The sequence below is a fragment of the Pseudopipra pipra genome, chromosome Z (assembly GCF_036250125.1).
Source record: "Pseudopipra pipra isolate bDixPip1 chromosome Z, bDixPip1.hap1, whole genome shotgun sequence".
Classification (NCBI taxonomy): domain Eukaryota; kingdom Metazoa; phylum Chordata; class Aves; order Passeriformes; family Pipridae; genus Pseudopipra; species Pseudopipra pipra.
This window is the reverse complement of record NC_087581.1, coordinates 36,139,973-36,284,151: the sequence shown is the minus strand read 5'-3', so window position 1 is coordinate 36,284,151 and position 144,179 is coordinate 36,139,973. Positions and strand designations below refer to the sequence as shown.

At 38.2% G+C, this 144,179-nt stretch overlaps 1 protein-coding gene across 6 annotated transcripts; it reads left to right on the top strand.

Moving 5' to 3' along the window:
- The first annotated feature begins 46,487 nt into the window (after positions 1-46,487).
- LOC135407329 (transducin-like enhancer protein 1) lies at positions 46,488-127,435 on the top strand. Of its 6 annotated transcripts, none has more exons than XM_064642270.1 (20): positions 46,489-47,731; positions 48,345-48,445; positions 50,047-50,110; positions 50,204-50,248; positions 68,529-68,591; positions 69,501-69,605; positions 89,046-89,250; positions 89,992-90,008; positions 97,685-97,801; positions 100,684-100,737; positions 102,322-102,474; positions 103,295-103,439; positions 104,153-104,343; positions 105,775-105,851; positions 111,633-111,882; positions 113,539-113,786; positions 115,432-115,579; positions 116,083-116,233; positions 116,672-116,748; positions 116,892-127,435. In XM_064642270.1, the coding sequence occupies exons 1-20, from the start codon at positions 47,708-47,710 to the stop codon at positions 116,997-116,999; spliced, it is 2,343 nt and encodes a 780-aa protein (XP_064498340.1). In that variant the 5' UTR covers positions 46,489-47,707; the 3' UTR covers positions 117,000-127,435. The 6 variants fall into 6 exon arrangements, with proteins under 6 accessions (XP_064498342.1, XP_064498340.1, XP_064498343.1 ...); XM_064642271.1 differs by having other exon boundaries at positions 46,493-47,731; positions 69,501-69,575; XM_064642272.1 differs by lacking the exon at positions 50,204-50,248 and having other exon boundaries at positions 46,488-47,731.
- The last annotated feature ends 16,744 nt before the right edge of the window (positions 127,436-144,179 follow it).

Below are 144,179 nucleotides of genomic sequence, written 5' to 3'. Positions count from 1 at the left end.
TAATTTGCAGGTTATGGATAAGGATTCCCAAATTCAGACAACCATCTAAAAGACGTCTCACTAAACTTCTTCAATAATTCTCTCACAAAACACTTTCAATACACAGAACATACTCTAAAAAAATGCTATGAGCCCCTTGAGCCTATAGTACAGTATAAACAGAGACTAGAGGTTTTGTCTAAGCAGAGTAGGCTAAGTTCAAAGAAAGAAGGTAAAAAGCATCCTAAACAAGCCTCGATTTTCCTGCCTTCCTGAGTCTGAATCTCTGATGAGCAACTCCTTGTGCTTTCCAGTTCTGGTGTTATAAAGTGAAACTATCTGGATTTTGTGCTTTTCCTTTAATGGTAATAATCTCACTACGATAGATTTCTTGTAGGTGCATAAGCTGTCTCATCAAAACTAATCTAATTGAGTGTCCCAAAGCCAGGACCATGTCTACATAACTTTGCACAGGAATGCTCATGCCTGTCAACACACCAGTAGATATCTGAAGTGTCTCCTGAAACTTCTAAGCCCTACTCTCCTGCAGTAAACAGATTCTGTCATTGTCCAGCTTGCATCACCTGACTGAAAGAGAAAACATAAGCAAGTGGTCCTTACTTTACAAGAACTTATTTGGAGAAAGGGCAGAGTCATATAATTTCTACTAACTTGAGCACTGATTATTTCTAAGCACTTACTTATTTTTGGTCACATAACCCTAGTGTCTGCACAAGGAGAAGAAGCAACAGTTGAATGTTACTGACAGCTGAGTTATTAGTGGTTCCTCTGCTAGATGTCAGCAGTGGTTGCTATCTGATTGGTGCAAGCAATGTTTTTCAAACAGTAGGCAAAATCTTGCCTCTGCAGATTTCAATGGCAAAACTCAACTGACTTCAGTGGGCTCAGGACTTAACTTACTGAGTCTGTATTTTAAAACTCAGAATTTGCCAGAAGCCTGCAGTCCTTCCAAGAAAAATAATTCTTAAAATAAAAAGAACAAGAGAAAAAATTAATTTCTTTCCTAGAAGCCAAAAATCTTTCATTGCAATGAGTACAAGAGCAAATAATCTTTCTCACTGTATCTTAAGGGGGTTGTTAGTGTATAAGAAGTGTAATCTCTCAGTGGATCACAACAACCTGTTTGTTGCATTCAGCCAAGAGCCACTGTTCCTACTCATGGAAGTGGATGATCTGTTATAAGTGCTGTCTTGGAGTCTAATGCTGCTGATAGCTCCACTTCTCACCAGCAAAGCTTCCCCTAATTGAGGAGAAGGGTTTGTTTTGCTTTTAGTGAAAGTACATTTGCCTTTGTTAATACCTCCAATTTAACTACAAAAATATTAAAATTACTAATAATGATGTAAGACTAAGTGAACAAATTAAAAAATACATCTCTCCCACTCTCAGTAATCACAAGACCCCAGGCACTGATAGTCTCTAGCAAGTGGTTATAGGTGTTGATAGTCTGGAGAAAGGTGTATGAACCTACATCCCAGCAAAATTTTTACTTTCAAACGATGTATAAAGGATTGGCTAGTTGGGGCTCTAGTGTCATTCTTTGCTATACATTTTTGGTATGCAAATACAGTTCATGCAAAAGATGACTAAATACTTCCTGCTACATTCATCTTCAACTATCACTATAACATCTGAAAAAAAACATGGGAAAGGGACTTCATTCTTGTAAAGAGTCAAAACTCTTTGGCAAGGATCAAAAGTACTGGGATCAGATACATTATATCACTCATAAAGCCAAAACCCACTGTTGACATGTATATATGGATATACACATATATATTTATATATATGTGTATATATATATAAATACATATACACATTCATTTCCATCTAATCAAAAAGTTGTTCTTACAGAACCATCATAAAAATGTAACTTTTATGTATGTACATAAAAAGTGTCTAACTGTATACCTAGAGTGAGAGAGAATTTGAACAGACAGGGGGTTTTACAAATTAGCAGCATTGCTTAAATGTACACATTTGTATGGAGAAATGCTGTGTGCTGTATGAAGGGCAAAGTAGTCACATCCCTCTCCTACTCTTTAATCTACGTTAAAACAACTTGATCTTGCAATTTTTTTTTTATATTAATGACAGAATGTCATCTATTACTTAGCTTTCAAATGTTTCATATACTTTATAAAAAGTTAGATGAACCAAGATCAGGTTACTAGAACTTTAATCTACCAGGTTCTGCCTCTAAGGCAGAAAAAAAGCATTAAAGTTTTTTCATTACTGTATATTAGCTGTATTTTATGTCATAGGTTTTGAGTCCGCTGCAAGGTGAATACAATGAACTTATCATTAAACTGTACCTTTTCTACAATACCATATCTTTTAATAACCCAGTATTTTGTTTGGCAAATAGTTTCATGCAAGAGAATGGGAAAGGTGGAAGAATATGCATTTTGTTGCCCCCTTTGAATATAGTGGCACAGATTTTTCTGACTTTTTAAAATAATTTTTATTTTCATGCAATAAATATGAATTTGTTGCTTGAATTGGTGTTAAGTTTTAATTCTTCCTAATTACTCATCACTGCCATCAAAAAAATTGATCCATTAATAAAAAATATAAATAACAGTACACATAAAAAAACTCACCTCTTTTCACAAGAATATTTCTGTTTCATTTTATACTAACATCTTCATGGTTTGGATGTATACTCATAGGTACATAACACAATAAGTTTCCCAGCTAACTTTTTACCATATGTTGAGATGCGAGTCTTTTTTGCTGGAAGCACCAGCACTTAACATGGCTTGTTTAATTATTTTTCTTTCAAGAATTTTTATTTCTTCTAATTTGTGAGTTTATTTTTGCAAAAAAACCCCTAGAAACAAACAAATGCATTCAATTTTTTATTTTATTTTGTTTTACTTGGCATATTCTGATTCCACAAGTCAAAACAAAATAAAAAAAAAAAGGTAAAATCTTCATCATTAAAAGACAAGAGAAATAGCAGAATCATGTACATGGCTTTGGGTGAACACAGCAGATATTTGTTCCTCCAACCGTAATCCACAACATTAAGTAGTCCTTAAAATCTCTGTGGTGAAGTGGTTTCCCAAATACCTAGACTGTCATGATACTGCATTTCCATTCTAACTATCACTCATTTCAGTTAGGCTCAGTTTCAGGATATCTGAGAAGCTTTGAAACATATGTGCCTAATTGCTATTCCCTACAGCAAAGTTCCATCAAAATTGCTTATCACTGACAGATACCCACTCAGAGATGCAAAACTGTCTAACTCAGTCCTCCTTTTCCTATCGAATTTTGAAATATGTGAATGAAAATGGAGGTGGGAGGATGACAACCTTTCCCTCTAAGGTACAAATCTCTTAAGTGTTCTAATTATTTTGATTCCCATGTAGGCTGCTGGAAGTTTACCTATTTCATGTGTGCTGGCATTCACTTGCCTAACGAAAATAAGGCCAGCTTGAATAACCTCATTGTTTGAACTGCTTTCCAAAATTAATACTCTCAGGACATTCTTTCTAAAACCAGGAAGGAGATGGGAAATAACACTCTCAACCTGTATGAATAGTTCTTGGTTCGCTCATGTTCACACAAACACACACATGTACACCCCCCACCTCGTGCAATGCCAGCACTTTCTCTAGTGATGAATTCAGTTCTTTGCCTCCTCTAGCTTTTTCTGTAAGATAGGAAAGTTCTACTTTAAACACCACTAAAGCACATTATTAAAAATTTGGCCATCACACCACAGACATGGTGTTTCAAGTGCAACAGTAAAGTCAAAATACCTGTTGCCATTAACAGATGGCAAGGCATGTGGGACACGTGCTGGTGAAAGCCTGCATGTGATTTCTATCTCTGAGAAGTCAAGAGGGTGGAGAGTACCTTGGTGCTCTCTGCTCCTTTATGACTGCAGCTTGTGCTAGATGTCTGCATTGGGTGTACAGAATATTCACCAAGATAGCAGCAAACATGACTAGATAAACAGCTATTCATGCTAAATCACCCAATAATTGGAAGAGGTTTCAGGGACCATCTTCCCAGCATTCACTGATGTAAGACATTGAACACAGTGCCCTAAAACATCCTTCTCTCTAAATGAAAGAAAGATGGAACTGATGGATTGACTGTTTGCTGGATGAGGGATTGGTTCGATTATCACATCCAGAGGGTAAAGGTCAAGGCCTAACATGTCAGTGGTCTCCAGATGGAGATCAGCAACAAGTGATGTCCCTCAGGGGTCTGTATTCAGACATAACGGCTTAATATCTTCATCAGTAACATAAACAGTGGGACTGAGTGCATTCCCAGCAAGCTTGAAGATGACATCAAGCTGAGTTGTGTCAGGTCAGTCACTCAGGACAGGATACCATCCAGAGGGACTCAAGAAGCTTGAGAAGTGGGCCCTTCAATAAGACCCAGTACAAGGTGCTGCATCTGGGTTGGGGCAACCCCCTGGTATCAATGCAGACTGGGGGAGGAAAGTACTGAGAGCAGCCCTGCCAAGATGGTGGATGAAAAGCTGGACACAACCCAGCAGTGTGCACTTGCAGCCCAGATAGACAACTGTATCATGGGTTGCATCAAAAGAGGAGTGGCCAGAAGGCCAAGGGGGGTGATTCTGCCCCTCTAATCCACTCTGGTGAGGCCCCACCAGGAATACTGCATCCAGCTCTGGGTTCCTCAGAACAGAAAAGGCATGGATCTCAGAGCAAGTCTAGAGAAGGACCATGAAGAGGATTAGAGGTCTCGAGCATCTCTCCTATGAAGACAGGATGATAGAGATGGAATTGTTCAACCTGGAGAAGAGAAGGCTCCAGACAGACCCTATTGCAGCCTTTCAGTACTTAAAGGAACTTCTAAGAAAGATGGGGAGAGAATTTTTAGCAGGGTCTGTAGCAATATGACAGTGGATTTAAATTAAGAGAGGGTAAATTCAGACTAGATACCAGGAATAAGTTTTTTACAGTGAGGATGGTGAAACACTGGCACAGATTGCCAAGAGAGGTGGCTGCCTCATTACTGGAAACATTCAAGCTTGGGTTGGAAGGGGCTCTGAGCAATCTGACCTAGTTGGAGGTGTCCCTGCTTATTGCAGGGGGGTTTGACTAGATGATATTTAAAGTTCTATTCCAACCCAAACTGTTCTGTGATTCTATGATTCTGTGTGTTCATGGTAGGGCATTGCACATCCCTTCTTTGAGACACAACCATTTTACCTGTTTTTGCTTTACTCAAGTTTGATCCATTTTGTTCCCAGATATGGAAAGCAACCACGTCTATCTTACTTTATATCCAGAAAACAGAATGAAGAGTTGTCTCCAGAGAAAACGAAGTGCCAGTGTTTATTTTACTCTACTACAGAGACTGAGTTGTAATAGAAAGAAGGATCTTTTGGCACTGAAGTACTGCCTCCCTCTTTAACAAAGCATTTCTGGGAAAGTAGACAGGACTGCTGAAATATCTGCAAATCCCCACTGCAAAATAGTTCTCTTTCACATTTTTTTCTTTTTTTTTTCCCTCTAGTTTTTCTTTTTCTTCAAATACAAACATGGGATGTAAATCGAAAGAAAAAAAGCTATGTTTATTCCCTATATATGTCTTGTGGAAAGCACAGCATTCTGCACCCTGCATGTTGTTGGTTGCAGCATGCTGTGTACCTGGGTTCAAAGTGAACTTTGTACTTTTGTTCTCTTGCCAGTATTTTTGATCTATTCCAGAAGACTACTACATCCTTCTTTGCCACTGTATATTTCCAGCAGGCTGAATAAATTTAGCTTGGAAAAAAATATAATTTATTACTAGTACAGACGAAAAAGAAAAAGAGGCTTTAAAGAGAATTGTTCTAGGCTTACAGTTCTGAGGACACAAAAACAAGAAATAGGGGAACTCTTGTATTGGTTACAGTAAAGACAGTCTAAAACACACTCCTTCAGACCAACTTTTTGCAAACAAGAAATGTTGAAACTGACTGAAAACAGTGATCTCTTTTCTGCTCCATTTCTCTCTTTCCTTCCCAACCTGTACCCCTACGCCATTAATTCAGCTCAAAAATATTTTGCACAGGTGTTTATGAAACTGATACACTGGGAAAATTCCAACTCAGATTGATTCAGCACAAAGATCTAACCACCCTTCCATCAGCAGAGTGGGGTGGTCTAGATCCACAGTAAATGGCCACTTCAAGAAATTCTGCAGGCTTTCTCTAATCTCTAAAACCAGGCTCCTTAGCACTGGTGTGTAACAATGAATCCATTGCTAGTAATGAATTTCCTGTTATGAAAAATATTGGGTTGCTGAAGCAAGCAGGGTAAAAGTGTGAGTGACTGTCTTGCTTTATCTTTTCGCTGCTCTTTGCTTGGGAAACACAACTCGAATTGTCTTACCGTAAGCTAAGATGGTTTTATCAGTTGCCACTAGACACTTTTAAAATGGTTGAGGAGGTTTTAAGTCCCATCTATTTCAAAATGTTACTTTGCAAGGCTGCAAAAAAAATAAAGTTAAGAAACAAAGTTAGTTTGTATACCAAAGGTATTTATTTAACATTATAAATGCTAAATGTTGAATTATTTTTTGATGTAAAATAGAAAAATATTTGGGGAAATTGCTCTCTTGGCAAAGTTACATATATTCATTTGAAACAAAGGATCATTTAAAAGCAAAATAAAGGAATCTGTGGTGCATATAGTCATTGAGAGTCTTTGGCTGTAAATTCTCCTCCCTTTTCTGTGTGGAAGCACGTCTTTGCCTGCTGTTCATCAGCCTTGATTTTGATGGGATGATTTTTAGTCAGCTGTCTCTATCGTTTTGGCACAGACAAAAATCCCTTAAAAAATGTTACACTTCATCAAAGTGTATCATGAGACTTCACGGTCATTAGCTCAATGGTCTCTCTGATGTGCTACAATTGGCAGGGCCACAGACGGTGGGGGGTGTATTAGAAGAAAGCCAGTGTTTCATGTGGAAAGCTGGCAAGCCTCTCCAAGCTTCTGTCAACAACTCAGCGGTCTGATCCAATGCACTGAGTGCTGATTATGCTCTTGTTTCTCTAGGAAGTAAACAAGAAAATGAATTCCACCGCACAACACAGCCTCTTTGTATGTTTAAAATGGCGTGGCTGGAAGCCAGCCAGCCTTGTTGAAAGTTTGGCCATTTGTGTCATCAGGGCCCTAGTACTGATGGAGGCTTTGATTACAGCTTGGATCCAGCATGGAGACCTTTCATGGACAACCACTCAGCAAATAAAGGCATTGATAGGTTGTTGGGTCAATTTAGCCATAAGGGCACATAGCAAGGTCCTTTTGAAAAGACTAATGGATTAGCTACACAACCAGTCCCACTGTAGGGCCTTATTTCTCAAGTAACTTCATGACTGCTTTCCAGCTTGGCAGGAACTCTCTTCCTCTAAAGCTAGCTCCAGCGTGTTCTTGTTATCAATAGTGCAGCTCAAAGGATTAGACACAAAGAGCTTTACAATTTAATGAAAACAGCTGTTGAAACAACAATTAAGGCAAACAATAGTTTGCATGAAAAACTATTAATTATGCAAAGTTATGCTGAAAGTAGAATACTCTTTTATTCATAACCACCTAATGTGACTGACAGAAAGTTAGACACCTTCTCCACTGTTAATTTAAAGGTTTCAGCAAGTGGTGTTTCTTATAACAATATTCACAATTTTTTGCTTTGTTAACATTTGAGCAGCTAATAGTTTAGAGCCTGTGAATTCTCTGTGGTATGGCTGCAGCAGGAAGAAGTAAAACAGTAATCTAACAGCTAATATTTCATGTCAAGGCAGTGCTGAGCTCTATAATTTACAGCGCTACTTTATTACGAACAATGCCTCACGCAAGCAATACGCCATATCGCTATTTCAATGTATTCTTCCTTCTTCTACCCTGCCCCCTTCCACCATGTGCCTTTTTGGTGATGCCTTAAAGGCAAGCACTTCGTCAAATCACTGCTTCAGCAGTATCCCCCTTTTATTTTCAGTGAACTGCTAGCCCCCTGCCTCCTTGTCTCCCTTCTCACTGACTCTCAGAAATTCATTGCTTCTCTATTTGCAGTCTCCATCCTTGACTAGTAGTGCTGAGAATTGACTTACAGTCTTTTGAATACTGTATGTTCCACATCTTGCTTTCTTCCAGCACCTTGAACCATTGTACCAAGAAGTCCCATTTAAAATGTTATTAGCTTTGCAGATATAAACACTGCCTTATGCCTCCAACTACTGTTTATTTCAGGCTGCCAGTTAATTGGCATGCTCTAACACCCTTATTAAGCCAAGTTGAAAATATTGCTTTAGAATGCCTTGGGAATTTAACTAATTTCATGCTAGAACTTAATAAGTAGGATCTGACACTCTGTCATATCTTCAGTAATCCATTAGGGGACTGTAACTCCTTCCAGTGACTGGATGAAAGCTTTATTAGTCATGGGGTCTCTACTCTAAAGATGTCACCAGAATTTAGTACCATATCAGCACTAAAATGCAACTGACTTTCTGACTAAGTAGACTTTCAGTGATGTCTCAGAATGTAGTTTTGGATATCTACTTCAAAAGCGTTCTGCTAAACGGAATTATAATTCTATTCAAGCTTTTATTTTTGTTTCCTTGAGCAATTCTAATTTAGCAATAAATATATAGCAGTGACATAAAAAAAATAAAATAAAATAAAATAACCCATACTGGATCAGCTTCTCAAATGATGCACATAGAGTTGTGTCACAGTATGTTATTTAAGAATCTCACCCAACATTTCTGTCAATGTCCTGTAAATGTCCTTCTTAAGTCCAGTGTATAAACTTGCTTCCCTCCTCCACTTCATCTCCTAAATATGTTCCTTTTTCCCTTTTACCTCTTCAGTCTCATAAAGTAAGAGTTGCTTTATGGCTGAAGCTTAAAGATTGGATCTTCTGTTACCAGTGTGTTTCCAGCAGCCTGTGGAAGTTCATTAGCACATTTGCTGGCAATAATCCAGTTAATGCATATTTGTTCAAAATCTCAAAAATTATTTTATTTTGAGAAAATGCAAGATTGTTTTCCAGTGTAAAGTTAGACAGAAAACAAATGTCTGTACAGGAAGATGCAATTTATATTTTTCACTAGAGACTTCTAAACAGCATACAAAATTTGAAAGCAATTACACCAGTTATCCAGACATGATTTTTCAATCACTGTGAGTTGTTTGTTTTTTTGTAATTTTAAAACATTTCTTCAGCAGTTCTTATTCAGTGGTACTTCTCATAGCTGTCACACTGGCACAGCGCTCCCATCTCTTCATTAGTCATTCACCTCATGGAGCTTAATTGGACAAGGCTAGAGTGAATTTGACAAACATCACAGCAGCAGAAAAAGCAATCACTCTTTCAAGATGAAAATTTGTTTGATGTCTTACTGTGTAACTCATTTACTCTCCCTGGGCATCATGTGACCTGAATATTAACCAGCCATTGATTGGCTTCTCTCTGTGGACAGTCACGTGGGGAGAATACTAATGGGCTGAGACCCATAGCGGCAGTGGTAGGCAACCTTTGGATTGGCTGCCAGGTTAAAATAGGGAGATAAGTGGGTGCTTGATGAACACTTGACAGAACTTCACAGAAAATTAAGGCCCTAAAATAGCATGAGAAAGTCTTGTCAAATCAAGCATGATCATCATTGAATGCTTAAGGAATTCATCATCTGCATGAAATTGATACACTTCAGCACCAGCAGGCCCTACAGTCAGCAGGGACTCATCAGACTTTTATTTATATGTGTTCACCAAATCACATTAATTCTGAGAGCTAAAACATGCTAAGGATGAAGGTTATTTTCTGTTCAATCTAATTTATCTATGACAATAATCATCACCAATAATATGTCAAATTTGATGGCAGTCATTTTATGCATGCATGTTGATTTGGAAAATAGTGTTAGACCATCCCATAGTAATTAACAATTGCTAAAGGTCTGCAGGGCCTGAAGTCATCAACCTATCTAGATGGAAAATTGCACTTTATGGAAGGGATTTATAGATATGTATCCTTATCTAACTCTGAATATAAGTTATAACCTGCAAAAGATGTATGGTATTATTATGGTATTAGGGCTAATAATCCCTGAAGAAGGTGTGCCCTTCTCTCCAAATTACTTTGGGCCAAATTCTGCTACTCTAGAAATGGAAAGGAGTTGTACCATTGCTCCATAAGAATGAACAATCGATTCTTTGTCCTTTGTATTTTCCTTTTTTCTTCTTTTGTGGGTTAACTTTCTAAACATTTACCATCAGCTTCTAGCTTTTGGTACAGATTTAGCAAGGTTTTGCAAGTACTTACACATGAGTCTATTCATTGTACAAGCATTAACAACAGCAATTGCACTGTAATTACATGTATTATAACAATGCACATTCCATAACATCTGCCAGTGTTATTAATTTAATACATTCTGATCTTGCGGTGTTGGTGGGTGGGGGTTGTTGCTGTTGTTATTGGGCTTTGCTCTCATTTTTTTCTTTTAGATGAAAGAAAGATCAGAAATTGTATAGATTAACCCATGTAGAATCCCGCACTCTTAAGGAATCATTAAAGCAAAAACTGCTTCTGGTGAAATACTGTTAATAGGAGTTCTTTTTTTTTGCTTTGATAATACTTTTACAGTCTCTTGACTTATTAAGTATTACTGTATTGCAAAATACTTCATTTAAAACTGCCTGCTTAGTAATGAAGTTTATATCCTTTTTGGCTGTTTTTTTCTCACAGACGTACAAATACACACACAAAATCATGCTTTGGCTTACAGAATTACATTTTAAAAATAAGAGGAAAATAATCTATTGTTTCTTATTTTTCCTACTGTAATCTCTCATGATCCTGGTACTGCCTCTCTCTCTCTTTGGAGGGCCTCTTTATTGATTAAATGAATCTGCTCAAAAGGCTGGTTCCCAGGCTCTTTGATCTAATCCGATCTGATCTTATCTGATCACTTCAGCAGGACATTGGGGAATTAACAATAAGCAGCTTTACCACTAGTGTTTAATAACTCAACACAATCTCCTTATGGCTCCGAGCTGCTCATGTTCTCATCCAGTCAGCGGCTCGTGGTGTAACAGATTGGACATCCCTCTGAACCTGAGGAATTTTCATGCACTGTGAAACTAATCGCTTCAAGTTCCTTCATAAATCACACAAAGCAGATTTCAGCATCTTAACAAATTAAAAAAAAAAAAAAAGAAAAGAAAAAAGGAATGGGGGGAGGAATTCATCCACTGAGCTAAGGACTGGGAAGGGGCATGAGTAGGGGAGGAGGTATAATCTAAATTCTGTCATCTTATTTAAAGTGTTTCTCATCTGCTTAACTTTCACAAACATAAAATAATTCAGGCAGACTAAAGCTTTACAACCCTTCAAGCCCATATTGACCTTATTTTTTTCCCCTGTATGATAGAAAACATGTGATTGCTACAGCAGTTGTGTTATTTTGTCCCTGTAACAATCCTTGAATTTTCTGGTGGCATGAACTTAGGCAGGTAAGAATATAATTCAGGTGTTTAACAAGGCAATGTATTTAACATCCTATTGCAGGTACCTACTAACAGTGATTGGATGAGCAGATGGGATGCCTTGATACTGACAGGCTACTCTTTTTGAATTCAAGAACAGTAGCATATCCAGAATTGAAAAAGTGTGAGATTTGTTTAATCCTTAGATCTTTCCACGTCACAGTCATCCAGAGAAACTGAGTTTTATTTCTACTTTCCAAACCTCAGAAGGAGAATCACAGCCTTAATTGACATTTAGGCTCTGACTATCGTCTACAAACAATCAGATACCTGAGACCGTTCAGGAGGTAAGGAAAGAAATGGGGTGCTTCAACAGAGAACATCACCCTTGAGAAAAAGTTCACAGTGTTAGAGACAGGAACCAAGTATTTTAGGCCCATGAGGAAGGCCTTAAAAATCTTGCTTATAGCCAGTTCATGTGGCCAATGCCTTTGAGATTCCACTGAACAAGTATAACATTTATTCAACATCTTAAAATCAAGTTAGTTAAGTCTTTTTACATAGTTGTGAAGACTCCTAGGCAGTAAACAAAAAGTATTAACAATGCAAACACATATATCAAATTAAGTTCACCTGAAATATTTGTGAACCGGATTTTAACAAAGTTTTGTTAGAGTTTTAAGGAGACATGAAAGATATTTGATTACTGATTTTGCTGCCAACATATTTATCTAGTTAAGAAGCCTGACTTTACAATATCAATTGTAAATCTAGGTATTAAGTCAATGATTTCTTTGGAAAGCAGTTTACTAACAGAAAGTTCCTTGCTGGATTTTTTAACACTTGAGGTAACCCTGTGGTAAGGCTTGTAACTGAGAAAGGATGTCTAAGCAAGGTATCTCCTTTTGCTCAAATCTTAGATCAATGAGAAATTCTAAAATTATTGAAGCTGCAGTTCATTTTCATATAATATATTTGAAATCTGATTTTTAAATTCAAATACAGTTATGAACTTCAAATACAGTCCAATGATTGTCATACCACTCCCTCATAAAGACTATTGAAAGTATCTCCATAAAGGATTTAAGGTCAATAGCAAATTCTTCTATCTAGAGTTCAATTCAGAAGCATTAAGAAAGTCTTGAAGGCTATGTATATATTGTTGAATTCCTCTGAATTTTTAAAATTATGGCAATATGGCCAAATTTCCTATAAATGTAGTCTTCTTCCATACATATGGAATTGCTTTCTGATTACGAACAACGCTTTTTATCTGGTTCATGTCAAGGAGCTACCACGTAAGGCGCGTTTAACTGCTCTTTCTTGCTCAGTAGCAATCACCAGCCACCAGAGACATCTTTACTCTGTATTTACTTCACTTTTATATTAAGCAGTGATGATGGCAAAGTCATGGACAACTTTGCTGAGAGTTATGATGTGTTGATCATTTGAAAACCAATCACAGTAATTAAAAAATATTGTGAGCTCATCATGGATAATTTCTGGAAACCAGCCCAAGGAAGAAACAAAACACAGCATACCTTCTTAAATTAATTTAGACAGAGATATTTTCCTAGCAATGAAGCAATATTTATAGAATTGATATACTATGCAGATACTCCAAAAAGGGCATGAATTCTGCTGCTGTTGTGCTTGGAGTTCACTGGGGTTTAATGTTGATTTATACCATTTACACCGAAAAAATTTCCAGAAATGTTGTTTCATTTGGCAACTGCATTTTTCAAAAGCCAGCAAATTAACGGGGCTGACTTGCATATGTGGACATATAAAAACTCCTTTCACTGCCTCTCACATCCAAATAACCACAAAAAAGCCATCAAACTTGAAAAGTAATTCTGGAAAATATTGTTTATGACTGACAGTTTGAGGCTGTCATGACACCAGCTTAGCATTTTCCAACAAAACAGTTTTTTCAGAAGATTTATTTGATTAAAGTTTTATTGTGTCACAGGAGGCACAAAAGTTCATTTTTATGAACTTTTGTGTTCACCATTTTTATGAACTTTTGATGTAATAGACAGCATCCTCTGGAAAGCTATTTCTTCTCCTGCCATCACACCTGTGGAGGTTCTTTAAAACTTAATGCTAAATGAGTTTGCACAGCATACCTGTTGCACCATTTGCCCCTAAGGCACTGGACTATAGTTCTATAGACAGCTTGATTTGTGAATCTCTCAGTATCGTGAAACCAGAGTCTGGAAGCCTTAGAAAACCTAGCAGCTCAGAAGGAACCTTGGAGAACTCAATAATAATGGCTTGAACTGTTGCTCACATGACTTCCATCCTTCCTTGTAGAACTGAATACTAAATTTCTACTGCTTTCATGTTTCCTACACCAAATATTTTGATTAATTCAGCAGCATAATTTTTATGGGTTATTTACTCACCGATGTTTTGTTTCTTTTTTTTTTTTTAACATCTATTTTACGTTCTAGAAATTGAACTCCATGTGGTTGTTTTGGGATTTAGCTTTTATTTTTCAAAAAATTCTAGAGACAGAAATGCTGATTTTTAACACCATGTTCGTAGTTGTTTGATTCAGTGTGACTGCGTTGTTAAATCATTTTGATGTCTTTCAGAAACATAGAAATCAGATCTTCTTTGGTATTCCCATGAAGGCCAGTAATGGGAATGGATGCTTGCCTGTAGCTGATTTCCCTCTTGGTTTACTACAAATGGGATGAAGGAAGATCAGAATTTTACCTTAGTGTGAGAGCCAAATGTTATTTGAAACATTACACTTTGAAATTATACTAGGGTTAAAGACATCAGTCTGTGGGGAAATCTGCCCTATAAAGCATACTTAGCTGCACAAGCTGACATAAAGATAAAAAACACACTCCACCCGTAAAGCTGGTTTATCAGAGAATATGGAGACAGGAGAAATGTTTAGACCTTTATATTTATGTTCATCACACAGTCTCACTGTATCTAAGAGAAATATGCCAGGAGAAAGACCATGACTGTCAGCCAGTACGTCTGAAACAAAGCAAGTTTAAAGCCTATTAGTCATTATGAAATTACTTATAAAATGACTTATGAAATGGTCATTGTATGAAGTAGTACAAGAATAAGAAAAAAATCTAAAGGCCTTCACAATTTTTACCATTTTTTATTCCTACGACCACCAAGTGTTTTGATTGCATTAACAAAACAAACATTTATATGGGTACAGTAAAAATAAATAGAACCCTACCAAAACAAAAGACTGTATTTTGTATATAAGACAAAGGATAAGAGAAAACCACAAATGGCAGATATCAGCTGAAGACAACTAAGATAACTAAGGATTAAAAAGGTATAAAAAATAAGTGCAGAAGTGTTAGGTCCTTTATCCAGCTATACTGACTTCATCCAGAAGCTTTCTGTCCTTCATCTATGGCTGCACATCAGAGTATTACAATGGGTAGGACAAATCATGAACTGCAAAGTATGAAGCAGTGACGTGCAGTGAGCGATATTATAGCTGGAATTGTATTGATGCAGTGTCGTCACTTCCTTGCAGCACAGTCTGTGGCTATGCAAGTTATCTTGCAATATATCACATTGTGCTATGTTGGCACCACGCATCTTCGATGGTACAAGTTCTCCTTACATGCCTTGTTATTTAAGGATTGCAAGATTCCAGAGACTTTTTGCCCGAAAAGTTCAAAAATAGTACTTATTTTTTCTGTTTTTTTCTCTATACCTTACTTATTCACACTTCAATCACTGAAATTTAGAGACTTCTTATGAACTCACCACTATGTCTGAACTGCATCCTTATCACAACTTCAACATAAAAATTACAAGGCAGGGCATCTGATTCCTCCTCTTTCCTATAAGCCTCCATATGAAAGTAGTATGGTATAAAATCCAACAATATTTCATGTTTGGAAATACATACACACATATATATGTATATATATACACATTATAAAAATACATTTTTATGTTAGGCTATATTTTCATTTTTATTAACCATACTTCTGCTATATTTTGCTAACTATAAGTGCTGCTGAAGTCAATGAGCTCCAATGTTCTCAATGGGCGGGAATCATGGTGCTTGGGTGCTAGTCTGTTCAATTACCTAAGTAAATTCCTTGGGAACCACAGGCCAGATATTTCTGAAGGTGTCTAGATGCCTAAAAATATGGTAAAAATAATCATATCCTACAAGGATCCTTGTGAGAGTGGTCTGTCCAACATGTCTACAGATAGGCTCGTTTCCTATGTTTTCCTTATAGTGAGCACAGAGAGGTAACGGTAGGTTGTCATTCTTCCTTATGGCATTTTTTTGCAATAATTTATATGAATCATGTTTCAGAAGTGCCAGATTCACTCCATTGACCCTCAGAGATTCCTAGCTAAGACACAGACGCTCCTGCTGTAAGCCATCTAGGTGAAATGTGTTTCACTCTTAGTGCTTGCTTGCATCTCTTGATACAAAAAAAAAAATCTACAAATCATCCCACTGTGCTTACACACTTTCAAATTTTGAGTCTTCATGCACCTGGTAAAAATTGTTGCTACCCTCCAGTGTCCCCAAGTAGATTACTATCTGAATCAGTGATATTCAAGGTTTAAAAAGTATTACAGCAACATGTAAACACATTCTTGACATCAAATACTGCAAAAAGCCTTCTTTCCTAGCAGGCTGTAATGTAATAAAAAGGCATATGTAAAAGGGCATACTGTGTTATTAAAAAATATATTTCCTAAATGAAAACCACAAATTGGAAAAGAAGGCTTTAAAATAAAACTTCATCACATTTTGTCTGGTTTTGAAACATGGTCAGACTAAACCATTAAGTGTGGATCTTGTTACACAAAGTCTGCAGAATTTAACCACTAAGCCAGTACACCAAGACTGGCATGCCAAACAAAACATATCAGGACTAGTTATGGTCAATAAAATCTCTAAATGAAATGAATGTTCTTCATGTTTAGAACACTTCCTGAGGTCAGGGAAAATACTTTTTTTTTCCTTAGATATGAGGAAGTTTTCTGGTGTCAATCTATTAACTGAAAAAAACAGAGTCACAATTCAAGATAGAAAAAAAAAGGTAATCCTTTATCCATATTAGTATATTTTTAATGAGTAAATTTGCATCAGTCAAATTTGTGTTTAAGGCTTATCATTGTGGGCCCAGAATCTCCTTCATTTCTGATGAAACTTGGAGGCAGGTACGAGCAGTATGACTAAACAGTTCATATGAATATACGTATACATGCTTGTGTGTGTAATATTTGGGGAGAAGCCATATAGCCTCACATTTGAGAAAGGAGTCAGGTAATCTTCACGTGTCATGACTTCTCAAAAATCAGGAGAGGTAAAGAAATACTGCTAATTAATTTTTCCTGAAGTATACTTGTACATTTAGTGGCTCATATAGTCCTAGACAACTAGAAATGCAGCAGAAACTCTTGGACCTGTTGTTATCCCACTTTTGTATGTGGAGGACAAACAATTCAAATTACTTTCAGTAGGAACTATTACTTGTACATCTTTCTGCAAATTTCCGTCACATTGTATGAGGTGGTATTGTGATCTAATTTGTCATCTGGTCATAACTTTACTACCTCTTGACACCATATTCTAAACTTTAAATGACTGCAATATTTCTTTTGATTCCTGAGTGAAGGGAATTATGTGTAAATCAGTCCTCTAAGGAATCCATAGATACCGCAGGTTTTTAAAATCCAGTTCTTGTCCCATTATTCCAATGCAATAAGTTCCCTGCTGTTACTTTAAATGTTGTAAATAATTTTGGTTCTTTTATAGTAATTGGAAACTTATGCAATTTTGTGGCTTAATACTGCATATGTAAATATAGGTTAATTGAAATTGCCAACTAATGAATGTAATATAATATTCATAAACCCAGGATATTTCATAGAAATATTTGGTCACATATGAGACATCTGAATTAAGTTTTTCTTTTAATTAAATAAAAAATAAAAGCACCTTCATTTTACTGAATTGAGCTTAAAATGTCATACTAGACATTGGAAAAGTGAATGAATTCACACAGCAAGATTAAGCCAACTATGAATATCAGAAGATGCATAATCATATTGCTCTTCTTCAATCTTATTAACAATTTATACTATAAAAAATTATCTCTGTATAAAAGTACAAGAAACTTCAGTGATTGGTAGTTAGTGGGAAAACAAAATCATATTTTTATGTCAATGTTCCTAAGTATGTCTCTGTTTCAGTGATTATCTGGTGCATTGAAAATTATGTCCTCAGCTTGCTTATGGTATATTGCTGCTCACAGCTTCTAAAAGGCAGCAGGTGTGAATGGGACAAGTAAATATGCTAGTCAAAGTAAGAATTATTTAAAAATCAGAACATAACCTCATGAAAATGTAAGCCCGCTGCACCCTTTTGTACACTGTGTGTTTAGTAAAAAACATTGTTTCATGGCAACTATCAGGCAGCTTTGTCAATAACCCAAAAAAAGCCGCTAACGCTCTAAACAGTAAATGTGCACTAATGCTTCAGTCGGCCTTTCCACCTCTGCCTGCAAGCTGTGTCGTGGGTAACTCCTGGTGTCCTTCTTCGCACTGACAGCCCCAAGTGACAGAGCTCCGTTAGAATTTCCGCAAAAGTACCAGCTGAAATACCTGATTAATAAGACGTTAACGAGCCTGCTGAAATCGTGAAGAGCCTGCTGAAATTGTGAATGGTCAGGGAATAAAAATAAACAAACAAACAAAAGTATAAAGTGGAGCCATACTGAGTGCTAGTTCTAAAGCTGAATGACAGCTGTGACATAGCTTCATGCATTGTTCCCCTACTGTTTCTCACGCAAAAGTAGCCTCCTAATATATTGAAGGGTGATAGAGACCCTACAGTATTAATGTAATTATGAAAAAAAATAAAAATACTTGGCACTGATCTTGAAAGCACAGACATCTGTGAATCAAGAGCCCACGGTTTTATACAGTATTTGATGGGTAGGTACTTTTAGTGAATCATCTTTGATGTCTGCGCTGGGAGGTGAAACATGGCTGGCTGTGAGTTTGCAATGGCACAACGCTTCTGGTCATACACCCACTGGTGTTTCTTCCCCATAGCCATCAACAAAGTGGTGAAGAACTTGTATATGATTTCTCTTTTCTCTGAGACCCTTTCTATAACTGAATTCTCTGAATTGGAAGTGTTTCTGGCTGTCATAAAATCACATAAAAAAAATTAGACTCACACGTGTACTGACATGAGGGTTGTGTCTGTGTACACAGACTGTTTTCATGTCCTTCTTCCCAAATAGCCTGACTTTTTTTCTTAATGCACATGTCTTTGAGATGTTAGCAATCTGCCAAGAGCTGAAGACTTCAGCTGAAGAGCTGAAAGAAACTTTGCTTAGCAAATTAGTCAGTATGTGTTTCCACTACGTATGCTATTGGCTTATTTAGGTTTAATTAACAACTGTTTATGTCTGTTGTAGGGGACAATGGCTATCTAGAGAAGTCTTTTTTATTGGCAACATATGGTATTCTGGTGAATGATTGTCAGAGTAGCTATAAAGAAGCATTTTAAAGAACTTTTCAGTTCAGACTTTTGGAATACTAAAAATGTTTTTCCGATGTCTGCACAGTTCTTGTTTCTTTGAAGATAGACTTTGTGCTTCTTCCAGCACATTGTTATAAGGAGATGGGAGGTGGGAAGATACTGTCATAGTATTAAACGATTTAAGCAACAACTTGCATATAAAACAGAGGTGTCTGAAAGCATTAGTAATAGTATTATTTTAACAAATTACTAGAATTCCTTCTTTGTATCCTAACAAAATTATGTATAGCCTAGACTTGACAGTGATAACCAAAGAAAGAATGGATCTCCATTTCAAATGGCACAGGAATTTAGCATAAACTTTGAGTAACTTGTAAAGTAGGACACAATTGGAAACGTATACTGCTCATAGACTCTATACAACCACAGATACTAACACTAGTTAAAAAGATTTGCCTCTAAAATTTATCTAATTTTAAAAAATAGGCATATCCCACGTCATAAAAGACAGTGGTCCAAGCAAACACAGATTTTGTAATATAATGCTTTTTAATTGGATTGGCCACTAAAAACAGCAAATTCAGGACAATAGTTTGCCATTAAAGTTGATCTGATCTAAGATAGATGCTGACTGCATTTTTGTCTGGATTTTAACTAAGAGTTCACTGGCATTTTAACTGCCTCTGAATAAAAATCTTTATTCTTTCATGGAATTATCTTGAATTTTGCTAGAAACAATGGTGGTGGGCAGTCTTCATTGAATTCTTGCTGTCAAGCCTACACTTGCAAACCAGCAATGGAAAAAAGAGTCACACCAGTTCTGGCACCCCTGTGGCATTAAGTGGCATGCAAACTGAATTTACAGGCTTCTGAAGATGTTGTCTTATAAATGGAAATAACTAGAAGCAAATTTTAATTCTGACTGAGTCTTCTCACCATCAACCCTAACTCTAATGTTACTGAGGGGACTCAACACCGTGCCCTTCCTCACCCCTCACAGAAAGAATGATAACTCTCTTGTCCATAGGCAGCTTTTGCATCTCCTCTCCCTAGGCTGGCAAAGTATATGGTCTCTCTCAGTGGCTCTCAAGCACAGGTAGATTTTTGCATGTAGTCCATAACAACACAGCTAAATTTACTTGCCTCACTTTTGACAAACTTCTGCAACTTTCAGACTAGCCATACCTAAGGGGCCAGCAAATTTCCCTCTTAAGCATTAAAACTTCTATATATCCTGTTTCCCTAAGGACATATTGACAGTTCTCTACCACAGCAGAAGGTATCACGCTTTTGAGTTTACTCTTAAGAGATTTATAGAGAATCTGAAGTTCACACTTCTTACAATGAAAAACTCTTCTAGCTTGTTTCATGCTATTTCAGCTTGAAACTCTATCACCAAGGCTATTCTCACCTCTAATTTGAATGTGATTTAATGTGATGATGTCACATTGAAATTGTATCTTCAGATTATATTTTACTATTGGTTCAGTCTCTTAAAAGGGGACTTTTTTATTTGTCCCCTTGAATAGTTTTTTCAGAGTTGCTCTTTGACTTTGCTTCACAAATACATGATGTTGCAGTTTATCTTTCCTAGAAATAAAGAAAAACTCTTCCAGAGGTTTTAAAATAGAAAAATCTTTTCTCTTCATTGACGCACTGCCATTTTAGACATAAAATTATCCAAGTGGCATAAACACTTATTTGAATTTAAGAAAGTACATACCTGCAAAGATAGTTTTTGGATGCGAGAGGAATGAGAATGATTACTGCCGTTTTTTCAGGTTAGCAGTCAGATTCACTTCCCAGCTGTACCCATACGGTTGCCTATAAATTTTTAATCTCCAATCAGTATTGGTGTTCCCACATGTTTTCTACTTAGCTGCATCAGGTAGCTTCCACACATAAAGAGCAGCTTGTAGCTGTGGAGTTTAATAAAGCTTCTGGAGTACAAAATAATAACAAACATAATTAATACTTAAGATAACCAGCAAGTATCCCCAGTAGGCAATTAATAAATACAAATTCTGTGGGTGAAAACAGAGCTATATTCTTAAGCTGTAAACTCTTTCATTTTGCAGAACATAGCACATAAAATTCTAGAGTAGACGAAACTAGTACTAGGGTCTACTTTAAAGAGAACAGTTTTTTTCTGCCCCCTCTTTATATTCTTTCCCTTATTTACAAATAATCCCACTAAAATTAGAGCAGCTATTTATAATTAATATTTTCATTCAACACAAGGCAGAGTAACAAAACTGACTCAGCATACAGTCTACCATACTGTTATGCCACTTATGCCAAGAGCTAAACATGATCAAATACTGAAATGTACTTGTAAGTGACTGTCCTTGTTCTGGCCAAGACAGGGTTAATTTTTACAGTAGCCAGGAGTTGGCCAGGATGGAGGTTATTCTATACCTCATGTCATTGCCAGGGGCAAGAGGAAAGGGGGTCCCTTCCAGTAAGCCAGTAAGCCTGGTGGATGGCGAGCAGGAGTAGCCCCAGTTCCAAGCAGTTACATGTGAATTGTTTGCCTATCTTGTACACTTTGTTATTGACAGTGTAGCTGATACTGAGTTTTTTTCTTAGCTCATTCCTCTTTCCAGTAAATTGTTCCTACCTCAACCTATGATCTTCAACTTTTGTGCCTCCCATTCTTCTATCCAGCCACTCACAAGAGGAAGAGGAGAAAGGAGGGAGGGATGGGGGGGAACGAACGATCCATGAGTGGTTTCAGTGGGAATGCTAAAGTGGAGAATACCATTCCTAAACAACAACAGCCACAAATAAAATATATCAGTTTTAAGGTACTACATGGTTCACGCCTGTGGCAATAGACAAATATACCACCAGTTTAAAGATTGCTGATTCAAATGTAGAATGTCATGGGATCAAAAGTCCTATATGATTACTTCTGTGAAAGTATTTTATCAGTATATCATTTATAAAGAAATGTCACAAATCCTCTAAATCATTGATATTTAGCCAAGATTGGATGAAAACAGATGGCATTTCAGCTTCCTGTTCTGAGAACATAATATAAAATTCTTGGAGCGGGTAAAAGTTCACAAAACTAATTTTTATAATGCTGGCAATAATATGGTTTCAAGAGGAAAAGGAGGAACTATTTTCAACTAACTAAAATGATATTACTTCAATGCAGTATGTAGGACAGAGTTATTTAAAAACTGTCATAGTCTGTCAGTAGTTCGCTTGAAGTTTACATATTCAGGGCAAATGCAGCCCTAATACAACCCCAAAGAAGTCAGTGATGTTACACCTCTTATCCCAGATTTGACTTCAGTACGTACTTCCTTGTTTTAACAAGCAGACTTGTTGCTTGATTCATACTATAGTAAAGAAAAATATAAACTAGCAGATCAAGAAAGTTGAATGACATTTTTTGAAGGAGAGTATTTCCATTGTTATCTTTGTAATTGGGTCTCCACAGTTATTGTTAGTGAAATACTGGAAGATGTGAGGCACTAATTTGTACCTAGAAAGTGTGGACCTTAGACAGAATTCCTCATCAAAGTTCTATGAAGAGGTTTATAACAAAACACATTTTCAAAATAAAAGTTTACTAATAATGTGGTATACAGGAACAGCTCACCAGCTCTGATACAGGAGTTCATTTGTTGGTCAGATCTTATGCTAACTAGAAAAGTCCTGTGAAATACATTCTTATTTGTGGAAGGGTAAGATACATCTTTTGAGAAATACTGCTGTGGCTATGAAATAGTATTTCATCAAAAGATGTAGAAATACTAATAGAGGTTGAAATGTAGCTAAGATTTTTTTTAATCCAAGGAAAGCAAGGTAGAATGAAATATGAATAAAAATTATACTTGAAAGCAGCAATATAGTAACATTAAAGTGGAAATCCTGTTGGTCCAAAAAAGTAACGAAGCTCCAAGTCAGGATTTTCACTGTAAGCATGATGGTGTCCCTCATCACTTCTGAAGTTTGTGACTGTTTTAATTAGTTATAATTGCCTAATATACACACTGAGTGAAGTCTTATAACTTAATGGTTGGCCTTTTAGGTATGCCAGAGCAAAGAAGGAAAAAATAAAGTATCCTCACATGAGAATAGGTTTGAATTCTTCAGGATGAACCATTTCCCTAGAGAGTACTCTGATTACTGGTTGTAGTGGTTTGAACCAGGTTTTCCCCCAGAAGCTAAGAAAATGGTAAAACCCCAGAGGGTGGTAACCCCTGGAAGTTTTGAAGTTTTGTCCAATCTGCGCTCCTGCAAAATGTAAACATACCACAAGCAAACGGAAGAGAAGGTTAGCTGTAGTTGGGTGGTAGAAGTGGTAGCCATGTTCTGACACCACGGGGAAAGGGGCTCTGAGCCCCTTGGGGCTTTGGCCCCCGGCCCCCGGCTGGGGGGACTGCAGAGACTTGGAACAGTGATAGACTGAGCTAAGTGTCTGTAGTTAAGCTGGGAGATGTTTTCTCCACCGTGAACAGCGGAGAAAAAGCATAAGCAGAGACGCAGCGTTCAGAGGCTATGGCTAAAAGCCAACTGATAAGACCTGAACCAGAGAAGCAGCAGAAACAGCATGCAGCACCATGGAGAGGACTCCTGGAAGGAGAGCCAAGAAAAGAGAGTCAGCAGCAGAGCTACAGAGTTTTTTGGGGTAAGAACTGAACCAGACCCCCCAAACTCCTTGGAGACCCCTCACGTCCTAGAAGGGAGGAGTGAACTGCGACATGCACTGCAGAGAGGAGCTGAGAAGCTCAGAGCATCCTGGGAAGCAGGACTGGGACGGAGAGGAATGCAGAGGGGGGTGACCTTGGCCTTCCCTCCCCCCGCCACTGCTGCCAAGGTGGTAGCCTGAGACAGAGCACAGGAGCTCTGGTAGAACTCTTGAGGGAAAGGCCTTTAATTGAATGCTGCCCAAGATGTTCTGACTCAGGGGTGAATCCCCCTGAGGAAGGGACTTTCACAAAGATGCCCCTGCACTTTGTGATATGCCTGTGGTGAAGCAAGTTTTGTCCCTGCTGGCAGTCCACAGGTGAGGTCTTCGCTTGGAGTCAAAGGAGAGCCAAGAGGAGTGAAAGGAGACCCCCTTGTGTCTTGAAAGACCCTCGTTTGGAGACGATGGGCCGAGGGGCTTGGAGACCCCCTTGTGTGTATTGAAAAGAAATCCAGCTATCAGCTGCTGCATTGTGAAGAGGACAGATGACTGCTGCCTTAGAAACATTGGTGCTCTGAAGAAGGGATCTGTCCTTCTTCCCTCCTGGACTTCTATTTGGAGGGGATAAGAGATCTGATCCATTGTAAATACTTATGTCATGGTAGGGATAGTTGAGATCATGTGTATAATGTATTAGAATATTTATTTGTACAGTCATTGTAATATATTCCCTTTTCCCCATTCTGAGTCTGGTGTTTTGTCTGGAAAAAACCCATCTCACATTGAATTGAGATGTGACAGGGGGCTAGGACTAGGGAATTTAGATTTTGGGGCTATCTCAAACCATGACACTGGTGCACAATTGAAATGGTGATATGCTGGAAAGAAAAGGGAATGAAATTCCACTCTCTCTTTCCCCTCTATTCCTTTAATACACTTAAGACACACTGGCTTTCCCAGATGTCTAAGGAAAAGGTTAATGTCCTGGGTTTAGGTGCTCCTTGTTAGAAATACACCCCACCATCCCATGCCTCAGCAGTGGACTGAGACAGAAATTAAGACATCAACTGTCCTGAAATTTCTCTATATCTTAGTTCACACAGCTCTATTTTGTCTCTAGGGGTCTCCATGGACCTCACCCTTCACATATGTTATACTGAGTCTGAATGCATAACACAAAACTGCACATTCACCATGGAGTATGAGGGACAAGTGTCTACAAACAAGGGTTGTCAAAAGTCCTAAATCCCCACACAAACCACGGTTTGGCTAAGACCCTGACAATATCCCTACCCAATTCAGAAAAAGATCAGACTGCACTATGGGTAAGGCATCAGTTTCACTTGAAATGGAAGAAAGTGTAACTAAAAAATATTGGAACAATTTTTAAACTCAGAAGGCTCTTTAAATCATCCTACTTCCTACATTCTTCAACATCCCTGTAATTGTGGCCTTCATCTTAACATCAAGCACTACATTGCACAGAGCAAAGATTAGCCTTGTCACAGTGAAAAATAACCATCTGGCAGTCCTAGTACAGTGTAACAGAGTATTACTTAGAAAAGAAACAGTGCTTTTTAATTATGGACAATTAGTCTCATATGTAATACCGTTACTGTGTTTAAAAGTAACTGTAATTGTTGTCACTTTCCCTAGGAGAATCAATAACATTTTTCTATAAGAAAGTGGGTGATGACAAAATTGGAGGCATGCATACAATGACATTTAAATTCTGTCTGTCTGTTCAAAAGTCTCCATGCCTGCAGAAAATTGTAAAAAATATCTAGTATCTGCCAAAAATTTATTCCCAGGTGTCAACTTTCTGAATTAGAGCAGTATTTCCACTTACCACTCCTCTTCTGAACATGTCATGCAACGAGAAAAGCACTGTTGCTTGCATGACCCTGATAGGCTGACATACAAACAGAAATGAAAATTATGATGTTCAGTCTCCTGTTTATTCCCAGAATGCCCTTATAATGATACTATTCAGACTGAGTATTTACCATTGAAAGTAGGAGTTTGCTCTGTGTGTCTTCCATGAGACTACCCTCACATTTTCTCTAACCTTGCCTTGGATGGGTGCACCCTTTGCTGAGTGAAAACGTCTAGATGGCGAGGCCCAGATAGTCATGGTGAATGGACTTACATTCAGCTGGCAGTTGGTCACCAGTGGGAGTTCTCAGGGCTCGGTGTTGGGGCAGTCCTGTTTAATATTTTTATTGATGACCTGAACAAGGGGGTCGAGGGCACCCTCAGTCAGTTTGCAGACAACACCAAGCGGAATGAGGATCTACTGGAGGGTCAGAAGGCTCTGCAGACAGATCTGGACAAGCTGGATTGATAGGCCAAAGCCAGCTGTATGAAGTTCAACAAGACAAAGTGCTTGGTCCTTCACTTTGGTCACAACAATCCCATGCAGCACTACAAGCTTGGGGCAGAGTGGCTTAATAGCTGCCCAGCAGAAAAGAAGTCACCATCCTTGGAAGTGTTCAAGAAACAACTGGATGTGGCAGTTAGTGCTGTGGCTTAGTTGACATGGTGTTTGGTCAAAGGCTGACCTGCTGATCTTGGGTGTCTTTTCCAACCTTAATGATTCCATCATTCTGTGACTTGGTCTGACTCAGACCACAATATATGCCAGCGCCTCTGTACTGGTTTAAAGGTAAACCAGCAGGGGAAATGAACTCAACTCAAAAGAGAGACTATAAGTCAGAACAACAATTTAATGAAATAATACAATAAGTACAATTATACAGACAAACAATTGGTTTTAACCCACAAAACCCAAATATATAACCCAGCACCTTGGGGCATGAACAGAGTGGTGTTCTTTGGGCCCCCTGAGTCCAAAGGAAAAAAAGTGAGGGGAAAAACCTGTTGCTGAGAGTGCTGTTGCAGTCTGGTCAAGAGTGGTGATTGCAGTCTGGTCAAAAGCGGTGATTGCATTTCAGCTGAGGGTGGTGGTCTCAGTCTGGTTGAGAGCGGTGAGCTGCAGTCTTCCTCTGGATCCCCCGAGTAGTAAAAAGGTTCCAAAACTCCAAGTTTATATATTCTTCAGTTCAGGTAGGAATGCTCAGTCCTCCCCTCAGAGCGGGGAATTCCATGAAAGGGTATGAGGATGCTCAGTCCTTCCCTCAGAGCGGGGAATTCCATAAAAGGGTATGAGGACAGGAACATCTTCCTATCTTGCAGGCCTCTACTGCTAACAATTTCTGGGAAATGGCATGGAAGGCTATAGAATACACAGTTTTGGGTTACACCCATACCATGATGAACTGGTCTCAGCTGTCCTAACTAGGACAACCTCCTTAAGGAGACTTAGAAGTGTTTGTGCAGAGGGGGCAGGCAGATCCCAAAGGTGAAGTGTGTAGGCAGGCTGCAAAAAGTTGAAATACAAAAGGAAAATTTCAGGTCCATCAGGAAATTAAAAAGTACTGGAGAAATTTCTCATACTTCTGAGGAATATCTATGAGCAGTGTAAAGTCACAGAGCCTGTGCTCTGGCACATGGCTGGCAGAAAAACAGCCTTGGTTTCTTGGGGTAGATCTGTAAGGTTGGAACTACTGATCAAGGTGATTGAGTACTGTCTCATTCAGTTCACAGATGACATCAAGGTGGGCAGGAGTGCTGAGGAAGAAGGAAGGAAGGCTCTAGGACAGAATGGATCAATGGGCTGAGGCCAATGATATGAGGTTCTTGGTTTGTATTAGACATAGTGTGGCCAGCAGGTTTAGGGAAGGGATCGTCCCCATTCATTTGGCACTGGTGAGGTCACACCTTGAGTCCTGTTTCAGTTTGGGCCCCTCATAACAAGAAAGACATGGAGGTGCTGGAACGTGTCCAGAAAAGGGCAATGGAGCTGGTGAAGGGTCTGAAGCACGTGTCTTATGACTACACAAAATAGTTTATTTAGAAGCTTTGTGCCTGAAATTTCTGGCCCATATTCTTGATTAGTGCAAGGAAAATCATTATATCTCAATTAAAAGAGAGATGTCTGCAAGTAGACAAGCAGGGAGATGTTTGCTACTGCAAAACCAGAAGCATGGACTACATTTTGAATCAGTAACTTAGCTGAATCTGTTTTATTAGCTAGATTGTCAACTTTTATCCTTTGTTTGTGGAATTGTGATGTGCTGTTTAAATAGAATATTTTCTTTCAGATTTTCAGATGGTGATAACTAGGGTATAATTTATCTTATTAATCCTTTCAGGTTCCCTTGTTTACATGACTAATGTTCCCGCATCATTCATGCCTAATGTCAGCCCATGACTCCATTATCTCTTTTCCTTCTCCACTAAGCTTAAAATCAACAACCAGCTTCTACATCTTTTCTATCTTGGATTTCATCTTACATGCAGTCAGCTTGTAGTGTGTGTGTGTGAAACTCCCTTGGAAATAAAGTAGTAATTCATGTTTACCACTGAAAGAAACAATTACCTGTCTCTCATTTCTGGTAATCCACTTCTATGAGTAAACACTGTTTTTAAAAAAAACTGCCTTCATAGAAAATGAATTAACTTCCTTGCTGCTCAAAGCTTTTTATTAGTAATAATATCTCCCTGTTTATATTTGTCATAAGAGTCAGAGAATCACAGAATACGCTGATTTGGAAGCAACCCATAAAGATCATTGAGTCCAACCCTTAGACCTGCACAGGACCATCTCCAAGAGTCATGCCATGTGCCTGAGAGTATCATTCACTTCTTGGACTCTGTCAGGCTTGGTGCTGTACTCACCCCAAGGGACAAGCGGGAGAGGGACAAGGAGAGGGACAGGGAGAGGAGACAAGACGAGATGAGAGAAGATGAGACAAGGCGAGATGAGATGAACAGAGATGAGATGAGAGTAGACAAGAGGAGAAGGTTCAGTCATGGGTTTTATATTGCCTAAATTAAATTATACTGGAATTATTCACATTTTAATTCACAGAGGTTGTGAAAATTTGCAGATATTACTATGTTCTTGCACCATTGGTTTCTCTTGTTTTCTAAAAATAAAAATTGTTTAATGCTGTAAAAAAGCCCCACATTCTTACATAGATGATAGACATTTTATGCTGCAAAATCTGTGCTAATGTGATTGTGTTTCTATGTGCCTTTCACACAAATTCATTAACATCTCCCTATTATACTGACTGACCTCAGCTGAGGCTTTGCATCACTTTGTGATACACACAACACAAAGAAAACACAAGGCACTTCCTGCATCAGAATCTGAAATTAAAATTTACATTCATCCCTCCTGGAAGATGTTTTCACTTCTAACAGACAAACAATCTGATCTATCTTCATTGCAGAATGGGTCACTGTGAAAGGTGTAATGCAGGGAAAGAAAATGAGGACTCACCTTAAGTGTCTTTCCCTGAACTGCACAAACAAAATACACACCAAAGTTCTGTATCCTGCTGTCATGGACAATTCAGCAACGCACATAATGAGTAAATGCTGAGTAAGCAATGAGTAAATGCTGAGTAAGCTCTTTACTTGAGTTGACAACACCGTTGACATCCACATATACCATTATTACAAAATCCAGTGGCAAAACATGCAAGTGTGTAATCATCATCTAATTGGTAGATTATCTTTAATAAACTTTATGGATGAGTGCAATAATTTCTTAACGGAAAAGAAGTAGGAGAGGAAAAGAACTGAGTTATTCTTATGTGTAGTGGGTTTCTGTGGCTGAGTTTTGGTAGTGGGTGTGGCTACAGGGGTGGCTTCTGTCAGAAGCTGCCAGAAGCTTCCCCTGTCCCGTGGAGCCAATGCCAGCCAGCTCCAGGACGGACTTTCTGCCTCTGGCCAAGGCCAAGCCAACTAGGAGCAATAGTAACGCCTCTGTGATAACATATTTAAGAACAGAAGACTGTTGCACAGAAGAAAATTCTAGCCAGGGAAGAGTGGATGAGAACGCGGGAATAACAATGCAGACACCAAGGTCAGTGCAGAAGGAGGGGCAGGAGGTGCTCCAGGTGCCAGAGCTGAGGCCCCTGTGGCCCATGGTGCAGACCATGGTGGAGCAGCTGTCCCCCTGCAGCCCATGGAGGACCACTGGGGTGCAGAGACCCACCTGCAGCCCATGGAAGGACCCATGTTGGAGCAGGTGGATGCATGAAGGAGGCTGTGACCCCGTGGGAGGCCCAGGACAGAGCAGAGTTCTGCTGGAGACCTGCGGCCCGTGGAGAGGGAAGCTCACACTGGAGCAGTTTTTTTCTTGGGTAGGACTTGTGGCCCCTCTGGGGAACCCACAGTGGAGCTCATTCATTCAGAAAACCTGCTGCCCGAGGGATGGATTCACACTGGAGAGGTCCATCAAGGACTGTCTCCCGTGGAAGGGACCCCACAGGAGCAGGGGAAGGACTCCTCTCCCTGAGCAGCAGCAGAAACAACTGACCATAACCCCCATTCCGTCCCCCTGCATGGTTTGGGGGGAAGGAGGGAGAACATGGAAGGAAGGAGGGTTGGGGGGAAGGTATTTTTAAGATTGTTTTATTTCTCACTCTTTGGTTCTTATCCTGTTAGTAATAAATATAAGTACTATCCTCACTTCGAGTCTGTTTTGCCCATGAGGGTAATCGGTAAGAGACCTCTCCCAGCTCTTATCTCTACTCATAAATCCTTAGCTGGCTTTTTTTTCTCTCTCCTCTGTCCAGTTGCAGAGGAAGAGTGAAGAGCGGCTTTAGTGGGTATCTGGTATCTGGCTAGGGTCAACCCACTACATTATGTCTATTCTGACTTTGCCTTTTGCTGATTTTATGAAGTTGGTCAGCTCCTGCATGGAGACTAAAGCTCTGCCCGTCTCAAGATCATTGCTTTTTAACACTAGGTTTTAATGCAGCAGATGCTGTGTTGGAAGTTAAAGGCCTATTCAGTCAAAAATCTGATAAACAGAATACTGTCTGATGAATAATATCACAAATTACTCTTTCTATAATTCTTTTTTATCAGCACACATAGGCTTTTGCATTGTTTGGCCCAAAAGAACTAATGTAAGAATGTTAAAGAGATTTTTCTGTTGTATAGTTTTGATTTGTGTCATTGTGTAGAAGGAAAGTAGTTTCCTAATTTTAATCCCCTTTAAAACAACTTTTGAAAGACACTTTACTGGAAACCTTGAACAAAAGCAAAAAATCCTACAGGGAGAGATATAGAAGATATAGAAGTAACCTATGTTTCCAATAAAAATATTTATTTCCAGAAAATTTAGCCCATGAATTGCTGTAGATCTTTCAACAGTTAACATCCTTCTTCAGCTACTGCACAGAAGAAATTGCAACTTTTCTATGCTACTAAGTAATTTCTGGGTATTTCTACACATTGATGTGTATCAATGGTGCTTGCATGCAATGAACAGCAGATGATTGAAGGGAATATAAAAATTTCTGAAAAGTTTACTGGACCATTTTAATAAAAAGTATTTTCCTTTAGGAAAAGAGATATTTCTAAACATAATTTTTCGCTTGTAAGTGCTTTCAATTCCATAATATGCATATCTGCTGATACATGGGAACATGTTATAAAAAAAGCAGTGACATTACAAGATGCAGAAATTCAAAGTCTCTCCAAGCAATTTGGATGAGCCTGCATTTCTATAACAAGCCAATGTGGTTTTTTTGGTTTTGTTTTGTTTTTGTTTTTCCCTGTAGTTTTGGTTTGTGTGTGGGTTTTTTTTAATAAAAAGAGTCAAAAGTATTGATTTCTGAAAGACAAGGAAGTAAATTTAAGGTAACAGTAATAATACACCAAGAAGTACAGTCAAGATTGTTGAATACTGAAAGATGTGACCATTTGTTGATTAATCTACTAATTCCAATTCAGACTACTACAAAAAGTCTCAGTCCTGAGGAGATATCATCTGTGACTGACAGAAGGTCTTTTTTTTCCCCATTAGAAAGAGTCAGACTTCCTTCGGGACAGACTTGGTCTTTGCTTTTACTCACTACACTGCATTTCAGATGTTAGAATCTAAATTAAGAAGGACACCTGGTAGAGGTTCTAAAGAGTATCTTTGTAGATGTTGTAGAAGTGAAAGATAATTGAGTCTGACTTTACCACATCACAGCAACTCACAGACATCAGGTTTCATTCTTATTTAAACAAAGCTTATTATTTCTCACTAAGATACATCACAGGTTTGAGAAACCTGAGTTGAGACTTGTGAAATGGATAATATCGGAAAAAACATAAATTCCAGAAGTTCCTTTTGTTAAATACTGTAGGACTTGAACGACAGCATAAAGAGAATCATAATCACATTAAATGAGCTTTATTATTCCAAACATACATATAAACATATAGGAACACCCGTGACTTGCTCTTTATGAGAAAGCTCAACATATTTCTGATTTAAAATGTAGGTTGATTGATTTTTTTCATACTTTTCATAGTTTTTTATCACTTAAGTATAGGTAAAAGAGAACTTTTTAGTATACATAAACGAAGCCATGCACTGTGTATAGAAATGCCTGCTTACATTCCCCCAACTGCTATGACTTCCAACAAAACATTATTTTAAAATTGTTTTTGTCTAAAGATTAGAAGAAAGTCCACCGGAAAGAAGTCATGGCTTAAGACCACATATTATCAATGTAGCATGGGGTTGCTAGCATGAAATCTGTTTCTTTGCTGATGTGGCTCCTTTCCTTTGGAGATAACTGCAGCTCTATTAGATCTAGATGTTTAAGAGCACAAAGCTGTAATCCACGTTACTTAGAGTTCTTTCTTCTCATATTGGCCTAGTTGCTAAATCGCTGGGTATACCAGATGTCTTTTACTATTTCTTCAGTTGCATTTCTGTTCTACCACAAACTTCTGTCTAAAATCCCAAAGCAAATATTTGACAAAAATAAATAACCAAAATGAAAAGACACCAGGTATCTTCCTGATTACATCTGACTATGTACCCCAAAGTTTTCATGAAGTAGTAGGAAATTGTGGCAGTACAGAAGAACCTGAACAGAACCATTCCACATCAAAAGCACTGTCATGCAGTTATCAGATGAAAAGTATCTGATAATAGCATCCCCTTTGACACATGGAGAAGGGAACCACTGTCAGTGTCCCTTGAAAAGGAAAGTCTACACTACACTTTTGAAAAAGCAACCTTCTCGTCTTGCTGTTGTACCTATTGGCTATCCCTAAATTTTGTGGAGAGATAAGACAAGGTTCACAACGGTTGCCGTTGGTCTTCTCTCATGTTGGCACATTATCCTCTTGTGCTAGTGCCATTTCAGCAGGTTGCCTTGGTCAATAAAGTAGGGTTGCTGTTCCTGTATTTCAGCAGCTGAAAATGCCAAATGAAAAATTCAACCAAATGAAAAATTCAATATTTTGACTGTTGTTTTTTCTAGTGGAGATCTGAGTGTACTCTTTGAAAGTTATTTTAATATAACATTAGCACCCAGTCACATTTCTGCAGTTCTTCAAGGTTGTTTTGCAGTTATAACAGCAATTTCCACATTGCAATGGGTTGAACTACCTCACCCTTACTCAACAAGAGAAGTCATCAGGGTACTGGAAAAGTACATCCAACTACAGAATCTTTTCCCTCGTAGAAATGCTTCAAAGACTTGTTTCCACCAAACTACCAAGGTCCAAAGGTACCAAGGTAGTGTGGACACTAAATGAGGTAGCATGGACACTGGAAGTGACTTAGCTACAACCACTAATTGCAAAACAAAGTTTGTGCCTCTTTACTGTATTTTAGCATGCTTCCTTCATTTTAAATCTTCTTTTCTGCAATGGATATGAGCATAGACCCATATATTTTGAAGCAGAATTTTAAATACGGTTTGTGAAAAACAATTCAGTCACATGAACCATTGTTTCTGCCCCTTAAAAGCACAACTTTGATGACACAAAAGAAAAATATAAACATGTATCATTTATTTTTTAGTGTTCCTAACCCTGTTCTCTGTTTCTGCAAAGATGACACAATAATCAGGTAGGTAAAGCTAAAACCTAGGCACTTTGCAAATACTCCAAAGCAGCTATTAAAAAACCCCCAAAACTTTAAAACAAGTACTTGGGGGTTTTAGCCAACATTTTTTTTGTATTCTAGTTGAAACAGATACAGCCCTAAATTTAAATTCTATGTGGTTCCTTTTTGTAAAAAGAAAAATCAAAAAGGATAAAACCCAATTCTGTCATTGTGATTGCTTCCCTTTAATAACCTTCAACACTTACAGATGTTCTAGCTGGAACCCTGATACTTCATTTTCAAACTGCAGACTTTTGAATTTCCTTTTGAACTAAAAGGAGAGTTCTTTCAGCAGTGAGCTGTAGCTGGACCTGTAAGTTCTTACTGAACTGGAAACAATTACTGGATATATAACCAGACCTATCCTCAGTGACAGAAAAACCTCAGTCCTTCAGATACCCACGGATAAAAGGTTGGGTTTACAAATAGCAGGGAAACAACTGGGCCCAACCTACTTTCAACAAAATAATTAATAACTCCACTTGACTACATCTTTTTTCTTAAATACCTCTCACACATGAATATTCATCAGATTTATGTAAAAGATTAGTTTTAAAACCCTTTGATTTAGACGGATGAAAACCAAATTTTGAATTAGAATATTTTTAATATAATTAAAGAAGTTATTTGACTAATTTTTCCTTTTTTCACAAAACAGTAACATTTTGACTTCCCTTTAAATGCAATAGACATCAAGCTAAACGTTGTTTTTCCAGTCTGGACCTACTGGATGAAATAGGGTTTCATATTTGTTGCTGTTTTTACCCAAAAACCTGTGGATGTTACTTGGTATGTTAAAAGAAACAAACAACCAACCCCCACCAAAACAAACAAAAAACCAAAATAGTGATTATTTTGGTGCACCAAACCAACACCACTGTACACATGAGGTAGCATAGGAATCTCTGAACTGTCTGGCTCCAGTTTTCTCTCATAAAACCAGAGGACTACACCACAGCAGAAGTTTTTTGGACTCCTCTGATGAAGCACTGACTCCATTTTGTTGTACAGCATCTGGAGAGCAAGCCGTGACTTCTATGTCCTGCTGTGATTTTCTGCAGCCTTTCAAGACAAATATTTTGCCTTCTCACCAGTACACAGGCAGGAGTAACGCAAAGGGGAAAGGATGGAATGGAGGGTGGAACAGAAAAATTATCGTGCATTCTAAAAACAGTATTGGAGAGTTTTAAATTAACAGAGAAAATACAGACATATCACCATCCCATATGAACTCTAACATGCCATTCCTCGCTATACAAAAATCTCAGTCTTTCATCACAGTCACTTTGCTCTTGGCTACCAGACCCAGTGCGAGCCATACATAAGACAGCTACAAAGTCTCATAGTTTACCCTTTATACACAGACAAAAGGTACACCTATTCACATCCTCTCCTTTAACCAGACTCAAGGATGAAGGTAAGTTCACAGACTGCTTTCTATCTATAAATGTAAAATGTCATGTCAGCCTCCCATCTAATAAGCTAAAGGACCAAGTGTTTATATAAACTAGAATATCCTTTTCACCAAAACACAATCAAATACTTTTCATAATTTCTTCTATTCTGCATACACTGATCAAAATCCCAGTGGTTTTCCATCTCCACAATTGTGAAGCATCTTTTGAATCATGGTATATTTGCTTGCGTGAATGCATGTGAGAGTGTACACTTGTGTATATGGATGAAGAGAAAAAAATGATCTCATATTTAAGAGTGTGAATTTAAGAGTCTGAATGAACCATATAGCCCAGACTTGAAAGGAAAAAATAACCCACAAAAAAAAGTCTAAAGCACAACTTTAAATCAGTTAATAAGGTGGCACTTTTACAGATGAGTTTGCATTTAATAAAATCAGATTCTTTAATGAAAAGAAAGAAATATATCTTGTCTGATTTTTCTGTAAAACTTTGGAAAAAAAAGAAATAGGATCTCTTACACTGCAAGAAGAATGTTTCACAATTTTCTTATCACATAATAAAAAACTAAGGTTTTTTTGACTCTTAATTACAGAATTATCTTGAGGAGCTTTTTTCCTCTTAATCTATCAACAAGTATTTATGATTTAATTTAAATTATTCTCCGTGTATTTATTTTGTGGTAGAAGCTTCATTAATATGTTTGTTTTCACAGATATACAGATTTGAAAACAGACGATCTAAATGAAGGTGGTATTTCTTCAGGCAGGCTGTTTGCATTCATCAACATTACACCAATACTTTCAGTGTGTTTTAACACTATTTTTCAGGTTGCAGTTGCAGTTTGCCATTTATACTGAGGAACAGAAGATATAAAGTGGCAGAAGCAGAAGACAACATCATTCCTTGGCATCTGATGCTCTTAACAGGGACATTTTTAGGCAGTCTGTTAGTTTTGAATAGTCCTTTGGAACAGGGGAAGGAAAAATAAAGTGATGTTATTTTGGTTTGACTTCAACGAATCATGCCATAAACTGAAAATTTTACACTCTGGATAAGGTTGTCTTCCTAACCTTTAAGTTCACTGAATCCCCTGCCTGGGAATTGAACAAATCAGTTCCTACCTCATGGTGTTGTATATGTATATGTCTATGTGTACGTGGATGTCACTACATATATATATATATATATATATATACACACATATATATATACACATGTACATATGCATGCATAAATAACTTTCTGATTTACTGAAGAACAATAAATTGTTTTCTAAAGCCGTCAAGAAAGAAAATTATACCCTGTATCATAAAATATTTTGCATCATATCCATAATTTTGTATATTTAGCGTCTGTGAATCTCCCTTTCTTCTCAGCTAATATTAGAGAAAGCTGGGAATAGCATTCATATATTTTGCTATTATTTCATATGTACAGGATCGTTATAAAACTTTACTTTTCCAGAAAATTTGGGAAAGCATTAACATTTCCTTTTTCATTCAAGCAACACTTTAAAAGTGATTGTGCTGATTTAAAGGCAAACTGGCAGGGGAAATGAACTCAACTCAAAAGAGAGATTATAAGTCAGAATAACAATTTAATAAAATAATACAATAAGTACGATTACACAGACAAACAATTGGTTTTAACCCACAAAACCCAAATATATAGCCCAGCACCCTGGGGCATGAACAAAGTGGTGTTCGTTGGGCCCTCTGAGTCCAAAGTAAAAAAGAGAGGGGCAAAACCTGTTGGTGAGAGTGCTGTCGCAGTCTGGTCAAGAGCGGTGATTGCAGTCCAGTCGAGAGTGATGGTTGCAGTCTGGTTGAAAAGTGGTGATTGCAGTCTGGTTGAGAGTGGTGGTTGCAGTCTGGTTGAGAGCAGTGGTCTGCAGTCTTCCTCTGGATCCCATGAGTGGTTAAAAAAGTCCCAAGACCCCACAATTATATATCTTCCAGTTCAGCCAGGAATGCCCAGTACCTCCCTCAGGGCGGGGGGTTTCACAATGGATGTGAGGACAAGAGCATCCTCTTATCTCGCAGGCCTCTTAACACCCAGTTTATAGCCTGAGGAATCAGGCTGCTCTGGGCAGAGGGTGTAAATAGTCTATTGATAACAGTTTCTGAGAAATGGCATGGAAGGCTATAGAATACACAGTTTTGGGTTACACCCATCCAGTGATGAACTGGCCCCAGCTGTTCTAACCAGGACAGTGATACATCTTATTCACAAGTGGGTAACTAATAGTCACATACTAGATAGAAAATGAAGTTCAATCAGAGGCTTAAAGCAGTACAGTCTGGCTTCTACAAAAGAAAAATCTTCCTGGCTTGGGCCAGATACTACCAGCCCATTTTTTGGTAATAATCTCCCACTCATTAAAAAACATCTAATTAGGCCCAAGGCATCATGTAATAGTTTCTCAAATGTTTTCAATGGAAAAATAATAATCCAACAAAACAAATATCTGAAGCAGCACTTAAAAATAAACTCTATTTTCCACTCTCTCATGCTTTTAAATATTTACCATGCTGATAAACATGTTCTTCACTTTTACTGAAGATTTACTGTGGGTGTCTTGCGATGATATAACAAAGTTCCAGGGGACTACCAATATAATCAGCCAATTGACCTGAAGATTTCTATCTTTAAACTTCCACTTCATTAAAAATTCTGTGGAATAAAAAAAATCCATCAAACAAACAAACAAACAAACAAAACCAACAAAAAAACAAAACCAAAAACTCTCAAAAAAACTAAACAAAAAAACCCCCAATCAACAACCCAAAAAAACCCCAAACAAACAAGAAAGCAAAACAACAAAAAAACCTAAAACCCAAAAGTAAGTGATAGAAGACTATCCTGAGAAAGAATTATTTTTTTCTGAAGTCAATACTACTGATTAAATATTTTCGAGTACTGTAATCCAGCACTTATATTGTAACACTTCTCTGTGCAAGTAAGTAAACAAGTCCCAGATGTTCTTCACAAGCGAAAGAAGAATGCATTCTTGTAGAGCAGCAAAATTACGAAAGACCTTAAAATAAGAAAGACTGGACAAAAGGAACAAATATTCCCTACAGTAAAATTCTAAACCCAACAACATTTCTGCAGTTGCCTAGGTTTCTTGAGAAGAAAGCTGTGCTTGACAATTAAGTTAACGTAGGTGATTCTGGATGGTGCTTTTGCCTCCAAGAGAAAGGAAAACTCAGTATATCTTAGGGTTCTCAGTGTATTCTACTAAAGATGTCAGGTACCTAGGATGAAATCCTCCCTCATCTGAAGTGAATGGGACCTCTTGAATGCACAGAACAATGTACACAGTTGATATCGCTACAGTTAGCCCTGTACATCATGCATTGAGAGTCTCTCATGCTTTATCACCCAGTACAGTATGACATGCTGTGAAACAAGGTAGGATGATGTGTGAGGCAGAGAAGAGGAGACTAGGTTTACCGCTCTGCTGAAACTGGCAGTCACATTCAAGGGAAACCATTAGAAGACAACGATCCCTATGCAATACTCCATAAGTGACCTGTTCCCCTCCTAGGGCCTTCTGTGAGGTGTCTCACAGCTTGCGATAGAAGTAAGTCAGGAAACATGCTTTTCTCTCTCCTATTGTTTTCAAACACAGGGGCAAAATATGTTGAGCAATTCGCTTGTGGGGAATTTTGCTCAGCTGAGGATTCAGAAGTTGTCTTGTGGTTTGGCTAGCTGGTTTGGAGAAAAACAACCAATATTCAAAATTGTTTAAAAACATGTGGGACCTTGTCTGCACCATCTGAGCACTTCAGCAGGAGCCGTATATGAACCACTTACAGTAAACTTGTTTAGAACAGACCTTTCTCTCTTTCCATAGAGAGGGAGAGGAGAGGGGAGGGGACATCTCACTTGTAGATGTGAAGAGCACTGGTAAAAGTGCTCTTGTATTGGCCCATCTTCAGAACACTAAGCATCTTTCATTTAAGTGAAACACTACCTCTTTCACTGAAGTGAAACACCTTAATTCGAAAGCAAAATACTGACACTTAACTGTTATCCGTCCATACAGGCAGTATGAGAATATTTAATCCAATGTATAATAATGCTAAATGGTGTATATGCACATCTGTATGCCTTGTGCTGCTTACTCTCTGCTTTCAGGGGTTTGCATGGTTGAGATTTGTAAACTATTTTATTGTAAAATTTATGAATATATAATGATTTCACTTATGTGATCCAGTCTGTTCCCAAAATACAATCTAGTGCTGGTTTTAAGGCATAGACATTCTCCTGAACTATGCTCTAGGATCATGTAACATCAAGATTTTCTTCTGTGTGGGTGCTACTTAACTCAGACAGCTGAGCACCTGAGCATGCGTAAGCACATTAACAGAGAGTAAAGCTACAGCAGAAAATGTGAGAGGCTGGATAGAAAACATCTTATTACCAACTGTTGAATTTATAATGGTAAATTATGGACGTGTGTACATTTTTGATTGTTTTTGAGCTCAGGTGGATAGATGGCAAATCATTCTTGAGCAAAACACACATACAAACTCAACCAAACAAAAAAACCTCCAAAACCACAAGACAGCAAAACACAGCATCCCCCTCCTGCCCTACCACACTCCTACCATCTCCTCTGTGCCAAAACATTTCAATGTTCAAAATCTCACCTATACTGTACACATTAGGCCTCTTGTTTTCACAAAAACATAGTTTTGTCGACTTTGGCTGCTCTCTCCTCAACAGCCACTATTATTAACTCTTCATCATGCTTTCTAATATCTAAATGTTCCCGTATTTGGACTACTAGTCATGATTACTCTATTGTCTGTGTTATCATGGTGTGGTTTTCTGCAGTAGAAGGTTTATTGGTATTTTATAAGCAGTGATATATAAATGGAATTGAACAGGGTGGATCTATTTTTCATCTTCTTCACACCAGTTTTCTACTGGTAATGCCACAGATTACAAACATATCAGAATAGATCAGAATTCTTTTTTGATGGAATGCTTCATGTGGAAATTAACTTGAGGACTGAGTAGATGATCTATATTGATGACAATTCTACATTTGACAAATCGTGGAATTTATTATTCCATATTTTCGATATTGGATATGCTCTGTTAAAAATCACAGTCATCATTACATGTTAGCCTTTCGGGATATAAACTGACAAACCTGCACTGAAAGTAGTGGAAGGGCAATGTAAGTAGAAAAATGGAGAAGTGGACAGTGCTGGATGACTCAGGTAGTTAATTATTTTCTTTTGATACTGTGAGCACCCATAATTGTTTACAATCTTGCCTGAAATTCAATGATGTTTTTCTAAAGAAATTTCCACATTTGTTAAGAATTGCATCACACAACTACTGAGATGTTCCCAACCTGTTTAATTCCTTTCCCTCTCCCCAGTTCTTCTCCCCATCACTATCCATGTCCAGCAACCTCTTTCACATAATCTCTCCACTTCCCATTGGATCCTGAAAGACATATTGGTAAATCTATTTGTCTAAGAATATGGGAGCCCAGAGCTTTTATGGCATGGGGAAAGCTGGAAACAGATCTAGTGCGTTTGTGCCACCAGTGCTGAAATAGCATCTCTGCAGATGTTGCAGCTGTAGCATGCCAGCGCATTACAGCATCTGCATTATGAAGAGACAGCAGGACGGCACAATCTGCTCTCATCTAAGACCCCACCAGACTGAAATCTGAGTTCTGGAGTAGAAGGTTGGTATAAGAACAGCTCATGTGGTGTTTATAACCTCAGTGTAGGCAAGAACATCTTCTGAAGGACTGAGAGGCAGATGTATTAGAGAGAAAAACAGCTGCCAAAGTCCAGCCAAATTTCAGCTGAACCTGCTTCCTACTGGCTGATGGAGAGTCATGGGTCTGCACACAATACTTCTGTATCATTTCTATACTTTAAAGATTCCTGAAGGCTGTTGCTTTCATACACAGAGAATAGATACTAAGGGAAAATGATAGGACTTCATGTACCTTAGTAGCAAGCAAGTTGCTGTTCCTAAGCCTGAAATGTCAGTGCACTTGGATCTAACTTACCTTCTCAATCCCTTTCTTTCTACAATGAAACTTCCTTCGGCCATTTCAACAATTTTTGGAAGCATCTTTTCCGCAAGACCATTTGCCTCAATGCTGTTTCCCCTGTGCTTTTTAAGTCTAAGGATCTTTGGTGATCCGTAGACTCTTTCTAACGTTATTGAGAGTTTAGGGGAAAAAAAAATTTTAAAAATCTACTTATTCTGTCAAAAGACAATATATAGAGAACTAAAAGAGGATGGAAAAGTTTTAGTATTTAGCAAGGCAAGGGAAAATAATGTACCACAACTAGTTCACTGAAGTGAAATGGTTAACTGTACTTCTGTGGCACCCTTCCTTTTTAGGTAGCACCCAAAAAGGCCACTTGCATGGCCTCACTGGCAAAAACACATGTGTTTTGCATATGTATGTCACACACAGCCTACTATTATGTATGCGTGGCCCTGATCTGCTGAAGTCTGACACAAAGATATCCTTTTTCAAGCAAGTATTGTCACGGACTTCAAAGGGACTATTTCTAGGAGTAAAACTTTGTTATGTATGTGATGACAGGCTCAGGGAGCTGGTATGAGCATGCACCCCCATTTACTGTACAAAATATACACACATTGCTCCTTTTGCTGTCCCCTCCTGTGGTGGAGGCCTCATTCTGCTACAGAATGAAGAGTGATACGTGGGCAAGTGATCTTTATTAGAAAGGTCACTGACATTGTCAAGCATCCTTTGAAAGGTGAGGTTGCACCTAGAATGTTATCAGGCCAGAGCCATGAAGTCTACAACAATGTCTCTGACAATATTGTAAACAGGTAATATATCTGACCTCTTTTGGGACTTAACAGAACACAGATGATTAGAGTTCTGCGCCTCTTTCATCCCTCTGTCATCCACGTATACACTTTCCCCAAGCTTTGTCTTGAAGTAGCCTGTACAAGTAGTGAAGTTGAGAAAGAGCTCCTTTAATTACAAGTACCACAGTAATGAATTCAAGTACACTCATTTATCATAAAGGGCTTCCCCATCTGTCTCTAAAGTATGCTCAAAAATGCTCTGTATTTGATAACATGAATGTTGAGAATTTAACACGTTTTAGTTTTAAGCGCTCCATTTTGGCTAGCCTTTTGTAAGACTGTACAACTGCATTTTAACTGAAGGAAAAGATGGGGGGAGTGTGTGTGGGGAGTGTGCGTGTGCGCACGTGCACATGTGTGGTCTCTTCCTAATTTATTTGCCCTTCAACCCACTGGGATCAAGCTGCAATCCCTGCAGGCAAAAGAAGATTAGGGAAAGCAACTGACTGTTTTTTCCCAGACACAGAAGGAAAGCGACTTCTCAAGTACTGCAAGTTTTTCTGGCCACTGTACAAATTGTTCCTTAGTATGGAGAGTTTCCAAAAGACCTAATTAGCAACTCGCTACAAACATTTCTTTGCATTAGCTAATGATCCGTCTACACTTGTAAGCAAACAGTACCAACATATCTAATCAATGCAGAAAAACCAACAGAATACCTATTAAACATCTGGATGTAATTTTCTAGTTAGACTTAGAACAAAATGAAAACATATGCAGGTTTCTTTGATCTATGCCTCAACAAAGAAATTGTCGATAAAAAAACACACTAGCCAGTCAATGTGTCATTTTCATAACGCCATTCTTCAAGTGTTCCTAGTTTAATTTTGTTGGTTTCCTGCAATCTCTAATTTTACCATATTGTGAGAAACTGAAAGGGATTCTTTGGATCTGATTTTATTTTGAGGTTTTACTGCCACACAATCTGCTACTGACTCCGTTTTTTTAATTCAACTCAGGGAATTTTTAAGGGTGAAAGAATGGGGGAAGGGAATACAGTCAGGATGGTAAAATGACCTAGTGCAACTTTTTGAACATTCTAGCCTACAAAGAAAGCTACTAATTAAAAAGAAATCAAATTACAAAGACAGTATGCTGATGCTATTAGCCAAAAGACAGCAAATAATTAGAAATGTAATTGCTTTACCCTGCTCACATCATTTGCACTTCATGAATAAAGAAATATTTTAAAAGTGATATTGTTTTGCATGCCCTCATAATAATAATTATTCTTTCAGCTGTATAGATAGTCCCTGCTATACCACATGTACTGTATGATTCAGGTACCATTTTTTTCTCTATTTCACCTGTGCCATACTGCCATTAAAAAAAACCCCAAAAAATCAAAACCAACACAAAATCAAAACAAAATCAAATAAAACAACCCCCACTCCCCATGCATTTATGCATGTTACTTTTTCAGTTGAAAATCCAATGATCTCTCAATAAAACTTTGAAAGCATAACATCTATTGAATTCTAGAATTCTTTTCTCCATTGACTTGCTCTCACAACACAGGGAGCACAACAGTGGGACAACTCACATATTTGCTAAATCGTTTACCGCCCACCTGCAGCTCCTAGTGATTAACATCATCAACATTTTTGTTATATGTGCCAGTTTGCAAGAAGTTAAAAAATATTGCTTGTAAATAGTACTTGAACAGTGAAAGGAAAAAAATATACTACATTAAACAGAACATCATTTACCTAAAGAACAGACACTACATCTGAAACCCTTTCAGTACATTTAACCTACATTTTGGAACCAATGTGTTTGGTTTTTTTTTTCACTCAAAGCTCCAACTGCTTCCAGTGCGAGTTTTCAGTACATAGCCAATGTAGGATTAGGCCCTTTCCTATATGAGGTGGGAACACCACACTAAAATGTTTACAGTATATACCAACTGGTTTTAAACAACAGAGTTAAATGGATGATTCAACAGAATGATTGGGGGGTTAATACTGAAGGCAATCTTTTTATTGTACTTTTAAAACATCAGACAGAGGTTTAAAAAGAATTATTTTTATCCCAGTTTGAGAATTGTGTAGAGTATGTATAGTACTGTGGCATAACGATCTGGTATAAAATGCTACCTTCAGTTGAACACATCTCTTTACAACATGCTTAGCCATATTTTGCCCTGCCTTTCTGTGGTGTAAATAGTGAGTACTGCCATGGAATGAGGACGTTTAGTTTTCTGGAATTAATCCAGATTTGTACCATCTAACAAAAAGGAATTTCTTAGGCTCTAATCAGCCAATGATGATGCATTATAAATAAGTTAAATATTAGATCATGTTGGTTATTATTTATACTAAAGAATGTCAGTGGCTCTTATTTGAAAAAAAAATCACATTTGATTTTGCTCCTGCTTGTACAGCTCTTCTATCGCAATTACAATGGGTAAGATTCAAAATGCTTTTAAGCGTCTGATTCCAGAATCTAAGTAGGTTAAAAGCACTTGTCAATAAAAATCAGGAAAACAGAGCTTTTTATTTCTTTTAAAACATGCCTTGGACATTTTAATGTTGACACATACAGGTTACAAGACATTTCAATTTTCATGTAGGTGAGCAATTTAAAAAAAAAAAAGAAAAAGCTTGTGTTTCAAAACACACTGTTGTTTTAATGTCATATCTGTCAATATCTCATTAACAACTTGTGCCAGCAGGTTAAGCAAAGTACAGGGAAAGTTAGGTAAGTGTCACATTATTGCAGACTCCATAGCTACTAGGTACACACACAAAGTATATAATCATAGTTTGCATTTTTATGGCATCTTTCACCTGAAGATCTAAGTACTTAATTAAGTAATTAAGTTTTCCATTGCCATGAACAGAGCACTGAGCTGGCTTGTCCAAGACAACAAAGGAAGAGCTGGGAACAGAATGCAAGATTTTTAGCTTTGCTAATGGAGGCAGAACACCAGATAAGTTTACATTCCTGTCCTGGGAACCACAAACTATCAAAGGTCACTATCAAGGGTATTTTGCCTCATCTCTTAAAAACCATTAAAAGCCCACATATTTATTTATTGTTCCCAAAGAGGTATGCACATATTCATCATATATACAAACACAAACACACACAGATATGTACACCCATAGGTACAGACATCATTATATGTAGACATATACAGACACGTGCACTGAGACGTCAGTGCTCACTGTCAAAACTCCACAATCCTGGAATGAAGTTCAAACTTTTCACTGCAGAAGACTGAGGCAGTTTCATTTTTTTTTTCTTTTTTGTTGTTTCTATGTAAAACTGGGAATACTCTAGAATGGAAATTATCACTCTGAATGGGCAAAGCTGTACCTTGATATTGGAAAACATCAAATTTCCTATCAAATTTTAAACACAGACTGCTCTTTCATTAAGATACAATTCTAAGTAAGTAACCTGTATGTAGTAAACATTAGTGGGCAATTGCAAGAAAATGCAGATTATAACATTACCCTTACCGCATTTAAATGATGCGATTCAACATTTTAAGACCTCTTTTTAGGTAGCACACAATACACTAACAGCACAAGTACATCTTAAGGCACTGTTTTAAGTCCAAGGGTACCAGTATTCCACACTTCACTGTGGAAATCTGCTATGAATAAGGTGCTCGTTAACAAAGGATATGCTTTGGAGTTTACTTTCCACTGCAAGCAGTGTCACCGTTTGTCATCTCCTCAACAATCACACACAGTCTGTGGAATTTGTTCGATCTCCATCTATCTCAAGTGGGCCTATATACCATTTACAACAGCCAAGTTCTTGACAGCTTTCCTCTGTCGGGCCTTCTTAGGAAGCAGCCAGAAGGACAACTTCAGTTCGACCAGAGGGTCATTTCCACCTGCCATGCCCCGAGCCACGCAAGCACGCGCAAGGCTTCATCCTTCCTCCCGGCGTTTTCCGTGGCGCACTCGGCAGGTGCCACAGCACCGCCGCTGTCGCCGGGGAACGAGGCGGGGCCGCGTGCCCGCCCCGAGGACCGCGCGGGTGCCGGGGGGGCTCAGCGCCTTCCCTGCCCGCCCAGAGCGCCGCCGGACGGGACGGGCCGACAGCGCGCGGGCCCATCGCCGCGCGGAACCCGCGCGGGGCGCGGGGCGGCTCCGCTCACACGGCAGCGACCCCCGCGCCAGCACAGGCCCGGCGCGCGCAGGCGCCGCGCCCACGGCCCGCCGGCAGCCCCACCCGCGCGGGTCCCCCACGTTACTTTGATGGACAGCTCGGCCTCTCCACTCTCCTTCCCGCCGACCTTCCCCGCCCCCCGCAGCGCCGCGCGCCCCGCGCCCTCCCATTGGCCAGCGCGGAGCGCTCCCGCCGCTCCGCCAGAAAACGGCTTCCAGCCAAAGCCGAGAGGCGGCGGGACTCTGGCTCTCGCCATTGGCCCGCGGCGCCGCGCCGCGTCACGGGCCCACGTTGGCGACGGGGCCGGCGATTGGGCGGATGGCCCTCCGCGCGGCGGCGTGGGCGGGGCCGTGGGCTGGGTAGCCGGCGGAGTGTGAAACCGCGTGCTAATGTAAGCGGTGCGCGCAGAGCCGCGCTGCTCTCCCGCCTCGCCCGCGCATTGCCCTCCGCTGGCGCGGAGGGGACGGAGGGAAAGAAGCCGGTGGTGTTCCCGTCTGCTCGGGTTGGGATTTTTCAGCCGGCAAGAACTTTATTCTGGGTCGGCGAGGAGCTGCAGGGGAGCGCGGAAGAGGGGGAAGATGAGGATGATGCTACTGATGATGTCGCCGCGATGTACCGCGCTCGTCGGGCTCTCATGAGGCGCGCAGCTCCCAGATGCGCTGCCGCCCGAAGAAGGCTGCATTGGTGCCGTTACACGAACGAGCTTCCCGTCTGATTTAGCCCTAATACGGACGCTTCCATCTTTTTTTTCCTTCTTTTATTTTTTTTTCTTCCCCGGACGGGGTTGTTTCCTTGGACGGTCGGGCCAGCGGGCATCTTGAGGGGTTTGTTTTCCTTTTGTCCTAGGGACTTGTCTGCAACCAACGGAAGAGCCTGTGCTGCGTGTGTGGTATCCCTTCCTTTGCCCTCCAGCGTTTCGTGCATGTCCTACTGGAGCTGCTCCGATCGGGAACGGCTGTGCGGAGCCCCCGCCCGCCCCCTTCCTCCACCTCCTGCCTTTCTCCCTTGTTCATCGCTCTCTGTGGTGCCGATGACCTGGCCTCTACGTCGACGCCCGGGAGCAGCGCGTCCCTCCCTGGAGACTTTTTCTGTCCCTCTTGGCTTGCGACGGTCCCGCCGCTGACACTGCGTCCCGCTTCCTCTGGCTGGATTTTCCCCTTTTGACAAGGAGCAGAAGTGGGGAGAGGGGTCGCCTCCGCTCTGGGGTTTCCGGGCTTACAGTCTCATCGGCCACTTGTGAGTCCGTGAGGCGGATTATTCACTCCCGCAGCGGGGCGGCTGCGGCCCCCCTCCAGCCTCGTAAGGTCCCGTCCCGCCGTACCCGGGCGCTGCGGGCGCCGCCCGCCGGTCGAAGCGCCGCCGAAGGAGCGCGGAGCGGTGGTGACTGTCCCGAGCGCGGCCCGTCCGCCTCTCCCGGCAACCCCCAGCCTTCCCGAGAACGACAACAACAAAGGACGCCGCGGCCTGAGGATGTTCCCGCGGCGGGGGTACTGAGCGGCGCCTCGCCCCACTCCTGCCCGCGGCGGCAGAGGGAAGGGGGCCGGCGGGTGTCGCCGCCCCTGTCCCCTCGGCGCACCAGGTGTGAAGCCGGGGCAGGCGGGGAATCTCGCCGCGAGAACTGCGCTGCGAGGGAGCCCCGCCGCGGCCGGAGCCATGTTCCCCCAGAGCCGGCACCCCGTAAGTACGGCCTGGGCCGCCGCTCCGCGGGGCGAGGGCGCGGGGCGAGAGCCGGACGGTCCGGGGCGTAACTTCGGCTCCCTAGTCCGGCTGGAGATAGGGATTTGTGTAGAAGGCGCCCTCACAAGTTCATCCCCTCCTAAGAGGAGCGGCGCATCCTGCCTGCAGGAGCGGCCGGGAACGGGACGTGCCCACTCCCCTTCTTGTTTCGTGGGCAACTTACTTGTCCTGGTAATGGCGGCAGGGAATCGCCGCCGGGCCGGGCAGCATCCGCCGAACGCGGCCCCCGGGATGGGGCTGGCTGTGCCTCCGCAGCAGGGTCGGCGGTGAGGAGCGGGCACGCCCCGCTTTGGTGTAGACGGCGGCGGCAGGAGCGGGTGGGTCGGAGCCGAAGCGGGTCCAGGAGCGCGGTTAAGCTCGACCCCTGCTTCACATATGAGGGATGGGAAGGTGGGTAACCAGTGCGCAGCGCCCCGGGGCGGGGGCAGGCTGGGTGCTCCCTCCATCCCTCCGGCCCGGCCGCGGTGGAAAGTGCCGCCCCCTCCTCCCCGCGGGGCAGCCGCACTCTGACTGAACGTGCATCTCTCTCCCGTGCCGGCCGCCACCGCGCCAGACCTCGCACCAGGCTGCGGGACAGCCTTTCAAATTCACTATCCCGGAGTCGCTGGACCGCATCAAGGAAGAGTTCCAGTTCCTCCAAGCGCAGTACCACAGGTGAGCGCCCGCGGGCCGCCCCGGGACCAGGGGTTACTGCTCCGTGCCAGGCCAGGCGCGGGGGCTGCACAGAACGGGCGCGTCCAGGCGGTGGCGTGTGGCGTCGCGGCTGAGCCCCGCCGAGGGACCCGGGCAGGGCGGGCAGAGGCGGCGCGGGCAGCCCCGGCCGCGGCGGTACCGGGGATGCCGGGGGGACGGGGCGCGCGAGGTGTGCCTCGCGGACTCACGGACTCACAAGTGGCCGATGAGACACCGTGGCTGCCCGGTGGTGTGCTGGGCGGGCAGCTGCCAAAGGGGTGTGGTGTCGGAGCTGGAGAAGTTCAGCATCTGTGGGCATGAAAAATAAAACAGCGTTTGTTAGGAATTCTTATGAGAAGGGGTCATTTCAGTATATCGAGTGAGGGCCTGTGCAGATTTTGTGGCACAGCGCGTTAAGGAGGCTACTTCTCATGTTTGCTTATTTGTGTGTGGTGTTAACGGAAAGATTAATAAAACGCCAACGTCGCGTGCTCAAAGAGCAGGGAGAACTGTTAAAGCACACAAGTACTTTGAGCAGTAACACAAACTTGACGTGAATCCATGGAAGCGGTGGGATTGCGCTCCTCGTTGCTGTGCTGGCCTTCAGAAGTTCTTGGTGGGTGTCTATTTGCTGCTGAGGTCCCTGCAAAGATTTAGGGTATGGATTCTTTCATAGCCTGGGCAACTGGCGTTAAGGAGCACTAATCTACCTTAATTTTGTACCTAACGTGCACCTGCAATATTTGGAGAGAAGTAAAAACTTTGCAGGTTTCCCATTAGAAATCTTCCTTTACCTATAAACTGTAGTCGTATCAAAAGTCATTAACTTGTCTAAACCATTTGTTACTTAAGAAATACAATATAAACTATAAGCATTAATTATCATAGTTGAAAGTCAGAAATGCTGGCTTGCGCGGGAACTGTTCTGTAGGATGCTAACTGGTATCGTAAAAAAAACCAAAACCTAACAGTTTGACAGAAAACAAAGGGAATATTGAGGCCCTCAGTGAAAGTAGAATTATACCGTTGTTTGTGATGAGATATGCAAGTGCTGAATGCGACTTGCTTTTGTTTATGGAAACAAAAATCAAAAAGAAACTTGGTTGGAAATGATAGTCAGAGTTACCGATTTTTCAAGCTGTGGGCAAGGTCACATTTGCTAGAATGTACTTAAGGTAAGAATTATCCTCAAGTTGTAATTGAAAAGTGAATGGTGTTGCTCGGCAGTAATTACTAAACATGTGTACAAAGAAATGCCTCTGTCTTATCCATTTTATTCCTGAGAAGTATTTTGGAGAAATTCAGTTCCTTGGAAGTTGTAGTACTTAATAGCAGCTCTTTGTCAAAGCATGAAGAATGGATATGCTTAGGTTCTGGAGACAGTTTGGGCCTCATACAGCACCCATGAAATGACTTATAAATTCCCTCTTCAGCCTTTGTATTTAAAGTATGAATTAAGGTTTTCTATCTGTCAGTTAGTTATGAGGTTTTTTTAATTAGAAGCTTTTGCCAAAATACAAATAGAGTGGGTACATATCAAAACAAATGGCATAAGTTACATTAAAGTGTGATCTGTTTTGTAGCCTTAAATTGGAATGTGAGAAACTGGCAAGCGAAAAGACAGAAATGCAGAGGCATTATGTGATGGTAAGTGTATTTGTTTTATCTTTATTTCAGTAAATATCTCCTAATACAATGTAAATCAGCATAAGAAAATAATGTATGCTCATTTATTTGCAGTATTATGAAATGTCGTATGGATTAAACATTGAAATGCACAAGCAGGTAAGGCATTTTGTTTTCTAAACCGCAAAATCAGCAGTTTCTCCAGTGCATTTAAATGTAGCTGTGCTGTTCATGTTCAGATGACGGTATCATATGTCTGAATCAATAGCCTAATTTGTAGCTGTGATTAGTAAAACTTTACCTGCCTCCTGTCAAATGTGGTGTAGATTAGGATAAGCAACAAGGCCTTTATGGTAGTGGTCCTGAAAGACACTGGCATAAGTAGGAAGGGTCTTGTGACTGTGGTTTTAAAAATATAATTCAGTACTTTACAAATTTAGGGTTTTTTTTAGGGGGGATTGTTTTTCTTTTGTTAGTGGTAGAGACTCTGATATGTAGAACTGATCTTATGCATGTGCAGTATATATTGTGATAGTTGCTTAAATCCTTGCCATATAAAGGTATGAAGAGATTAGTGACTTGGAAAGCTCTAGTTATGACTATGAGTTTGCAAGTTCCCATAAAATTCACACTTATGGCCACTATAATGGTGAATAAAAAGAGTATTGAACTGGAACAAGACACTAAGGACCTCATAAGAGAAGAAAAGCTAAATGATTGCTCAGCCCAGAGGACCCTCAATTGAGTAGTCATTGTCTGCCAAATAAAGCATTAATGGCAGGGTGTAAGTATTCTGTAGATATGCTGACATTCACTTTTTCATCAAGATGCTAGTACAATAAGTCTTTCAGAAATCGATGGCCTCTTAAAAAAATTATCATTAGATGAAGTTGCACAGTTGGACACATTTCAGTGTGCAACAATACAATTCTTTCTTGATGTGTATGCGCTATTTCATCTAAAACTCTTTGTTTCATTAAATTAAAGAGCATGGCTGACCGGCTAGGGCACAGCGAAGAAATTGATTAGTTCAGGCTTCAGATCTTCAGTATATTCAAAGACATTCATTAAGCAAGTGAATTGCAGAATTGAATTTTGCTTTTGTAACTCTGAACTCTTTGATTTTGTTTTGTTTTGTTTTGTTTTCCTCTAAAAATATTATATTTGGAAAGGTGACATTGTAATTCCATGATAACTTTCTGTCTGCAAAACAGGGTAGGTATTCTTTTGGTTTTTGGAGGTACACTTTTTTCAATGCAAAATGCCATTAAAAGAAGAAGTATTATGACAACCTCATTTTTTTTTAAAGTAGTGAGCCAAATAGGTAGATGAAACAGCTATTGTAGTGTTTGGCTTGTTGTCTGTTGTAGCTTAACTAATTTTTTGTCTTGTGTTTTAGAACAGTGTCAGTTTTTCTGTGTGATGACTTTTCCTGGCTTTGTTATTTGAAGATTTTTTCTTGGATTTATTCTCCTTAACAACTTCTTGGCACACAGTAACCTGTGAGAAAGCCAACATCTGTATAGGAAGCCCATTGGCTGCAAAATGGATGGTTTTTTCAGAAGATATTTGAAGAGAATGTGTTGCTTCAGTCAATGCATTAGGAATTAACTTTAGATAAAATCAATTAAACCCACAAGATCAAAGTGTGTGAGAACTGAGGTTTCCACTTTGACCTGAACATATGTGTATTGTAAGGATTTAATGTTCTCTGAGTATGGCAACTATAATTATGTACCCGTTATGCAATGATACTTCGAAAGCTTATAAGATTTATGACAGAGCATTATACCGGTGTTGGTTCTAGTTGGGGAGAGTAGTGCATGCTTGCTCTGTGTTTGCTGTTAAGAAAAGAATAAGCTTTTGAATGCATAAGTGCATTTCTCTGCATATGAGTCTCAGATACTGTTCTTTTACGTGTTAAGTAATTCTAATTTTTGGTAAAAGTACCACCTTTATATTAAAAGACTCTTGATTTAGATGCCTGCAGTGAGGATGCCAAATGGTGTTGCAGTCCAGTATGTAGGTGGTCTCAGATTACAGGAAATGAAAAAAAGCCTAACAATGACATTCTTTTGAATTTCCACAGCTAACTATGAGTTCTGAGGAGGCTTTTGACAGATAGTAATCATAATTCTTATTAACTGGTGATGTCTACCCCCAAGGGTGTAGCCAGGCTCAAATTGATGCTTTTTGCTGGCTGATCACCAGCGTGGCCTAAGTGCTCATTATGTTGTAGAGAGGGCCTTTGGAGCTCTCATTACATTTGACAGGAATTCTCTCTAGGGGAAAACTGGGCATTAGCTAGACTCCTGACAGGCTGAAATTATTCCTGCTTTATGGCTTATAACCAAATGCTAGCAAGGCATCATCAGGGGACACGAAAAATTGTCATTTCTGACAACATCTTTGTTACTGGAAAATGCAGTGATGGGGAAACTTTCCGCTGAACAAGCTTTAACATCTTTAAGGCTTGCCTCCTATTTGGATGCTGCACTTGTTCTGTGTGAAGCCCTTCAGACTGCTTGGGGTGCTGTTTGAAAAACAAAAAATTACACTGCAGCACTGTTTATTTATGGAGTGTGGTGTTACCTCACTGTTAAAGTCATTTAAATATAATGAAGTAGTTGCAATTAGCCTGCATATATAAATGAAAAGGTTAAGTTCTTGTATTGATACAGTTGCGTCAGCAGTTCCCTCTTCATTTAATGTAGTTATCTATTATCATTTAACTAAAATAGAGTTAGTCAGGACTTGAATGTTGTTATAAAAGACCTAACTGAGGTGAACTTTCCACAAGCAGCTGTAGTGGCAGAGCTTTCCACTTGAATATGTTTCATTTAAGTTCAGAAATGGCCATGGTAAGGCTCCCAACTTTTAGCTTTGGCACTTTGTGGTGTTTAATTGCAAAACTCAATGCTTAAATGAAGGTGCTGCTGCATTTCAACCTGCTGGCTGAACGGTGACCAGGAAATAATCTTTTGACATATGCATGGCCGGTTTGTATTTGGATTTGTTTGTTTGCTTGTCTTGTTTTCATCTTGTTTCTGTGTGGGTTTTTAAACTTATTAAAGAATTTCAAAGATTAGTTCTTAAGAGGATGTTGTGTGTGGACACTTCCACTGTTTTCTTAGAAATTATTTTAAGGTGAGCAGTTACGGAAACAAGCACCTGAGGATTTGTTTAATTAGATGTAAGTTGATTTAGATATTGTTTTCATATGTGTCAAGAAGACAGAATGAATAAGAATGTTTGGTGTGGTCTTAAGTTTCTTTTCAGTGTTATACTGTCCAAGGGAGTTTTTTTCCCCACTGTGACATCTGTGTCTGGCAAAGCAGGTAAATCAACTGCTAGCACCAAGAGGTAGAGTTGCTTGGGTGTCAAAAATCCTGCTGCACTTAGAGTTGCTGCCCTTGGCTCTTAGGGCAGTGCATCTTTATTTTCACCAGCTCTGCCTGTCATCTTATGTCCTAAGTCAGGAGATAAGTTTTCCTGTACATTTAGTGCCTAGATTGTTGAGGTGCAAGATTATCTTTTGTTTACTGCCAGGCAGCCAAAGGAAAAATAATTCATCAGTGCTGAACCAACTGACAGACTTAGAAACTTTTATGGTGTCTGGGTTTCTACTATCCCAACAGTTGCAGAAAGGTTTCCTGCTCTTTGGGTGGGTTATTTTGATCTCTCTGACCTGCCTGGAGGCAGACCTGTCATTCAGTACCTTGTCTGTTGTAGAAAAGTACACAAACTCCAAAGCTGCATTGTTTTAACCAGTTGTACAAGAGTTAAATGTCTGTTTTAGCCTGGACTGTTTTGCGTAATCATTTCTAACACTTTACATCAAAGGATAGAATCTTCTAATGATATCTCATTAGAACATCAGTCTTCAGGAGTGGGTTAAAAGGAGGGAATTAAGGAGCTTAGTTATCTCTATACAGCTTCTGAGTAGGATGGCTGTGCTGTTGAAAGGGATTTAAAGATAAGTTTTTTTTTTCTGCTATGGTTTAATTGGAGTGAAAAATTCCTTAAGGTTTTGGTGGTGTGCAGTGAATGTCTCAAGAGCATTTTACAGTTGGCATGGCCACGTAAGACATGCAAAACCTGATTTTATTTAAAAGAGATAATGGTAGGGTTGATTGTTACACAGTATTTTTCACTCAAAAAATTGTACTTATTCTACAAATATTTGTTTTCTAAATGAGTACAGTTGTGTTGGAAGTGCAACCATTTCAACTACAACTAGAGTTGCCAATTTGAAAGAGGAGAAAATACTAGAGTGGTGACCTCAACTTTCATGACTTTTGAACCATGTTTCAAGCTCAAGGCCAGCATTATTTTGAAGGAATTATCTGACAGATTCAGGGCACCGTGAAATACGTCTCCACGCAGCTTTTAGATAACCATGTTGTCAGACACCATCTATTATGTCAACTCCATATACAACTTAATTCAAAAGTGTGTCACAGTGCAAACACTGTACATATATTAAATACTGCCTGATCATCTCTCATTTTAGACTTGGTCTGCCAGATTTCAGGTTCCTCAGAGAGCCCTAGAGGGAGAGAGGAAATGTATTCCTATCAGCTACATTGTTAAACTTCTATTGCATTGCTGGAACTTGCATTGCTGCATGTCTTGTTGATGTACTTTGTACATCTGTTTAAGTGGAGGGAAGAAAAAAAAAAAGCCCTGGTAATTTTTGGGGTAAGAAGAAGAGTAAGAGGGAAGATGCTGTGTGAATGTGCAGTACCCTTCCGTCACAGCAGAATCTATGGGGAAAGCTTAACAGTTTTCCTTCTTGTGCTAGTTGTTACACCAAATCAAGCTGAGCATTTGAATTGCTTTTCTTCCTCTCTACTTAAGTGTTTATAACAAAGTGGTAAAATTGTAGCGTCTCTCATGCAAAATAGGATATTTTAGATACGATAGGTCACCATTGGCACACAGTAAAAGCCTTTAAAAATAATTTTGGGTTTACTGGCACTTATAAGAAGACCTGTTACTTTAAAAAAGATAATGATTTTGAATAGAACTAATGAAATTATATTTCCTTTTAGGGTAAGATTTAGGGATATCTAATAGCAATTATGTCAAACGCTACTGTTTTAATCTTCTGCATCACACTTGTTAGTTGGACTGCGTAGGTATTTGAACAGTAGTAGTTGCTTGCATAGTTCCTTGCCGAAAGGGGAAAAAGAAAGGTGGACAGGGAGAATTCAAGATTATTTCAGCTTTTGTCTGTAAAAAGAGCTAGTTAAACAGATTAGTCCTTGTGATTGCTTGTAGGCCATGGCTTTTAAAGTTTTTGCAAGTTCGTCCCATGTTCAACCTGAACTTGCAACCTGTGTTCTAGTGAATTTCTACCTTTAAAGTTTTTGTAGAGGTAATGTTGTGTGACATCTCAGGGCAACACTTTCTAGTGTCCTTACCATGAAGAATTTTATCCTTCACCAGCTGGGAGTTTGCCTTTCTGCACTGGTGACCATTGCCTGCCTTTTATTCTTCTACTGTGCACTTCTAAGAAGAAGCTGACTTAGTCTTCTCCATAATCACCTCTTTGTCAGCAATGAGATCTCTCCCCTTAATCCTCCTCTTGAAGCTAATAAAATCTAACTTCTTCCTAGTGTGGTATGTGCTCTGGTTGCCTGAAGATCTTACTGGTGTCACTTAGTGACTTGTTCCAGTTTAGCAACATCTGTTTCTTGCCAAAAAACAGGAACAGAAAGAGAATTATTTCAATTAGCCAGTTGGTTACAGTCATACTACTGCTTCCTAATGTGAGGTGTAGCCTTCAGCAGCACCAGGGTGTGAGGCTGATGTGTATTCAACTTGTTCTCCAGTACTCCTGTGCCCTCTTCTGCAAGACTGCTTTCTTATGTGTTTCCACCCTTGCTGTGCTGGTGTGGGGAAGAATTTGTCCAAAATGTAGTATAAACCCCAACCTTTGTTTGCTTGAAACCTGGTTTTCACTATCTTTATTTGATGGCCCTGGTTCCCAGAACAGAAGCTGTTGATGCCTAGCTGCATTTGCAATGGAGTTGAAGTGTTATACCTGTTGCAACTCTTCTAAGTTGACTCCTTTTCAGATTGGGCAGTCCCAGCCTAAACAGTTCTATGGCTTTCTTTGATCATCTTCCTTGCTTTTTACCTCAACCTTTTTAATTTTTAAGTTGGCCTTTTGAAATGAGGGAACTAGAACTACATGCAGTTCTCTGGGTGCAGGTGAACTAGAGATTTATATTATCACAAACTTCTGTTTTCTGGATGTTTTTGCTTTCTTAATTTTTGTTTTTATGTCTTTTTCAGTTAGGTTTCCAAGTTTTTGCTTTTGGCTGCCATGAAATGCTGAACTGCTGGAGTTGCCTTTCACATTTGAGTTCTTGCTCATGAATGATAATTGTAAGCTCAGGAGCCATCATTTTACATGGCTAGGGATGTCTACTCCCAGCGGGTGTAAATTTAGATACAATTCTTTTCATTTCCCACTTAGATATAAAAGGTCTCTTTGCAGTTCTTCAGTCATTGCTTTTACTTTATGGAACAGAGTGCTGTATTTCTATTTCCTTACAGCCTTCATATTTATTTTCTTTCTAATTCTTTTATGGAGCAAGTTTTCTTACTCACTGCTTGCTGTCTTTTCCAGGCTGTGCTGCTGATCATATTCATAAAAAAGTTTGCAGCAAAGGTTCCCATGAAACTCCACCAGTAAACTGTTTCTGGCATAGTGCTGGAGGTGACTGAAAAGTAGAAGAGCTTGCTGAAATTGAGTTTAATCTTAGCCAAACTCTGGTTTAAATCATGTTAGGCTTAAAAACCAGTTATCTCCTGAGGTTGTCTCTTTAAAAAAGAAGGCCTAGTGCTGCACTGATTTGGGTATTAGAAAAACAACCAAACAAAAAATCCCAACAAAACAAAAACTTAAAATACTACTACCTTATGAAATAATGCTATAAACCTTTTTCCATTCCAATTTCAATTGAAAGTATTGTGATTGTATTTCCAACCTAGAGAATTCAGTATTGTTTCCATAGGCTTGTATGAGTCTTGACACAGCATCAGAGTGGGCTGTTTGGATTTTTTTGATTTTAAGTGTTAAGTATTATTTCAGTTGTTAGAAAGCCTAGTTATAAAATGCACTTTCTAGTATGAGGAAATCAGTTCAGGAAATTAATCCATTTGGTAAGTTTCACTGAACTTTTTATAGTGATAGTATTCTGTGGCTAATGAGAAACTGCAGAATGTTTAAGAAGAGTCTCATCACTAATTGGGAATTGGCTAAGTTGCTCCCACCTTTTCTTTATGTTCTTCAGATGCGTGAACAAATTGGCAGTGATGATTAAATTAAAGATTAAAATTCTTTTAAGTGTTGGATAAGCTTTGTGTCAGGGCTGCTTAGCTGAAAATATTCTATGCTTTTTACATGATCCAAGAGCTAACTATCCTTTTTAACTATGTGATAACAAACTGAAAAACTGAGGTTAGTTTGTGTTTTGGTGTAAGACTTAGTTGGTTTGGGGTTTTAGATTTTTTTTTTTTGTTCCTCTCCCCCAGCAGCATGGATGTTCTTTTTTTTCAGTTCAGTCTTTTTTATCTTGAAATTTCTGTTGAATCTTTTTGATGTTTGTGTAAACAATCGGTCAAAGCAACTTACTTGTAAGGGACCAGTCAGTGTATTGACAAGAACAGACACAATAGAAAACTGCATTAGGAGGTAAGCCATTGGGATTTGCAGTAAATATATTAGAGAACACAAGTGAATTGCCAATACTGCTTGTTTAGCAGTTTGCAAGGGCAATGGTAGTATGGATTTTTGAATTAAAAGGGAAAGACTGTTCTTTCTATGTGCTGGAACATCTAGTTTATGGCTGAGGATAAAATTGATTTACAGAACAAAATGCTGTCGTCTCTATTTGTGCCATTTTAAAGCCTTCTATGGATTAGCAAGCAAAAACAAAAGATAGCTTTCAGTTTTGGAGAAGGGGAGCAAGAATGGGTATGCTTGTTCAACTGCATCTTGTCTATGAGAGAACCTGCTTTTGTTAGCTCAAGAAAAGGAAGGACATCTGAAACTGGGTAGGTTTTATGATCTGTGGAAATCTGCCTATTTATGAATTTGTTTTTCAAGTCTTCTAAACCCCTTAATTGCTGTATGCTCTCTACTTCGTGGTATTATCATCTCAACTTTTTTAAGTATAGAAGTTTGAATTAAGTCCCTGGGGGGAAGGAATGAAAACCTCAAAATTTCTTAGGAAAAATAACTTAGAGAAAGATCATTCTTTTGCACTGTTGTCACAATAGTTTCCATTTACAACAAAATTTAGTTTAATTTTTTTTTTAAAAAAAAAAGCTAAAACATTTATTGCTGTTCAAATGTGAGTTTGTGTGTAAAGTCATGCAGAATTTCTGTTTTTGTTACTGGTTATAAGGTGTCCACCCATTACTTCGCAGACAGCTAGCTGTGGCCTCAAATGATGAACATAAATTTCCAGTTAAGCAAATGCAAAATCTTTAACAAGACCTATGGGAAGCTTTTAGGTTATTTCTTTAAACTGAAATATGTACTGCAGAATCACATCACTAGTGCCTCTGTGTCCTCCTAGCAGAATCAGCTGTACCATTGTCATTGCTGATAGGGTGCTTGTCCTGTCTGTTAACAAAGTCTTAACAGTAGTGGCAACTTGCAAGCTCTTTAGGTAACAGATTGCTTTTATGTCCTTGCTGTTGAAGTGCTTCTTCAGTTACAACTTCAGTCTTTTCTATTGCAGCTTCAGCTCTTTACTATGTGTTTTCTTCACCCTGAATTAAGGATTAGGGTAGATGAAGAGATCTTTATGCCTGTTAGTGGGAAATACTGAAAAATACTGGACCTATCATGCATGCAGAACTTCTTAATTTGAAGAAAAGAATTTCTCCATACACGGTTTAATAGTTAAGCAGTTTTGTCCATGTTCCTATGAAGTTTTAGATAGGCTGTGGTATTAGTGTTGCTCCTAATAGTGCTATGAATGTCAAATTCATATGAAGATGTTGACATCATCTGCCTCTTAGCCATAATTACTTTACCTTTTTTGACTTTGCATAATTCTGATGTTTACTGTTGAAAATTACTTCTGAGCTGTGGTTTATCTCTCTTTTGCTTAAATCTTCATGAATAAGAGGCTTTTTAACGTCTGATTTGATGAATAGTAATTAAACTTGAGTGTCTCTGCTCTTCCATTTGCCATTTTCTGCCTGCTAGGCACAGCTAGGCTCTGCCGTAGATTCCTGCCCTCTTGACTTTTGAGGTTCCACAAGGTGTCCACTAGGTGCTCAGTCTTCACTAATGTGCTTTTTGTATTTCATCAGACCTAGCCCATATGAAGATGTTTTACTTGGAACACTCTCACCTGTTACTTTGCTGTTTAAGCTGCGATGTTGAACTTCCATAACTTGTAATATATTTTAAGCGGTTTGTAATGAATCTTACATAGTTAAGATCCATGCGGAAAAGTACAGACTTCTGGCCTTCTTGGTGTTCCTTGACCATATCTTTCATTTTCTGATTGAGGCTATCAAACGTCTGACTATTCCAACGTGTAGGGCAGGAGCATTACTTAAGCTGTTTCTTTACTACGGGCATATATGTGCTTGTGCTGTATATCTACAAGCCTGTATATGCCTCTCTGGACCTAGTTTCCATTTCATGTATGCTTTCCTGTTTGTCTGAAGTCAGTGAAGAATTTGGGATTTAGTCTCTTGGCACAATTCCATCCCTCTCATTTTTCCTCTGTCCCTTTTCTGTTTTCAGATCTTTTAACTGTCATTCATGTCCTTAATATTGTTTCAAAAAGATGTCCTTTCTCCAGATCCTATAAAGCCGATCTTACCAGTTGGCATTTGCTTTTCTCAAGTTCTACTAGCTTTTTCATTCTTTCTTCCTTTTATGATCATTATGAACTCAGCATTGATTGCAGTCTGCATAATTTTTTTTTCTATTTGGACAGTTTCAATTAGCTCTTATGTATTAGAATGCAATTTAGATGATGTCTTTACTATTTTTTCTATTCTGTAAGCAACAGACTATATATAAAAAATAATGAAATGGGTGAGAAACTTACTGTCATGTTCCCAAAGTTTTGCTGGAAGATTTGTGAATCTTTTTCCTACATGGTGAAAATATCCAATATTTTTGCCTTCCTTCCAAATCCTGTGTGATGGATAGTTCTGCTAGTTGCTATCAAAGGAGTTTTCAATCCTCTTACCTTGTTATTCCTTATTGTTCACCTGATGGTATCAGAAGCATTTATGTGAACACTATTTTAAAGCCTTTAATAGTTTTTTCTGAATTAATAGATTTTTGAAACTGAGCACTGAATATGCTAAGCATTGTAAAATGGTGAAATTACATTTAAGATATAATAGTACATATGAGTGTACTAAGTGTAGTTTGGTAGTTATACATAAAGCACTGGTTACAGCGTATTGATTTTTTCCCCCCACATTCCAGGCTTTTGTCTTAAAGTGTCTCTTTTGTTGGCTGGCATGCTTATTGTTCTAGTAAAGTCCCGATTTTACCACTACTATAGTCTTAGTTGAATGTTGATAAAGACTGGGAGTTTTGTTATTGACTTGAATACTGTAAATATATGTACTTGATTTGAGGAACTTTATGCTCTAATTTTTAGAAAGTCTGTGATTCCAGGTGCTTCTCCAGCTATCTAAAAGCTCTGACTTTCTAGTGCCATCCCAGTAAAATGACTCAGGATGGCAAGTGCTAAAAGGATGTAGGCAGAATTTGGAATGTGGCTTGTGGGAGGGAGAGCAAAATAGGAAGTAGTTTTAAAATAATGTCCTAAACTGAATGAAGAGTCAACAGGACTCTTTTCTGATAGGAGTGTAGCAGTTACAGATATATTGCTTTTTATGTCTCCTTTCACTTTCCGTTCTCTTTGTCTCCTCACTGTTATTGTGTAGTGAGTTGTTGCTCAGTTGTCAGGAGTAAATGAAGTCCTTAATGTCCTCAAGGATAGTAGTGCAAAGCGTGCTGGATAATTTTGGAGACTCTGCTCTAAAGAGATAATTTTGGAGACTATACTCTAGAGAATCATAACAGCACATGGGAATGTAATCCTGTGAGAAGAGGAGAACTCACGTGAGAGCTTATTATTTCTCCCAAAAACCTCTGCTCTCATCTTGGTTCTCCTGTGCTTTGGGCTCCTCTCCTACTGGATAGATGCCTCCTGCAAGTCTCTTTAACTCACTGATATAGTGGTCTATTAAGCTGGCCCTTTCTCACCTTTTTATAGTAATTAGTTTTCTGCCTGACTAGTTGTTAAGTTGTTGGATAAGTCTCCAGATGTCTCCAGTGTGGTTCAGAGAAAGTGTGCCTCTGGAAGCAAGGGTGGGAAAGACCTCTTCTGGATTGGAGTCAGTCTCCGACTTGCTCAGTATCTCATGGAATCTAAATAAAAGTGGGAACTGCGTGTGCTGGAAAACAGCTTGAAGGTAACACAAAGCTGTGTGCTCATTTCAGAGATTTAAATAGTTCTGTGTGTATTGAAAGCTAGATTAGCATGGAAACTAAACAGCGGAACTAAAAATTTGGATAAACACATTTGAAGTTGTGAGTGTCTGAGCAAGATGGGGTAAAGTTGGGTTAAAGGAGAAATGTGGTAACTGACCTGTTTAGCAAAGTTTAAGAAGACACTTGATATAGTCAAGATATGCGAAAGGAGCACTTTGAAATCCTGACAACAGCTTCTTTGTTGCCTGTTGGCTTGGTTTCAACAGGATTTACAGCTGCAAATGGGATGGGCAGTTGTGTACAGTGGTTCATTAAGAGTTACACACAGCCTCTCTCTATTATTGTAGAGCATTGAAATTAGACATCTGAAATATATCCAGTCCCTTTACGGATGAATGAGGTCCAAACCTGTAGTAGTTATTTGGCAAGTGTAGCTGTTGTCTTTCTTGTGCATCATATGTAGCTTATGTTTAAATGATTGTGACCTTTTTGTAATTTAAACTAACATCTAAGAAGATTCTGCAGTTTAGGAACTGAATTAAAACCCACTAATTTCACTTTGGAAACTATCTAGCATCCTGTGGCTTTATTGTTTTGTGGTTTTATTCTGTTAATAGTTCTGCTACTTCTTCCTCTCGCCATTTCCACTTGCAGCATGGTGGTGGTTTTGTTTTTTCTTTTCATTGCTAAAGATTTTTCATGTCAGTCTTTTGGGATTTTAATATCATCATGTTGTGGGTGACAGATCTCACAATTAAAATGAATGGAACAAATGTGGAGCAGAGAGAAAGCTGTATTTGTTAATGATACGTCATGCTAAACTGGCAGTTTATGCCCGAAATAGAGAGATTGTTCCTGTCGCTGAAATGAATGCTACCCATTGCTGCTTGTCAGATTGAATGTTAAGTATCTGTTGAGAATAAACCTTCCCATTCCTTCCTATGGGTGAGAATATTAGTGATAACAGAGTTTATAATTTAAAATATAGTTTGAAGGCCAACTTCCACGGTATGTTGCAGGACGGTTAATATGGTGGTACAGGGGAGATGAATGTGTCTACTTGTGTGAGTAGTCTGTTACTCAGGAGGCCTGTAAATTTCATTGGCTGCTGCACTTCTTCTAGAATCATTGGATTTGAGAGCAGTAGAAAGATAAGATATCCGATTACCCAAATGATTTGCAGGGTTATCCAACGTTGTCATGGAGACGCAAGTTGGAACAAATTAAATTTCAAGCAATAAAATAATCTTAAAGCACGTTTGGGAACAAGAAAATTTGGCAATGGCACTTACCTGAATTGTGTCTTAGGTTGACACAACTGTTGTTTGACATTGATGTACTGTGGGGGCTTAAACTTTTAAATGGCATGTTGCCTTTTTTTTTTCTTTTGCAGCCATTGCCAAAATGGAATGTAGTGTATTAATTTTAAATAAAGGGCATTCATAATATATGCATATCTCAGTGCTCACCCTGGATTCAATAACTCATGAACAGCAAAGTTCACAGAATGCTAGCTTTAATCATTTGAAGCTTTTGAGTGTTTAAATTTTGAGATTTAATTATAACTCCAACATCACTTCATCCCAGTTCTTAGTGATGAATTTTTGGAAGGGCTACAGTTTTTCTGTAGCAAGTTCTAACAAAGGATGCAGAGAGCTAACCACAGTGAAATGTTTCTTTTTCTCCAATTGCTCTGTGGATATGCATGCTTTTTGTTGTGTTCAAAGATATCTATCACAGAAAGAATAAAGGCTTCATCGTTTAAGTGTACTGCTTGTTTCAGTGATTTTGCCAGAAAAATGAAAATACTAGATAGGTAGTAAACTTAAGCACAAGATTAAAAAACACACATGCTGTTTCTTACTGTGTTTCAAAAGTCTTTGGGTATTTGAATGATTTCTGGCTTGGAACAGGGATTAAAAAAAAAATGGTCAAACATGTCCCATAAAGAGGGCTTTATCCACATGTCTATTAGATGAAAATTGGTCTGAGGTCAAGCCATTTGCAGCATTCTCATAGGCTTCGATTTTTCTTCCCATCCCACCACAGATAATCTCAAATGTGATTCAGTAATGACCAAAAGTGCAACATTGACCTTTACTCTCCAGTGGATTACTGTTACATGCTGTAAACGGCAGGAAGTCCATTTTGTCTCTCCAGAAGGAGTTCAGCATTGTACTTGGCTTTCTATGTGTTGAAAGTGTAAGCAGAAGCAGAGTGCTTAGGAATTACTTTCTAAATGTTTTGTGAGTGTGATTTGACAGTATATTAATTTCTGTGTATTAGAGACTGATTCTCTTGATTCTTTTGCATGAAAAGAATGAATTAGGTTGTGCTTTTTTGGTATAATCAGAACTTTGGGTTTTCTTGCTTTATGCTAATAGTGTTGCTCCTAAGCTATGTTTTTCTTCATTGAATTACAAATTTGATTCTAAAAATTGGTCAAAATAATAAAGTAAATACAAATGTAATAAATGAGAATGCAGAAACCCATCCTTAAGAACTGGTGATAGAGTGCTTTCAAATCTGATCTAACTTTGTGTTAATGTAACTTCAGTGCAAGAAAGAATAACAAACTTTTGACATACAATGGACATTTTTAGCTGAGCATTGCTTTGTAAAATAAGGTCTGGACACCTTTGAGGAGTCTCAGCACTAATAATAGAGCAGCTGTTGCAGCGCAACTGATTGCTGAAACTAGTTTGTTGTAAGACTTAATTTTTGCCTTAAATCACTGTGGATGCTATAGCTAAAATTACTACTGGGACGTGTATTGATATGGTATATTACTACTGGGAACATGTATTTGGAGCAAAACCAAAATTATTACTGTCGAAACCTCTGAAACTGAAAGGTGATTAACTAATTTTCCTCAGAGAAAGTCTACATTCTTCACTCAGAAGTGAGAATGCTGGTTCCCATAAGCTAGGGCTTCCAGCATTTATACTTACATACACATAGGTATTTATTATGGTGTGAAATAGTTTGGATACCTGTATTATACTTCCTTCTTTTCATTCCAGTGCAAAAATCTGTGCGTTCCAAGGAATCATGTTGATTTAAGTATATCTTATGTGGTGCTTTGGAAAGTACGGGCTATCAAAATGCACAATTATCTGGAATAGACTATTGTAAAGGAAAACACTTCTATACTTTTTTCTAACAATGCAGAAGGAAAAAATTTGCAGTTATATATAAAAGCTTTCTTAACTGCTTAGTAAAATGCCTTATTTAAATAAGTGCATTTAGTAACTAGTCTGGCTGCTTGGTTCTTTGTCATTATGTTAAGAATTCACTTTAGCAAGAGACAAACTTAAGTACAAACACTTGAGTTTGGCAATGGTTAGGTCAAAACATTTAAGTCCTTAACTAAATGGAACAGAGACAAAAAAAATTACATGAGTGAAGAGAAAAAAATCCATCAGCTCAACTTAATTTTACCAAATGCAGCTGTATTCCTTCATGTTAATTTTTAATGATACTTCAGAAAGGAGGGTAGCGCTTCAGTCAGGGATCTGACAAGCTTGTCATTTGCAAATAAATCAAAAGATAGTCATTACAACAGCAAGAACCATTGAATGATATAGTTTTGTTATTCTTTGATGGGCCCCACACTCAAGTTCTCTATTAAAAATGAATGTATTCAAGAGGTTCTGCATTAAGAACACAAACAATTAAGGGCACTTCAGATGCTTTACTAAGAACTTCCATAGAGCTCTGAGGACTTTCATGAGAGATACAGGCTTCTGTAGTTTGCTTTACCGAGGAGCCAAAGAACATGGGTGATTAGTCATGTTTGTCTATGTTTGAGCAGCTTTCTGCAAAATTTCCTTTGTTTATTCATTCTTCTGACTTCTCTACATGTCTGTAGATCAGTAGTTAGATAATAGTTTTATTATATTGGGAGGCCTCTAGGAATAGGCGATAAGTACCTTTATTTTAAGACTCAGATTCATGAGCCCCAAATCCGGGGACTTACTCTAATGACACGAGTTACTGATGTCTAGTCTTGATTAACGAAACTCCTTGACTCTTTCAGAAAGAGGTTTTGTTTTCAAGAATGAATGTTGACACACACACACGCTTACACCTGTGTACTCAAAGGTATTTAATCTTAAAAGGTGAATGCTTTTTGAACAGTTAGATTTATATTCAAAGTAACAAATATTCCTTTTTCTCAATTCTGAAAACAATCTCTTGCAACTCTTGATTGGCAAGATGAGGTGAATCGTGCATTAAAACCTCACTTTCACAACTTACTAGACAACAAATATTTTTTAAGATGTTAGTGAATAAGAATAGTTCTTACTAAACATTTGACGGCAGGAAACAGGAGATGTATGAAATTCCATAATGGATAAGTAATTTTAAGTACCTTATTTACATGTGTGAAATAATTCTAGTAAGCAGACTTTTGTTACGATGTTTAGAATAGCCTCTTCAGTGTAGATGTCTCTTAGCTGGCACCTGTAACAGTGTCAAGAAATCTCAAAATAAACTTATTTTATGGCATGTTCATACAAATTTACCTAGCACTGTGGGTGAATTAAGGTTGCTGTTAGTATATGATCATCAATGATGCCCAGCTTTGGTAAAGACAAACTAAGAAGGATACTTTTTTTCCTGTTCTGATATGAAGTCAGGCATGATAGTACTGAGACAATAATTTTAAAGTAAGAGTGACATGGAAAGGGTTGATTATGCCCTCTGTTTTAGAAAATAAATAAATAAAATCTAATTGAGCTGTGTTGGGACTGGTAATTATCACGTGATACTGCATTCTTTTGCTTACTCTGTGACGTGCGTGCTATGTTATTGCAGTGTTATTATAGTGAAGCTCAGATATTTGGGGAGAAAAACCCAGTAATGTGGACAACTTCCATGTTTTTATAGGGTTAGAGTTTTTTCCTCTGGCCTCCAATCGGGAGGTCTGGAGACACACTATCTTTAATGCTGCTGATGCTTTTGGGAACGCACGCAGGATCACTCTTGAGGAGAAAAGACAACGCAGAAAGAATCGTGTCTTCCAGAATATACCATCTAAGGAGTCTTTCTGCTGTGCCTTTTGCAACTGGACGTGTCTGTCTCGTATTGGCCTTTTCAGCCACCAGCGTGCTTGTAACAAACTGGGTAGAGACCTTCCTAAATCTTTGTTTTCAAAGCCTAGCCGTGATGATGATGATGATGATTTTTCCTTACAGCGACAATAAGGATACTTATCTCAGAATAGGAAGACTTTTGTGTATGCCATACAGGCCAAAGAACTTTTCAGTACACATCACTCACTAGTTTCTTACTTTATTCTTTTTCTTTCCTGTTTGTCATCTGCTATGATTATCCTGGCTTCTGTCTTGAAAAACAAAGGTAATCCAGTTGGTCTAGGGCAATTAACTCCTTGGATCCTAAACATCTTAGCTAAACATCAGCCAAACAGATTGCTATGTAACAGAATTGTTTTCCATAGCTGATTTACCTTGCTTTCTGGAGAAATATAGTAGGTATGTGGAAAAATACCCTTTAGTACGTGTGCTTTTTTTTTCTTGTTAGTAGAGAAGCACCAACAGATTTAGTAATAGTTAAGTCTGATAACTGATAATAGTTAAGCTGGTAACTTCCTAGTATTGACTTTGCTAGTAGGTATGTAGTACTAGTACTAAAGGTTAAATATGGAATTATGGATGTTGTATGGTCATGGAGCAGAATAGAAACAGACCACTGTGGTACTCTGTGAAATTATAGATGTTTAAGTTGATAATATATGTGTGTTCCCCTTGTTGCAGGGAGGAAAAGATTTACTCTAAAGTAACTGTTGCTTCATTGTCCTTAGTTAAGGAAAACCTGTTTATTCTAGGAAGAAACTATCCCAGAACTGCAAAACTTCAGTAGTTGTGTCAAATACCAGTCTTTGGTCAGGTGGAGTGGTTCGTGTCAGAAAGTAATGGTGTTTTACAAGTCTCACGAGTCTGGATGCTAGATGCTATCCTGTATTTTCCCAGTGTCTGTCAGAGGTCGGGAAAGAGGTGTTAAAGCTTGCTGACTTAGACACTAAATCACCTGTATGCTGAGACATAAAAGGAGAGGGTGGCTTTTGTATCCTAATTATTGTGTGACTGATCTATAAGGATCAACACATCAGTGTCTTCTAAAAAAACTCAGGATGATGGGAAAGTTCAGGAAAAGGCTTGGCAGAAGATTTAGCAACATTTTAGTCTGACTTCTTTAAGCGAGTTTATCTTTGCTCAGGTTTAATACTTGTCATTTCATGGAAGGCCTAATGATTCGCAGCAGTGACCTCTTGTCTAACCCCCGGCAAACCAAGAAATATCTTTATGGATTAATGCTATTATTGACTATCACACTTTCTGATCTAATTTTTTTCTTGTCTGCAATATTTTAATTCTCTTTCAATATGGATTTTTGAGGTCTGTACTTTTTGTCTCAGTTCTTCCTTAGTTCTGTTTTGGTATTTCTTTCATATGCCTGATGGTGTGTTTCTGTCAGTAAAAATAATTTTACCTTCTAATAGGCAGATAAAATTGATCATGAAAGAAGTATTTTTCTTCTGTGCCTGTTGCCTTCATGTTATGCTGCTTGATAATTTGAATAATAATAAATTTACCTTTTAAAAGGCTTTTACTGGGACTTAATGGATTTCAAAAATGCTCTACTTGTTAATGAACTTTATGCAAGGACCAGATTTGTGCCCAAATGTGTATACAGATTAGGTGCTTTAGACATGGCAGATGTCCTAGAGTAGCTAACTAAATCTCTTTTCTCATCTGGTCTTATATATTAAGTATTTACATTTGCAGTAGTATAAAAAATGGGTATTTTTTTGTTACTTTTTTTGCTGTCTGAACTTAATATAGTCCTACATACCAGCTAATGTATGTCAAAACCCCTAAAACAGTTTTTAATCAAAATACTTTTCCTCTGTAGACAGAAATCGCCAAGAGATTGAATACAATTTGTGCACAAGTCATCCCATTTTTGTCTCAGGAAGTAAGTAAAACTGTTCAGCTGTTAAAGTGCAATTATGTTGTTTTTCTGTTTGCAAATTAGCTAGTTTTAAGATGTTAATTTCATCACAATACACAAGTGTAAGGAACATCTGTTAGAGCTGAAGTGTGCAAACCTCCTGCTAATTTGGTCTAACAAATCTGTGTTCAAACTGATGAGAATGGCTCAGCCTCATTCATTGCCTGAGGGAGAGTGGGAGTCTGTAAAATAGTACCAATACGAGAAAATGCTTTCATTTCTAATCATGGTGATTGCTTATTAGATATTCAGTTGTCAAACGTTTGCCTACTGAAATAAACATGCTTATCTTCTCTGTACAATTTGTATCAAACTTTAGTGTTAGGGTGAGTATTTAGCTAAGATGCAAAACACTGTTTAAGGTTATAAACCTACATATGATCTGAATGACTGTGATTTTAGTGTATTGTGGGCAGCTGCTGTTATGTTTTGAAGCTTGTTATTTTCAAACTCTGCAGTTGATAGAGAGTGTTTGTTATTCTTGAGTTCAGCAAAGCGCTTTTCCATGTTTGAAATTTCGGTAAATTCTGTTGTGTGGACACAGAGTATATAAGTGTTAAAACTGACACTAGTGTGAAGTTGACATTATTGTCCTGTCAGCTCAGTTAAAATAATTATTCAATTGCCAGGAAATTAATAATGAAATGGCATGGGGTAAGCGATAAACTATGTGCCTTCAGGGCTCTTGTTTCCTTGTGAACAGGTGATAAATAGGCCCCTATTACCTTTTTTACCTGCATAAGATGTCTTGCAATAGGTAGTCTGGGCTTCTGCATTCAAACCGGTTATTCAAGTGTTTGTGATCCTGGTTTGATTTGGTGTGGTCAATACTTTAACAAAAATTCCTCCCCATACCCTTTCTTCTTTTAATAGCATCAGCAACAAGTGGCCCAAGCTGTAGAACGTGCCAAACAAGTGACCATGGCTGAACTGAATGCCATCATCGGGGTACGTGGCCTTCCAGGTCTACCTCCTACAGTGTGTATAACTTGCTTTCATATCTTACAGCTTTGCTATTTTTAAAATAAACTTAATGTCTTGATATCTAACATCGTTTTGATGTCCAGTGTTGCTGAAGTGTTTATGCTTCACACAGATTTTAGCAGGAGTAAGAAAAAAAATAGTTTACTTTGTCAGAACGTCATTTTGTTCAGCAATGCTGCATATAACAAAACTTGTCCTTCAAGAAATATAATTATTAGGAGAGTTGCTTGTTTATTTATAGGTTTTGAATGTCAGTTGATCTAGTTACTTTTACCTCTTGCTTTTTGTGACACTTGAGTTCTTGGAGCCTGTACAACTATTCATTCTTCTTTTTTTCCCTTTCTTGTGAATCTTTCATGAATTTTAAATTAGCAAGCTACTGAATAGAAACTTCACTTGCTTTTGAAGTAGTATTGTCTGACACAGTGTTCTAATAGCCTTTCACCAAGAATGTGCTTTTAAATATGCTGAAAAAGTTAATACTACTTGCTTGTGACTGGTTGTCAATCACAAGTCACTGGCTTTGTATTAATGAACTTTTTGAACCATACATTCCTTCCACTGTATGAGTTCATTTCCCCTGCCATTAAGTGTAGAATATTTCTCATGTTTTGTGCCCTTCCAGACTAAGTGAAAGAAGTAGCTGAAACAAGAACCTGTCCTTTCTGATTTTATTCATAAAATTCATCTGCCTTGAGTGGATTCAAATTACTCATTTATCAATTTATGTTAATTGCTTGTGAAAAGATGCCCTGCTGGTCTTTATAGTTCCCTCAGACACTTTGTAATGATAATTAGACATGCTGCTGTATGGATTAACAGTGCCATAGTCCAATGACGTCTACAGACAATGGAACCGGTTAATCCATCTGTGCTTAAAATTACATCCCAACTGGAGATGGAAAAAAAAAATAGGAGTGAGGGAGGATTGAAAGAATGAGCCTCAGCTTGAAAACGCTCCTTTCATCAGTTTCTCAATTGCAGATCTGCAGTCGGTTTGCCTGTGGTAAGCTATTGGCAGTCAATTAGGTGAAATAAACTGGGAGGGTGACCTTCATTTCCTTTTAATAGCTTTTCCTCCCTGAAATGGGGAGCTTCAGTGGATTTTCAGCTTAAATTTTATTCAAGCTGCTTTATTACACTTGACAGATTAGCTTTGCTTAAACATATCCCCCCTTTCAAATCTCTGCTGTTTTTCCTTCATATCAAATTTTGACTGTTACTTAGTTGATTTGCTAATCACATCTTAGAAACCCAACACAATTACATCTGTATTTGTCAGACTCTCCTCTGTGCTTTGCTTGTGTAATGAATTACTTTATGAATACCTGATTTGATCTTTGAAATATAAGCACATGTACACTTGTAGTATTTGATTAACAAAGGTTGAACTGTACTTTCCTGTATTTTTTAAAACAAATAACTTATTTAGGATGAAAATGGAATGGAAACCCTTCTTAATGAACTAATTCTAAAGAAGAGTTAATGCAGTAAAAGGAAATATGTATTAAAATGTATTTAAAAACATTCTTACTCCACTTAGGATACTGCTACTTAGACAAACCAAATTTTGCTCTCTCAGGCATGTAATTTACTTCTTTTTATGTCTGCACAATGTAGTCTTTTAAAAACCATAGAATCTACAAGTATCACATGCAATTAATTTTTTTTTTTTTGAGAATGGAGGGACATTCTTTGGAAGCAGGAATAGAAGCCTCCACCTTTTTTGGTTTTTAATTGTCTAATATTTCACCTGAAGAGATACTTTCGTGTGTCTTATGAAAGACTTCCGAATGATGCGATACAAATCCAAAACTGTGAATGAGGAAATTAACACATTGGGCACAAAGTTTGTTTCGCCATGTAGATGCGCGCGTATACATAATGCTGAAATTAGATGTACATCCCAGTGATCTTTTGCAGTCTTATTAATCAATAGTTACCTTGTGCTGCACAATAAGTTTCATACTCTGACATGCGCTTGGTTTTCTTTTAAAGGGACAGTGTGTGTCCTGGAAAATCTGAATAGCATAAAATCAGGTTGACAATTCAGTGGACCTTTTCTCCCCCTCACTGAGTACTAAGGGTGTCAAGCCCTTTCCCCAGAGGGGAGGACACATCAGAAGCTTGTCTGTTCCTATAAGCAGCAGCTGCCGTGAGGCTGAGCACGGCACAGTTTGATAGCAGCTGTCAGTATTGTTCAGGGACCCAACTTAGTGTAAAGAACTGTGGAAGGGCCATGCTGCCAAGGCCTTTCAAGATGAGAAAAGATACAGTAATTTAACAGTTTAGATACCTATTATGAGCATGAAAGATCCTGAAACTTCTTTTTAGAATGCAAATAGGCTGGACCAGTCTGTAACAGTAGAGGATGCAGTCAAGTAGCCTCTGGTGTCACGCTACCGAGGATACTTAGGTATGATAAATTTTGAGGATAGAAGGAAAGTTTTTAATTTTCCTAGCTTGTGTTCACTTATATAGTTTCTCTTGACTAAATAAAATTCTACATTTTTGTCAGGATTTGGCTTTTTTCCCCCCTTTCCTTTCTGTCTGTATAGGCCAGTATTTCCTGACACTAGATAAATCAAGAGTTTTGCAATTGGGTTACTTGAGTTAGAGCAATTTTGTTTCTGCTGTGCTATGTGTGAATTTTGGAAGGGAACAAAGACTTTAATTACTGAGAATAATGTTTTGAAGTACAAAATGGTTTTGAATGATATTTATTTTATACTTCTTTTTTTCCAGTTAAAAAGATGGAGGCCTATTAGAGGACAGATTGTGAGGGTAGACACTTACAGCCTCACAGGACTGAGATTTTCAGAGAATTTGCCTGTGAAGTCCAAAGCCAGACTTTGGAATTGGTGTATATAAGCACGTACAAAACAGAATGAATAAATTGACACCTTTAAAAAAAAGTGACATAGTTGAACTCAGTGAGCTTGCAAGCAGTGCTAATCCTATGTGTTGATTAAAAATTTTTACTTCAGGAAAAAAACATGGATGATATTGGATTATTAAGAGTCATACCACTGACCTTATACTTATCCTGCATGGATAAGTATAAGGCTTTAGCTTTCAGCCATGGGGTAGCAGTGTGGCTAAACAACCTCCTTTTCATTTTTTTAAAATGGCATTTATATTAGAATAAAGTAGCAATTTCACTAGATAAATAATAAAGCAGAAACCTTTGACTAAAAAGATAAGTGCACTAAATCCTTGGCATTGCTGCAGCTGGGCAGTGTCCTCTTCTGGGGTTAAGGAAAAATCCAGATCATGGTATGAAATAATTAGGTAGATTATTATGGTTTAACTTGAAAGGGTTTTTTGGTTCCTTTGTGGGTGTTTTTTTTCTTGTTTGGTTGGTTGGTTTTGGTTTTTTTTGAGGAATGACTTGTTTTCTTGAGATAGGCCCTGTTTAGAAGATCACAAGTACTCCAAGTTCATGTTAGCAACTATAAGAGAAAGTTAAATTGGTATGTCTAGGTGTGAATGCAAAATTTATTACATTTACTTTCTACTCAATAAACTAGTTTAATTAGTAGAATATACTAACATCTGAATGAGAAATGCAAGCATCAAACTGGAAACTTTCTTTAGCATTGCATTTTTGATGCATGATTTCAGCATACCACTTAGAAGCCAGGTATGCCTTATTTTGCCTTTTGAGATGGGTTGCTAATGATTCAGTGAAATATGTATCTTTTGGATTGACAGTGTTCCTGAGATAGATTGAGTTGTTGGCCTCTGAGAGGCCTCTCCACTGTTGCATGAGATGGTTGGCTAAAGGATTAGCAAGATGTGGGACTTTTTTTTCTCTCTTGGCTGTGGTTGCCAGCTATCTGTGGGATTGTAGTGTGTGAAGCTTAAGAGGATGAGGTTAACCTCTTGAGGGTTTATTCTTATGAGTGTGTAGTTAATCCTTAGAAAGCCTATAAATAACTAGGCTGTATGTTTCATTATAAAACAGAAATACAGACTAGAGCAGAAATGAATGCAGAACTTAGTACAAGGGAAGAGCTAAACAGCTGTAGCATTACTTTAGATCCTTCTCAGCCTTGATCTGCATTATGTGCTGAAGGAGGGGAAATTGCCTAGTTCTTTTAAATTAAATAAAATGAGATCTAGTGAGCACAAGATACTTTTCTTGCTTTTAACGTAAACTAACGGCAAGTCTAAATTACTAAACTCTGGGAATAGGAGCTCTATTGCATGGTAACATCCTGGGTTATCCTTCATATTTTAAAACACATAGAAATCTTTATTGTATCCTAGGATTCTGTCATGGTAGCTGCTTTTAGAATACAAAGGCTCCAGACCAAAGCAACTGAGGAATGTATTTGTCAGCATGACAGTTAGTATTCTCAAAATATCAATCCCCGAAAAATGGTCAGATTTTTGTCGTTAGTGCCACTAAGTTTTGAGAAAAAATAAGAAAGCATTATTGATGTGTATTGGTAGCTTGACCTACTCAAAAGAGAAAATCTGAGAGGGGGTGTGTAAAATGTGAATGAACAAATAGTGTAAACCAGACTTGTTTTCCATTTGACACATGCTCCTTCCACACCACCAGCCCCCACCCCCTGTGCACTAGAGACCGGTGGGGAAACAGAGAACCTTGGAGCAGCAATATAGAGGAGGGTAGTGTCTAAATGAGACAATATTCTGCAGAAGAAGGTATTCTCAGTCATTCTGGAGAGAGCAAAATTGCATCCAAAAGTTAAACAGAATTGAATTGCATGCCAGACTTCCCTTGTCTTGCAAGCTTTCCTGTCGGGTGGATAGAAAAGGCTGCATCTTGGATCCTGTCCAAAAAGAAAACCAAGAGATCTTTAGGTGGCTCTCTCATTTAAATCTAGTATCTAAGCTTCAAGTCAAAGGTGAATCCAAGTATATAGTTACAAATTTGTGAAGCTTAACAGCTTTCAGGAAAGGAGTGAGAGGACGATGGTTGGACAGAAATGCCGTTAGCTAGAGCTTAAATCTGAAGATATGCAGCTACAAATGTGAATGCAGAAAGCAGATAGATTCTGAAGAGATAGCAGGTGATGTACCAAGTGTGAGCTGGTACCACTTCCTAAATTACTTTCTACTGAGCAGGTGTTGGGGATGTGGCACTGAATGATGTAGAGCTCTGAGCAGGTCTATTTTGCAGCAGGATAGAGGTGCAGAGGGACTGGTAAAATTAGAAAATTGTGTATGTAGTAATAGTGAACAAAAAAAGAAGGCATGTCAATGGAACATGTGGTTTCGGGAAGAGTTAGGTCCATAGAAGCTGGGGAGATTGATTCATTTTGTGAACTTGGCTCCAAATGATTCTGTTAGACTGATTTGGAAAGAATAGTTTTGGTGGAAGGGTAGGGACTAAAGTTGGGTCAAAATGCTGGAATAGTACAGTTCAAGGCAAGAATTTGCAGCAGATGTGTTCAGTGAGCTTTAATACAGACAATATAGAAGGGCTACTTGAAAGACAAAATGCATGTTAGGGATGGGTTTGCTTTTGAATGTGGTTGGAGCCGAGTGTATGTGTATATTTGTATATATAATTGACAAGAGGGTAATTATTTAATCTTAGAGGAAAGGATTACTTCCTCTAGAGAGTGATTCAATCCACCTCTCTTGATTAAAGTATATGCAGGCAGAATAGCTTTCCATGTTTGAAGATACGAATAAAGTAGATAATATTCACAAAACCTAAGTTATTAAATAAGTAAAAGGAGACACACTGAAAAGATGAACATAATTTCTTCTCTCATACAAATGTCTGCTTTGTGTTCATATTTCAAGTAAGATAAGGGGGGAAATTGTAGCAGGTGAAGAGTCAGTAGGCTAAGATAAAAGTATGATGTGACCTGCCATTCTCATCTTGAAAGTAGTGTGAAATACAGTAGGTTTGGAGGAGGAAGGAGCTGGACAGGAAGAGTGAATTGGTTGGCCGACACAGAAGAGAAATTCAGCTTGGACGGCATATGAGCAGAAATCAAATGCAAAGAAGTTAGTTGAATAAGGATGAAGTGTGGTTATATTCATGGAGTTGTCTCATCCCAGTGTGAGTAGGAGCCGAGAAAGTTGTTGGGAGTTTATATGTTGAATGATGTAGGGCTCTAAGTTGGCCTACTTAGCAGTAGGAGAGGTGCAAAGGATGAACCATACAGATTTTGAGAAGCAAACGCTGATACACTGAAGTGAACTAATTGTGACTGTGCAGATGAGAGTGATGTGGACTTCACAGGCAAAATAACTTCTAACTGGGTGACAGTGACAAAGATGGAGTCAATGGGAGTAGGAAGGTGCAGAGAGACTGGAGGAACATACAGGGGAACACAAGTATTAAAAGTAGTAAACATTGGAAATGAGCAAGAAAACAGCAACATACAAGCAGAAAATGGCTATGTTTTTCACGGGGGAAGAGCAAGACAAAACATAGGGACTATGTGGGAGGATTAGACAAGAAGCTTACTTTCCTTATTCTTCCACAGAGTGAGGCTATCGTAGGCATTTAGGATAACTTTAGAAAACATTAAAGACAGGGCAAAGAGACAGTTTTTACAGAATTAGTGGTAATTCTTCAATATGCTTAAAAGTTTGTGTCAGTTATAGAATTCCTGTTATCTAGTAACTGAGTTATTTTTTAATTTTTCAGAGTACTTGCTGAACTACCAAGGTTGCTGTTTTATATAATACTTAATTGCTTGAGAATATTCAGTGGTGTTTATAAAGGTACTGGCTAACTAGCTTTTCAAATCAAATACTGACAAGCGGTAGTATTGAGGAAATAAAAGCAAGAATTAGCAGAAGTGGATTGCTCAAATGCATGTTCAGAAGTGATCATCATTTGGCATGTTGAAGTTGTTATGGAATTTAGAGGAAACTTACAAGGATCTAGCCTGTGGCTTGGGACAGTAAATAAAAATTGGTGTAATGCTTGTCTTATAACTGTCATATTTTTCAGTTTTTGACTCTGAAATGTTTTTGTAGCTAGTAGTGGCTTGGACAAAAGGGTGATAAGTTCAATTTCAAGTTATGTATTTAACTTCTGGATTTTAATTTACCAAAAAGCCTTGCTACTCAAGGCATTAGTGTTTTCAAGTTCAGCAAGAGTAGAATTTCTGGAGACTAAAAGAGCCTGGAAGGAAAATAGATGCTTTTTAAGATAATCATATGTCAGTAATAAAACCCCCTAGAGTAATATCTGTAAGCCATTTCCAAATTGTTGCATGCTTGAACTAGTTGTTTCTGGCTGCTGTGCTGCCGGAGCATGCTTTTGAAATGTTGTTGGATGATGGCAGTATGCTAACAGTAGCTAAAAAGGCAAATACATAGATTTGAGATTAGAAGGTAAGCAGTAGGAGGAATTTATAGTTGCCGCAGAAAAGAAATATGCTGGCAGTTTCTGCAGACCTGAAGCAATGTGTGCTGACAGCTTCCTTCCAGAGACTTGAGGCTTGCATCTGAGTCTTCGGAGAAAGCAATATGTACTGTTTTAAAATTAAAGAAAAGATTTGTTCTTGAACTGACTTACACTGACAGTGATCAGAGGAATGTGAGTGGTTTCAGATAACCAGCCTTTGTCTTGTCAGGACCAAGAGAACTTAGGTCATCTTCTGTGACTTGTAGACAGTGGTTTTGAATTTGTTACTTTCGTTTAGAGTCTGGGAAGGCCTTTGGTGAAGCCATGTTTTCCTGAACAAGGATAATTTTTTCTCCAGTGACTCACTACCCCTTCTGCCCTGTGGCATCTGTCCTGTACAGAGGCTTCTCTGGCTCCTCCATTGTTGCGGTTTTTTTCCTCTGGTTGCCTTCAGCTTTGCTGTTCATCCCATATTTCTTCAGAATTTAGCATAAGGAAAGAAAACCCTCCAACATAATTTAATTTAAGGAAAGCAAGAAAAAAGCTGAATTACATGATTAATACAAGAACCCTTAAAAACTTGGTCTTCTGACTCATTTCTATTTTTTTTTCTTTTGCTATAAGATGTTTGAGACAGAAACTGTTTCGCTGAAATACGTATTTTTAGAAGAATAACCATATGTACAAACGCACAAAAGATCTTTTATATTTTTACATAAAAGTATAAACAGTATATATGTAACATATGCTATGTATTATACATACTATTCTGTATATTCATATGTAATATAAAATATTGTGTATATATCATATATAGTATGTGGGGTGTATGTGTAGATATATAAGCTTATGCTAGCATAAGGACTTCTTTAGTTTGTGGGCTGCTTGTTGTGTTGCCAGTATAGCTGCTGATACAAGCTTTACTTATGATTCAGTAGGTCTGCATGTGGTACAATCTACAGAGTTTTAGGTTGATTTGCAGTGCCTTAAAGCACAGAGAAGGAAAGAAAGCCCTTTTCTGTTGGCAAAAGCCCTTATGTGGATGCAGCTACACCAGTGGAGTGCTAATGCACCTTGGGGAGAAGATGTCACTGAACTGGAAGAATTCCATCTGCTGGCAATGCCCTGCATCCTCGCTGCAGGGCTCTGCCTGCATGGGATGGAATGATTTGCAGAGGCTTCAGAGAGAAGCTAGGCTGCTGGTGCAGATCTGCTCTGGTGAAAGCACCAGTAGTGCTGGCAGCACTATATAATTAGTCCCTCTATGTCAATGGGATGTTAGAAATCCTGACATTAAAGAATTATAGCTAAAAATTTGTTAAATAGTTAATTGCTGATCACTGTGGTAGAAAAACAGCTGATGTGCTTATTCACTGGGTGCGGTGACAAATCGTTTGGGTGGGGTCAACCCACATCTGTCATTTACTGTTTACAAAAGTGATCTGAAATGTATTATCTTTTATCTTTCTAATTGTGGTGCCTGGGCTTGAAAATGCCCGAAGGAAGGGCAGTGAAACTTAACTGTTTGCAGCAAGACAGAAAGGCACAGCAAAGACAGAGTTGCTGCTCAGATTTGTGCTAAGGGAAAGAGTGAGTCCTTTCTCCTCTGCAGCCTCTATGTCTGTGATGTATAGTAGTAATGTGGAAACTAATCAATGGTTAATAAGCTACCCTTGAAAATTAATTTTAATTTGCTCTTTGAGTTATACTGGGAAACATTGAAGACCTGTTTCTTAGTTCTGTAAGTGTAAAGTAATAAAATTTACAGTACATAAAATTTGAAAATGGGATCTTGTAATTCAACAAAAGTACTATGTGTGTACTGGTACTGGCCATGTAATGATAGCAGCTGAAGCCTTTCTCACGTTGGAAGAATTTTCTGGTTTTCCCTTTGTTTAAAAAACCTGAAATTTCTCATGAAAACAGAAAGTATTTTAGAATACAAGCTAAAGAATATATTTACACATTCAGAATCACAGAATGGGTAAGGTTGGAAAAGACCACAGTGGGACATCTGGTCAACCTCCCTGCTCAAGCAGAGTCATTCTTGAGCACATGGCACAGGATTGCATTCAGGTGCATTTTGAGTATCTCCAGTGAGAGAGACTCCATGACCTCTCTGGACAATCTGTTCCAGTGCATAATCACCTGCACAGTAAACAAGTTCTTCCTCATGTTCATGTGGAACTTTCTGTGCACTTGTTTCTGCCTGTCGTCCTGTTGCTTGGCACCAATGAGAAGAGCCTGGCTGCATCCTCTTGGCACCCTCCCTTCAGGTACTTGTAGACATTGATGAGGTCTCCTCTCAGTCATGTCTTTTCAAGGCTGAATAGGCCCAACTCTCTCAGCCTTTCCTCATAAATGAGGTTTTCCTGCCCCCTAATCACCTTTGTAACTGTCTGCTGGACTCATTCCAGGAGCTCCATGTCTCTCTTGTCTTGAGAAGCCCAGACTGGACACAGCACTCCATATGTGGCCTCACAGGGCTGAGTAAAGGGGCAGGATCACCTCCCTTGACCTGCTGGCAAAGCTCTTTTTAATGCACCTGAGGATACTATTGTTCTTCTTGGCCACCAGGGCACACTGCTGCCTCATGGAAAGCTTGGGCTTAGTATTGAACCTTGGGGAATACCACCAGTGCCAGGCCTCCAGCTAGACCTTGTGCCACTGATTATGGCCCTCTGGGATCTGCCGTTCAGCCGTTTCCTAATCCACCTCACTGCCCACTCACCCAGACCACGCTTTCTGTGTTTGCTTATGAGGATGTTACAAGAGATTTAGTATCTATGTGTCTTATAAAAGGCACTTTCAAAAAATTTTCCTGTTGTAGTAATTGAAAATTGAATTTAGAGTTTTACTAGGTAGATGCAATGAGGGTTAACTGCTTTGACCCTTGTTGACTGTCTTGGTTGCGTACTTTGGGTCTTCTGTAGGTGACCAGTTGTTTGCTGGCCTCGTATTGGGTTCTGTATTCTCTTCCTATGTTAATTGTGGAATAGCATTTCTCTTGAACTACACCAATCAATAAATATATAGCTTTTTTTCAGGTAAGTTAGTGTGGCAGCTTCATGACTCCCACTAACTTTTAGTTTCTTTCTTTAGATAAATAACTATTAACCTTTTAGAACAAGGGTATAGATAATTAGAATTATGCTTGTAAGTGTGCTAACCTTCCTTACTTTAAGTTACATTCTTTAAATATTACTAATCTTGCTAAAGTAGGGAGAAAAACGCTAGAGCTGGACAGGTATAGTATTCTATGGCAAAACTGTAATGCACATGTGTAAAAGAAATGCATTTTACAGGGAGAGAGGAATGCATGAGTGTAAAAGTGTAGTGAGAGCACCAGAGCATGAAGGGATCTTTTTAATCTTCATCAGCATTGCTTTTCCTTCTTTTTTTTTCTGAATAACAGTGAGAAAAGACTTGATTCCTAAGGGAGGATCCCATAGCAGAGGACTAAAAGTGAATTCTGAGAAAGGAATTTAGGGACCGAGTAGAAAAGGATTTAAGAAAGGAAAGAACATAAAAGACTAGTTGGGAACCATAAACTTCATGTTATTCTGAAATAAATTCATGGATTACTTAGGATATGTGCTGCTGGATGTCCTATATCGGATTTTTTTTTCATAGTTAAAGTAACAGAAGGCCTTAGTTAGTGTCCTAATAATCACTGTATCAGCGGAGCAGTGAAATACAACTTCTCAGCCTTATTTCAGTTACCTGAGAGTTGAAGGTAATTTGTGAAAAAAGGACTTGTGAGTGTGTGTGTGTGTGTGAAGCTACCTTTATCCCAGTATAGCATCAGTTTTCTGTTTTATGAGAGACAATTTATGCAGCCTTTTACTGCTTAAAACAAGTTGTTGTGCAATGGATACTTCTTAATGTTGTGTTGTCTGAACAAGTGAAAACAGGAAATGTGAAAAACTTTGAAGAGCCTTCTGTCCAGAAATCTAGCAAAATAAAAGTAACTGACATATTTTTGACTTGGATATTTGCTTTCTGACATAAATTCTCTTCCCTGAAAAGTTGTGGGGTTTTGTTTGTTTGGTTATTGGTTTTGTTTTTGTTTCTTTTTTGGTAGGAGTAGAAAAATCAGTGTTAAGATCCAAAGATACTACCCTTTGTATCTTCTCTAACAAAGCATGAAAAAGAAACATGATTTTTCCCATGAGACACTTAGGCCTTTAAATTATCATGCTAACGTCACACAAATTCTGTATGTATGACATATAAAGCTTTGAATAGGTTTGGCCAGTATTTTCCTTTTATGGACTTAAATTTCTGTAGTACAGTGACATTTCTTGTGGTTTATGTAGATGGAAGAGACATGCTGAAGACACTGTTCTTTGTTTCTGAAGGGACATTCTCTTCCCACATTAGGCACTGTGGCTTGTTCACATAAGGATAGTTTCCAAACAGCTTATACAAAACCACATTTTTGGCTCATTATCTAGAGATGCAGTGGTGGGCACTTTAAAGTTTGTTTACTGTGGTCTAAAGCTACAGTGTAGCTTTCTATCTATTAGAATAGAGGATTTAGAAGAAGAGGAAGCAAGGAAATCAAATCAATGAAAATAAACAGATATTTGAAAGGAATATAGGTAGAAAATGAAGAAATTATAGTAGTATCTGATTCTCATTTTTCTAGAACACGTTTAAACAGGAAGAAAGCAGTAAGGAACGAGACTTGGTACAAGGTCTAGTGGAAGGCCTGTCACTAGGGGTGACACCAGTGGAGAGCTACAAAGATGGTTAAGGAATTGGACTATTTCTCCTATGAGGAAAGGCTGACAGCCTTGGGCCTGTTTGGCCTTGAAAAGACATGACTGAGAGGATCTCACCTATGTCTGTAAGTATCTGAAGGGAAGATGTCAACAGAATTCAACCAGGCTGTTTTTGGTAGTGCCAAGCAGTAGGTCTAGAGGAAACAGGCAGAAACTGATGCACAGAAAGTTCTGCCTGAACATATGGAAGAACTTCTTTGCTGTGTGGGTGAGCAAGCACTGGAACAGATTGTCTCTCACTGGAGATATTAAAGAACTCTGGATGCAATCCCGTGCAATGTGTTCTAGGGTGGCCCTGCTTGAGCAGGGAGGTTGAATCGTGATGTCCCACTGTGGTCCCTTCCAACCTGACCCTCTGTGTGATTCTGAAACGGCACAATCACAGAATGCTTGAGGTTAGAAGGGACCACTGGAGGTCATCTGATTCCCTTTCCCCTGCTTAAACAGGACCACCTAGAGCCAGTTGTGCAGGTCCATGTCCATATGGCTTTTAAGTACCTTCAAGGATGGAAACTTCACAACCTCCCTGGGCAGCCTGTGCAAGTGTGTTCTGATGTTTAGGAGGAACCTCCCATGTTTCCAGTCTGTGCCCATTGCCTCTTGTCTTGTCATTTGGCCATCCGGTGATGGGCCATAAAGATAAGGGACTGGAGCATCTTGCATATGAGGACAGGCTCAGAGAGCTGGGACTGTTTAGCCATCTCTAGGCTCATTGTTGCATGCTCTCCATTTTGTCCATGCATCTTGTACTGGGAAGCCCAGAACTGCACACTGTAATCCAGGTGTTACCTCAACAGTGATGAGTAGAGGGGAAGGATCCCCTTCCTCGACCCACTGGGTCTTTGTGTAATGCAACCCAGGATGTCATTCACGTGCTTGGCCAGAAGGGCACATTGCTGGCTCATGAGCAAGTTGGTCTGCCAGAACCTTTTCTGCAAAGCTGCTTTCTAGCTGGGTGGACAGTATTTATGTATGGGATTGTTCTGGCTGGTGCAGGGTTTTGCACTTCCCCTTGTTGAACTTCATGAGATTCCTGTGAGTCCATTTTTCCGCCCTCTGTGAATGGTAACACCCATCATAGAATGGTTTGGATTGGAAGAAACCTTTAAAGATAAAGTGCAACCCCCTGCCATGGGCAGGGACAGGTTCCACTAGACCAAGTTGCTCAAAACGCCGTCCAGCCTGGCTTTGATGGGGCATCCAGTCTCACCACCCCCACAGTAAAAATTTTTGTCCTTATGTCCAATCTAAGCTTACCATGTTGCAGTGTAAAACCATTGCCCCTTGTCCTGCCGCTACACACCCTGGTAAAAAGTCTCTTTCCATTTTCTTATAGACTCACTTAGTATATTGAAGATCACAGTAAGGTGTCCCTGGAGCCTTCAGGCTGAACAACCCCAACTCTGTCTTCTTTTCTTAGGAAAGGTGTTCCAACCCTCTCAGATTATTTTTGTGGGCTTCTAACAGGTCACAGTGTCTTTCTTGCACTGTGGACCTCAGAGCTAAGCATGGTACTCCAGATAGGCATCTCATGACAGGGGAGTGGAAGAATCACCCACTGGCCACAATGTTTCTCATGCAGCTCAGGATACAGTTGGCTTTCTGGGCTGCAGGTGCACGCTACTGGTATGTGTCCAATGGTTTATCTACTAGCACCCCCAAGTCCTTCTCAGCAGGGCTGCACTCAACCTCTTCACCCTCCAGTCTGTACTGATGCTGGGAATTGCCCCAACTCAGATGCTGGACCTCGCACTTGGCCTTGTCGAACCTCTGAGATTCACATGGGCCCACTTCTCCAGCCTGTCAAAGTTCACCTGGATGGTACTCCTTCCCTTAAGTGAATCAATTGTACCACACAGCTTGGTGTTGTCTGCAAATTTGCGGAGGATACACTGAGTCCCATTAGCTGTGTCTCTGATGAATAGTGTTGGTCACATTATGGACTCCCTGAGGGACACCATTAGTTACTGGTTTCCACAGAGACATGGAGCCACTGACTCTTTGGATTGAGTCTCATTGACTCTTCAGATGCAGTCATCCAGCCAGTTCTTCATACATATGTCCATCCCTCAATACTGTATCTCTCCAATTTAGCATCAAGAATTTTGTGAGGGACTATATCAAAGGCATTCCAGAAGTAATGAGTAGGTAGTATCCGTTGCTGTTCCCATGTTCATGCACACAATCACTCTATTATAGAAGAATGTGAATATATTCTTAAGCGAGATTGCTTGTTTTGCTGCAACATGTTCTTCCCTGTAGCTGAAATACTCTTTGGAAAGTATGTACAGAAATTTAAATGCAAGTATTAATTAATGGCTTAGACTGTTTAATGAGTTTCCTCTTACCATATTTGACTGTTGGTAGTGTGGGTTGTGTGTGCAGGGTTTTTGTTTTTCTAGGATGAGACAGAAAACTAGATGCAACAGAAGCATAGTGTTGAGTTATTTCCTTTTTTGGAAGGTTATGTTTGCAATGTTGGTTTTAAGAATATTTCTAAATAGTGGGGGAAAAGGTTATTCCTTGATCAACTACCTGTGTGTGCTCAGAGAGTGGCCCTCATATTTGTTGGCTATAGATATTTGTTGCAGGCTCTCACTTACTTCTGCTATTTAAGCAGGCAAATTAAAACCCTGAAGATTTCCCTTTGGGAAGGAAGAGAATATGGCAATGAAACTGAACACAGTAATACATGTTTTGCTCTCATGTCTTTCCGCCTGCTTGAGTTTCATGAAATCACATTTCTTCAGTTTTACAGAAGGTGACATGAAATAGCATCTTTTACATTTTAGGTCTCTGAATGGCTTCTGTACTTGCCAGATATTTTTTCAGAACACATATATGGAGCTTGGGGAAATCTGTTGATTGTATTACTGGTGCTAGTGCTGATAAGATTTTGAAAACTTTTTCTTCTCTCAGGTGTTTATTTAAAAGGATGCAAAAGAAGACAGCTGTTGTAGTTTGGGACTATGCATAATGGTTTTTCCACTGTTCATTTGCAATCACATCCGAATTTTTGATTCAGTGCTTTTCAACAGATACTGAATAGTATCACACATCTGTTCAAGAACAGAACAATGCTCTAACTGTTTAATCATAGGAATTCAAAACCATCTTTTTAAGTAAAAAAGATGTTTAAGTAAAATTAGGTGTTTGTGACCTCAACAGAGCTAGTCTAATGTCGAGAGTGGGATTGTAGGAACTACTGCTCTATCTTGATAAGCAAGGAGCCTAAAGAAGACCTGTCATTGTTTAATTATAGGAACTGTGTTTCATAAAGACGTACTAACTCTTTATCTCTGCAAGTCTTTGCCAGAGATTGAAAACGTAATTCCAAATTTTAAGTCCTGATTAAAGATCTCTTTATAGCTGGACTTTGCCTAGAATGTTAGAAGTGAAAAGCCATACTATCTTTGAAATTGTTAAGAGGTGCTTGCTCAGAGAAGCAAATGCTGTGGTTTTTAGATGTTGATTTTTAGGACTCTATGGTTTGGTTGTGGGGATACTAGGAAAAAAATCTGAGGCAATAAAACCTACATCTAGACAGTATAGTAATATGAGTTTGTAATTCCTTTTCTCCCTTTGCAAATATGAAGAACTTCTGGCTTTGCAGCAATATGATGGGTGAACTCCTGATGTTTTTAAAATCACTGCTGTGGCTAATTATCTCAGTGCAGTCACTTAAGTATGCATCATTGCACTCTTGTCTACCTTCCCACTTCCCTCTGAAAGTGGACACAGCCCTTGCTCTGCAAGTAATGATAATAATTGGTAGTAAGACAGACCTGCTACTCATCCTTTTTTGAGCACATTTCTTATGGCAGATGTTAGTTTTTAATTAACTGATAATGAACATGCCTAGTAGACCATGATACTGCTGCCAACTTACTCCGTTTTATATCTCACTGCTACTTAGCTCTTAAAAGGTTACAGAGCAGGCATTAGTGTCTTTGAAGTGATGGGAAAGTGAATATACGCATAACATAATTGTTTCTAGGATCTACGATAGCAAATGTTTAGTTACTAAATATATCTGGTGAATGCTGCTGTTAGCCATCTCCCTGGTCTTTAGTTTCTTCCTTTGTGTGCGGCACATATTCCTTTTACTCCTTCTAGAAAGAGAATACAATATACTTTTAACAATTCAAGTTTTCTAAATAAAAAGAGTATGAACTTCTGGAAAGGATCATCTTTATGTGTTAGGGAGAACTTTAAACCTGTTATGAATAGATAATATATAAGCAGCAAATCAATATACTAAAGTCTTTAACAGCACCTCAGATAATAAACATAAAGTCCTAATATAGCTTTGGTGGCTTAAAAGACCATGATCAGAATTTCAGTCTTAAGTCGGTTTAATTTAGTGCCATATTTAAGGATCTTTGTGTACCATGTCCCTAAGTAACCATTTGCAAAGCTACAAAGGTGTGCAGAGCAGCTTTGCGATGCACTTGCAGCTCTCATACTCTGTTCTGTGCCTTACATTGGACAGTGCTCCCCACTGTCCCTGTGCAGTACTGTCAGAAAACACAGGACAGCCTTCCTCAGTATGTGCTTTCAGCTTAAAAACGTCTTACAGGGGATTAATCTGTTTCTCATTTTTTGGACTTTCAAAATGTGGGGTGCGTAGGCTACTAAGCAGAGCCAGGGAAATTATAGGTAATGTGCCTGTAAGTATTTCTTAAACTGTTAACCTATGCTTCTTGAAATCAAGTGGAGTGAATTGTTTGCTAATTAAACCAAGTAAGAGATGCTCAGCTAAGAGGAATCTTCATACATTTTTTAAACAGTAGAAACAAGAATGGAAGCAATTTAACTTCTTTTCTCTGTTTCAACCTTCCCGTGCTCACACTAGCAAGAGGAGCTAATTTGAGCTCACTGTTGGAGAAGGGAAGAGGCTTTTCTCCACAAAACCAATTTTGAAGAAATAAATCACTTTTTATTCTCAGGCAATTGGTGCGCTACAACTTGGTAATTCAGGGTGTTGGTGCAGCTGGGGACAAGTAAGACCAGTGCCATCAATGCTGCACAGCACTGCTGATTCATGTTGTCTTACAGCTAAGTGCGGATGACTGACCTGGTTGAAGAGGACAATGAGAAAGGGGATGAGTAAGACATACCATCTCTAAGAGAGCCTACCAAAACACCAGGTTATCAGGTTACTGAGGAAATGTGCTAGAAACTGCTAAAGTCTTGATAAGTCTGTGAGAAGAGGGATATCTTCTTGTTCTTTAGATGCTGGATCAGAAAAACAAAATGAAAAAACCCAAACCCCTGCAGTCCTGTCAGACTTTACAGTGCTTTTTACTGATAGCTCTTCAGTTAAATGAAACTTCATTAGCAATAGCTGCTTGATATTGTTGAAGGTCTACTGCGTTAATTGCTTAAAACAAATATAATTCTCAAAAATTCCTTCAAAATGTTATTTTTGGGTTGTTGTAAACACATTAAAATAGAAGAATAAGAACTACCTCTCTTTTACCTTTTTTTTTTAAACATACTAAAAAGCTATTGAGTGGTGGTCAAATGTTTGTATTGCGGTGAAGACTGGCAAGGATTTTTATGCAGCACTTGAAAATAAATTTCTGATATGTGATGTGTGAGAGATTTGCTAAACATGTGGCTTTATAAAATTGACTAAACAGATTGTGGTAAATTTTAAGATCTGTCTTATATATCAAAATAAGTAAATGATGGCTGCATGACAGTTGGGACAGCAGAAGAGTGAAAGATAAGCAGGTCCAGTCCATAGTTCTTGAATATCAGCCCCTGTGTCTTCATAATTCTACAAGCAGCCCAAGGCACGTCTTGGGATGCGGTTGTGAGAAATAAAAGTGTAGGAGTGCAGTAGTTATCTAAATAGTAATAAATAAGTTCATTCATATGCCAGTAGATGTTGTGCAGGTGTTGTTGACAGTTGGTCTTAAAGAGTCTTCAGACATATAGAAGCAGATAAAATATTTCAATGTTATTTTGAGTTGAGGTTTTTTGTGGTAATTTGTGAAATATTGTGAACTGTAGTCTAGGTGTGCTGTTGGTAGCTGTCAGCAGTACTGTAACAATTTTGCCAGCTCTTACAGGATCACTCACATTTACCTGGTCAAACTTGATGTCTGTCTGAGTTCATCCTGTTGAAACGTGTTTATCTGTCTTCTTTTTGATCCCATGAATTGTGTGGGATCTAGCTTTTTCCTGGTGTTTGCCTTCAGCAGAGGGATAGTGGAGAGTGGCCAAGTTGTAGAGGTTTGTCCTGTCTTCTGTTCATATGCCAAGACACAAGGAAACAGGAAAGAGGCAGAAAATCTGTTTACCTGTAGCAGAGTAAACGAGAGCTATGACTAAGCTAAGGATGGTTTTGAAGCTTCATTTTCTAAAAAAAAATTGTGCTGAGCATTTTGGACAAAATAAATGATAGCTGAACTTGGAAAACATTAATAAAACTGTAACAGTTTTAACTGGAAAATATATTAATATTTGAATTATGTAGAAGACATTCTATTATAAGAACTGTGTTTCTAAAATTGCTTACAGGTTATTTTGCCAGATTGGTTATAGGGTTTTATGTCCTTTCATTATGATATTGATCTTGCGAGGTGCTTTTGAAACAGATGGAGGTATTTTAATTCATTAATACCATATTTCTTGTTGAGAATTCCATGACTTCATTGATGCTCTCTGGAATACCTGGATTTTGAGCTCAAATCTGGTTCCTAAACACAATGTTAGGTCATGAATAATTCCCCCCCACACTTTCCTCCAAAAACCTTGGCTAGAATAAAATGCAAATTTAACTTCACTAAATATGAAATTAAGCAGTATCTTTTACACTTTTTAATATTCAAAACAGAAACATACTTGCTGTTTCCAAATTGCAGGAAGAGAAGGGTGTGAGTTTGAATCACTGTTGCCAGTGAAACTTTCTTCATTATTTTCCAGAACAGTGATATGCCTTTCTATTGAAAGGGAAAAATATTTGGGCCTTCTGCTGCTGCTCTTTGTCGCCAGTGACAGTGTGGCAGGCAGTAGCTGCCCAAAACAACCCACAGGAGTTGAACTTATTCCTCAGGCTGCTAAATATGTACCCTGCTAGCCTTTTTGGGTAATGGGACATGAACAGAGTTGTCCACAGACAGCATGATGTAATGCAGTATACATAATGTGGTGGGACAGAGGGAAGAGGCTAAATAAATATCAAAATCCATTATTGATTCTCAGTAATTAACCAAACTTCTGCCTTATCCTTCCCAAACTATGTGCTATACGTTGTTCTTCTGGGGATGATGATACCACTGGGAACAGCAGCAGCAGTTGCAGGCTCAGCATCTCTCCCATGGCCACGGACCTCCGGTGCCTCTAACGCCGCATCCATCCGGACTTCAGCCTCCAGGAATCCCTCCACTTGGAAGCAGTGCTGGCCTTCTTGCCCTTTCTAGTGCTTTGGGTGGGCAGTCTCACTTGGCAATAAAAGATGACAAGAAGCATCATGATGCAGACCACCACAGAGGTGAGAGGCATGGCAGGCCTGATTAGGACATTGTCACATTTGCACATTGCTGCAAATTATGAGCATCTCTAAAGAATTCAAGTTATATAGAATGAGAAAAAACTGTTGGCAAACTTTAAAATGTCTGCATATATACCACTGAAGCAAAATTCAGCTTGGAATTTTTCAGTATTTTAAAAGGGGATCACTAGGGGTCACCTGCTCTATACTTTGCAGGGCATTCTGACATCCTGGTAAATGCTTAGTTGTAATAGCAGTGGCCTGCACCATATTGTGAAAAACTGTTAAACTGCATAATGGGTAATTTTTTCAAGGAAAATAATATTGTCAAATGTGTGGGTGGGAAGGTAGGGGGAACAAGAAGTTAAATTTTGAAGTGAATGTATTCAAACTAAATACTTAGATAATTGCATCTGTTACTTTAGTTTCATAGGCTTAAATTCTAGTATTCAGTTAAATATTGGGCAAAATTGCACTTGACTAATTTTTGAAAAGAAAATAACTTATTCTGTCATGAAATAAAACTAGGCTTTGTGTATGGTTAAACTGTAATTCATGTTTACAAAATACTGTAATTTTCAGGAAATCACTGTATTAGGAATGTGCAATGACTTATAAATAAAAGCCATTTTAAAACTGTTTGCGGCTTGTGTTCTAATTTTTTTCCCCCTTTTTATTTCTGTTCTTGCCTCTGTGTCTGAACGGGCATGTCTGTCCATTTCTTGGTTACTGCGGGAGCAGACAGAGAGCCAGGAACAGTAAGTACCAACATTCATGCTAATGTTTCCACATCTAGGAATGTAATAATCAGATGTTGCACTGTTTGTCTGTTTTGTTTTCCTTTTAGTAATTTTCATGATACTAGATGTATGTGTTTTCTGTTAAGATCTCTCTTGGTTTGTGCAGAACACCAAGTCATTTGTTAGATGGACCATATGGATGAGTTTTATTTTTGAGCAGAATGATTTTAGGCAAGCTTGAACTTTAGTTTGCTTATGGGCAGGTGGCAGGGGAGGGGAAAGATGCAAATCAAAAATTGCAAATATAACATTAGTCAGAGTTAAGATATTTCCTCTAGGACTTTAAGGAATTAGAGTTGCAGAAAAGGTGAGAAGTTTAAATGTGAGGATTTTAAATGTGTCATGGTGTTTGGCCCTAGGAGTTTCTTTTACTGCATCAGTTTAAGCCATACTAATGTCTTTACTGCTTTTTTTGTGCTTCAGGAATAACTTCTATAACAATACTTTTTTCCCTGTAATAGAATTGGTCTAAGACAGTGTTATATGAAAAACCCTCTAAAGAACTATTTTGTTACAGCTTTTCGTACTGTTTTGCTTTGAGTGATATTGCTGTACTAGTCTGTTGAACCTGAGCATGTGCAACTTCCATGTCATTTGAAGTTACAAAGCTAATTCTGCTTGTTTATGTCATAGGTGAATTTGGGCTCTGTTTTGTCCCTTTTCTAAATTAGAAAAGACAAGAAGAGGAAAAGTTATCTGCCAGTGTTAGGCTGATTTTTATTGCTGCTTTTTTAATATATATACTAGGCTTGCTTGACAGTTATTTACTGGAAACTATCTGCATATCCTTTGTGGCAGTCTTTTGATTTTAGATTACTAAGCAAGAAGCATTCATTTCAGCTTACTTGATGTTATTAAAGACAGTATAACCCCAGAAATAATTTTAGCTGGGTTTTCATGAAGTCTCAGACTTATTAAGGACATATTCCTCTGTGTGGGGCATACTTCTTTGAATCGGGTTAGTTGACCGCAGGAATCTCATTAACTATTGTTAGGAGCTAAGGATGTTGCAGTGTGTGTCTGTGCATACATATGCACATGTGGTAGTGATGGCTTTGTGTTTTTATTTGGTTGTTACATTTCCTGTGCTTGCCCTGGTCCCTGTCATGTCCATCATGTAATTTGCTTTTTGAGTTTAAAATCAGATGTTTCAGTGTTGTGAAATTTGGACTCTGAATTCATCTTATAGCTGAGAATAGTTCTTGCATGTGGAAGGAAAACTGTCAAAAATTTAATCTGGCTTTTGTTTGTGGGAGAGTTGCTTAATTGACTATAGATGTAAATTTTATTTAATTAAACTATGTAAATTTTTCACTGTAGTTACTTCTGTCTCCATATGTGTGACCATGATTGCTTGGTTATTATCTGAAGTAGGCGGGTTTTATACTGGGTTTACCACAAAGTAACCTTTAAACAATCCGAGACTTTATTTCATACAGGAATTTTGCCATGTTGATATATTGAGTTCATCCTAGTTTCTTTTTTGTCTCAGTGGAGGATAATACTTCATAACTAAATTAAATCTTAATAGCTGAATACAGGTGAACTTGAACTTAAAATTGTTTAAATACAATATTACATTAAAATCTTGGCTTAACAATGAATGATATCTTCAATGAAAGAATCATAATTTAAAAGATGGTTAAGTTCAAGTCTGTGGCTAAAATGATGAGCTGGGAATTATTTGATCTTCAAACTTCTCTAATTCTCTTGTATTTTTAATGGATTTCTTTTTGAAATATATTTTTAACGATGATATGAAATTGGGCTCAAGTACACAAGGCATACCAGCAGGTCTGTTTGGTTATTATGTGTGGTTCCAGCTAGCAGTAGGCTTTTATGTTTCAAATCACTTTATAACATCTGGGTCATCAAGATAAAACCCATTTGATTTTCAGAGTAACATTGTAAGAGTAATGGTGCTGCCAGAAATCCTGACAAAGGCATACTTTCATCATCCAAGACACCAAAACCCATGCTGTTTGTAAGTTACCTAAATTTACCATGATATTTGGTATTACTGTGCAGTTTTACAGTATGATTTCTATCAGATATGTCTAATGTGATGTTTTAGCAGTAGAAGCTGACAGCTTTAAATGCACAAGTTTGAAAAATTGCAATTTAGCACATGTCTACTTGTTTTTAAATTGAGTTTTTGTGACATAACTGAGTTGAAGCATATTGTGGCATATTTGAACATATTCATTTTTAAATTAGATTTGGGTTTATTTTTTTAAGTCTTCTTGTCTGGCTGCAGTTAACAAAGCCAGGCAAAGTAAGCAATTTTTGCAACTGAAGCTTGAAGTTTTGAGAGACATCAAAACAGAAGAATTTTGATGTCCACGTTTTTTTCTTTAGGGAACATACTGGCAATATTTTCCAAACTCATCATAGATGTTCATTTATCCCTTGTCTTCCCACTGGTTTAGTATCCTTTTGGACAGCACAGAAATGCAAATATTCTGATACAATCAGTTGTATCAGTAATAACTTGTAGACAGTGAAATCTTATCTCATTGTGTGCTTGGGATTTATATGAAGTTTGTGCTTATCTTTTCGAAAACTTTGAGCTTGTTTTCTAAGACTTAGGAAGTATTCATAAATTTTTCAAGACGTTCTTTTCCTTCACTGTTGAACATTGTTGCTACTGTTTTGTAAAGCAAACACTCTTTTCTTAGAGTAGAAAAATATTCTGTGCACTAAGCTCTCTGTCCTGTTCTTCCTCTCCGAGTCCTGGAGAATAGGGACCTAAAAAATTGAATACTACTTTTTGGATGATATTGTGTGCAAACTGCTTTGTGTTTTATTTCTTTTAAATGGGGGAGGAAAATCATAAAAGTTGCTATGTGGAAATGTAGGTTACTCATAGCATAGCACAAATATGCTTCTTGGTCTTTGTGAAGAAAGTATAGATCCAAACCACAGATTAACTTCAACAGAGGTTGATCTTATATAAGAGCTATGGGTTGCTCTGTTGCAGTTTAGTTTGTAGCTGATTGAAAGCAGCATGAGTGTCATGACAAAGGACCAAGTGATTTGGGGGTATCTGGTATAAATTTTTTGGATACCCTGATTCTAACAAACATTAGCTAGAAAATAATGAAATCAACAGAAGTCTTACTCCCTGTTAACTTAACATCTTCCGATTGTAAAATCAATGTGGAGAGTGACTCAAATCCATACAGGCTTCTAAAATTCATTGTTCCTAATATGAACATACTAGTCTAAATATGACATAAAATGATGGTCAAAAAGAAGGTGAAGTCAGTAGCTTTCCATCACCACTAATTTACAACAAAACATCCTAACTTTATAAGTCAACCTTTGGGTTGTTGACATGTGTGTTTGCTATAAGCATGTTCAACAAGTCAAAGTAAATGATTCTGTAGTAGAATAACTTTGAGCATAATCTTCTTGTGCCTTGCTGGGGACCGGTTAAGTCCATCTTCCACCATCTACTCTATTCTTATCAGTGAGTCCTGGCAATAAGCAGCTGACATTTTGGGTGTAGGTGTTAGACTTGGTCCTGTTTTCCCTACGCAGCACGGGGTTTTACCTGTTACTGTCTATATGTACATATCTGTAGATAGCACTTCTGTGGGTGGCAGCAGCAGAGATCCATTGCAATGGTTAAATAAATGCAGAGGCTTTTCTCAGCAATGTGGGCAAGCCCAAATTGTCACCTGAGTAACTGGCTGTGATGGCAGGTGGCTGCCTTTTACTTGGATGTGCAGTGGGTCATGGAATGACCAAGCACAGAGCAAGCCTGTGTCTGTGCATTGTCTTTGGGGGAAAGGATTATGAGAGTTGAGCCAGCACAAGAGAAGATCGTAATTGGGACCAGGTGCAGTTGAACCATGCGCAGAAATGTAATGCAAATACTGTTATTTAATGTCTGTAATGATCAGCATAAAGTAAATTGTCAGTTCTGTATGTACTAGTGAATTATCTGTGCTGTATTATAACTAGGGCTAAATGAGTTGCTATGGGCTCTCAGCCTGTACCTCTGGCACAGACTTGTGGTTTGGAAGTGGTTCCAATGGGGAACAGCGTGGCAGTCAAAGAAGTGCATTCTGAATAATGTGCATTATATTGCTGATAGGAAACCTGCCTTCTCTCTGTGCATCATGGCTAGGTTTTTGCTTCACATTTGCCTGCTTGTGGTTTAGTGTTTAACTTTTGCTGGCAGCAGAGTTGTTTTAGAATCACAAGTTCCCTGTTATGTGTGTCCCTTATGCAGTCTGGTAACTGACAGAAAGCCGTGCTACATTAGACTTTTTTTCTTCTTTCAGGACTTACTTGAAAAGGAGGGCTTCATTGTATAAAGTGAATTTTACACATGAAAAGGAAAACACTTAAAACCGTTTTGACCACTTGTTCTGATCTGAGGTTTACGATTTGCAGATATTGCATCGATAATCCCTAATAAATCAAATTTCTAGTATGAAAGCAAGGATTGTTCTCAGTTATGCATCTACTCGGTTGAAATTAAGACAAGACAAAAACTGGTGCCATGCAATTTCTCTTTAGGAAATTACCTGTGTATGTATTTTTTTGCCCTCTTTGTATGAACTGATTTTTACTGAAGGTCAATTCCAGCTGAAAATTTCTGTAGTGGTATTCAAAAAAGCTCATTATAGCCAAAATAAAAATTCTTCTCCTACTTTTAAAAATCAAAGTTAGTTGTTAGTAGACCTGGTAGAAGAACTTAACAGATTATTATTTTTTAAAGAGAAGATAAGGAGACTCTAATATTGTGAAGCCGTTGCTGCTGTCTTCTGGCTGGCTCTATGTTTTATAGTGGACATACAGCAAATATAATCTCTGCCAGAGCTGAAATGAAGAAATGTGGCTTTTAGTATACTGTTCCCTGAACCATATTGTTACACGCGTAAGAGATATCAATAGCCCAAGGTTTGTATGATCATCTCTTTCTCAGTTCTTATTTGTATTTTCATTCACTTCCTTTCCTCAGTGTTCTGGATCTACCATATGCACTAATTAAAAAGATTCATAGTTTTACATTGTTGAATGAAATGTTGCGTAGTTGGTGATTTGAATAATGGTAATAGGTTACAGTAGCAAGCTATTTTTTCATCCAGTGTTATACTTTACCTGATTTTAGTCACAATTGTTAAAACTTCCTTGAATTCCTATGGGAAACAAAACAGGAACTTTTTAATTTTTGATTTTACTGGTAAATTTTGTCAGAACAACAGCACAACCATATTTGCAATTTCAGGTATAGCTATTGTGAAAGAAGCTGCTCTACAACAGCTTCTAGCATGGATGCTCTTATTTCAGAGAACAGTGCTTTAAATGAATGTAGTAAGTTATAGAAAGGCAGTGTAAATATGACCATAGGGGATATGTTTTGCTAAATAGGCTTGTGATATAATTGCATGTTCATGTGAGACACCATCAGTCTTTTGAAGAAAACTCAAATCTAATAATCTTTGCATTTAGGACACAGTGGGAGGTGGGAGTTCCTAGGTATGTTTCACAATTTTGAAATTCTACAAGATGAACTGTACAAAATATTGTCAGTATTGTCTAGGTAGACTTTACAATAAAACAGAAAAAAAATTAGTCATTGTAGTTACACGTATTGGTTGTCAAAATTTGCAAGCCATAACTCCCAAATAGGCAGCTACATTTTTCCCAGCTGCTGTCCCTTTACTACCTTTCTGCTATTCACACCTTATTTTGGCAAATTAAAGCAAGGAACTGAGTTTATTCACATTTCTCTTGATCGTTTATTCTAAACTCCTCAGTAGTAAAATAGGTATTTTCAATTATTTTTGTTAGGGAAAGCATCGTTAAGTAACAGACTTTTCTCCTTAAGAGAAAAAACGTCTCTAGTCAAGGGTGAATGGACAGATTGCTTCTTAAGGTGTTTCTACTGCTATAAACATGATGGATTCAATATTGTAATATTGAAAATGGGTTTTAAAGTTTTTCAAAGTAGTGAATCCCTGAGTTTGTGTGCACCTGGGAGGAGATAAGGGGTTAAATTCCGAGTGTATTTGTCAAGGCAATTAGTGCAATGATCAAACAAGCCCACCTTTTAGCTGCAAAACAATTTGTAAAGACATTATTTTGAGCTTCTTGATACTGAATTTCAATAGACTCTCCTATATGCTTTATGTAAGCCCTTTGGCATTTGTTTAGGTTGAATGGTCATGAATAAAAGAGCTTAGAGTTGGCTTTAAAGTTCAGCGTCTGAAGTAGGAGAAAAAGAGGATTCAGATTGCCTTATGTACCCTGTTTCAATTTCCTTCTCCTTGGGGCTAAACATTTGTGTCTGCACGAAACTGCCCTGGTGTCTTCAGGTTTTAAAGGGGAAGCTATTCAGTGCACAGTTCACTGGCAATTAGTATATGTTTATGCTATATTAAGGGTAAATATCTCTGGCTCTTGAGTAGATCTTAATATTTCCTTTGAGGGCTTATCTATGTATCGATATATAGTGTATCAGGATATACTATACCGAAGTATATATCAGTATGAGGCTTTTCTCTTGAGAGAGTTACATGTGTGTGTGTGTGTGTGTGTGTGTGTGTGTGTGTGTGTGTAAATGCTTATTTACTTATATATTTATGTGAGCATATCTTTATTTATCTAAGCATGTACTTGGCTTTTAGGATCTAGGCTTACCAGGTCTTTGTGAAAGGAGATTTTTTTCTCAGCTCATTCAGTATTGTTCACAGCATTAACACATCAGTGAACAAATTGCCCTCTTGCATATGCTAATCCTGCACTTAAAAGAACTCATTGTAACACGTTTTAATGCTTTAGCTGGAACAGAGATGGAGATGGGAATCCAAGGCATGTCAAATTGTCATGTGACTGAAAAATGTCTAAAATGCTCTTTGGGTCAACAGTTTGTACTTAGCAAACTTAGCATGAAAGAAAGCAATCCATGTAGTTTGAGGAAAAGATTAGTCCTTTCCTTTGTCTTTTGTGTGTGTGTTGGCCTCAGTTTTTCAGATCAAGTCTGATTAAACAACACTTTAGCCTTAATTTCACACTAGTAGTGAATGTTATGCTGGAAGTAAAAATATTTGATCTTTGTTTGGAATACATTTGTTGAAGGAATCCAATTGGAGTTCACCATGGCTAATAATTGATTACTGCATAACCTTATTCAGCAAATATTTGTTATTTTAAGCGTTAAAGGCAAGCTGCCATTTATTGTCTGTACCTGCAGGTGTAGAAATACCAAAGCCTCATCAATTTATGATGGTCTAGAAGTGAGTCAATCAGATTATATTTAGTAATATCCTTTATTAAATGGAATCTGAATATTAAAAAATTATAAAGTCATTGTTACTTACTCATGAATAAACAGCAAGCCCGCTTCTCCTAAACAGTAAATTCAGTTGAATTAATTAGTTAACTAGTGACAAGTGAACTAAACTTTTGATAAGTTGAGCAATGAAAATCCAAGCTTCTTAAAATGTGTGAAGGTCAGTATGTTTGCCTGGAGGACTTTGATTTGAATTAAATTGAATGAAAGACTTAAGTGGGTATCACATTTCTAAAGCATCTATCACGTTCAGTTTGAGTTTTTAAGCATATGTGAAGGAATCTTGAAAGGAATTTTTAATTGATCTTGTTTTTTGTCTTTACAGAGTAATTCTCTGTTGGTCCCTGACAGTCTACGAAGCACAGATAAACGCAGGAATGGGCCTGAATATGCCAATGACATCAAAAAGAGAAAGGTGGATGATAAGGATTCCAGCCACTATGTAAGCAAATCCGTGTCAAAGAAATGATTAATTTATTTGCATATACTGTGCTTGTAAAAGAGCTGTGAAGAACAAGGAAGTGTGGAAATGTGTTTCTTATGGCAGTAGTAGTATGTGAATATATGTGCCAGAGAGATATTATTTCTGTTGTGGGAAAAGTAGACTCAGTAGTTTGGGATATTGTTAAGTGATACTCCTCAACAGGGAAAACTGAGCCAGGAGTAGTTGTTTAGGATTCGCAAGTGTTTTGAAACTTGTCTTAGAGTTTGAGTTCCTTTTTGAGCTACTCTAAAACCTGAAGGTTTGTTTGAAATGGAGGATTTTGCATTTGAGGAGGTTTTAGTAAATTTTTCTGGTAACTAGCTATTACCACATTGAGTAATAATTACCATTGCAAATTGCATATGTTATGAGGCTCTACCAAGTTGCTAAAGTTTGCTTTTGGCTGATATGGTAGTTTCAGCAGAAAGCAAATTGAAATTAAAAGTTCACAGTTTTGTGTTCTGTATTTTTGACGAGCTTGCTCGTTGCTTGGTTTCAAAGAGACACTTCAGTACAACAGTGTAAGATATGTGAGCATCAGAAGGGTCACATAGGCTTTCAATTTCAAGTCTAAAGTTGAGCCAAATCACAGGATGATAATTGAACAGGATTAAGAGACTAGGACTGGTGTGAGAGAGTTCTGAAAAGTAGAACTTAAATCTAACAGAACATACTGTACTTTGACATAGCAATAATGTGGCAATTTTTCTGGTTTTTTTGATCCAGATAACTACTTCTTGGTCAGTGAAACCCAAGAGAAAATTATAAACTTTATTTCTTGGTAATTCCTCTCCACTTGGAGAATTTGGTAATTTCTCTCCACTTGGAGAATATCTTTGAGCAGCTATTGGGTATGTTAGTGCTGTTACAATCTTGCAAATTGTATTTGCACCACTTTCTAATAACACTGTTTTGGTGGGTTTGGCAAACTTCCCCATTTTACTCCCTCAACTTTGAGGGTTTGATATTCTATTGGCAGTTTTCATTTTAAATATTTGAAGATTAACTGTTCTTAAGCTATATTTGATATAAAAAGAAAAGGAAGAAAAAGCTTGACTTGCTTGTTTTTCATGTATTTCTACTGAAAGGAGAGGAAGAAGATATTACTGCACTGTAGAAGTAGGGTTTTTTTAATCCATATTTTAAATGTGTTTCTGCCTGCTGCTTGTTTGAAATGGATTTTACAAATGAAGTCAGCTTCAAAATAAAGAATTGAACAATTTGAAAGTTCCAGATTCTAATCTTGAAGATGTTTTTATTTTATTTTTTTTTAGGGTTCCCTAATTTTGCAAATAAAAAGCTGCTGATTTTGAGCTCATTTTATATGAAGCCCTTGTAAGGACAATGTTAAAGGGGACATAAATGAGTTGTAGGAATTGTTGCTTTTGGAAAAAGATGCAAAATTAATTTTTTTTCCTCTTTTTGACTTCCGACTAATTTTTATGTTAGGATCTGTGTAGTTTCAATGTATGGGTTTATTAGTTAGGAGAATTTTCTGATATTAATAGCATTTTTAAGATATGCCTTTGATTATCCCAGTAAATTTCTGTTTATCAAGATGATGAAGTCAGTGGAGTTCACTTAAACATTGCTTGGTAGCTAATTTTGCCCTCCTTCAGAATGATATTTTTGGTGAACAACTGTCCCATCTACTGTTCTCCCACACTCTCAAATGTGTTCTTACCTATTCTAGCACTCTGGGTGCTTCATACTTCTCAAGAGGTGTTGGATAGTTGGAGCTAAAGCTTTCTGCATCTCTTAGTTGGATAGGTGCCTGAGTAGCAAATAGAGCAGTAATTCTGTCTCCAGTGGCACTCTGGGATCTCTAAAATATGTTTGTGGTATTTCTTGGAGCAGGATTCTGTTAAAACAGAAGGGTAGGGTTGAATTTACCTGTTGGTTTGGGGTTCTTTTGAAAGGAAGAGATGGGGGACAGTTGAGCAATCTTGTATGTCTGATTTGTTTGCTTAGAAACTTTTTTACTAGAAGTACTTTTATTAGAAATGTCAAACTTGCCTCCACAAAAATTTAAAGTTTTGACATCACTTGACTTCTTTCTTTCTTTGGTTTTGAGTCAAGATTCACCTTCTGATTGAACCACCCTATTGCACTCTGGGTATCACTAGACCACTGTGTATCACAGAATGTGTCTACTGGGGCATTCCAGCCTATCTTGGAGATAGGAGGTACTTGAGTAACAGCAATCATGTGGCACTAGAGCAGCTCAGATGAACATAGATCTAAGTGAAACAGTCAAAATGCTGCAGTAGAACATTTCTGTTTAGGAATGTCCAAGTATTTTGGTTTTCTTAAGCAGAAGTGTTGAAATGCCTTAGCATTTCTGAAGCTTTTTCTTTCCCAGGACTTTCCATTTCAAAACTTACCTTTCTGGAAAAGGGGGGAAAATGCTCCTATCACTTGGAGAAGGATGATCCATCAAACATGCCGAAAAGCTCCCTTTTTCTGAGACTTTTTTAGGAATGCACAAGCAGTAATTTCTCTAAGATTAACACATGAGTGTATGAACAGAGTGCCTTTCTCTTTTATGAGCAGTGGTAACACTGTTTATGATGGTAATGAGGAGTTTTGGACCATCTGCAACTTGAACTGATGGCGAGATCATCATTTTTCAATTAGTACTACTTTATTTGGGATTTATTTTTGAAGCAGAAATAAGGCATTGTGTTTCTGTTTTCATGGTTCTCCCTATTGCTAATAAATTAATGAAAGGTTGGTTATTTTTTATTTAGGAAAAACGAAAAATGTCTGAATAGATGCATAATCTTTCTCTCTGGGCTCTTATTGTACTAATTGAAATGAACACTATTTATTTTTAATAGGACAGTGATGGGGACAAGAGTGACGATAACTTGGTTGTAGATGTATCCAATGAGGTAACTTTTTTCTTTTTCGTAGTCTTGATGTTTGCCCAACAGTTAAAGGAAAAGTGGGTTTAGATGCTAGAAGAAAAACAATCCTCTGTGTGGATATGTTAAAATATTCACAATATCTGCTTTCCTGCAGTTACTGTGTCTTCCTCTGAGCTTTGTCTGGTTGCCTTCTCCGCTTTTCCTTCTGCTGCTTTGTCCAGGTCTGTTCACTCTGCAGTTAATGTTCTGAGGCTTCACAGCTGCTCTATAATGTAGAGAGTTGTGTAAGATATGTGTGGAAGGCTGAGGTTTTCAAAACTACTGTCTTCAAATGTAAAAGGAAGACATCTAATGTTGTATTTAATAGTGGGACTGTTATTAAAAAGATTGCCTTAAAAATTGTTTGTATTTTAACATCCTCTGTTAAAGACAGCATTTTCCAGAAGCGTTTTTTTAGAATGAAGTCAGTCCATTCACAAGATCTTCCAGAGATTTTAGACACTTTCTTTTCTTCAGGGCAGAGATTTGGCAATGGCATCAAGGTGAGGGGATGGGTGTTCCCTTTTCTTCATCTTTTATTTTATACAACAAAGTGATGTAGGAAGTCAGAATATGATAGTGAGGTTCTTCAGCTCTGTGAAAAGCACAGGGAGAGAAGCTGGTAGAGGAGTGTCTTTAGCAGCTCCGAGTGCCCAAATTACAGCCAACTAGAAAAATAAGTATCAAACTACGTATTTTAGTAATCCTTTCAGAAGCCCTGCTTACAGTGAAACTGCTCAATAATTGGTCAGTAGACTTAGTGCCCTCTCGTGAGGTGTGCTTCCTACCTAATACTAATTTTATGAGCCAAAGGAGCATGGAGAACCTGCAGGGCTCTGATAGCATTTCAGCTTGTGGGGCTGGGTATTTCAGGTTAGAATAAATGCAGAGAGTACTTCTGGAACAGAGAAAAATAATCACCTGAGAGGTAATTTCAGTTTTTCCTGTAGATTTAAGTAGCAAGGCAATTGTAGTTGGTGTTTAGGAAAAAAGTGGCTGATATTGTGGCATATAAAAATCCTCGTACAGGGCATTCAGTTAAGAGTTGGACTTGATGATCCTTGTGGGTCTCTTCCAACTCGGAATATTCTGTGAAATCTGTGAAAGCATGCATCTTTATCTCTTCTTCTGAAGGTAGAGATTAGCAAGGTCTTTATTGCCTGAAAGAGATTATCAAAATGTTAGTCACTAGCAAAGTGTAGAGAATGTATGCAGAAAAACGGCATCAACTTACTGCAGTTACTTTTGGTCTCCCTTGTGCTTACGATACATTTTGTGCACTTGCTTTAGTTTGTTCTTAGGTATACTTAGGTTGCAAGCTCTGTGCTAGGGAACAATTCATGATTACATGTAGTGTAAAATAAAAACAGATTGCTATATGATTTTACTTATGTCTCTAAATTGATGAAGGGATTTCAGCTTTTTTTCTATAAAGATAACAAAATGTTTTGTTATTTGAACTTGCTGCTTAAATTCTCCTAGGATTTTTTTGTCATAGACTCGTTAGTGGTGTTTGTGTACCAAGGCATGACAGGGTTCTGTACTGTTCTTCCCTTCCAATTGTCTTAGGATCCTTCTTCCCCAAGGGCAAGTCCCACTCATTCACCCCGTGAAAATGGTGTAGATAAAACCCGCTTACTAAAGAAGGATGCCTCAAGCAGTCCAGCATCTACAGCCTCTTCAGGAAGTTCCACTTCCCTCAAATCCAAAGAAATGGGTCTGGTAGGTAGCTGTCTCTTGTCCAGATAAATATTCTTTCTTGTAAAATCTAACCCTGTTCTCTTGCAACTACTTGTCACACAAAGTACCTGGCATTAAACATTTGAAGCTGAAGTCGACCATTGTTTTTCCAGACCTTTGTAGTGTTACTCAGCTTTCCTTCTCATAATTTTCTGCTTTGTTTTGATTTCTCGTATTTGCTACATTTCTGTCAAATGAGTTGCAAATTTATTACAAAATACAAGGGTTGCTTAAGCATTGTTTAATTTTTTTCTGGAGCTGTAGCTTATGGTTTAACATAGCCTGTATATAGTCACTAAGAAGTGCTCCAGATTTTTCTTAAACTCTTCCAAATAAGCAGTTATTCTCTGAAAACTTTTTCCTGCAGTATCACTAATAATTTGATCAGATTATCTGTACCTTTTGTGTCATGTTTTTTTGATAATATCAGTCGAGGTGGTATTCTGTTTTTGTACTTAGATTTGCTGTGCCCAATAATAATTGAGATATTAATGATTTCAAGCTAAAATAGTTTGGTAATGCATATGGTGTTGTCCTGAAAAGTTTAGCTCAGGAATCTACTTTTTTATGTTAGTGGAAGAGGAAAGATATCTTTCTACATTTCTTATTTTAGTTTTGGCAGCAATCAAAAAGGTCAGCATTTCTCTCTCACAAGTTAATGTTGTCATCATTGTGTGGATATATGAAAATTGGCTGAGGGACTAGGTAGTCGGTGCCCAGCATTCCAGTTCCTGTTGTGATAAATTGTGTAATATGGCCTAGATTAAAAATAATACTCTTTTAATTTGTTTAATGATACCAGCATGAAAAAGCCAGTACGCCTGTTCTGAAATCCAACACACCAACTCCTCGGGGTGATGTGCCAACCCCAGGCACTAGTGCAACTCCAGGACTTCGTCCAGGCCTTGGCAAACCTCCAACAATGGACCCTCTGGTTAACCAAGCTGGTAATCATTACCTCATGTGTTTTTATGGTTCCAAAATTAGTCGGTTTTTACATACATAGTTCTTTGCGACTGTTATAATGCAAATGTATTGCATTATTCTTGATATCAAGAGAGGGCTTAATGAGAAGCAGATGTTTGGATTATCAAGACTTTGAATATGTTTCTATCTTTTATTCTTCTTTGTTTACTTTCATCTTTATCTTTTTTGCAAATAATCTCTAGATTATTGGACTGAATGCAAAATAAAAAGACTTCTCAGAAGTTTCTGGTAGTTGTTCTGTGTGCAATCCCTTCTACAGTCTTTGAGTCTACTAGTATTTGCTGCAGTGCACAGCTTGACAAATGCTGGGCAAAGTTTACTTTTGCTATTCAGGCTGGTACACAAAGTTGGCTTCAGACATGAGCTTTGTAAACCATGTCTGTCAGCTTTACTGCTTAATTTGTCAAAGAAGAGATTAATGTAAACAGGGGAATATTACAGGAATGGAAATAGGTAATGCTAGAAGAGATTGCTAGAAATAATCAGCAAGTTCAAACTTTAGTAGATCTTACACTAAGTAAAAAGAGCTGGTGGTTATTATTATGGCAATGTGTCTTGACAGTGTGTGTATGTAAGAGGGGAAGGTTAGGCATTGTAGGGGAAGAAAAGGACTGTTTTCTTCTCTGTATGCTGCCATATATAAATAAATGTACTTAATTTCATTATTCTCTAGCTGCAGGTTTGCGGACACCGTTGGCAGTACCAGGACCATACCCTGCTCCATTTGGAATGGTACCTCATGCTGGCATGAATGGGGAGTTAACTAGTCCAGGGGCAGCCTATGCCAGTCTGCACAATATGTCACCGCAGATGAGTGCTGCTGCTGCTGCAGCTGCTGTGGTTGCCTATGGAAGATCTCCTATGGTAAGCCATACGTTGCATGCGATCTCCATCATGTGAATTGTGGTTCACTGAGAAAATGCTTCATTTAGCACTGCTAAATTCCCAAGTTGTAACAGCACCAAAGGCTTTACAGCTTCACTGCGTTTCACTTTGCTGCGTGGCTGCAGAAACAAATTTGCACCTTGAAAACAAAGAATCTCTGTGCATTAATGTGTATTTCCTTTTTTTATTCATCTTCATCAGTGATTTAACTGATGAGTAATGCCAAAAAATTATTTTGTGCTGTAAATGAAAAGATAGTTTTGCTAGCCACAAAGTATTTCATTGTAATTGTGTACTACACGAAGCTGTGCCTTTTTTTTGATGAACCACACTTGTGTTCCATACAGACATAACAAATTTTTCTTGAAGCATGCAAAAGCTTTTTTTATCTATGTCTCTGTCCCTGTATTTTATTCTTTTTTTTGTGGAAATCAACCTATGAAGTTGATCGGTACCTATCTTGGAGCTCTTTGCTAAGGTGTGTTAAGAATAGTTGCTGTTGTGGATGTGCTAAGTAAATGGAGCATAGTAGTTATACCTGCTGTCACACAGAATAATCTAGGGGCCTGATTCTGCAAACATGAACTTGATGGCAGTTTTTATGCATAGACGAACTTACCTACTTGTAAATTTGCAAAATTGGATTTAAGCTTGTCATCTCATTATTGTAAGTATGACTACTTTTTTCAAACTGGTAAACAGGGCTTTTATGTGAAAATGTGGAAATTCTAATTAGCAGACACCCTCCTTTTAAAGCAATAATGGTTTTTACTCAGGTATAACATTCAGAAGAAAAATTGAAGTATTTTTCATCCAGAATTTCTGCTTGGATTATTTAATGTGTGTACTTACTCAGGATATGAAAATGTGGTGGAATTGCAGTATGTAAAGAGAGCATAGTCTATTTAAGCTGTAGAAAATTTGTTTACATGCTACAATGGGAGAGATCTCTCAGCTAATGTGCCCACACAGAACAGTGTGGAGCCATGCACAGATCCTAGCTGGGGCCTAGAGCTGCTTTCCAGCACTTCACTGTGCCAGCCTGGGTACATGCTAGCTCTCCCAGAGGTAAAGAGCACTAGGTGGCTTCATGCTGACATACCATGGACTCTAATTCCAGGGTTAACACAGGACTTTGATTCTCTGCTAACACAGAGCTGCTTGTGTTATGCTCAGTGGTGTGAATGCATGATATATGTTACTGGTTTTCTCTTTGCATATGAATGCTTCTCAGAAGCATGCCCAGGAAAAATATCTTTGTTTTGCCCCCCAATGAAGGGTCATGCACTTCTTTAATACTGTGGGTAAAAGGCACCTTTTGGTTAAAAGCATAATATCTTGGGAATGAAGAAAAATGACTTGCTGAATGAGAAATTGCAAGTATGAGATTAATTCACTTTTCATTGTCAGGTTGGGTTTGATCCTCCTCCTCACATGAGAGTACCTGGAATTCCTCCAAATCTAGCAGGGATTCCTGGGGGAAAACCGTAAGTAACTTTTAAGATTTTGGTAACATCTACAATATCTAGAGAGAATAAAATTATATTGTGTCACAGAACAAGAATTTCAAAGGGGATAGTGTCTGGTTGTTCTCAAGAGGTTATTTTAGTCTTTTCCTGGTAAAAGAAGCTTAAAGATTCTCAAATGGTACTTGTCGTATCCCAGAACAGGTATGCATATACCTATTTCCAAGAAGGAGTTGCTGAAGGTATACTTCTAAGTTGTTTTTTTTTATTTCATCCTTTCTGGGGGAAGTTAGGGGGACTACAAACTGGTAGATGCTTGTAAAATGTGTTAGATAAAAACATATTGAAACTAAACTTTACACTACACTGAGGATAAATGTGCAGTGCAAGCTTGCAGACTTTCTTGTCTGGTACCTGTTTTATCAGGCAAGAGAGTCTGCAACTGATGACAATGGGTGTCTGAAGCAGTTACTTAAGCAACAAATTACACACACCTTACATAATGGAGCAAGCTATTTAGAACTTCTGTATGAATGTACAGCTGGAGAGCAAAAGAATGATGAAGCAATTGTGGAACAGGTGATGCATAGGTGTAGAATAGCTTTGACAACACATTCTTTTTATTTAAAAATTTTAGTTATTGATGAAGCAGTTGTTAAATAAAATACTTCTGCAATGCTGTGGGTTATTGATGTTGCAGTAAAATAAATTCACCAGCATACACTAAATTTTTAGGTAATGTGGCTTTGATGTACCATTGAAACTGAACCTACCATATGCAGTAGACTCATGAGCATGTATGACCTGTTAAAATATGTGATTATTTTTTAGGTATTTCTGGACAAGTAGTCTGTGTAGGTACTAACAGAGCAAATTTGACTCAACTGTTTATCTGGAGAGAATGAGGCAGAGAGAATTATAACAGGTTTTTCAACACTGTGTTAGAACATCTTTGTCTCCTCATGTTTGGCGGTCATTCCTGTCTTCTCTTTCAACGGGAAGTTGCAATTAGAGTAGTTTTCCTCTAGCCAGGTACTTATATAATTTTGAAACTCATATTTTGCACTTTCTGAGCTCAGTGTTCATATTACATGTTTCTAATGTCTTATTTACCAATCTGTCTTGGTTTAATTTTTCCTTTTGCTGTTTCAGGAAAAATTAAAAAATTATTACTTGTAGGATACTGTCTGAGTTCCAAGACAGGCTGTGGTGAAAGTTATATGCTCACATGTTTTTGTTTGCTTTCATTTTAAACTCCTCTTAATAACTAGGGATATGTTTTAATGTCAATCTTGCAAACATCCTTAAAAGTGCACCAGATTACAGGCAAAAAGCTGTATTTTCTTCTGATCTTTTCTTAGGAAAGCAGCAGACTTTATTTGGAAAGACATCCTGAATGTGTTTTTGTTGTTACCCACCATGCTTCTGAGAACAGGCTTATCAATCTGTTGGCAGTGTGAAAAACCTGTTAAATCTTGGTTTTTCTTAAAGTTGGTGGTATGTTGACAAGAATACTGGGGTGAGGGCTCAGTGAGTTGGTGTTATATATCAGATGGTGGTGTTTTTAAATTCAATGCAGTAAGGAGAAGGCTTTGTTCTCAAAACATTTTCATTAAGTGGCAGACTCATTCTTGCTGGCTTTAATGGAATTTGGCATACTTATATAAAGTGCTTTTGAAGATGGCATAATCCAATGGCTGTAAGTTTTTACTTTTAAGTAAGTGTATTCATAAGCTTTCAGTGACTGTTTTCATTATTAATGCCTGGAAATATTTTATATTGTAAGCTATCAAACCCTATTTTTCTGTAGCTGAGTTCTGGTTGTTACACTGTTCAAGACAAAAGGACAGTGCATGTCTGCTGCTGCACTTTGTATCCTGGTATTTCATAGTTAAGTGACTATCTGTGGAGTTTGGTTTTATGTATTTATGGGGGGTTTTTCTTGGTTTTTTTTAAGACATCATACTTTAATTAGGCAGGAATTGTATGCATTATATCAATTTGAATACTTGGAGTAGCTGGCAGATAGTTTAGTTTATTTGCTACATTCTTGAGTAGTGAATTAATTATTCTGAACTTTCCTCAGCATGTCAGATGATATTTGCTATATACTTATTTGGAAATTGGAGGTTTAAACTGAGAAACTGGGTATGTATGAATAAAACTTACTATGTTGCTGTGTATAGGAACTCTGCAGGTTCTCTGTGCTGCTTTGACACAGATGAAGAAAAGTCTTTGGATGCAGTAGAGAGAAGAATATTTCTGTTATTCAGAAATAGTATAAGTGACAGTATACTGTTTCTCAGAACTCTTCTAAATAAAACGCACAGAAGTTTGTCTTGTAGTTGTTCTTTTAATAATATTTATTTAATTACAAGTATATATTTACATATTAGTTGATATATACTTAGCTTGTTTTATATTAAATTGTAAGTGCATTTGTATAAGACAGTTTTCTTTGTTTGCTGTGGTTGTTAGCCCAATACGAAGAAGGGATCTCTTAATGCTAACTGTCATTTGGCCAAAGATGGATATTCATGGAATCCATGATTGGATAGCTATCTATCATATAGGCAGAATGCTCAGAGTGAGACAGAAATCTGTGCTTGTCATGAGGCTGAACAACACTTTCTGACCTACCCTATCAGTTCTAAAAAAAGATGGTGGTGAGTTGGTGCCTGTTAAGAAATATCTTGAGCTTTAGAGAACTCAAGGATTCGCTGGATTTTACTAACTATTGACTCTTTTGAGGCTGGACAGTGAAAATGGTTGTCAATTTTGAGATTAGCGATTAGAGTCATTTGCACTGCTGTCTCCATTACTGTGTTCTTCTGGGGACAGAAGCTTTCCTTGTCTAGAGAGAGTCAGTCTGGCAAATGATGCAAATTTTGTTGAGGTTACAAGGTATGTGTAACAAAAAGTTATACCATAATACTTAGCAGATACAAGTCACTAGACCACCATACCCATAATTATGCTGGCAGTGGTGATATTAGCATTACATGCCGCATATCATCAAGCAAACAGGAGCATTTACTTTTTTGTATACTTGTCTTGGCAGAGGGATTTGGCAAAGTCTAGCCATTTCTTTCTACAGTGAATTGCAGATAACTTGCATTGTAGAAAAATCTCTCTTGGCTTGTACAAAACTATCCCTTGTCTATTTGTTGGGCCATCAAACTCAGTCATCCTGGGTCCTGATCAACTAGTATTAGAAGCAAATGCCAGCTCATGATGATAAAGACAGACTATTTCTATGATTGGTATAGCCACACTTTAAACACAGACATACTGGTAAAATTGTACATAATGAAAAATACACTGGGTAGGTTTCTCATGTTTCAGAGCAGGAGAGTCATCACAACTCTACAGTACACACGAAATTGTGTACTTGAAAAGTGTTCTCTTCTATTCCTGACACCCCATGTCATCAAGAACTGAGAATCTCTGTGTATGCATCTAAGCATTTCAAAACACCAATTATTTAGGTATTTTGAATTGAACAGAACATTTGAGCTGTAACCTTCCATTAAAAAAAAAAGTCACAAACAAGTAAATTAATAATCTTGAACATGCTGGAAGAAATTGCCTAATACTTGCTTAATTGTCTTACTTCAGTCCATGATAAAAGCAAGGGTAGGCTGAGACTTCAAAGTTGTGTAGTTCTGTGTACTCTTACTGCTAACAAATATTCTGCAACTGACTTAGATTTGGACCCCAGGATGGAGCGCAGCTTTTCAGTGTCTTAAGTGCTATGACTCTTTAGTTGGATTCTATAGATGAACCTGAGCAGTTGTTCAGCCTCAGGCAGTCTTGTTGCCACTCCTGTTCTGTTTCCTCTCTCATCCTGTGTCTGATCAGTTTATTGAATAGCTGCTTTGAGACAGTCTTGTCTCTATTTCTCTTGGATACAGATTTCTAGATAAGTCTTTATTATTACCGTAATTTTTCATACAAAAAAGAGCAAGGGTGCTGTGGGACAAAATACATTTGATATACTCTGTGCCTTGTATACATGTAAGTGAGTGAACTTTGCACTTCCTTTCTTACCTTACATTTCCTGTTCCTGACATTTCTATGACATAAAAGATTTGTCATCTTTTGCACTTGCTCATCCTCTGTTTCTGTATATTCTCTGAGCAGGCTTTCCACTCATATGTCCTACCATGAAACATAAATGAAGTACAGGAATTGCATGTATATGCACTATTAATTTCTTCTCTGTCTTAAAGCAGTTACTGTTCACCAGGTTTTACCGTTCCCTTCCAAGAAAACTGTGATATTTCATGGGGTGACTATTTCCGCTGTTATCTTCTGTATGAAAGAACTGTACAGTTCTGTCGTCTCTCCTCTTCTCACTGTTTTTCAAAGCAATATCTTCTGCTCTGCTTCTGGGTGTGTTCAGTTGCTTTGTGATGTCTGTTACAGATCCAGGCATCTTGCTTGTTCCTTCATTTCAAACTGTGTGATACTTGGAAACATGTAATAAAATACTTTGAAAGTACTAGCTTATTGCTCAGAACAGAAGATTAAATAGAAATATCTGTTGTTGGGTTCTTGGAAGATGTATGCAATACTAATAGTTGAGCTACAGTGAACTTTTCTGAGGAAGAAAGTAGATTTGGAAAAGAAAGGACAATTCTGAACACAAGAATATATTAGAAAAATAAAGGTATCACTAGGGAGAGATGGCTGATCATTAGTAAAAAGAAAAAAAGAATACTCATATCTCACCATTTTTTATCCATTTTGGCCTCTTGAAGAATGCTGTTAATGTAACAGCAGCATCAAAAGCATGAGATATGGATGTGCTTAAACCATAAGTAGCAAAAAAGGAGCTCACTAGTATAATAAAAACCAGCCTTTTGCAGTAGTATTTTCATTATTATTTAAAACAAAAGAAGAAACCCCTGTACCTGAAACCTTTATTAGCTGGTGTTTGTGCCCTTGTCCTTGAGTAGAGCTGACTCAGCATTTGAGTGACCATGAGGAAATAATTTCTTCATGGTACTTCCCCTAAGGAGGAGTGTTTTTATTCAGTGCTGGTATTTCACTTCCTCAACCCTCAATTTCCATGTGCTTGAAATCACGCACTGAATACAAATAAAAGGTGTTTCAGAAGAGCCAAGACTTATCTGAAAAACTGAGCCTTTCAGTTTTTCCAGTATACTTATTCAGGAAAACAATTATAATATGATGGTATTGGCTTTCTGAGGAAAGGTGTGAACAACCACTCTACATGTTTCCATTTTCTCTAAAGCACTAGTTGCGAGGTAGAAGGAGGGGCATGTGAGCACAGCTGGTGGTGATGTTAAAGCTAAGATGCAGAAATCAAGCAAAACTTTATCTTTGGCTAGTGCTACTGCAAGGCAACAGGTGCAAACCTCCTGAAAGAAGGATGAGACAGCAGTGCCAGGTGAGAGACTGCTGCTGTAGGACTTGTGGTGTAGAGACTTGAAACTGCTGGCTAGAAACCAGGGGCTGAAAGTTCTTTTGATTATCCAGGTGATTGAGGGATAGCAGCCATGACCTTGGGATGTAGGTGTAAGGGTAGAGTTTAACCTGCTTCCCCACTACGCAAACACTTAAGTTGATGCAAGCTGAAAATTTCTTTTGTGAATCCTTATCTCCCTCTGAGGTTTCATGTGCCTGTATTACTTGGCACTATAGCTCTGATTTTTATGAAAAAGATGATTGGCAAAGAATTAAAATTAAAAATATTGTGTTTTTCTTGCATCATAGTACTGTAATGGCTGATTTTTGTGTTTGTTTTGTTTTCTCTTTTCTTCTCTTCCCCAAAAGAGCCTACTCCTTTCACGTTACTGCAGATGGTCAGATGCAGCCAGTTCCTTTCCCTCCTGATGCCCTCATCGGTCCAGGAATCCCTCGCCATGCCCGTCAGATCAACACTCTGAACCACGGGGAAGTTGTGTGTGCAGTTACCATCAGCAACCCCACAAGACACGTGTACACGGGTGGGAAGGGGTGCGTCAAAGTCTGGGACATCAGCCAGCCTGGCAACAAGAGCCCTGTCTCTCAGCTGGACTGCCTGGTAGGTGAACAGGAACTTGTCCACACAGGTAGCTTCTCCTTAGAGACTCAGAAAGGAAATAGGTGTCCGTGACTGGATTTTGTTCATATGACAAGGAAATAGCAGGCAGATCTGTTTCCTGGTGGGTTTTTATTTAGCACATAACAGGTTACAGAGAATATTGCTGGTTTGTTTAGGGACAAATATCATCACTAAGGGTCAAATAACAGATCAGATTTCTGAGTAGAATGATTTTTTTCTCCCTCTTCCCCCCTCCTCCACCCATTATGCTGATGATTTTTATGCATAAGTTTAAAAGGAATGCAGCTTGGCTTCTGCAGTGCTGCTCAGAATCTTCCTAGTTCTTTCACTCACGTGATGAGTGACAATCTTATGTTTTGTAAGATGGTAACAACCATGATGAAATAATGCGATAAGGTACCAAGGTCACTTTAAATCTCTATACTTTTGTTCCTGATCCACAAGTTATACATATTGGTTGGTTGTTTTCACATGTACAGGATACAAAAGGGACTGGGTGCAGTAGTATAGGTATCTGAAAAGCTAACTCAAAAAAGGTTGACTCATGGCTCACTAAAATATTCTTCTCTTCAGAAGCAGTGTAGGTGTTTGTGAAATGTTAATTGAAAAGACTTAATGTCGTAAAGCACAGCAATATGTATTCTGAATGAAAATAATTCAGTAAATGGGCTGAGTTTTTTGTTTTGATTTTGATTTTTTCACCCTTTACCCTTTATTTATTGCTATCCTTTTGCTAATTGCCTAGCAGTAACAGTGCAATTGAATAGGTATTCTTTTCAGGTATGTGTCTGGATACAGAGCCTTAATTTTAGTTACAGAGCAGTAATGACTGATTAAGTCAACATTTCCACTGCACTGCTTACTGCTCCTTTACCATGAATTAAGAAAAAAAAATAGGAGTAGTAATGCTATTAACTACATTTTTCAAGTGGTTTTTTTCGTGGTTTTGAGTTATGCATCTTAACCATCCATTTACTAAAGAGCTGCTGCCAGTCAAGCAAACTTGTAATAAGTGAAGGAAGAAGTGTCTTCTGTCGCTAACTCTCCTGTAGTACCTCGCAATCAGCAATAGTATCACAAACGCGAAATTGATAAGTACGATAAGAATCATGTTGAACAGCAAAGGACCAACATAAACATAAGACCAGTATGGGAATACCTAATCTTTTAACTTTAATACTGTGAATGCAAAAAAGGATTTGAAAGAAAAATTCCAAAACCTGAAGGGCATGAGACTTGAACTATATTTTCCTATAGGGTTGTCTGAATGCCAAATGAAATGCTTTAATATTTCTACTATTGATGACCTTCACTTATGGAGTGCATTTGCAGAAATGCAAGCTTATTTTGTCTCTGTTTTTGTGTAATGAGATAGAAAACTTGCTATTTATCAGGTTTGCAACAGTGTAGTCTGTGGCAACAGGAGTCTGCACTTTTAATTTCTGCAGTTGCAGTCTCTAATTAGTGATGACAAGTAGGTGTTTGAAACCTTTTAGAATATGCTGGTTCCTCTTCAGTACTTTGGTAATGGAAAAAATAGCAAACTCTTTAAAACTTTGATGTAGTTAGAGTCATATTAGTGGTCATTACTGGCAAGCATGTATTAACATAACTGAGGTGATTTGTGTTGTACAGAATAGAGATAACTACATCCGCTCTTGTAAATTGCTGCCTGATGGATGCACCCTTATAGTTGGCGGGGAAGCCAGCACATTATCCATATGGGACCTGGCAGCACCAACTCCTCGTATAAAAGCAGAGCTGACATCCTCAGCACCTGCCTGCTATGCACTGGCTATCAGCCCTGATTCCAAGGTGTGTTTTTCATGCTGCAGTGATGGGAACATTGCAGTGTGGGATCTGCACAATCAGACATTGGTCAGGTGAGTAATTACTTGTTTACAGAAGATTTTCGTAGAAGTTATTCTTTGGACTGCTACATAAATATTTGTCTCCCCAAATAGGGTTCCTGACAGCAAAGTAAATAGTATCTCTTTATTCAAAGAATATGGCTTGCACCCAGGTTAGGCAGAAACTAGTTTTGGTATCTTCAGCCTAGTCTTGGAAGATGTGCTTTCAGGGCCTAATGGTTTGGTCCATAACCTACTGCAGTCAGTGTAAAAGTTCCTGTGCGTTTCAAATAGTTGGGATTGGTCTGCAGGTTTCTACAAGCAGCATTTCTGCTGGTTTGTGATCAGTATAGACTGAACGTGCCTTTTAGGGAACTCTGAGGTTTGTTCTTTTCCTATGTCTTAAGCCTCGTTATATCATAAAAAGAATTTTCAATTCTTATTTAATGATGTTAAGTAGGAAAATTAATCTTATAGAAGTAATGAAAGTGGAAAGTAATGAAAGTGTGGAACCTCAGTTCTTTAGGATAGCACAGGGGTTAACTAGAATATAAATTTTATAAATTTTTGCTTACCAAAGAAGTGTTGGCTTAGAATATTTTGAGAAGAGATAGTCTAATTTGGGAAAGGCCATGTTACCTTAAAAGTTCTGAACACAAACACTGAAGAATATGCTTAGTCTGCTGTGTTTCAGTTAAAGTTCCTGTATATCAGTAATTAGCTTAAAATTATATGCAAATAATCATGTTAACATCCATGCAAATTTTGCTTTCTATTGAACTTCTGAGCCAATAAATACGATTTTATTCCTATAAAATCTTCCATTTGCCCTGTACATGCTTAGTCCCTGTAAAGGTGCACTTTCTCCATCTATAACTGTCTTGTTTTTTAAATGTTTACTATAGGTGTTCCCACCACTTGCTGGCTGATCTTGCTGACACATGGAATTTTGAGATCAGAGCTACAAAACAAAATGTGCCTCATGACCTTTCCATGGCAGCTCTTAGTGATTCATACCCTTTGTTCCCAAACTAGTTGTCTTTTCCCCACCTGCCCTCCACCTTTCACACTGAGGCATAGGATTTTGCCAAAGGGTTAAGAAAAACTTGAGATGACCTTCTGGTTGCTGAAAGCTGGGAGTTGCTAATGAGAAGGACTGCACCATTTAGATTTTTCTAATCTGCCACAGAGAATGCAACTTTGTGACTCAACAATGCTAGAGTTTAACTGTTTGGATCTCTATCTGGATCCCCTTCTATTAATATCTGCCTTTTATTTATCTTCTTGACTTGCAGCCAAAGAAAAATACAGAAGCTGTTTTCTGAAATTGGAAGTTTTGTTCCCTGAGCACTTGATTTAATCTGAGTTGTCCTTAGTGGTTTTAACTAGAGTTACTGTGCTTTAGTATTCTCACAGGTGGGGTTTTTTTGCTATTCAAAACCTGATAGGAAAGATTTGACTTATTCAGCTAGCCATGATGCAGTTCATTCCTCTAGCACCTGGAAAACGTTTTTGCAATACTGGTATTTAATGCTTAGTAAAAGGGAGGGGCTAATTCTTGCTCATCAGCAGACACAGAAGAGATAACACACATGTACAGAGCCCAAAACTAACACTACAACAGTGTTTACCTTGAGCTCTGGCAGGAAATAGTTATTCAATCTGGTTTTTTTATCAGGCAATTTCAGGGCCACACAGATGGAGCCAGCTGTATTGACATTTCTAATGATGGTACTAAGCTCTGGACAGGCGGTTTGGATAACACTGTCAGATCCTGGGACTTGAGAGAGGGGAGACAGCTACAACAGCATGACTTCACATCACAGGTAACAGGATTTTCCTACAGCTTGGGGGACTGTGTGCTGTGGGAAGGAAACACTTAGGATGAGAGGGGAGATTGAGCCCAGTGCTATTGGCGCATTGTTCCCTCTCTTCCTTTTGGCTGCTCACAACACAATATTTTGAAGCTTTCTTATATACTTAGAATCCAGAACAAAATGATAGCCTGACACTACTCTTTTTTCCTAAGTTAATAGGTAAGACCAGGAGTTATTTAGTTACTTGAATTTTGAACTGCAGTCTTGCTGTTGAACTATTTGAATTCGCCCTTATTTCTCTCTCTCTCCCTCTCCAAATTAATTTTAACTGCAGAAGAAAGAACTATCTTTACTTCTATTTACTATCTTTAGTTCTCTAAAGATAGTTTTCTATAACTATCTTTAGTTCTCTAAAGATAGTTTTCTATAACTATCTTTAGTTCTCTAAAGATAGTTTTCTATAACTATCTTTAGTTCTTTAATAAAAGGTGTAAATGTGGTATAATTTTCAGATATTTTCCCTTGGTTATTGCCCTACTGGTGAATGGCTAGCTGTGGGAATGGAGAGCAGCAATGTAGAAGTGCTACATGTAAATAAACCGGACAAATATCAGCTGCACCTTCATGAGAGTTGTGTGTTGTCACTCAAGTTTGCTTACTGTGGTAAGTTGCCCTGAACACAGAACTGGAGGTTGGAGCTCTATTTGTGTTTTGCTGATTAATTATTATATAGCCATGGCTCATTTGATCATCAAAATTTATTTAGTATCTCAGTTTAAGTAATGAATTAATATCTCTACTTTATGAATTCACATGCACTTATCTGCAAACAACCATCCGTTTGTCTAAAGGCTGCTGTGAGGATTGATTCATGTGTAAAAAGCTATTTCTGTTTACAGAGTCTAGGGATTTCCTAGTATGTAATGCACTGCAAAAGCATGAGTGTCCACACTGATTGTAAGCAAAAGTACTATTTTGATTAGTGGTGAGAGCTTTTATAATGGTAGTTAGTTAACAGATTTCATTGATAAGAATTCAAAACACAAAATTTGTCAGATGTTCTATTTCATGTTTCAGTAGTCCTTCTGGTTTATATTCTAGGTAAATGGTTTGTGAGTACTGGGAAAGATAACCTTCTTAATGCATGGAGAACTCCTTATGGAGCCAGTATCTTCCAGGTGAGGGTGATATTGCTTTTAAAGAAAAAGTTAGAATACCCAGAGTCCCAAGAGTGGACTCAGGTATCTTAATTTATGTGATCTATCCAAAATGGGTAACAGACTTTTTTTAATGATGTAATATATTTCTATTTTTCTTCTAGTCAAAAGAATCTTCATCAGTGCTTAGTTGTGACATCTCTGTGGATGATAAGTACATAGTCACTGGCTCTGGAGACAAAAAAGCTACAGTCTATGAAGTTATCTACTGAAAAATATGATGGGGATATAACTTTTAGAAGTTGAACTGGCCCAAATTGTTCTTAATTGTAGAAGTAGAAAGGGTTTGACTTTTATAAGGTACAAAAGTGTTGAGGTTCCAGACCTTGCCATGAAACTGCTTCGATTTTTCAAAATAGAAGACAACATCCAGCAACTAAGTTCTGGCTACATGGACCGGATGGAACACAGAGGCAAGATGGACAGATTTAGCCTAGGTTTTTGACATAGTTTTTAAAAGCCAAGTCTACTGAAGAATGTTGCAGCCTTTTATTTTTTCATTTATGACCTCACGCAAATTGTTCTCATTGCCTGAATATGGGGGATAAATACCTTTCTGTTCCTTGCAGTTCAAGTTGCATTCTGTCCTGTGTAGAGCAGCAGTGTCTCAGATGAACTTGTTTCATGGTTTTGCATCTTGTGATATGTTTTTATATTTTCGTTGAAGGTCAAACATTTGTATAAATTGTAAATATATTTAGTTTACTACAGTAAAGGCTTTAGTATCAACAACCAGTCTTCCCCCTTGCCCCCTCCCTGCCTGCCCTGCTTATTTAAAATTAAAAACCGTTTGGGGATATAAGTACCTTTTTAGAATCAAAAGCAAACACTATGTATAGTTTGAAAATGGTGTCTTATTCTTTATAACTATTCCTAGATTCTTTTATCATACTTCAAAGTAGTTGTTTTGACATACTAGGGTATCAAGTCTGGTAGATACTGTCTTGTGCTACAGAAAACTTAAAGGCAATTTTGTACTAATTATAGTGTAAATATAAAAATTGAACATTTCATAAAGCTGTGCTGTTTATTTTAAGTTTATTCTGATGTCCTATGTATAATTTTTTTGGCAGCAACAGTAATATGTGCCTGATCATAACTCATTCATTCATTTCTCTAGAAAAATAGGGACTTCCCTCTCCTTTTTCCCCCAGTTGAACAGAATTCGTGTGAGACTGCATTTCAACTAAGTACATCAGAGCCTTTATTCATTAACTGAGGATGTCTGTGATGAGAAAAGCTAGATAAGTTGCTTCATATTTTACAGAGAAGTGGTAGTTAATGACCGTTTACTTTTTACAGTCTTGTCTATACTTAGATACTCAGGTAAATTTAACTAAATTACCAAAAGTGTGAGTTTTACAGGGGATCACTTAAAGATGTTAAATACTTGCAGGGCTGCAAGTGAAGTGAATTAATCTAAACTAAGTTAAATTTGCTTCTTAATTTCTTGTGAGAATATTGACAAAGGAATATTTTGATTTTTAACTAATTCACTCTACAAATCAATTAGAATTAATTTTCCTGAGTGTCCAATGTTATACAGGCCTATAGGCTCTAAGTATTCATAAGGAGAAATCTTTGAGTCCTTTCCCCTGTGGCATGAGTGTGATACATCTGTGAAGAGCCATGCTAAGCATCCAGTTACCAAAGCTACGCATCTTCAAGTTTTCTTGATGTACTCAAGAGCAGTGGATCAGGGGAGAGCGTGTTAATTTTATTCTGTGCTTTTTCAGATAAACGAGTTCTACCACTGTGTGCTAGACAAACCTAGCTATTGCACCAGTGAGGGCCATACGTTTCCTGCATTCTGTAATTTAATTAGAATTTCCGTTGCTAATGGAGAATACAGATGAACAGAACAATTCAGATTACACAAACTGGCAGACAGGTTAAGACTCATCTGTAAAAAACTGCTTTCTCATTTTGCTAGCATTTTACAATGACCCATATCCCTGCTCTTTCAATGACAGGCATCTAGGAAGAAACAAGTTTGACTGCCAGATGCATTGGCTAGATAAGGAATTTCTCATCTGGGGGCAAAATTTATCTTAGTTTCCAGTCTGAAGAGACACTGGTTTTCTTTTCAATTTACATGACTATTCTACTGAAACCGTTTTATAGCATCTAGAATTGTAATAGCCTTAATGTATTAACTTTGCATTTGGAATGTAAAATGTTAACCATTCAGGTTAATCTGGTCTCCTAGACATTTAAAATTAGTATTCTATCCATATGTATCTATATCTTTGTCAATTGCTGTGTTGTCAATATGTATCTGTATGAAAACGACAGGCCAGCTTAGGTGCTGGCCACGTTGCTTTCACACAAAAAGCAGAATCATCAGGCTTTTCAAAGAATTAATTTTCAGAGAATTTGCCACATTGAAATACTGTGAAATGCTGTGTCATTTTTAAAAGGGAAAATTTTTAAAAAGAGTGTTTACTAGATTTTACTTGATTTTTACACTTTTCATATTGAAGTTTCTCTGAACATCTGACTCTGCCAATGATCATTGACTTTAACAGTACTGGCAAATTTGCTGCAGTTAGGAACATTTGGATTTTTTCCAAATTGCTATCACCTTGGCTTTTACTTTATGGCTCTTCTCTTGCCGTTCTCTGAACTTGATATTAGAGGAACCAAGAATGCAAGTGTTCTAACACATCCATGTAAACTAAAGAAAAATAACACCAGTGTAATGGATGTGCTATATGTTGCAACATAGTCCTTGCTAGTAAGACCACATTCTTGGCAATCAGGAGGTTTAAAATAATAGTATTAGGAAAATCATAAAATACCTCGTCTTCTTCGCTTTTAGAAGGCACATTGTGTCAGAGCAGTTACAGAATTGGACGTTATTTATGCATGTGAATGAATTTAATCATATTTGTAACGTATGTTTCTTGATTGTAATTAAGAAATTAATTCCTTTTTCCCCCATCAGATCTACTTTAAACCTTGAGTCTAAAAACTTCCACATGCATCATAAAGTAGTTCTCTCAATTTGTTGTTTCAGATTTCACTTTTGGTTTATGAAACATTGTGGGTTTTTTCATTTGTCAGGCAGTAAAGCCTGTTCCACCTGGAGATGTAATTTTTATGAAAAGATAGATTCAGTGAAATCTTGGCATCTGTCTACATAACAACCTACAAGATTTAAAACATGTCAAGCTTTTAGCTTCTGTAAGTTCTTATAGCCCTGTGTAAAGTAGTGGGTGGAAATAATTGCATACTGAATGAAGAAACAGACGAACTAAGATAAGCAGTGACAGCAAAAGCACTGGAAAAGCCGTATGGAAAAAAGAAGTACACCAGTAACTATGGTGTAGGTAATTTTTTTTGTCATTTTAATTACAGTCATAATAGATTCCTTTGGTTAGCCCCTTTTTGGGACAGTCTTTGTTTGCCGAGTGGCTCTCAGTATTCAGAGATGTCTAAATGCTACTCTGGCAAATGCTAGTGCTGGATAGAAGTAGGGAGTCCTTACAAAAGATGTTTTGGATGTCAGTGCAAACAGTAACTGATGAAGAGGGGATTTGTGGTAATATCAATTCAACTGAACAAAATCCTTAGTCAGCTCTAATATGTATATTTTGTATATGTGCACTTGGCATAACCCTTTATAAATCAATTGTGCAGAAAGTCATGATATTATTCCACACAATGCATTTATCAGTGTGTAAGACTATCTCTTTTTGATTATAATTCCAAACAAAGATAGTTCCCCATGTTAATCCACAAGCCTCTGGTACCTGAGAGAGAATTTTCATCAGCATTGGTTCTTTTTATCTCATTTGGCATTTCGAAAGCTTTTGTTCCTTTAAAAGTATAAAATATTAATTTCTTAGACTGTTAACAGTAGTATTATTTTTTAATGTAAACATCAATACAGAGTCTGTCTTATACATGTTTACATATGTCTTATACATGTTAGACATCTAGTCTTAAACATGCTTTTATTTATGAACGGTTGACCATAATTTTTCTGTCACACTTTTGTGACACAAGTGATACAATCAGAATTTTCTGCAGTGTTTAAGTTACTTAAGCAACATAAACTCAGATTGACAAATTGATTTTTGGTTTGGGTTTTTGGTAGGGTTTTTTGGTTTTTGTTTATTTGTTGTTTTCGTAGAAAGACTGGCCCACTTATGAATCTGTGGGATTATGTAACATATTTAGAATTGTCCTTCATATTTTCTATTATATTGTTGCAATTTTGAGTTGATGGGGAAATTCCACCATTCTAGTAATAAAGAAGGTGGATTTTGATGTTTTCAGGATGAGTACTGACTTCAGATTTCATACTACTGAAAAAGTGTTTACCCCTTAGATCACTTCACTGGAGAAGCTGGACTGGCTCCAACTCTGTTGTCTCCTTGAAGGATTTTCTTTTTTCCCTCTACCGCGAGTACGTAGGAAAAATATGAGAATGTAGGTCTATGAAAGACTTCAGTCATAGCGTCTTTCCCAGAGGGGAAGCAACTCAGAATAGAACCTGATGAACACCAAAATGAAAGAAGATGTTTGTTCATGGCAGGGAATACATGGAGAGACAGAATTGCAGAATCATTTAGGTTGGAAAAGATCTCCAAATCATCGAGTCCTATCTCTGACCAAACATGACCATGTCAACTAAACCCTAGCGCTATGTGCTGCATCCAGTCATTTCTTGAACACCTGCATGGATGGTGACTCCACCACCTCCCTAGGCAGCCCATTCCAATGCTTGACAACCCTTCCTATGAGAAAATTCTTTCTAATGTCCAACGTGAACCTCTCCTGGCACAGCTTGAAGCTATATCCTTTTGTCTCATCACTAGTTGCCTGGTAAAAGAGACCAACGCCTGCCTGGCTGCACCCGCCTTTCAAGTAGCTGTAAAGAGCAGTAAGGTCACCCCTGAGCCACTGTTTCTCCAGCCTAAACAACCCCAGCTCCCTCAGCCATTCCTTAAAAGGCTTATGCTCCAGACCCTTCACCAGCTCCATTGCTCTTTTCTGAACACTTCTTAATGTCTTTCTTGTGGTACGGGGTGAAAACTGAACAGAGGATCTGACGTGCTCCCTTACCCATGCCAAGGACAGGGAAGATCTCTTTCCTAGTCCTGCTGGCCATACCATTGCTAACACGAGCCAGGATGCCATTGGCCTTCTTGGCCACCTGGGCACATTACTGGACAAGAGAAAATGGGAACTTAAACACACATACATTTTAGGGGTAATCTAACATGTAATCTACGAAATTCTCATAGAATGAGATTCCAGTTTGTCTGTAAGGTTGTTCAAATGTTTCTGCATAGTAATTCAAGGATATCTGGGCTGCGTATTGGAACTGTAAGCGGACATTTCTTTGACATCCATAAGCAATCATCTAATCCTAAGAGGAAGGGGAATTAAATCACAATCAGTTCTCAATATTTCCCATTACCTTATATTTTTGTAGCTCAAGATCCACTTCCAAGCAATTGGTAATCCCATTTTCAGCATGCTGAAAATGTGTCCCATTGCAGCTTAAGGGCTTAGTGCAATGTGGTAGATTTTGCTAGGGAAACCAGATATGTAGGACCTGGGTGCTTGAAAAATCTGCCCTATGGTTCTAGCTTACTGACATTTCTGAGGAATTTACTCAGAATTTCTGTTCAGCTAGGAGAGCTCAAACAATCACTTAGACGTTTTTTAAAGCAGCAAAACCTGTTTCAAGCATACTTTAAGTATGCATGGATGGGCTTAGTTGGTTTTATGTTTTGGTTTGGTTTTTTACTATTTTGTGTTGATTTATTTCTTTTTTCGTCTTACATTAAAAATTGTAAAATGAATACAACAAGAAAACATGAAGGGAAATTAGAAAAATGAATAAGAGTGGAATGTTAAAGGGTGGAATATTCTTGAAGATGCTGTATCTCAAAACAAAGAACCTATTGCTTCTATGATATATTAATTCTTGAGAGAAATAGGTTTGTGTTTCCTTGATGTTCAGAAAACTGAATACCAAAAAATTTGTATTGTGGGGACAAATGTTAATTTTTTTCAGATCTGAGCAGGTTTCATTTTCAAATCTGAACATCTTCAAATCTTAATCTTGTTTGGTTTTTTTACCCCATGTTTCTTTTTGGAAGGTTCCACAGTTCACTCCTGGAAGCTGAACAACAGTCTGTGTCCTTTCTGACTCTAAGGTCTCTACTATGCCTTAGTAAGAATTTTGTGGCTTATAAGCCTGTGGGTGATACATAGACTACAGAAAAATCTGATTAAATATTTAGGTGGATAGCTGCATAGATTATATCAGTTAGTGTATGTTGTGATAATTTCTCTTAAAGCAAGCACCCAGAGATAAAATAGCTGCATTGTTCCATATTCATACTTTTATTGTTTGTGAAATTGCCGGTCAGTGTAGTTGACTCTCCATAGAAAAATTCTGTGGTGGCTTCTGAGGTAAAGCTTAAAATTTTGAGATCTTTTCTTTCCTCTCATAAAATTTCACCTGTGATTTTTACCCACAGTAAGGTTGATTCATAGAAAGGATGCTTCAAGGAATGCTAAACAATTCTGTTGTGTGCAAGGATTGCCTTTGCTGTGTTCACAGCACAAAGATATAATATCTCTCAAACCCTGTTTCTATCTGTTTTCTGCCAAAAACGAGTTAGAGGCAAAGACAACAGAGATTAAGAGATTAAGTAATCAAACATATTGTTATCATTATCCCTTTTGTATACTCTGTCATTAGCATAGAAAATGGAGATGATAGCCTGTAAATGCAAACAATAAATGTTGTTTTTCCTTCAAGCACTGATTTTAATGGCAGTTTAAAGGAGTTAATAAGCAGACTGAAGGGGTCATAAATGGAAGTTAACCTATAGCAGTGGGAAACTTAGAAATCACTTGTTACTTTCCTGGTAGTGAGCCTAATTAGTTTAAAATAAAATTCATCTGTTCATTTCACAGTCTTTGTCACACTTCCTTCAGCAATCCCCATTATTTAAAAAATTGGCTGCAATTGTGATAAGCTAGTAACTCTTATTTTGTGGTTTGCTGTAGCAAGGTATTTTGCAGAGCTGTGAAGATTCCCTTTATTCTTAAAAAATAGTCAGCTATTGGGGTTTTTTTTGCAATTGGACCTGACTGTTTTTTTAATTTGTTTTCAAGTAAATATACAATCTGACAGCTTTACAAATTTGAAATATTTTTAATTGTTGATGAATCAGCCAAACACTGCTGTTAAATATGTAAATGTTCTAAATGTCAATTTGGTATTTGCTTAGCATGCCATGCATGCAACAAAACTTTGGAGTGATTCAACTTTTGTGGCCACATTAAATTTACTTCCTGCAATAAGTTTCCTTTTTCATGCAGGGACCAGTTTACTACTGTGCTCCCCTGTGTTTCTTCCTAAATATATATTAGACCTCTAGAGATGTTTTAATAAGTTATGCATACATAATGCTTCTACCTTTCTCTGTCTTTCTAATTGTTAATTATGTGAGATGTGTATTTCTAACAGCAGTTGAGTAAATATTCACAAATCTATGATATAATTGAATTTTTGAATGTGTACTTCAAGAAGTTTATCAACTTGTATAGATAAATCATTAGTTTTCATTTGTCAGATTCAAGATTTTCAAATCCTGATACTCTTATGTTTTTATCAGTGAATGTGTAAAAGGAAATACTTCTGGATTTTAAATGGTTTTCATAGCTTTTTTATTTGTTTATGTAGACACTCTTCTTTGTTGAGTGCAAGTTAATGACCTGGTACTCTTATTTATAATTCTGACTGGTTCTTCAGTATTTTATCAAGCTGTAACTTATTAAAAACCACAAATATAAAATGGGGATATTAATGACAAGTGGTTTAAATGTGAGAGTTTCAAAATGCATGTTAGAATATTTCAACACTTTGTTCAATGTAATTTTACATTTTTTCATTACTTAAGTAATTAAAAAAAAAGTCCTTAGGGTTGAATTATAGTAAAATTTTATACATCTCAGTACTAATTTTGTCTCCCAACAGACAGCAATAATTTAGATGGGATTGTTTTTACCTAATTTATTCTTGGGGGTGGGAGGAGGAGAAAAATATTAACCTTGCAAATTTGCTAATTATAATTTCCTTACTATTGTTGGTTGTTTTTAATAATCTCCATGCTTTTGGAAACTTATTCTTCTATATTTTGAAGAAAAACTTACAGATATACAGGGTTTTGTAATAGAATGTGTTTACAGTATTTATCCCCTGGGTTATTTGTAACAGTAAGGGGAAGTACAGTGACAGATATAACTTGCAATAGTTGCTAGTATTATGTGCCTTTGAATCACTTTCTTTAGTTCATTAATTTATTTTTTTTTTTTTTGTATCTTAGGTGGGGGTTAGCAGCTTTAAATCAGTTTCATTTCTATCAAAGTGGATATGATGATACATTCTTACAGCTTTACTAGTCTTACTTTAAATAATTTTCTATCTGGAAGGTAAATGGTAGCATGAGTGGTTTTGAACTGTTTTAACTGCTCAGGTTAACTTTTTAGGTTTCAAAAACTGCCAGAGTAGAGGGAGAACTTACCAGTCATATTCAGCTTTTTTTAATGCTTTCATATTGTACTATATAAAATCTGTGGGACTTTCTTAGCACAATAAGTGTGCTCACTGTTGTTTTTTTTAGTGTTCCCATACTTTACAATGTCTCACTCATTTGAATTTAGTTTTTAAATAAATCCCTTTCCATAGGCATCTGCTTTGTACCTTAACAAGTATGAAAATAATCAAAATATTTTGTGTTTGACAGAGAGACTGCATGTTTCTGAGTGTGAATAGCATTTAGCAGGGCTTGTCTAGTTAAAAGACAGTTAAACTAGTAATCATACATGATCTGTGTCTAACTGTTGTTCGCAGAAAAAGTGCAACAAAGTGATGTGTGGTGATAGCAATTCAGAAGGAAAAGAATATGAAATTCAGATAGCAGCTTGAACAGTTTGCTGTTAGCATGGGGCCCAATAACACTACAAAGCTATAAACTCTGTCTTTTTAGATTGCCCAGTTAGGTGGCAGAGATGCAATTTGTCTTTTCTGAAGCCACCTGCTGCTTGCTAGCTCCATCTCCTGTCACAGCCTATTAGGTCCCCAAGAAAATCGGTGGGAAATTGCCTGCAGATTGTAGGAAATTGCATCTCCAGGCCCTGGAAAAAATGTAGGATAGCACAACACTGATCCTCCCAGAGCAGCTATTAACACAGCAAAAGCTGACGTTTGGCATGGTGTGAAACAACTTTGCTGAGTAAAGACTGTATTATGTGTGGTTGAAGGAGGGAACAAATTATTATCCTAGCTATGCTTATAGTCAGCCTGTTCCAGGGAGCTTAAGCATGAGTGGTAGGTTTTGCTGCCCCCCCAGCTCATTCCCATTGCAAGATGGGAGATGAGATGTTAGAGCCTTATACAGAAATTTCATTGTACAGATGGGCAAAACCCTCTATATATTTAAATGATGTTAGTATATATGAAATTCAAAGGATAAGTGACAAAGCTGAAAGATAATTTATGAAGCTTATCTCAAAAAAGTCAGTAATCGCCTCTGCTTGGTTGAGCCTTGGTCAGATTAGAAACAGCTTTTCGACTGTTTCATTCTATGTGTATATACATTTTGATTTTGGAGCAGTTACAGTGAAATGGAACTGATTTGTACTGTAACTGTTGAGTGTAAAAATTCGTGGAACAGACATTAGTTGTGATAGATTTTAGCATTAAATTTCTTGCTGCTATGAGGCTCACCTCTGTCTTGTTTAAACAAATTCCCCTTTGCTTTTTATGGTGTGATATGCAATGAATTTCATCCTCTGTCATTTCTACTGGAGCTACCTTTCTAATCTTGTACTTTACCTCAGTTTTTTTAGGGCCTTTTAATAAAAAAAGTTGACTTTTCCTTGAATCCTGAGAGAGGGGATATGTAGAATTAATTTGCAACATAAAAATAAATGCCAGCATTTTCTTTGAGCTTGCACTTGTACTTCGTTGGTTCAAAGCCTCCTGAGGAAGATGTGTTTGTGAATCAGAATGATGTATTGATCAGAAGCAAGTATGAGGAGGGCAGCAGGAGGAAAAAAGTCATTTTGCAATTGCTGTTTTCAAACTCAGCTGAGATCTGTTGGTAACTGGCAGCTGCCCAGCGATCTGAGTGAAATCAATATGCTCATTTCCTATTGTAGTGGTGACCACTGTTGTAAATGGGCTGACAAGGCTTATGAACACTCACACAGCTGATTAGAGAAAATTAGTGGCCTGCCTTAGCAGCTGAGGCAGAATAGCAGAGTATAGGGCAGTATGACAAAACAGGTATTGCTTATAGTTCAAAGCCCAGCTAAAGGGGATCAGAAGAACTTCATTTTATGGGGCTATCTGGATCCCTGTTTTGAATTCTTGTGATGATGAATGCACGTATATGTCAACCTGAAATGCTAATTTGTTGAGGCATTGTCTTTCTAAATTAGTTTAGCACCTTTTTTTGGAAGTTATGCAGTTTAGTGCTGTGTGTAAAACAAGTGCAGGAACAGAAGAGCTACGGTGCTTCAGCCTTTATTCTGTATTTACAATAGCTGTTCATTTTCCAAGGTATTACATACTAATTGCATTCTCAAAATAAATCTTGCCATTTAGTAACTAATGTGGGTTTTTTGTATAGTGCAATCCGTGTATTGGATGAGCAAAGAACATTTAGAGAACACAGAAAATTTGCCCCATTTAGAGGATACAGAAAATCTGCCCCAGCTGATCACTGGATTTGCCTTCTCTTGTAACAAACAGATGAACTAAACTGAGTAATAGAGTATGCAGAATTTCATTTCTTCTGGCTGATGGGACTGTGAACACTGTTACCTGCAGGCATACTCTGGCTTTAATGAGGCCAAGCCTATTATTCTACACAGAGCAAGGAGGTAACAAATCATTCTGTATGAAAAGCAAAAACTTGCCATAAATTCAAAGCTGCAAGCTCTTGCTTTGTTATGGAAAGAACCAAAATCCAGAGTGGGCTGTGAGGGATTTGGAGTGCTCCAAATGCTACTCTGGATAGTTGAATGGTTTAAGAGAGGATTGGCGGGGGGGGGGGGGTGTTGGGAAAAAAACCTCCTGACAAACCAGCTTTTGGCCAACACTTAATGATTGGAAAAGATGTGCAAACCGTTAAGTAGCACCCTTCATCCGATAAGAACTGATGAGATCCAGCAAACTACAGCACAGTAAACTGTGCTTGCTTTCTTTTTCTGTAGCTAGTTCAAAGAGAGCTTGGTCAGTCTGAGTTTGGTCAGACCACGTTTTTCATAATGCATAGATACAGCCAATAATACATCAGAAAAACAAGATCTGAATTCTTTTAGTCAGCCTGACTTGATTTTGTTTTAATTGTGTCTTCCTGTGTAACACTTCTCACTTTCCACACTAGGAAGATGCAGGGTTTTTTGCTCATCTCTATTCAAAATTCCAGTATTCCAGCTGTCATAAGATGGTTCTAATTTACTGCGATATGTAGTGATTTTTTTTGCTGATGTCATTTTTTCTAGCCCCAGCAAAATTTTTTTAACTATGATTTTTTTTTTTAGCTATTCATTGTACACAAGATCGTATTCAGTCATTCATTGGAACAATTCACAATTTTTTTTCAAGTTCTCAATCAATGGCTTCCACTGAGTGTTTCATTTTTATGAAATAGTTGATTGGAGCATTACTGGGCTCAGTGAAAATATCTTTTCTCCTGTGTCATACCTTTCTGATACTCTAGCTGAGAGTAAACCAACTGAGTCCCCACTCAGTTGAAGAACTTAACACTGAAACAAAATCCAAATAATGCTTGGCCCATTTAGCAAAGAAGCCTTTTTTTCTAAGAAATACCCTAAAGTTTTTATTTTACTCTAATGAAGACTCATCTTCCTGCTTATAAAAGGGCACTAAGAAGGCATATAACATGACTACAGCCCTTCTAGAGGCTTTTAGTGCTGGGACAGTGTGGGGGCAGCTTGAAATAGAGAGGAGGGGAGGAAGATGAAGAGCAAAGCCTCCCTTTTGACCAGTTTTTATTTCATGCTGGACTGTGAGCTGAGAGAGGCCACTGGCCTTCAAGAAAGGGCCATCAAGGGTTTGGAGGGGCACAGGTGCTACATCCTGGTGGACCTCCATTAAATTCGTGGCGGTGGATTGTGAGCAACAGTGTGCATACAAGGTGGTAACTGTAGTTTGTCCTCTGGCTTGCCCAGGCATCCCCAGTGGTGCTTGGGAAAGGGCTTGGGATGGGGCATTGGGCAAGGAGCTGAGGGATGGGGAGGTGAGGGAGGGGGTCTGATGTGTGTGGCCTGCTGGGACAAAGGTCACCAGGAGAAATTCAAGAGAGGAGAGTGTGAGAAGTGGGAAATTGGGATCCAAAGATGCAGCATAAATAAATCTCTTGTGGATGAGGAGGAGCCAAAAAAATTCTGAATAAATAATTTACAGGCCCATCACTAAATGTTGTTTGGAGTCTGGGGTTGTCCAAGATGGTCCAGGGAGAAGTGAAGAAAAAGACCTCAAAGGAGTTTGCGGGGTGACATCAAGTCTTTGGTCTGTTGTGGTTGCTTCCACTTGTGGGGTGTCCACTAATTTAACACTGAACTTCTCATCTCCCTCACCTTCCTGCAGCAGTCTACTCTGTAGTGGGTTCGAAGCATCTGAGGGGAAGGAATTGTACACCCTGGCTCTGCTGCCTCTCTCCATCCAGGGCGAAGGACTGGTTTATCTGGGGCTTGTTTACTGGAAAGGATGGATTGGATTGGAAAAGAACATTGTTTTTCTGCCAGCAAGGAAGACTTTTCCATTTACAGAAGAAATGGAGATACATTAGAAACAGCACACTTGAGCACTAATGAAGATGTAACGCCAAAAAGGTAAGACTTTTTACTTGATTGAAGATAGCTGGGTGGAATTATTGCATTTGTGTTCAACCAAATATAGCTAAACCAGGACACACTGTTGGTTGTTTTGAGTTTTTCTCAGCATCCTTAGGAAATAAGGCAGTGAAAGAGCAAATAACCAAGTAAATATTTATCTGCATGTTTGATAAGTTCCTGAGAAATGGTCTTATCCAACCAAGTGATGGCTAAGAACTGTGGTTAAGGTATAATGTGCCTTTGGCAAAGACTTCAGCATTCTTTAGACAGCTTGCTGGCAAGTGTTCTAATGAAAGTAGGATGTATATAAGTACCATCAGAGGTCCTCTTCTCTGTTCCAAAGAAAACATCTTACTTGTAGGGAATTTTATCTTCCTGTTCAGGAACACAATACCTAGAAAAGACTGAAAATACCCAGTACAAGTATGTTGATTATTAAGTCCTGATCAGTCAAGCTGAAGACTTTGGAATGTGCATATAGCACAGGAAACAGATGAGGTGTTTGCCCAGATGAAGCCTCTGCCTTTTTCAACATGGGCAACTACAGTGTGACATTACTAGCTCCTGTTTTGGAACTAATACGGGCCAGTGTCACAAAGTGCTGAGCACTGTATGGCATTTACAATTTCAATCGCCGAAAGAAATATAAAATCCTTTGTCAATCTTACTGAAAATTCTTTGCTCTCTAAATTTTTTAAATAATACAGAAAACTGCAAGTATCATTCAAAATCACTGTTGCTTTTCTAGGTCTGCTATTATAGAAATCCTTAAAAGTGGGGTTTATGGGAGTCTTGTTATTCTCATATATAATGGCAGGATAGTGTTCTACCATGTTGCTTCGAAATGTTCCACGATATGTACTGTAGCAAAGTATCTTCACCACTACACTACTTTTAAAACTCTAACACTTACAATAGCAATTTCCCATGCTTTCATCCAAAGCCTGAAAATATGCCTCAAGCAAGACATTCAATCAAAAGTAAAACATTGGCAGTTATTTGACTGTTTATCTAGCTCCTTGGGAAGCAGCTTGCTGCTATGCCAATCTGAAGAAACATTACAAAAGCAAGATGAAAGAAAACAGAAATTAAACAGTAAGAGCAGCTTCAGTTCTGAGCAATTGTCTGAGTATCCTACAGCAATCAACTTTCCCCATCCAGAGGAAGAACTTTAATTTGATCTTACTTTCACTGATTTATTTTCTGTTGCAGTTTTGAGCTTTTTAAAGGAAGCATTTCCTTTTTCAAGATCTCTGATTGGAGATGGGGAGTATTTGAAAGATCTTCCTAACATCTCTAACTCTTCTGCTCTTTTTTTTCCTCCTTCGTTTTTTGTTTGTCTTGGAATTCCACACAAGCAAAATATCCATTTCTCTCTTATCCAGTCCCGAGGAACCTGTGTGGTGTGTGGGTTGGGTAAATCAGGACTGATCTTTTCAGATGAAACTAGTTAGAAATGGTCCTAAATCCCAGTCTGCTGGGTGTTTGCAGCCTAGGAGGCTACAGTGGTTAGTATCTAGTTGTACTGGAAGAAGGAGCTTTTTTGTCATTTCTATTAGCTTTGCAATGAATGTCATGCTGTGCAATAAATATGTGCTTGATTTCCTGCTGCGGATCAAGGGAGGTCATCTCATACTACCAATTCAGGCATATCCAGTAGGAAATTTATTGGGAAAAAACCAACCAAACAAAAAAAACCTCCAAAACACCACAAAACCAGAACAAAGCACCACAATCAAAACAATTGACTGGAAAAAAGCTTTCTCTTTAGACCTACTTGCTCCACCAAGGGGAGCATGGCACATGCACACCCGCTATAGGTCTCCTCAATTATACACCTATGTCAGTCTTTGCTAAAATCTAGTCAATTTTCAGCCACTTCTCTTTTATTCATGCCATGAAACTATCTCATTTATTTAGTGTAGGCCTCTGCCTTCATATTTTCTTGTTCTTGCTTCCAAGTCTCTATTCATGACCACTTTAGTAAAAACAAGGAGGAAACATAATCCTTATGCTGATGTTTATCATAAAGTCTTCTTGCCTCCTGCTAGCTCCTTTTCAAAGTTACGTTGGGTTGCTTAGGACCTGTTGTTACGACCCATCCCAGGAAAAGGGGAGGGGGGTGTAACCCAGGTTTTTATCAATAATTCCCTTGGGGTGGATTAGAGTGAAACGACACTGAATAATCGGTGTCTGAAAACATATACTGGCAAGGTTTATTTTAACAATTCTGTATCAACAGGCATGCTAGCATTTTGGGTGTTGTCATATAACAATGTGACATAGAGATAACCTTTGGGGGGGGGGAGAAAATGCATAGGGGAGAGAAAGGCAGGATAAGAGTAAGGGAGAGTGAGGGAAAGAAAAGCTGAGAGTGGACAGATGTATACAGTCACCGCCCATGGGGTCCAGCGATGACACTTGGTAGTTGCAGCTTCCATGTCTGTCAGTTGAAGTGGTGGCCTTGATCTGCTGGGAGTGAAGGAGGGAAGCCCCCTACACGCCAAGAAGTTATGAGTTATATCCATGGTCAGTGTCACGGGCTTTGCCTCGAGCCTCAGCGTCTCCTTGGGCCTGCACAGAGTTTTTTTGTGTCTGACCTGGTTCCCGCCTTTCAAGGTTAGCAGAGGGAGGGAGGGGCCCGATTGCTCATCAGAGGTATCAACAGTCAAAAGCCTGCAAACTTGGCTCTTTACTGGAGGGAGGGATGGGCCCAACTGTCCATCCGAGGTATAATGCAAGTCAAAAGCCTGCAAAAGTCTCCTAGAATGCATAAATCATTAACCATTTCAGTCTCTGACACCTGCCCAGTTGGGTTTTGCTTAACTCTAAGAATGGAGATACTGGTCAACATGTTTCAGTGCCTAATCTTTTGCGTTATGACTTTTTTTTTTTTTAATTCAGTCAGTTTAAGGTCTGTTGCCTCTTCTTCTTTAGGACTGCTGCCTCTTCTCCTTTGGCTGTGCAATCTAGAGACCTGTGCATTGTCCTGTCTGGCAGAAATAGTTTAATGGGGCAAAACAATTTGTGGACTGTTCTTTCTCCCTAGTGGGGAAAAAAAGAAATGGTTATTTTAACTCCTCCATGTTTATGGCTCACTCTTGAATGGCCTGTAAAATCATGTCATTTTATTTGCCCTTACATTATATGAAGAAGAAATTTTTACCTTAAAAATGCCACTGTGATTTCCATCCTTGAGAATGATAGAAGCTCTTCTGTATATAGATCAACCCTCCCATGCAGTAGCTGAGATGATTTCTCCTTAACTTTAAGCACAGAACTTGCATGCAGCACTGACTTTATGGAGAAAGACTTATTTTCAGGTGAACTGCAAAGCACTAAAAAACTCTTGTGTGCTCTTATTGTGTCCAAGTTATCCTAAGAGCTCTTTGTATAACTTGAACAGTCAGTCACAGGAACATTGGAATGAACTTGGAACACTAGAATGAGTTTGGCTAGTGATAATACAAAACATGAATTCACAAGGATAGCAATTTTTTCATGGCCATCTTCCTCTGGGCAGGCTTACCGGGAAAACCTGGGAGTACTCAACTCTACTGTTGGTGCTGTCAGATATGCACGTGTCCAAATTCAGTGTGATGGACCAGTGGAGATCCTAATAGAGCTACTCTTCTTGCTCCTTATGCAGCAACTTGTAGCTTCAGCTATTGTAAAATCCACTGTGTTCTTGTCCAATTAGACACCATGTACTCTACCATGGCAATGAGATGCACAGATTATGTTTGGTAGTTATCAAGTGTAAGGCAATTGAAAAACATTATTTTTCCAGTGTGATGACCACAGAACAAAAACTATATGAGGATATCGATGGTAAGATAAAATGTGGCCTACCAGATAAAATGTGGCACATAATGTGGCTTGTAGGCACAGCTGAACAAATTGCTCAGGAGCTTCAAGACTCACTGCAGTGTAAACAGAAATCAGGGGTGATCTGTTGTGCATTCTCAAGACATAATACATTCTTCTTGCTACTGCTTACCTTCTGATGAGTCAGGTATTTTAATATGCTACAAGATTCACTCTCTGGGAAAAACTTTGATTCTCAACTTCCTGTATTTCAAACAGGATTTCTTTTTGTTATCATAGAAAAGTTTAATTTAATTGTGTTTGAAGCTTCAAAGTCTTTGTGTTGTACACTGTAAGGAACAGACTGTAAAATTCTTGGTTTTAGCAGCTGGCAAATTCATCTGCAAACACGGCAGAAAATCTAAAGGATTTTATATGTCTGACCTGCATATAAGTTGTATGTAAATTTGATGTGCTTTGTGAAGAGCAAACACCTTTTGCTGAATGGAGAACTGGGCTACTTCAGTAGCTGTTGAACCTTTCCTTCGTGCTTAGCACTTCTTATGTGTTGTCTGTGTACTTTTAATTGTTGGTTTCTGTGTTGCTGTTTGTTAATTCTAATATAAAAAATATAGCTTGTGTGTTCCTCCTTTCAGTTGAGTAGGAATAAAAACTGAAACACCCATCTATCTTGAGGAGAACGGAACTATGCATATTTTGCATTCCTAGTTCCTCATCAATAACATGGGTCTTATGGGCAGGTACTTTTTTTGTCTTGAGTTGGTTTTTTTGTTTGGTGTCCAATACTCATTTTAGACACTAAGTGGTCAGACATACTGACTTAGCTGTTGGTAAATGCTACTTGCTGAGTATGTTATGGCATCATGAAAAGAAAGAACAATAGTAGAAGCTATCTTAAGCAAAGGAAACTACAAAATAAGGCTTTCCTTGTCTGTCATTTGTCATGACGATTACCATTCAATTACACAAGTTTGGAGCAGGCTTTCAAAAGAGCCATGGAGCTTATCACAGGTTACTGCTGTGCCAAATATGATGTTGCTACTCATATACATGGGACTAAAGGAAGAAAAATACTCAGCAATCCGCTGTAACTTCATCCAGACAGTCAAGTTTATGTTTTCTTTAAGATGCAAACTGTTTCCAGTGAATTCATTAGAACCATATTGTAGCTTTCTTTTCTAGTATAATTTTAGCAGCTAGGTTAAAAAGCCTGGGACTGCCAAACAAATCTTAAGTGCCTGATTATTTAATTTTTGAAGGATTTAAACTACTGAACAATTCTATCTTTTTTCCCCCCATTCTGTTTTTCTCCTCTAATTTTTCTTTCCCTTTTTATTTTCTTTTTTTTTTTTTGCACAAATGTACAACAGTGTGAATTAGGGTTAGGGTATCTAGAGATAGCTAATACACTGTGTTTTGTTGGGGATTAATCTAGATGTTTGAATAACATGGAGCTGTAATTGTAATATATTCAGCCAGAATATCTGCCTTCTTCCTATCATGGATGGGTCACTTATTCAATAAGAATTATTCATCCTAAGTATGCTAGATGTCTTTATGTACCCATGTCTCCAGGTTCTCTTCCTGTACCTTTTTGTTGTTTTGAATTTTCTTTTTAACTTATTTCAAACATTTTCCAAAAGCATGCAAAATTTGGGACAGATGTTCTTATTTAGTTGTTTAATAAAAGTAGGCTAAAGCTGAAGCAATTCTGAGAACCTAAATGAAATGTTTTTATGCGAGTTGGTTCTGATAGAATTAGATCTTTAAAGAAAATGTAATACCTACTACTAGTGAAGGAAGAAAGTTCCATCTGTAAAAAAGAAAAAACCCAAGAAAACACCAAACCATCAACATGAGTATGCTTGGATTTGCTATCATATGTATTAGGTGATTATTAAGCAAAACCTTTTCTGTTTTGTAAGATGCTTCCATTTCTACAATGAATTTGAACTTAAATATTCAGAGACTAGTGTTTGCACATGAGACAGAGAGATGCAATCAACCATAGTAGTGTTTGGACAGTGTTTACTGCACCTGGTACAATGGGCTTACTTACTTTTCTGAGGTGCTGCTTTCAGTATTACAGTAGTGTCCAATAGGAATCAGCACTCCATAGGATCCACACAAAAAGGCATCCTGTGCTAAAGACTATAGGATCTTCTTTAGAAAACATAAATTAAACAAACTAGCAGAAAGGTGAAGGCGTAGTCTAGGTAAGCACTATAAATGCTTTTTTGCTTGGAGAAAAAAAATAAATTGAAAGAATAGCTTTCCTACAATACAAGGGAAATACAAGGCACTGATGATTCCAAGGTTTTTGTTCTTATTTGTGAGGTAGCAAAACACTCAAAGGAACATGCCAGTGTTGATCTGAGAGAATATTACAGGACAAGGGATTTTGTAATGATATTCATGTCCAGCCTGAGAATTTTTCTCTTGTGTGAGAAATGGAGCAAGAGTTGGAGGTTAGAATCAAGACACTTAGAAAATTGTCACTTGCCCCAAAATCCTTACAAGTACATTTCAGGTATTTCAGGGACGGAAGGCTCTGAGATACTGCAAGTAGACCTAGGAGCACAAGATAGACATCTGGTATAGGTTGCTGTAATCATTACAGTAAGACACATCCCCAGAAGCATATGGGATTCAAACTTCGGACACACCATGGAAAGACAGGGGGTTTTTTGTAAACCTGTGAAAACATGGATACATTGAAACTTGCAGAAATGTTGTCACTGACTTAAATGAATCTGGAATTTTATCACATTTTCTACGCCATATTTCTGAAAGCCAGGTCTTCCTGACAAAATAGCTGTATCTATTTTATTTTCAAAATCTCTTCAGGGGTGTGTTGCAGATCTGCCTGAAATAATCGGAATTGCATCTCAGAGTGTTGTAAAAATACATGAGAAACTTTCTTCTTATGTTGGAAATTTTTTTTTGTTTGTTAGAAAAGATAATGCTTTGTGATGCTGAATTACCTGAGATGGTTTAAATCTGTTGAAGCTCTTGTCAGCTCAGCCACCTAAACTTTCAGGAGCCCTTTTTGCAGGGGATGCCAGTATTTCCCGGGTATTATGGGAAGCACAAGTCATAAAAAAATATCATTTCCCTCTAGGTACTATTTCTAGTCTCAAAAAATTATGCTTCAAGTACAGTTGTTGGACACAGCTTCCAAAAACCAAAATCCTTTTGGTGAAGGATTTTTCTGACAAAACTCAAAGAGCCTTCCTGTAGGAAAGCTGCTGCTTTCAGAGGAACTGTCACCAAAAAGCAACTGAGTAAAGACTAGGTTTACTGTATGCCAGGGGATGGCCCTAGGCAGCATGAGTGCTTTTCCCCACTTAATGATCTTCAGTTTTGTCTCTGGCTTGGTAGCTGCAACTCTGTTGTGAAACAACAGTATTACAAAGACCATGACGGCACATCTAACTCTTTTAACTTACAACTCTACCCCATACAACTTCATCCTTCTTCTTTTTTTGTCTTCTGACAAGGAAAAAAAAAAAAAAAACTGAATAGCTAGAATTAGTGCTCCTTGAATACCAGTTCACTTGCCTAGCAATTTTGTTCAGAAAACAGATGGTTCGGTACATGAAAGAGGGGTGGTAGGGACCTCTGTGTGAGGTCCTTAGAAGGGTAATCTCATTCCAAAGATCTAGGTGGCTGGAATTCCCTCCCCCTCCCCTATAATACAAATCCTTAAGTGTTAAGTCAGGCAGAAAATTAGTCTAGTCTACATTTATTTTACTGGTTGGCAGTCAACTCCCACCTAATCTTTCAACATATATTTGTTCAATGGATCAACAGATTGTGTAAGCAGCATGACGGATGGGTTTAGAAATGTGTCTGCTTATGTTTGGTTTGTACTGAACCATTGACCAGTTTGTTTGTGAATCCATCATAAATTACATCTGTGGGTTACTCAGTACAAGTGAGGAGGGGAAATACTTATTCTCACTGTGTTGAAAGGCAATCTTACACAGCTGTCAGCCCCTAGAATGGAAGCTGAATCGCATCAGTACTACTTTAGCTCTTTTTTTTCCAAAGCTTGATGCATTTAGCTCTGCTTTCACAAGTTTTTTGCTAATTGCAACTGTACTTCTCATTGAAGATAACATAAGGCAAAAGGCAAGAACGTTTATTGTGCAGTAAATATGTAATAACTGGGGAACAAGGGTATGATAGTGATTGATGATGTTATTTAGCTGCATTTGACAAAACCAACACTAAGTAATGCCAGAAATATATGTGATATGTATAATAATGGAAATACATATTAAAATTTCACTGTTACATTCAATACAGAAATGACCTGCATGGATTGTGTTTAATATCTGAAAGGAGGCTAGGATGGTGCCACTCCCAGGATCAACAGGAGTATGAACTGTTTAAATACTTCAATTAACTCTTCCTAATCTTAAAATTGTTTTTAATATACTCATTATGTGACTGCTGTTGCCTCACGTGAGACATGAAGGAACATAAGGAAGTTCTGGAATCTAGAAACTGCTCTTCCACAAATGGGAAGAACTTGCCTTAAAATTGCTAAGGAGGGGGGGACATGGAAATGACCAGAGTGCTGCCAAACACCTCTTCCCAGATGCCAGAAAGCCAAAATCCAGTGTCTGCCACTTCTGGTGATTGCTTTGGCTTTGAGACACTGTCTACCCAGGGAGCATAGGCATGTGGCATCAAACTTCCCTCAAGAAGGCCCTACGGAGGCCTCAACTAATTAGAGGACTGGGCAATCACCAACCAGATGAAGTTCAACAAGAGAAAGTGCTGGATTTTGCACCTGGGATGGAGCACCTTGGGTGGGGCAATCCTGGATGTATGTAGAGATTGGGGAATGAGATGCTGGAAAGCACGACCTGGGGATCCTGGTTGAAGGCAAGTTGAATATGAGTCAACAGTGCCCTGACAGCCAGGAGGGCCAACCTTGTCCTGGGGGGCATCAGGCAAAGCATCACCAACCAGTCAAGGGAGGGGATTGTCCCTTGCTCTGCACTGGGGGGGCCTCACCTTGAATATTGTGTGCAAAAAGATATTAAACTCGCAGAGAGTGTCCAAAGAAGGGCAGTGAAGATGGGGAAGAGCCTTGAGAGGAAGCTGTGTGAGGAGTGGCTGAGGTCACTTGATGTGTTCAGCCTGGAGAAGAGGAGACTGCAGGGAGACCTCATTGCAGTTACAACTTCCTCGTGAGGGGAAGAGGAGGGGTGGGCACTGATCTCTTCTCTGTGGTGACCAGTGACAGGACCAGAAGGAATGGCCTGAAGTCATGTCAGAGAAGGTTTAGGTTGGATATCAGAAAAGGATTCTTCACCCAGAGGGTAGTTGGGCACTGGAATAGGCCCAGGGAAGTGGTCACAGCACCAAGCCTGACAGTTCAAGTGTTTGGGTGATACTCTCAGACACATGGTGTGACTCTTAGGGATGGTCCCATGCAGGGCTAAGGGTTGGACTTCAATGATCCTTGTGGGTCCCTTCCAACTCAGCATATTCTGTGATTCCTTCCCCATATGTATCCTTTCACCAAGGTGTGGAAGGGCTTAAAAAAGGGGAAAATATAAATAAAGGGGGAAATATAAATAAAGGGGAAAATATAAATAAATTTTCTGCTAAAAGTTACGGCTTTGAAAATAATTTTGAACAAGAAAGAGGCTCACCTTGTCCTGGCTATGTATCTGGAGGCAGTGAGCCTCAGGTGTGACTCTCTGCAGCATACCCCAAGCTTTGCTTAAACAGGTTTGAACTAGAACGAAATGGCTCTTGAAAAGAAAAGCAATGGGAAGAGAGACTGAGAAGAAAAGAGGGCACTTGGTAAAGGGCTGGGTTTCTTTATGCAGGGAGAGAGGAGAAACTGAAGAAGAGTGATTATTGTTGGCTACTTGGCTGTTTTAGACGGTTACATTCCTGTGAAGGCAAGTTTTTTTAATTCATGATATTTTTTGTGGGATTTGTGTTAACCTTTTTTTAAGTCTCCTATGCATTGAGACTTTTAGAATTGGTAGTAACTGATTGAATTTTTTGTTGTTTGAAGTGCTACTCTTCAGTTGAAAGCATGCACTGAACATTTTTTTAAAGAAAGCAGAGGAAAAGGTATTTTTGACAAAGTGCACATAATTATCTTTTAATTTCCTTTTTTTTTCCCTTTGTGGTAGAGAGTAAATTTGTCATCTCTCTATGGAATAATGCTTCCAACTTCTAGTTCAACTGAAAAATAATGTCTTTGTAATAATTTCAAATAGGATTTCAAGAAACTGATAAGGAAAAAAAATGAGCAGCCTGGAGAGTATGAAGAAGAAACTAGGAATGAAAAGTTGGATATTTCTGGACCTAGGGCACAGAAAGGAAAATGAAGCTTGTAACTCAGCAAGTAGCATCAATGTTATCCTGTGAGCCTGAAACCACTTTTTCTTAACCTTCATCCTCTAAGAAAAAAAAAATCTAACATCTGTTCAGTATAGTAATCCCTGGAGTATCATTTTAGTAATTTTACTGACTGTATTTCTTTTATATGGGTCACTGAAATTTCCCTACCCTCTTCTGTCTTGCAAAGATGTAGAGGGCTTTAGGAATTGCTTCTAGAATACACTATTTTCCAATTATTAGCTCAGGAAATAAGATGGCTGTGAACTCTTGTGTTTGCTGAAATAAATAATCTTGCACTGTCCTTGTGAACACTTTTGTTGTTTTTTCCATTCACTTTAACAAAAAAAAAAAAAAAAAAAAAAAAAAAAAAAAAGTTGAGTGGGATGGTTTGAGTACCCTCTTATGTGCCATTAAATCTTATCTTTTTCAGCTCTTCCTCTAGACAATGCAGAGAGTTCCTTTCTTAGCCAAAAACTACGGCATTATTTCCAGTTTCTTAGTGTTGTAAAAACTAAATTCCATTATGTAACTCAAAACAAAAAACCCTTCACCCAGCAACAAATGATTAAACCAACTAATATACAGATAGAAATATCAACAGCTATCTTTACTACTGCTTTGATAACTATTGCTTAATATAACATGCTGAATACTCTGGCTATGAATGTAAGTGTGATTTATCGAATGATTCCACTTATTCCATGCCCTTGTGTGTATATATAGTAAATATCAAGATTGGGACAGAACCTTAATTGGACACCAAAATCCATAATTTTCTCTCAATGTGTATTATTTGTCAGGCTGGCAAATTGAAAATTGTAGTATAAGAAATATATTAATATACTCACTTGCAAAGTAATTCCTTTAGATATGTGTATTTCTTCTGTATCACTGTCTAATTAAATAATTTGTTATTTGTTGTTGTAATGATTAATTTTAGAAATTTTCTTAGAATATCTGGGGCCATCTACCAATAAAAAGGAAGTTACTGTCTGTAACTAAGGCTAATTGAAAATCTGAATTTTTTCAAAAAAAACTTGTAATCTTTTCCACAGAAAATCTATTATTGAGAATATTCTCAGATCTGCAATATTCTGTGTCCTCAGGTTCCTTTTCTTCCTAGTGCTCACAATTCCTGACTGGGTTTCACTATGGAGAAGCCAGGAGGGAATACAACCATCTTGAGTACAAAGGATGCATCACAAGGGAACATGAGCTAACTGGGAAGACTTACCTACAAGGAGAATATAAACAGGAAATCTTCAAACTAGAAGCCCCATGTAATATCATTATGAGATATGTTTTAAAAACTTTTTGTAGTCCTTTGAAAATTTATCTCTCTCTTGCTCCTTTCTTCATAATACTTTGAGTAATTTTAAGTGGCAAATATGTTTTGTTTTTAATTCTACCATTGCCATGAAAGCCCAACAATTCAAAAGTAGATCTCAAAGTGTTTTTCACTCTATGTTTTGGGCACTGTACCCTAAATATGCAAATTACAATTTTAATTCCCATTCCAGTTACTTCTAAACCATGTTATATGGCTGAAGAAGCATGAATCCACTCTTCAAAGTGTTGAAAAAGACTTCAGGATAGGCAACAGAAAACCTGTGCTATGTCACACCAATCCCTTCTCCAACCTTAGCAAATATTTAGGTGTCACTGACAGAGGTAGTGGTGCTGAGGCAAGATGTTAGATGTAAAGAAGTTAGGCAGTGCTGTGGTCCTCTCTGAGATGCCTTTTGAGTAGTCTTCAAATGTGTGAGACAAATAGAAATTTAAAGATGCTTAAGCATGGTCCTCTATGCATATTATGCATTTCCTCCCTACCTATGTAAGTAGCCAAGAAATTCAGTTTTGAATATCTAGATGTGCTTCACAGATTTCTCTTACTTGAAAAATGCAGTTGGAATTTTGTTTCTTCAAGCCACAGTCTTCTCACAAGGATGTTTTAAAATTAAATATTTTTAAAAGCTTTTTACTTCTGAAAACTGAGGTTTTGCTATTTTTTGCCGCCTTTAAGCTGGCATAAACTACCTTTGTTGTATTCTATCAAAAGGATGTTTGAATGTGCTTTTATCTGTCTGCTGCTTAACCTGTATTTTATCAATGCTAGAGACTGCATGATTAGTAAAAAAGGCTTTAATATGCTCTAGTGAAAGAAGATAGAGTAGATCACAGCAGACTGACTGGCTAAAAGCCAGTTTGTTTTTAATCATCTGCTAAAGAAATACATTGCAGTTTTAGATGGTTACTGACATTTTCATATGAAAGCATGTTTTGGTTAGAGTCGTTCTTTAGTTTTCAGATATAAATTGGGAAGTTTTCAAGTGGTTTCAACAGTAGCATTTGGTTTGAATACGATCTCAAAATATGACTTTGGAATGTGCTAGAATGGAAAAATCTGGTGAAAAAGCAACTGAGAAAACATTTTAGGGAAAGGCCAATCTGTGGAAATGAGTTCTTGTAGGGAGCCTTGTGCCTTGCCTTTATTCTTTTTCAGCAATAAGAGTTCAACACCCATAACATGGCATGGAAACCCTGCTCTTTGGACACATGGCTCCAAGTTGTTTCTGAATCTTTGCTGGCAGGCAGGCAGAGAGCATCCTTGCTCTGCATGTTACTCACCCTGCAAGGCACTGCTTTGCTTTCCTCTTGTAGGCTTTTTAACCACACTGTCTCTCACTCTTGTCTGCTAAATGACATGTTACTTACCATTTTCTGTAGTGTGCTTTGAGATTCACATCTAAAATGGCATGTAAAAGCTAGGTAGCGCTAATCTGTTCTGGCAGCTTGTTAAAGTGTGATGGTTTCAGTGATGCATTTGTAACCACTCTTAACATAAGATAAATGTGACAAGTGCTAATTCCAAACACCCACATTGTTGAAACTGAGAACATCCTAGCTAAAGCACTTTGAATTTATTGAGGACATCTGAGGTCTATCATTACGGCAGCTCATGATGCTTTTACCTGAAAAATGAAAATGTTACATTAAAGATCCACGATTAAGACAAATGTTTTAAAAAAGGTTAGGGAAGAAATGCTATGCATGTGTTTGAGATCTACAAACACTTTGTATTCTCTGGACAAAGTGAAGGGAACTATAGGGTAAGAATATGTTGAACTCTCCATGGGAAAAGGAATAAGCTAATACGCAAGCACCAAGACTTGTGCATTAGAACAACTTCAGTTTTGAGAGTCCCGTTCCATGAGATTTTCCTGATGGGTCTGTGTCACAGACACGAGAGGTGCCCATGTAAGAAGGAGGCAAATCTGAGGTAGGCAGAGAAAACTGTTCTTCAGTTGATGTGTTATCAAAATGAAGTAAGTGATATCCTTTTGTGGCTTGAGTGGAAAGTTCTGTACAAACAGTGCTGAAAGATGGCCCCCTCAATGTCCAGTGAAAACAATGGCATTTGCCAGGATTTTTGAATTCTGATTTAAAAAAGAGAGAGACAGAGAGAAAAAGAGAAACTACATCATTCTCAACTGACTTTTACCTATGGGATTTCTGCATGGAAGATGGGAAAATAATGAAATGCCTGATGTCAAATTAGAAGAAAGTGCAAGATGTCAACCACTACTGAATAACTGAGCAAACAAGTACCTTGCTAGTGCTGGTGACCAAGAAGGTGAAACGTGCTTGTGGGACAGACAGTAGAAGATGCTTGGGGTGGTGGTAATATCATGCAACTGCAGAACTAACACAGGACAATGAAAGAAAAGAGAAAGATAAGAGATGTGTGAGTAGTCTGCAAACCAGAAGGCAGGCTCTCAGCTATACTGTTATGGATTTGGAGATAAAAATACAGTTAGGGCATTACAACTGGAATCATCATCATCATGGCTGGGCTTCACAAACGAAGATTTGGGAAGGGCTCTACCCACATTTGTTACAAGCGCGTTGGTGACTGAAAAGGCCAATACGAGATGGGCACGTCCGGTTGCAAAAGGCACAACAGAAAGACTCCTCAGGTGGTATATTCTGCAAGACACGATTCTTTCTGCGTTGTCTTTTCTCCTCAAGAGTGATCCTGCGTGCTTTCTCAAAAGCGTCAGCAGCGTTATAGATGGTGTGTCTCCAGACCTCCCGATTGGAGGCCAGCGTAGACCAGTTATGGTGGTCAATATGGCCAAGGCTGAGATGTTGTTTCAGGGAGTCCTTGTATCATTTCTTCAGGGCTCCTCTCTTGCGGCAGTCGGTGGCAAGTTCACCATAAAGCAGAATCTTAGGGAGGCAGTGGTCCTTCATCCTGGAGATGTGCCCTGCCCAGCGCAGCT

Bases quoted from the DNA above. Each gene is read 5' to 3' on its own strand.
- LOC135407329 (XM_064642270.1), top strand. From the start codon at position 47,708: ATGTTCCCCCAGAGCCGGCACCCC. The intron at 50,249-68,528 runs GTAAGGCATTTT...TTTCCTCTGTAG, and splicing joins ACATTGAAATGCACAAGCAG to ACAGAAATCGCCAAGAGATT. The intron at 97,802-100,683 runs GTAAGCAAATCC...TATTTTTAATAG, and splicing joins ATAAGGATTCCAGCCACTAT to GACAGTGATGGGGACAAGAG.